General features: G+C 44.6%; 1 long non-coding RNA gene across 2 annotated transcripts; it reads right to left on the bottom strand.

Moving 5' to 3' along the window:
• Positions 1–13980: 13980 nt before the first annotated feature.
• LOC122698767 lies at positions 13981–86347 on the bottom strand. Of its 2 annotated transcripts, XR_006342412.1 has the most exons (5): positions 86104–86347; positions 19679–19763; positions 19471–19557; positions 16704–17080; positions 13981–16339 (listed from the first exon to the last, which is right to left on the bottom strand). It is a non-coding gene; the product is annotated as an uncharacterized LOC122698767 (long non-coding RNA). The 2 variants fall into 2 exon arrangements; XR_006342411.1 differs by having other exon boundaries at positions 13981–17080.
• Between the last annotated feature and the right edge of the window lie 18250 nt (positions 86348–104597).

Raw genomic sequence — 104597 nt, 5'->3', positions numbered from 1 at the left:
ATGACTTACCTTTTCTGCTATTTGTTTTCTAGACAGAAATTAGTTTAAACTGCACCCAAGATGTTCCCAGATTGGATGTTGCTGTGTGAAATAGATTAAAAGTAATACAGTAGATTTTATGGAATGGGCATGTGAGGAGTCCCAAATACCCTTTCCCCAAGTTAATACTATTTAACTACTAAAAATTATAAAAGAACAGCCATTTAAAGTCCCTGAAGATCTTCCTAAGGATGCACATCAAATGAAGACTCAGTCATTTAAGAAAATCTTCTAAAGCTTCATATAATAGTGTGTGTGTATATATATATATAGAGAGAGAGAGAGAGAGAAAGTCCTAGAACAACCACTAGCAAAATAATTTCAGAAATATGGTTAAAAATCATTAAAGGAATTAAAATGTTCACTAGAAAAGATTTATTTAATACAAAAGACAGTAGCAAAGGAGAAACAAGGGAACAAAAATTTATGAGACCTAAAGAAAGAAAAAAGCAAATGGCATAAATCCAAACACGTCAATAGAAATACTAAATATGAATAGACAGTACAATCTGATCAAAAGGCAGAGAGAGTCCGACTGGGTAAGAAACAAGAGTCAACTATATAGTGTCCACAGGAAATACACATTAGATTCAAATACATAAATATGTTGAAAGTAAAAGAATGGAAATACAGTAGACACATCATGCAAGCAGCAATGAAAGAACTGGAGTGGCTATATTAGTATCAAACAAAATAGAGATTAAAACAAATGATGTCCCTGCATTATAAGATTAAAGATAGACTGTATAATAGGTATATTTTATAACATAAAAGGGTAAAATTTATATGATGATTATCAATTCATCAGCAAGATACGGCATTTATAAACCTGTATGTACCTAACAACAGTGCCTCAAAACACAGAAGCAACAGTTAACAGAATTGGAGGGAGAACAATCATTCAACAATAATGGTTGGAATCTTCAACACCCCAATTCCAGTAATAGATACAAAAACTAGAGAGAAGATTGACAAGGATATACAAGACTTGAGCAACACTATAAACCAACTAGAACTAAAGACATCTAAACAGCACCGCAACCAATCACAGAAGAATATGTATTCTCTAGCACACAGTGAATATTCTCCAGGATAGAATATATGTTGGCCCATAAATCAAATTTCAATAAATTTAATGGGATTACAATTGCTTTCCAAACAAAATGGAATTAAATGAGAAACCAATAATATAAGGAAATTTGGGAATATTTATGAATATGTGCGAATTAAATATATACTGTTAAATAATCAATTAGTCAAAGAAGAAATCATGAGAAATAAGGAAATACTTTTAAATGAGTGAAAATGAAAACACAACATTCCAAACTTAGGGGATGCAGCTAAAGCAGTGCTTAGAGATAAATTTATAACTATAAATGCCAACGTTATAAAAGAAGAAAAAGCTCAAATCACTAGCCTGGATTTCTATCTCTAGAACCTGGAAAGAAAGAGAAAACTACACCTAAAGTAAGAAGTAAGGGTATGATAAAGCATAGAAAAATTGGTAGAATTTTGGCTAAAATTCATATGAACTCAGAATAGCCAAAGCGACCTTTAAAACAAAGAACAGAGTTGGAGGACTCAACTCGTACCAATTTCACACTTACTATAAAGCTACAGTAATCATGGACGTGAGTTGGAGCAAACTCCAGGAGATAGTGAAGAACAGGGAAGCCTGGCATGCTGCAGTCCATGGGGTTGCAAAGAGTCGGACACGACTGAGCGACTGAACAACAATCATGACTATGATATTGGCATAAGAATAGACATACAGATCAACAGAATAGATTCCAGAATTGATAAACAAGCCTTACATTTATAGCCAATTGATTTTCAACAGGGGTACTAAGACCATGAAAAGGAGATAGAAACGTCTTTTCAACAAATGTTGCTGGGACAACTGGATATTCATAGGAAAAGGAATGAACTTGACTCCCTTCTTTACCTCATGTACTTGCTAAGTTGCTTCAGTGGTAGCTGACTCTTTGCGACCCTTTGGACTGTAGCCTGCCAGGCTCCTCTGTCCATGGGATTCTCCACGCAATGATACTGGAGTGGGTTTCCATGCCCTCCTCCAGGGAATCTTCCCAACCCAGGGATCTAAACCATGTGTCTGATGTCTCCTGCATTGGTAGGCAGTTTCTTTACCATTAGTGCCACCTGGGAAACCCTCTTTACATCATATATAATAAGAAACTCAAAATAGATCATAAACCTAAATATCAGAACTAAAACTACTGGGAAAAATAGGAATAAATCCTCATGAACTTAGATTGGGCACTGGTTTCTTAGATATCATATCAAAAGCACAGCAACAAAAGGAAAACAGAAAATAGATTTTAAAAATCAAAGCTAAAAAATTCATACTACAAATAATTCTATCATGAAAGTGAAAAGAAAAAACAACAGAATGGTTGAAATATAGTTAAAGAATATGTCTGATAAAGGACTTGTCCTTAAAAAATTTTTTTTTAAAAGGCACACTTAGAAATCAATAAAAAGCCCAATTTTTAAAATAGGCAAAAAACCTCAAGAGACAGTTCTCCAAAGAAGATGTAGCTAGATAGATACATAGATTATGTAATATATATACTAATGGTTAACACAAACATGAAAATCAAAGGTTATTCATTTTCAATATAGCAGCATGTATCGACAAGGACCTATTGTATAGCACCTGGAACTCTGCTCTATGACACGTGGCAGCCTGGATGGGAGAGGGGAGTTTGGGGGAGAATGGATACTTATATATGTATGGCTGGATCCCTTTGTTGTACACCCGGAACTATCAAAATATTGTTTGTTAATTGGCTATACCCCAAGACAAAATACAAATTTAAAAAAAAACATAAAAACACTTTCCATAATGACTACAATCAAAAAAACCAACAATAAGTGTCAGTGAGAATGTTGAGAAATGGAAACTTCAGTGTATTGTTGGTGGGAATGTAAAATGATGCAGCCACTTCGGAAAAGAAGTGTGACAACTTTTCAAAAAGTTGCTAAACAGAGAGAGTTGCCACGTAGCCCAGAAATCTCCTATCCACAATCCTAGCTCTATACTCAAGAGAATGTATACCTCCTGGCATGGCTAGATTCAAGTGCTCCCACCATGACATCGGGAATTTCAATAGATGGATATATGAAAGTGAAAGATAGAGATATAAAATTGGACTTATCCCAGTTCTGCTTTTCTGTGTTGATCTTGCTCTCTGCCTCGTCTAGATGACTATCAGCCACTTATAGTCTTAACAGTCTACCACTTCACCCACTCCAGTGGAAAGCACATCTTTCTCAATACTTGTAGACAAGGCTCCCAGACAGCTTCTCAGTGGCCTACTTGGGACACTTGCGCATCACTCAGTCAATCACAGTGGCATGGAGACCAGACTGGTTAATCTGACCTGTCATGCTCCTCTCTAAGTGGGCAACAGGTAAACAGCTGAAACATGGACTGACGTATACTGCAGTCTCCCTAAGGAATTGTAAGATGCTCATAACAAAGTGGGTATGGGTGTTGAGACCCACTACAGTGGTAGAAAGCATAATTTAGAAACAGGATGTTAAACATGCTGAGCTTAGGAAAGAAAAGATTTTATTATGATTCCTAGAAATTATTTTTAACCTATCTGAAAAGAGAAAGAACGCACTAAAGTTTGAACAATTAACTTCAATTTAAGTATCCCACTACACAGATGGTGTCTCTTGAAAAAAATTTTAAATGATAGCAAACTTTTGAAGCCCTTTATGGTTTCAGCAAATCTTCATGATTATATGGCTGGACTTGGTACAATTTTGACATACAGTATCTGTTGCAAACTTTCCATTTCATTACGCCATACACATAAGCTTGACTTCAATGGCAGAATGAGATAGTTAGAGCAGTTCAATCTCTGCCCTAAACATAATAGGGGACTGGGGTAACGGGAAAGGCTACAAATACAAGAGTGCTTAAGAATATTGTGTTACGGTTTCCTGGTGTAAACCGCAGAACAAAGCAGGCTCATGTCTTTGCCCACTTCACACTGAAAAATTGCAGTTTGGGACCCGTCTCAGAGTCATTTCCAGGGTGGCTGGATTTCAGTCTGGCTTCTATGATCTTAACATCTGTAATCTTTTTCATCTTGGTATAAGATTTCCAGGAAAGTTTTTTTTAATTAATATTTTATCAAAAACAGAACATGGGTCCTTAAATAGCCTACTACTGATAAACTGTTTGGGGCTTTTCCATAGCTTAGCATTTTACACATATAATTTTTCTTTACAAATAGAGGTCAGATTCTGTCTTGTATTTCTGTAGCTTCCCTAGCAACTCTGCAGAGAAGATTTAAAAGAAGATTTTAAAAATAATACCAGTTTGATTCTTGAAAATGTCACCTTGCATGGAAATAATATTACTATCCCTGCTACTATTAAGAATAATAATAACAGTACTTCTTTTCTAAAATTTTTAAAAATTTATCTATTTTTGGCTGCACTGGGTCTTCGTTACTGCACGTGGGGTTCCTCTAGCTGCAGCAGGCAGGAGGTTCTCTAGTTACAGTACGTGGACCTCTCATTGTGGTGGCCTCTCTTGTTGCAGAGCACGGGCTCCAGAGGTCTGGGCGTCAGCAGCTGCAGCTCATGGCTCAGTTGCCCCACAGTATATAGATTCTTCCCGGACCAGGGATCTAACCCATGTCCCCCGCATTGGCAGGTGGATGCTTTACCACTGGACCACCAGGGAAGTCCAGCACCTCTTATTTTATTAAATATGATGCATTTATTAGCACTTACATGAACTCATTTAATTTTCACTTAAAAGGACTTTAAGAGGATGGTACCATGTCAACAGTGCAGAGACTCAGAGAGGTGAAGTAACTTATTCCACATCACACAACTAGTCAGGCTTGAAGCCAAAACCTAAACTCGTACCCTGGTGAGTGGTTTTAACTACCTTGCTGACATTTCGAGGGTAGCCTCTAAGTTACTCTATTTATCAGGGCCCTGGTGACTGCGGCATGAGGTCTCGTTACTGCAATGACTAGAGAAGCACGCGTGTGAAATAGCACACACACATACACATGCACACACACCAGGTATGCCCACAACCGTCACATATACATATGTGCTGCTTTTTCCTGGCCAGCCTTACCTCTCTCACCTCTTCACTTCCTCAGAAAGGCAGCCAACGGTGTCAGACATGGAGTCAGAATTCTGTGCCATTCATTTCCCAGGTGACCACTGGTAATCACGTCAACATCTGACCTTCCATGCCTGTGAAATACCCTGCCTCCCTCCCAGTGTTCTGTGAGGATCCAATAAGCTTCTGTTAGGGCAAGCACCTTGGAGGTACAGCTGCAGAACTGTATCTGAGGAAGATGTGGCCTTCTTTGCCTTTCTCAGGGTGACTACAGAAACCAGGCCCTGCACCCTTGCTCATGCCTGCAGGAGCCCTTGCTACCCTGAGGACTGGCCACATCATTCATTCATTCATTTGCTCCCCCCCATCCCTGAGGGAAAGAATGTAAAAATGTAAAAAAAAGAAAAATAAAAAACCTCCAGAGCTAGGTCCCTAAGCTCCCCTCTGTGCCAGCCTATAGGGGCATATCCAGGCTCTCTCTCTCTCTCTGCTCCTTGGCAGGTATTCTAGATCTAAACATTCAAACTGTTACCAGGACTCTGTGCTGGTCAGCTTTCTGAAAGGAAAACAGTCCCCGGTACCAAGCTGATGTGAGGAACTGACAGAGATCTCCAGACCTCTGAGGTCACGGAAACAACACCAGACACAGAGCAATCGCTGCTGAAAGAGAAAGTTCCACAGTTCCCAGGGCTGGATTCAAAGGTTTCAGCGCTCGGGAGGAAAACCACAGACCTGGCTAGCAAGAATTCATCATGAAGAGATGAAAGAGAAGGCATGGGAACTCAGAGAGGCTGTGACTTAGAAGTGAGAAGCTTTCCCTGTCAAGGCCTCTCAACACCCCTAAAGCTCCTTCAGCACATTTCGGGGTGTCTGCAGGAAAGAGAAGCTGGCATTTTGTTTGGTCAGTTTCTTCGCCCTTCGGCTTCATAAGCTGCTCAGGTAGCAAGAACTGAGGACAAACGACCAGACAGAGAGTGCCAGTTTCCAGAAGAAATAAAGATGGATCTAGTTCTGCCTGTGGGCCCAGCAATGAGATCGTGGAGTGTCGAGACAGGGCTGCAGGCTTCCCTGACACCACAGAGGCATGGGCCAGACTGGAAAGGCATCAGAGTAACGTGGCCCCGGGCCACCAGCTGGAGGGACGTCTGAAAGACATGGTCAAGCTTGCAAAGTTCAGAAACTGTTCAGCCCCTAGCAGAAGCTTTGAGGGCTTTTAGGGTTTCCACTCCTCCATGCCAAGCCCAAGATCAACAGACTACACTAGTGTAATGACCTCCTGAAAGAAGGCAAGCAAGCATCGTGCTGGCAATCACGTAGGAAAAGCCTCCCTTCCCATCCCACTTCTCACCCTCTAGGGAAAAACATGGGGAAGGGAGGGTGTACAAGAAGGCAGACCATGAACTGGGGCCAAGAACACAACCAGTGCCTGGAGGAAGGCAAAGCGCTTTGGAGGGAATCTTAGATTGAAGTTGAAATTGCAAAATGCATGAGCGTGAATTCCAATAACCAGAAAGAGACTGTTCTAATATGCAGAATTGGTTGAAAAATTATGGAATCCAACTCAGAAGTTGCTAAGGGAACCAGCTGCTCCAGCAAGAAGGGAGGGATCATGGTCGACAGAGCACAGCTGGTAGGAGTTATTGGGAGAACAAAGTTGTTTCATGTTTATTCACCAGTAAGTGAGACCTCTCTAAGCCCTGATGCCCCAGTGGTATGTCTAAAGCAAATCCATCTTCACCCATCGGGGCCAAGGGTCAAGGCTGTGAAGGTAATGATTAGGGGAACAGAGTCTTGAGTCAAAACCAAAGGTCAAGGCTGTGAAGGTAATGATTAGGGGTACAGAGTCTTGAGTCAGCAAGAACTGATGTGAGACCTGGCTCCACCACTTGCTAAATGTGTAATCTTGGACAAGCTAACCTACTCTATGCCTCAGTTTCCTAGTTCGTAAATGGAGATGTTATATAGAGTTCTTATGAAAATTAACCAAGAAAACACATGTGAAGCATTTAGACCAGTGCCTGGTAGACGGCGAGTCCTTAAATGCTCGTTATTGTCCTTGTTACTGATCTCTGCTCAGAAACCCATAGTATGTTCCGATGTTCTCATAGTATGTTCTTTGTCCTCATTTAGCACTCCTGATCTTTGTTCGCTTGGCTTTCTTGCCACCATCTTCTCTGACCTCTCCTCTTTAATCTCGTCAGCAATTTGCCATTTACCAACATCTTTGGGCTCAGTCCTGGCCCTTTTCCTTCCCCTGCTCACAGTCTGCATTTGTTCTCACCACTTTAAATACCATCTACAGGTCCACAGCCCCCAAAACATAACTCAAATCCAGGTCGTTTCCCTGAGCCTTGGGCTTCCAGACCCACTGCTGACTTGACGGCTCCCCGGGATTTTTGCATGGGCACATCAAAAACCTGAGATGTCCAGGAACTTCCCTGGAGGTCTGGTGGTTAAAACTTTCCTTTCCAATGCAGAGACTGTGAGTTGAATTTCTGGTCAGGGAGCTAAGATTCCACATACCTTGTGGCCGAAAAACATAAAACAGAAGCAAAATCATAACAGATTCAATAAAGGCCTTTAAAATGGTCCACTTCAAAAAAAATCTTTAAAAAAAAAAAGGCTAAGATGTGCAAGTGGGAGCTCTGGGTCTGCCCTCCTAACAGCTCACTATACCTTGTCTTCTCCATCAGCCCAGCTACTTGCTCAAACCAGAAACTTGAGGGTAAACCTCTAAACCTCTCTTTCCATCACCCTCCACCACCAATCCACCACCAGGTACTCTCAGTTCTACATCCAGTTCTATCCTTAGTCCATTCGTGTCTCTCCATGTCCACTCCCACCAAGGGCTTTGCTCTCATGAAGGCAACAGCAATAGATTTCTAACTGGTCTCCTTGCTTTCACTCTCTTTTTACTTTATTTTATGGTAAAAATACTGATGACAGAAAAGGTACCGTGTTAACCACTGTAAGGTGTGCAATTTAGTGACATTTACTTCATTCACAATGCAACCATCATCACTATCTGTTCCAGAACGTTTTCATCACTCCAAAAGGAAGCCTCATATCCATTAAGCAGTCCCTCCCATCCTCCCCACTCCCAGTCCCAGGCAACCACCAATCTGCTTTCTGTCTCCAGCCACTCTGGACATCTCACATAAACGGGGCCCCACAGTAGGTGACCTTTGTGTCTAGCGCCTTTATTTAGCATCATGTTTTCAAGGTTCCTCCATGTTGCAAGGTGTATCAATATTTCACTCCTTTTTATTTCTTGTTTTCTTTCCCTCTTGCCCTCTATTTATTTTTGCAAAGATGCCAGAGTAATCTCATAAAAGTATATTATTCTTTTGTTTAAAACTTTGCATTGGCCATCCATTGTACTTAAGTTAAATCACAAATTTCCTGATTGTCGAGGGCCATATCCCTCTGTTACCATCTTCCCTAGCTCCCTTTTTCCTGGGCACTGATCTTTCTCAACTCTTTTGAAGCTTTTCCCTAGGCATATATTTCTGCTACCTGAAATACTCTTTCCTCCCCTTTTTATCTTCCTCAGAGAAAGCTTCCCTGATCCTTTAATCTAAATGATTTTGCCCCACTTTTCTCAGAGTACCCTATCTTGTTTTATAGCACACATCACAATTTGTCATTAAGCAGCACAGTTTCATAGCCACCCACTTAATGTTCTATTTAGTATTCAGCTCCCCTACCAGACTGTAAGCTCCATGAAGTCAGGAATCAAATCTCTCTTCTTTACCAGTGTTACCTCACAGCTTCTTCTTCAGCAGCGTTACCTTACAGTCTACAACTACCACACAGAAACTGCTCAAAAACCACTGGCGACTGAGTGAACGAGTGAATGGGCTTTCCAGAGCAGAAAGAATGAGAAACAGTAACTCAACCACTTCTGCTATTGGAAAGCCAAATCAAACATTGTTCAGAGGGGCCTCAGCGCTCATTTACCCGTATCATCACCACTATCATCAACAGTGACCTCCTGCCGACCTGAAGATGGCTGCACTGTGGCAATCTCCAGAAAAAAACACACTTTCTGGGTAATCCCACATGTCCTCCTACAATTTTCACTCCAGGCAGCTAGAAATTAGAGGCCAGCAGCCAGCCCATGAAGAATGACTGCCGGGGAACGGAGAGAGACTGTGGGATGATTTCCTGGCTTCTCTCCTTTCTTGGCCAAGTCACTCCTGGAGAAGTGGTCCTCAAAGTTCCCTGCTGGCAGTGCTCTTCTGTGAGACAAGACACTTCCCTCGCAGCTCCTGATTACCCTCCCAAAAGAAACAAAGAATTCAGGAGAATAGTCTTGCTTTAACTGAACCACCAAATGAGGCTCGTCATGAAGTAATCACTAATTCACACCAGCAACAAAAGCTTAACTTTAACAATCACCCTGCACAGACCAACCCAGCAGACCACCAGGGAACCTGGACCACACTTCAAGAACATCTCTCTCAAAGAATGCGGGAATTTCCTGCTAACCTCACTGACTCTATTAATGTGGTCCCGGATGAAACCCAACCCAGTTAAGCTAGAATCATTTTTAACGAAGAGCAGATCAGCCCTGGTCTGGGCAGCTCACCACTCTCTACCGTCACCCAAGCAACCCTGCCTTTGGTGCCTCTGTCAGCTGGCATCATCTCCCTCTTCTTTTGATGTGGTGCCCCATCTGCACATGTCCTGGCTGAGCACATCTGGAGCTAATGAACTAGGTCCATTAGTTCTAGTTCTCCAGGGCTTAAAAACAATCAGCGGCCACAGTGGGCTTTAAAAACAATAAAAGACCACAAATGAAGCTTTTAGCATTCTTCACTCGCTCACCCCTGTAAAGGAGCCCCAAGTCCCATAGAACACTGGTAATACGTTAAGCTAGTCCATCGGCAACTATTTGCTGAGGCTTAGCAAGTGCCAAGCCCGGAATTGGGGACCAAGGATACTATGGTGAATAAGACAGATACAGTCTTTGTCCTGATGGAGTTTACAGCCTAGCTGGGAATAAATAAGTATATCACTATTCAACTTATTAATTGCTAAGATAAGAGAGATAAAAGATCCTTGGGAGCTCATAGAAGGAAACACTCATCAAGACTTGGGTAATGAAGTCAGAGAAGGCTATCTGGGATAAGTAACATCTAAGCAAAAGAAAGAAGGATAAGTAGGAATAACAAATGAAGTGGATAAGGTAGCGTAAAAAATGTACAAGATAGAGGAAACACACGTACAAGTGGTGAACAGTAAAAGAATTTAAGAAACTAAAATGAAGCTTAAGTTGGATGGTGGGAAGAAGAGTTAGGAGAAAGGATGCTGGAAATATAAGATGCAAACAGCTCTTGCAGGGTCTTGTAAATTATTACAAAGAGCTTGACTTTTATTCTAAGGGTGTTGAGGAGCCAGAACAGGATTTGAAACAGGGGAGGGGAAGTTTTGCATTTTCCAAAGGTCTCTTTGACTTCAATGTGACCATTGTGCAGAGGAGAATAATGGCGGTGAGACTATTTCCAAAGCCAGTTGGATGATAAACAATCATTGCCTCTGCTAGGATAATGAATGATAGTGGGTATGGGGGAAAGCGGACAGTTATTTTGGATTGAGGGGACTTGGTGATAGGATGGATGGAAGGCGTTGGAAGAAAGATGACACTCTGGCTCAAGCAAATAAGTGAATGATCTTGTAATTCATGGCATAGAGAACTCCAGAAGAGGAGCGGGTTTGGAAGGAAGATAAGTTCAGTTTTGCCCATATAGGTCTGTAGGTGTTAGAACATTCATGTATGGTTGTCATCCAGGTAGCTGGGAACAGGGTTCAAGAGAGAAATCATCTGGCTCTCTAATCACATGTGGGCGTCAGGGGAATGAATGTGCTCTTTGAAGCCATAGGTGTGCGTGCTGTCACTTCAGTCCTGTCCAACTCTGTGACCCCATGGACTGTAGCCCACCAGGCTCCACCACTCATGGGATTCTCCAGGCATGAATACTGGAGTGGGCTGCTGTGCCATAGTAGTTAACAAATCCACTCAGGAAAACTAATTCCTAATTAAGAACCAAATGGAAGTTACAGTGAAACAGAACCTAAGGGGCAAGTGGGATGAACATGTGAAGTAAAGGAGTGGGAAGCAAAAGTGTTCCAGACAAAGGGACCAGTCCATGCAAGGGACCAGAACTGAGAGAATCTGGGGACTAAAATTGGTTTAGTATGGGAAGCAGATAAGAGGGCCCCTAGAACAGAACTCCTGGGAACACCAGTGTTTAAAGAGTGGGCAGAAGAAAAGTCTGAAAAGGAGACTAAAGACTAAGAAATAGGAGAAAAACATAAAAGTCAGGGAAATCAATAACTCAAGAGATCAGTCAACAGGGTCGACTGGTGCCAGGAGGCTGCATCTCCAGTGTCTGGAACAGTATTCCATAAATAGTTGTTACATGAAAAAAAGTCCATTGAATTTAGCAACAGAACTCATTGGTGACCTAGAAAAAAAACTTTCACCGGTGGGAACCAGGTGTGATGGGATGAGGCATGAATACGGTAAGGAAGTGAGTGTTGACAACCTCTCCAAGTGTCTGAGCTAAAATCCCTAGACCTCACCGTACCTACGAGGCCCTGCCCACCCTCTGACTTCAAACACAACCTGACCTGGAGCCAGCACCATCTTGCTCAATAGGGCTTGACCAGATAGATGGTCCCTCTTCAGGTCCCCTTTCAAACTCAGGGTTCTCGCCCACACTGTTCCCTCTGCTGGGGTTCACTCTTCCCTCCTCCCCATCACGACCAACTTCTGCTCATCCTTCAAGGCTCAGCTGTCCTCAGTGAAGGCTTCCTGACTCCCCACCTGCTCCCCCAATTCCCCATGAGGCTAAGTTCCATCATACACCATCCTACGGCATACTGAGCTTCTCCTTTGCATCACTGAACCTGAGTGCAGTGAATTCTTTGTGCAGATATTTAAGGCATATCCCCCCAGCCAGACCATAAGCTACCCAACTAAGCTAGAAACACCCTGAGGGCAGGGACTGAAACCTCAAGCCTGAAACAGTGACTGATACATAGTAGGCACTCAATAAATATAAATTGAATGAATAAATTAGTAAATGCATAAGTAAAGGAGTAAAATAGTAATTTGACAGAGCTGAGAGATCAAGGCCCGAAGGCTTTTTAATCAGAGAGAATAAGGTTTGATAAAATGCTCATGTGAAGGGGCCAGTGGAGAAAAAGAGGAGATAATCAAGAAAGTGAACTACCTGGGAAGGCAGGAGAGGACACAACAGATGGAGCAGGTGGAGGATGGTCCTTAGATGGGAGGAGAACCACCTTTTTTACTGAAACAGGAAAGGAAGGAGTTTGGGTGAGGAAACAGTCTTAATGGCAGGAAGTTGAGGAGGTACCTATCTATGGGCTTGTTCTTTCTAAGAAATTAAAGTTTAAACTTTGTTTTCCCTTGATCCTAAACAATCACATGCTTATTTGAACAGTCCTTCCAAACTTTCCTTTGAGTTAGACAAAAGTTAAGAAAGCCACTTAAACAAAGGAGGTGGAAGAAGAGGATGGATTTGAGGTATTTCTGGAGATCAAAACTATATACTCATTGGAAGGACTGATGCTGAAGCTGAAGCTACTATCCTTTGGCCACCTGATGTGAACAGCTGACTCATCAGGAAAAGATCCTGATGCTGGGAAAGATCTAAGGCAGAAGAAGAAGAGGGAGACAGAGGATGAAATGGTTGGATGGCATCACCAGTTCAATGGACATGAACTTGAGGAAACTCCAGGAGATGGTGAGGGACAGGGAAGACTGATGTGCTGCAGTCCATGGGGTCACAAAAAGTCAGACATGACTGAGTGACTAAGAACACAGCCCAGAAAAACAAACATGTTATTTACTGATAAGGGTGTAACTATCAAAAGAACTCGCAGAAAGAACTGAAATTAGTTGCCTTTGGGGAAAAGATAAAAGGGGCAGAGGCAGCTCCTTGCAGCACCAACCAGTCTTATGGTACCATTTGACTCTTTAAATTATGTATCTATATAACCTTGGCAAAAACCAAACTAAAAAGATTGATTAATATATACTTTTTTCCTATTATCTTCACAGCTAATCATATAGCTCCAGTTGTTCAGTCACCAAGTTGTGTCCGACTCTTTTCAACCTTATGGACTGTAGCCCTCCAGGCTCCTCTGCCCATGGGATTTTCCAGGCAAGATTACTGGAGTGGGCTGCCATGCCCTCCTCCAGGGGATCTTCCCAACCCAGGGATGGAACCCAGGTCTCCCGCATTGCAGGTGGATTCTTCACCCTCTGAGCCACCAGGGAAGCCCAAGAATACTGGAGTGGGTAGCCTCTCCCTTCTCCAGGGGATCATTCCAACCCAGTTTGTTTTTCTAATTCCTGATTATCCTTCCCACTATGGAAGATGAGAACTTAGTTCTTTTTTTGCCAGATGCCTTCATCCCTACCACACACAACACTTCTCCAGCTGCCCAATTCTCTAAGATTCACATCGGTTTTTAGATGGATTAATATTCAGTGTTTATATCTGTGACTAAGTAAATGCAATTTACAGATGAGCCATGGACTATCTTGTGATTACTTTTCCTTCCCTGCACACGCTTTTTATTCTGTCTGAAGTTAATAGTTGTCTTATTTTCTTCCTTGTTATTAACGTTGCTGTCATTAATTCCGTTCCAAGCGCTCCTTCATGTATAGACACCTTATTGTGTCACCTTATTGAATGAATCTCCCCGGGGTCCTTCTAATTTGGTCCAGGTTGCCCTCAACAAGTCAACCCTGGTAGCTTACCATCACCATGGTCCCAGTGGGTCCCTTATCCTCTCTCCTTTGTTGAATCTTCTGTTTCCTGTCTCCCGTGTCTTCCTGTCTCCTGGTTTACACCCTCAGTTTCCTGGAGCATATGCTCCAGTAGCATCCCGAGAAAAGGTGCATAGGAAGTAAAATATTTGAGGCTCCACCCAGTTTAAAATGTCATCCACCAGTGTAGAAAAGAATATATACACATAATCATTTCAGTAGATGCAAACAGGCACTTATAAAATTCAATATAAGTTCATGGTTTAAAAGAAACCTTTGCTTTTAATAGGGTTAAAGATTCACAATAGGCAAAAGGTGAAAACCACACAGGGGTCCACCAACAGATGCATGAATTAACAACAGGCGTGTTCACATTCAACGAATATTACTCATCTGTAAACGGAATGAAATTCTGCTATATACTGCAACATGGATAAATCTTGAAGACATTATATAAGTGAAAAGATCTACATACAAAAGAACAAATATTATGTGATTCCACCTGTATGAAACATCTAGAATAACAAATGTATAGAGACAAAGTAGATTAGAAGTATCCAGGGCCTGGGGGCAAAGGGGACGGGGTGTTATTGCTTCATGATTACAGTTTCTTTTGTGGGTGATGAAAAAATTTTGGAAAAGCATAGTTGTAATGATTGCACAACAGTGTGAACAGAATTAAGGTAACTGAATCGTACCCTTAAAATAGTTAAAATGGCCAATTTTATGTTATATATACTTTACTGTTAAAAATTTTGTAAAAACTGCTTAGCAAATTAGGAATAAAGAAAAATTCCTTAGTCTGCTGAGAGTAACTACAAAATAATAACTTTGAAAGATCATCCTAAGTGGAAAAAGATTAGAATAATTCACTGTAAAATAAGAAATGAGACAATCTAGTCCAGAGCCTTACTATTTCTGTTCACCATGTTCAGCCAGCACAATAAGAGAAGAAAATGAGAGAGGGAATGGAAAGGAAAGGAATAGAACTGTCATTATTTTCAGATGATATAACTGTTTGTACAAGAGAGCAAATAGATCTATGAGCAAATTATTAGATATAATAAGCAAGTTTCCAAAAGTCAATTACATTTCTACACTCTTTGAATAAACAGAAAATGTAATTAAAGAAAAGGCAAAATTCACAATAGTTTCAAAGGGCACCAAGAACCTAGAAATAAACCTAAAAATATGTGTAATTCTACAAAGAGAAATATAAAACTTTATTATGAGTAGCCTGTAATAAGACCCAAATAAAATATAGGAGATATCACATTGTGAATATGAAGGCAATAGTATAATGCTGTCCATCTCCCCAGTTTGATAAAGTTCCAAAGAAAATTTTAACATGTATTCCTATAGAACTTGATAAGTTGATTATAAAATTTAAATAAAAGAGTAAAGGGGGGGGAAACCAAGACTTTTATAAAAAAAGATTAGCACAGAGGCAAGAATTGCCCCACTAGATATCACACTTTTTTGATGAAAATACAGTAATTAAGACAAGTTGCTACTGGCACTGGAACAGACAGAGTGTGGAATCAAACACAAAGCTCAGATAGAGATCCACCCATATGTGAAGCTTCGGCATACGACAGAAGTGGCCTGCCAGAATAATGAGAAAATAAGAGTGGGATAAAAAAAAAGGTCATCATACGCAAAATTAAATCCCTATTACACATCATATAGTAAAATTGATTCCAGATGGATTGAGGCTTAGCTATAAAAAAATTAAAACTCTTAACAAAAATCATAGGTAAATATCTTTTAGACTTTGAGATAGAGCAGGATTTCCTTAACAATACTCAAAAAATACTAACAATTTAAAATTTTTTTACAAATTCAGCCATACTAAAATTAAGAACTTCCATTTGTCAAAAGAGGATGAAAGCAAGCTATAAATGGGGAAAGATGGGGCAATATTTAATAATCATTCCTGGGCAGCAGGCATAACTGATATTGTCCTGGGAAAATTAGGATTCAGGTTGCTCTACCTCAGGTCCAAAAATTCTACTCCTAGTGTAAAGTTATGAGAGTTTTACCCCTACGTACCTGGAGACATCTGTGAGAATGTTCATACAAACACTGTTTCCAATAGCAAACTGTAGTGTTATTGACCAAATGCTTATGTCCATGCAAAATTCTTATGTTGAAGACCTAACCCCCAATGTATTTGGAAGGAACTTTTTAGATGAGGTCGTGAGGGTGGGGCCCCCATGATGGGATTACTGTTCTTACAAGAAGAGGGATCAGAGCTCTCTTCTCTGCTGTGTGAAGATAAGGCGAGAAGGCAGCTGTCTGCACCCAGGAGGCAGGATCTACCAGGAGCTGAACTGGCCACAGCTTGATCTTGGACTTCTCAGTTTCTAGAACTGTGAATAATACATGTCTATTGTTTAAACCCCTCAGTCAAAGATTATAGCAGCAATTTTGTTATAGTAGCCCAAGCTAGTTAAAACATCTGGAAATAAGCCAGATGCCCATCAACAACAGAGTGGATGAGTAAACCATGGTATCGTCACACAGTGGAATATAATAGAGCAGTCAACAGGAATGAGTCATAGCTACACACATCAGTATGAATAAATCCTAAAAAACAATGCTGAGTTTAAAAAGCAAGCCCTAAATGGCTACATGCAGAATGGTGCTGGGTTTTTTTTAAATCAACTTTAAATTTAAAATTTAAAACAACTTTAAAAAATTTTAAAATTTAAAACAACTTTAAAAAATACTTACTTGGCAGGAATACAATTGGTTGAGTATGGACGAATTTATGCTATGTCAACTTAGCTCAGCTGTAACTACATTTCCCAGAATTTCCTTTACTGCATGGCTCTGAGTAAACCTGAAATGATAGTTAAACGGCATTTGGAAAATAGACTTTCCTTATGTTCAGAAGATAGGCATGGGGTACCAGGCACTATTGCAGTTTATGCACATCAACCTGCTGCCCCATCATACTGGCATGGAGAAGCAGGTGGTCCCATGATCAGTCCACCTTCTCCTTCAGCTTCACATTCTTCCAGGGAATCCTGACCCAGTAAGTATAGCCCCATGCCTCCTCAGCTCCTGCTGGATCTCCTCCTTCAGCTTCTCCAACTCCTGGACTAGACCTAGCACCAGATGCAGAAAAAAAAAAATACAACAATGGTTTAACAAGTTGGGGCAACTACATGGAGTCAAATCTCTTTCATAAATTCCATATTCTATACCATTTTTATGGTTCTGCCTCTATGAGCTAAACCTTGACAGATACAATGAGATAAAACAATCTAAAAGGGAAAATAAAAGAGATGGTAAACATAGGAGTCAGGATGCTGGTTACTTGGGTTAGGAAGAAATAGGAGGTTAGACCAGGGAAGGACTATAAATTCAACTTATTGTCATAATTCTAGTTTTTGTGCTGACTGGCGAGTTCATAATTGCCTATTACATTAAAAATAAATATAGCTGCATGAATGAATGGATGGAGGACCAACAAATAATTTTGAATACTCTAATTACATGAAACTATGGTAAGAGGAAGGGAGAGAAGACAAGTAATTTCTTTTGAAAGAACATGCCCTTGAAAGTGCATCACCATTTTAACTTATCTCCCACTGCTTCAAACTTGGTTCCCTGGCCACATCTAATTCCAAAGCTGAAGCCTGTACACCCTAAAATCCATGCTCCACAACAAGAGAAGCCACCTCAATTAGAAGCCTGCACACGTCATCTAGAGAGCAGCCCCTGATTGCTGCAACTGGAGAAAGCCCAAGAACAACAATGAAGAGCCAGAGCCGCCATAAGTTTAAAAAGTTTTTAAAGTATAAAAAGAAGAAAAAGACAAGGGCTAGTGGGAGAAAATGGAGAGTCTTTGCTCCTGGTAAGTATTATAGAAACAAAAGATCCATGATAAACTTAAAAAAAATAGAATTAGTCAGCTCTTTAATGAACATAGACATCAAAAAGCACTCCATGAACCAATGTTTGAAACCAAGGGTTGCTGGACTAGTGTTGCAGACATTTGTTTTGAAGTTGCCCCCTAAGATACCTTCTTGAAGGCATCAAAGCATTTTTAGGAGAATCATTTCCTCCCCATTGGATATGCTCTCATGGGACTATTATTAGGTAACAAGTTTCCTCTAGCCAAGGTTCTAGCAAGACACCTGTCTTAAGCTGCGGTGTTTCAGTTGCTAAGTTGTGTCCAACTCTTTGTGACCCCATGAACTGCAGCATGACAGGCTTCCCTGTCCTTCATCATCTCCCAGAGTTTGCTCAAACTCATGTTCATCGAGTTGGTGACGCCATCCAACCATCTCATCCTCTGTCACCCACTTCTCCTCCTGCCCTCAATCATTCCCAGCATCAGGGTCTTTTCCAGCAAGTTGGCTCTTTACATCAGGTGGCCAAAGTATTGGAGCTTCAGCTTCAGCATCAGTCCTTCCAATGAATATTCAGGATTGATTTCCTTTAGGATGGATTGGTTTGATTCTCCTTGCTGTCCAAGGGACTCTCAAGAGTTTTCTCCAACACCACAACTCAAAAGCATCAATTCTTCAGCACTCAGCCTTCTTTATGGTCTAACTCTCACATCTGTACATGACTACTGGAATAACTATAGCTTTGACTATATGGACCTTTGTCAGCAAAGCAATGCTTTTGCTTTTGAGGTTTGTCATAGCTTTCCTTCCAAGGAGCAAGCATCTTTGAATTTTATGGCTGTAGTCACTGTCCACAGTGAATTTGGAGCCCAAATCTGTCACTGTTTCCACTTTTTCCCCATCTTAATTTAGATGGCCCAAAAATAGATCATAAAAGATTGACCAGCAAGCATTTTATTTGGGAGGTGAGCCCAGGAAGCAATATGAAGAAGAGGAAGTGAGAGAGGAAAGGAGGGAAGTGTAGGCTAACGAGCACGTGACTGCTGAGGGCCGCTGAGGCTCATTCCATCAGCACCTCTGAGAGACTGTGGGAACCTCCTCAGGTTGTGTCCCCCCGGGCAGCAGAGGACGGGGTGTGTCAGTATCTCTAGTGAGGCTCGCTCCTGGGGAGGCGAGTTCCCAGCACTTCCGGTGTCACCTGCTCCAGGCAGACTGTGCCTCCCTGGACAGAGCACCCTCCAATTGTCAGCATGTTAAGGAAGCTGTCCACAGGTGACCTCCAAGGGAACATGGTCAGTGTACCAACGGCGCTTGTTCCACAGCCAAGTTAAGACCAGTGGATGCTCACTCTCAGGCAACTGAAAAAGTCGTGAGTTGCATAGAGACTGAAGAGCGGAGGTCTGTCGTGCCCGAGCCAGAATGCTCCTAGTAGCAGCCGCTCCTTGGGTGGCCCCCTTCCTAACCTTCCAGAGATGCCTTGTTTTTGATCCATTTCCAAATCTGGTTCTCTGCCATTTTTGGAAGCTTCGGATATCCTTCCATTACTTCCAGTAAACTCCCAGAGCTGGTTTCTGTCATTTGTAACCAGAAGACGTAACTCGTACACCTGGCGACCCAGAACACCTGCAGACTCCACACACCTGGGGAGCTGATCCACCTGGAGATCATTGCCGCCGACCCAGGACTTTAAGAGTATAAGCCCTCTCGTGGCACTTTGGTTACATCATCTATAAAGTAAAAAGATTGAGATCAATGATTTCAGAGATTCCACTCACTGGTAAGAGTCTATGATTCAACTAACCTGAATCGATGGTCAAACAAGGGAAACCCATAAAATTCAGTCACCACCTGACTTTCAAGCTCTGCTCTCTGCCAGTGTTGCTGCCTCCTTCCCAGAAACAGTCACGGGCTCCTGGATCATTGCAGGTGGACTCTGTATGAAAATGATAAAAAACAGCAAGTCCACCTCTTAACCGCATCCCAAACCTACCAGCAAACTGACCAAAAAGAATGATTCAGGGGGAGAGAAGTGTTTTGCTTTTATCCAGAGGAATTCTGGGCAAAAATATTAGGCTCCCCACAAAATTTCTATCACATCGAATTCCTAGTCTGCACATAATTGGATTTCTCACTCCCATCACCACCACTTCTGGAAGGCGGTGTGTTTGAGGCATGGAGCGAAGTGACACACACAGCCTATTCTTCTCCTATGTGGATTCAATAAACAAATGCCCAAGCTGGAAAAAGGATGGAGCTATGGTCTGTTATCATCTGCCAGCTAATGATACAGTCGAACAAACGTAGCAATGTTGCGGAAAAGGAACACACTTAGGACTCTGACTCTCTGTTAAGCTATGATGATTTCCCAAGACGTCCAAGGTGGAGCAGAGATGTGGCTGATAAAATACATGGCGTGGGCTGAACGGCATGAAGAGAGCAACTGACTGCAGCTGTCTGAGCGATTTGGCAGCCGCGATGATGCAGACAAATCTAAACAAATCACCATCCCCGGCTTCCTGATGCCTCCAGAAAAGTCCTGTGATGACTGCTCTGTGCCGGCCTCCTAGGTAGGGGTGAGGGAAATATGCAGAATCCACAACTTTAGGGCTTTCCTAGGGTTTCTGCTCAATGTAGCAGCTGCCACACTTCCACAGATTTGGCCGTTTTCTGCAAAATGCAAGTTTTCATTAACTAATCATATGTTTGCAGCCCTTCCCACTGTGTCCACAGCTAGCACGGTGGGCACCAAAGCCCCATTCCCCTCACAACCCAGCCTTATGGAAACCCAACAGGAAGCCCCAGCTGGGAGAAGCTGAGATTTGCCCACTGCCCACCTAGCCAATGGCCTTCCCTGGTGGCTCAGATGGTAAAGACTCTGCCTGAAATGCAGGGGACCTGGGTTCGCTCCCTGGGTCAGGAAGATCCCCTGGAGAAGGAAATGGCAACCCACTCCAGTATTCTTGCCTGGGAAAACCCATAGACAGAGGAGCCTGGTGGGCTACAGTCTATGGGGTTACAAAGAGCTGGACACGACTGAGTGACTAACACACACACACACACACACACATACACACACACACACATACCCCTAGCCATGTCTTTCTAACTTTCCAAAGCTTAAGTGGAAGCATGAGTAGCTGGGTCCATGCACACAGCCATCACCTGGAGTCATACCTCCAACCCTGAGTCTGACAGGTGGCCCCCTCCCATCTCTCCTAACTGCAACTGCCAGGAGAGCTGCAGCTCTGCTGGCAGCCAAGGTCATCTAGTTAGACACCTCTCGCTGCGGGAAGGGGATGGACCTGCCCTGACCAGTCTGGATCACAATGTGGAGTGTGCGGGTGGGAAAGAGAGACTGCCCCTCAAAGTCCCCTCCCCTGGAAAAAAGAAAGCCCTAGCAGCACTTCAGTGAAACAGCCCTGAAGAAAGCAATGACAAAAACATCCGATCGGCCACTGACCGAGATGGTGGGGTCTCTGCAGAGAGAGTTGTGGCCTTGTCAGAACGCCGTGGCTGAGGAAGACTGGGGAGGGGAGGAGGAGGGCGAACCCTGTCCCCCGACTCAGCACGCTTGGGGAAGGGCAATGAGAGCGCTTCTGACTGCAGCCCAAACAGCCCCAGGAGGCCTTGACAGCAGGACGAAAATATTCCTCCAGGAAGTCAGCATCCCAGGATGAAAAATGGGGAGGGAGGGAGACAGTGGAAGAGGAAGAGGGAGGGGGAGAAGGAGGGACCACAGGGCTTCTCTTTATGGTGATTATAAGTCAATATAATCACAAAAGAAACACCTGAACGCCTAGTTTGTTGTAATGTACACAGCAGGTCCTCAATAAAAACTTGCTGGTGATGAAGTTAAATGTGACTTCCTAGACAAAGCCTGCTTTACTGTGAGTGAAATAAGTATCTGTCGGGTTGAATTGAATTGAAGCAGGCAGCAGGTTAGTGATGTAATTTGAGGAGCAATGGAAAAATGGTCCCCTGCCCCAGATCTCTCACTCCTACTGGAGCTGCCAGAGTGCGGGAAATTTCCAGATCCCTCTTTTGGGTTAATGGAGTAATGAAAACTGTGTTGAAAGGCAAGTATTGTCTGAGAGCTATAATCCATGAAGCCACTATGATCTATCAGTCATCCAGGATGGCAAGTCCAATTCAGTTCCAGAGCCAGCACCAGTAGACTCACAGGAGCTGCCTGGAGGTCTGTTCTGAGAAGGCTCTGTAAATCCTCCTGAAGAATCACTGATGTATGTGCCCATGTGGAAAAGGGGTTCAGTATGAAGCACTATGTGTGCGCGCACTAAGTCACTTCAGTCCCGTCCAGCTCTGGGACCCCACAGACTGTAGCCCGCCAGGTTCCTCTGTCCATGGGATTTCTCAGGCAAGAATACTGGAGTGCTTTGCAGTGCTCTTCTCTGGGGTATCTTCCCAACCAAGGGGTCAAACCTACATCTCTTATGTCTCCTGCATTGGCAGGCAGGTTCTTTACCACTAGCGCCACCCGGGAAGCCCCTAGTGTGAAGGCTGCCACAGGTATGCCATCCTGGCCTCTTAGTCTGAATTCTTTGGCCATCAGTGAGCAGGTCCCTAAGGGAATATAAGCTGGGGTGGAGATTCAGAAGCTAGGAAGGGTACAAAGCATGAAGATTTTGCCTGAAAAACAGGTCAGGGCACAAACTTCTGATGGACAGTATGAGCCATACAGGTGTGAGGGTGAGGGACTGAAGAAAGACCATCTGGAATCTAACTTTGCCTTCTTCAGTCTTGCCTTAAGTGAGCATTTACTACAGATTCTATGGTCTGAAGGATGACCACAGCTTTCCCTCTCCCATTCCGTGAATTTGCCAGGTCCTTGTCAAACTTTCCCTTCAAGTTCCTCCAACATCAGAGAAGAATGAATGGCTCACTCTCTGGGCACCCAGGTAAAGTGCCAACAGCCTACCATCAGCAAAATGTGTCTCTGAAATCTCAGTTTGGGGATCTGCCTGGTGGTCCAGTGGCTAAGAATTCACAATCTCAATGCCTGGGTTCTATCCCTGGTCAGGGAACTAGATCCCACATGCTGCAACTAAAACCTGGTACAGTCCAGTATATAAATACATATTTTTTTTAAAAATAAAATCTCAAAAGTTTAAAAAAAGATGTCTTGGTATTAACTTAAAAATTCATGTAAAGTTTACAGGCTATCATAGGACTGCTTTCACATAGAAACATTCATATATCCATTCTATTAGAGTAATGTTCTTTGCTATAAGAGATCAGGCCCAAACCCTCAGTGACTTTTTAGAAATGTATGTTTCACTCGCTGGAAGTCTACATAGATTATGGCTTGTGGGTAGATAGTCCACCCCTTGGTCTTGTGTCTCTACCTTCCTTCAGGGCCTCCAGGTTATCTCTATTCAGATGGGGAAAGAGACTACTTCTTAATTACTTGAGCCCAGAATTGACAGCCATTCTTTCCCACATTCCAGGAGCAAGAATTCATCGTGTAACCCCATTTAAATGCAAGAGGATCTAGGAAATCTAGTCCCTGGTTACCCAGAAACAACTCTTGGGTAGACTAGTAAGTCTTCACCTCATTAGTTAATGTCTTAACTTCTCTACCTCCCAAATCAGAGAGAAAAGTTAATGCTCTTGAAAGATGTGCTGAATTTTATCCCATATTTTATTCATCCCAAACACATTGCCACATACTCCCAGAAAGGTATCTACCTCCATTTAAGACACACATTAGTAATCCATCTTCAGTAAGATCCCATTTGTAGCTCCAATGAAAACCAAATTGAATGGACTACCCCATTTCACCTCCTCTTCTCTCTGCTCGCTCCTTCCCTTCCCCTCAATCCAGTTAGATACCAACAGGACTCTGAAAGTGGGCCCAAAGCCATGTTGAATATTACCAGGAAATGGCTGGCTGGCCATCTACCAAGAACCTTTCCAAAGTGGCATTATCTTAATGAATTTTTCACGGTCCGAAGTCTGGCCAGAAAACTTACAGGTCCAAAAATTCAATCTTGTTAGTGTTCCAGGATATGCCTGACTTGGGAGGGCTGGCTTATGTGAATTAAATTCTCAAAACACCAAAATTTCTCACCAAACCATCAATACTTCTGTTGACAAAGGGACGTGCAGCCATCAGAAAGATCAAATGTTCACACTTTTCTCTCCAGCACTTTTTCTTCCTGAAGAAAATCTACCCAGGAAGTCTATGACAATCCAAAATCTCCTTATCGAGCTTGGAATCAGAGCAAAGGCAGTTTAGTTGGATGGCTCAAGCGCTTAACGGCAGCAGGCAGCTGGGGTCTGATGAAGCCATCCTCACATGTGTTCTCAGTCGTGTCTGACTCTGCAAACCCGTGGACTGTAGCCCACTAGACTCCTCTGTCCATGGGATTGTCCCGGCAAGAACACTGGAGTATATTGCCATTTCCTCCTCCAGGGGGTCTTCCCAACCCCGGAACTGAACCCCAGCTCCTGCACTGGCAGGCAGATTCTTTACCACTGAGCCATCTAGGAAGCCATACTCCTGGAATTCCTACCGGCTTCTCAGAGATCCCCCTGCTCTGTCCTCTAAGTTCTATGCTCACCAAGTCCCTTCCTGGAGAAGGCAATGGCACCCCACTCCAGTACTCTTGCCTGGAAAATCCCATGGACGGAAGAGCCTGGTGGGCTGCAGTCCATGGGGCTGCAAACAGTCGGACACGACTGAAGCGACTTAGCAGCAGCAGCAGCAGCAAGTCCCTTTCTGATGGACACTTCCTTTCTCTAGACATATTCATACCATCCATAGGGTAACTGCCACCACATTCACCCTCTGCCTTCTTCTTATGGACATTTTGTCTCTAAGGTACATGTGTGTATGACTGGCCTCATCCATTGCATTCATTTTATAATCTAGTGCTCAGAGCTTGGAAGAGGAGAAAACAGGAAAAGACAGAACGTTTACGCATCTCTGCCTACACCAGCTGATGTTTTTCTAAAATGGAATTTTAAAACTTATTTGGAACACAGAGAGATTGAATATTCGTAGATCTTTGAAGAAAAAAAATGCTTCTCTCCTCTTTTGCAGCAGGCTTCCCAGTCAAGGCTGTAACCCAGAGCTGCTGGCAGAATATACACACAGAAAGATGAATCCCAATCAAAGCCAAGAAAGGTTGCCAAGTTCAATGCCAGGGAAGGGTGTTGAGTTTTAGTTGCCCTGGGTGAGGATGAGACAGTGAATAGAAGATCAGGTAAAGATCACTAGCCATGGTGCTAGAAACAGGTCTGCAAACAAATGGAAGGGAGGGGCCAGGTGAAAGGGAGCAAGATGGAAGCTTTTTAAAAAAAGTATGTTTATTTAATTTGGGGTGCATTGGGCCCTAGTTGAGGCACGTGGAGTCTTCATTGCAGGCTTAGTCACTCTGAGGTATGTGGGATCTTAGTTCACCCACAAGGGCCTGAACCTGCATCTCCTGAGTTGCGAGGCAGATTCTAAACCACTGGACTACCACGGAAGTCAAAGATGGAAACTTCACAACAGCAAGGCACCAGAAGGCTCCTCCTTGTTGGGCATAGGCCTGTTTAAGGCACCTGACTGAGCTGGTTACCAGGCAGTCTGGGAAAGTCATTTTCTTTAACCGAGTTTGCATCATTAATTGCACAGGGTAGTGAAGAGAGAGACTCGGGCATGAGGAACCATGAAGGACGCTCCACAGCCAGATTACCCTCCCATCGAACCAGAATCTACAGAACAGACCTGCTCGGCAGTTGCCGCTCTGACAATAATGGAAAGCTTGACTTCTGCAGCTCACTTTACTCTCAGCCTCTCCACAGCTCAGTTTCCCTCCTCCGTTCTGAGTCATTTGAAATCAGTGCTCTCTTTTCTCGAGGTACGATGATACTGGGCTTACAAACAGAAAGCACCCCTCTATCCACACATCTATTTATATCCTAAGCTGAAAAGGTTACCTGCTGGAACAGAGGTGTTTTTTTCTTTTAACTTTTGAAGTTACAGCTTAAATACAGAAATGTGCACAAAACAGCCTTGTAACTACCTACCGGATTAATAAACAGAACATTTACCAGCATCTCAAAAGCTTCCCTATGTCCCTTCCCGGTCACAACCTGTCCCCAAAATAACCACCATCCTAAGCTTCAAACAGGATGATAAATTAGTTTTGCCCATTTTACAGCTTTATGTAATTGAATCGTACAGTATGTATTCTTTTCTGTCTGGCTTTTTCACTCAATTACTTGTGAGACTCATCTATGGGGTTGCATGTAACTAGGGTTGGTTCTTCTATTATAACTTACAGTGGTCCACTCTCTGAACATACCACAATGTATTTATCCATCTTATTGCCCATGGAGCTTTGATTTATTTCTCATTTTGGTATTATGAAGAATGCTACCATGAAAACTCTTAGGCATGTTCTTGGATGCACATTTGTAAGCATTTCTGTATTTGTTATCTATTCATTGCTCAGTCATGTCTGACTCTTTGTGACCCCATGGACTGTAGCTCCCCCGGCTCCTCTGTCCATGGAATTCTCCAGGCTAGAATACTGCCTTGGGTAGCCATTCCCTTTTCCAACGGATCTTCCTGGCCCAGGGATCAAATCCAGGTCTCCTTTGTCATCTGAGCCACCAGGGAAGCCCCATTTGTTATCTATTACCGTGTAACTAAGTACCACAAAACTCAAACCATACATACTATCTCACAGTTTCTGGGGTTAGAAGTCTGAACACAGCTTGGCTAGGTCCTCTGTTTCAGGTCCTCTCATAAGGCTGCAATCAAGGTTTCATCCAGGGCTAGGGTCTCACTTGAAGTGTCAACTGGGGAAGGATTTGCTTTGATGCTCCCACTGTGGTTGGCAGAATTCAGTTTTTGGAAGATCACTGGACTCAGTTCCTAGCTGGCTATTGGCCAAAGGCTACATTTAGTTCCTCACCATGTAGTCCCCTTCAGCATTGAAGCATGCAAGCCAAATAAGCAATAGAGGGTCTGCTAGCAAGATGTAAATTACAATTTTATGTGTGATAATCATGTAAGTCATATTCCATCACAGTGGTTGTATTCTACTGCTTAGGAGAAGATCACAGGTCCCATCCACCCTCCAGGGGAGAGAACTACACAAAGGCATAAAACCCAGGAGGTGGGAGTCACTAGGGGCCATATTGGTGTCTGCCTACCACAGTTTCTGTTGGGATTACAACTGAGAATGAGATTGTCTGGCCATAGGTCTAGTTTCAGTTACAGAAATCCACTGGTTTTCCAATGTGATTGTTATCAGCTGGCACCCTCACCAACATTTGCTCCTACTGGTGTGAGTTTTCAAATTGTTTCTGACAAAAGAAAAAAATACTGTCCGTTAGCACGGACTGTGGTACATTTAGGAGTGTGCCTTACTCCTTAACTGAGCTGAGAAGCAGAATTCTAAAGTCCCCACCTCAGACCCGCTCACCCCTTTTCTTCTCTATCCTCAGAGGTGACCAATTCCAGTAAATGCAAAGTCAAAGAAGGCACCAACTCCAGCAGCATCACTGGTGCTAAATGGTCACCAGCCTGTGGGATGAGGGATCTGGAGAAAGAGTGCCATAACCTCATTTACCGGAGTGCCCTGGTAATCAGTCATCCTTCATCAAGCCTGAGATGACTGTCACAGTGTCTGAGTCAGACACTGATTGGGTCCTGGGCTGCCAACCGATCGGAAAAGGGCATCGAGTCACTGGAGCGCGAACACTTCCCTCTTTCACGCCTCTCTTCCACAGAAATGCACACCGTGGACATTCAATAACTGATTGAAATACAGTAGGAATAACAACTTCTCCCAGGTGGTTCAGTGGTAAAGAATCCACCTGCTAATGGAGGAGATACGGGAGATGAAGTTTCGATTCCTCCTGGAGGAGGAAGCGGCAACCCACTGCAAAATTCTTCCTGGGCTAATCCCATGGGCAGAAGAGCCTGGGGGGCTACAGTCCTTGGGGTCTCGTGAGCAACTGAGCACACATGCACACAGTAAGCCTTCCAGGCGTCTTACCCCAGGAAGTGCTCTCCAGATTTCTCTATTTCAAATACCGCAAAGGCACCAGATGTAAAAAAGAAAAAAAAAAAAAAAATGGGGGGTGGGGTGGGGATGGGGATGCAATGGGCCAAACACATTTTTAGGATTTACATGAATGTAATTAATATTTCTGCCCATGCATGTCTAGCAGGGTAGACTCCTGAAAGCCATGAAATAGAGGTAATAACAGTGCTGGGATGGTAATATGAGTGAGCTGCCTGAATTTGAAAAACTTCAAAATGTCTTCAAAGAACTTCTTAAGGGACAATTGACTTGAGTAGGCTCTGCAAAAAAAAAAAAAAAAAAACCCTCCTGTGGACACCTGTGAAATGTTGAGGCTAATTGGGGCTTCTGATGCTGATTACGGGTGCCTTGGTGGGCTGCTGTTTTTCCTCCACTGAATTCCATCGCGTTTCCTACCACTCCGTTTCAGTGGGGCTGCGCGTGTGTCGGATGTAAAGAGTACTAAATGGAAGTGTGCTTTTGTGTGGAAGTCATTACAGTGAACACCTGTTCACTGTTGAGTTTAATTGGACTACAGCTGGTGCTGATTGTGTGTGAAGGGGGGCTGCGCCTCTCACCCGCGGAGGAGCTCCCAGTCAGAGGTGCCAGTGGGGAAGTCGATGCTCTGAAGCTCGGCTTGCTCCTGCAGTCGAGAGTTCTCCATCTTGTGCGGCTAGTTGCCTCTGAGGTGCACTGTGGTCAATTCAGCCAGACAAGAAGAAAAAAGGTGACCCAGTCTTTGGTCTCTTTATTAAATCAACTCAGTTTCACACATGGAAATTTGGGGAAATACAGGGGAGATTGTTGGTACAAATTTAGTGTATTTGCAAAGCAAGCAAAGAAATGGCAAGGTTCACTCACTGATATTCTTAGCAAAACTAGCTTTTTCATCATGTCCAGATACAATAGGCATTGAACACTCGTACAAATAGGAAACCAGTAATATAGCTCAGGGATTGGCAGATAGTGGCAAATTAAGATTACATTCCTGATTGAAGCATGGGAAAAGAATACATCTGTAGCCTTTAATAATAATAATATTATTATTAATAAGCTCAAGTTGTTAACTTAAAAAGAACAGATGCTAACTTGCATATTTCAATAGCTTAGATGTAAGTCACATTACTTATTCATTTAATGCCAAAATGCATGGAAACAATGAAACATTAGGTCTACAAAGGCCCTTACTTCATATTAATATTAATATTATTAACTTTTGTGATTCTGAGGATGACCCTTGTGTCCCAGAGATGGCAATAACCACACAGAAACCAAGAAAGATCCTCACTGAGGCAAATCTGCTGATCCTTGGTTTTGGCTGCTCAGCAGAGGTCGTTCCTGCTTGTGGGGGGCTAATAAGTCTTGCGGCTATGACCCACCTTTGCTCTTGTTCTTCAGTCGCTAGGTCGTGTTCAACTCTTTGTGACCCCGTGGACTGCAGCATGACGGGCTTCCCTGTCCCTCACTATTTCCCAGAGTTTTCTCAAACTCATGTCCATTGAGTCAGTGATGCCACCCAACCATCTCATCCTTTGTTGCCCCCTTCTTCCTCCTGCCCTCAATCTTTCCCAACATCAGGGTCTTTTCCAATGAGTCGGCTCTTCGCTTCAGGTGGCCAAAGTGTTAGAGCCTCAGATTCAGCATCAGTTCTTACAATGATTATTCAGGGTTGATGTCCTTTAGGATTGACTGGTTTGATCTCCTTGCTGTCCAAGGGACCCACCTTTGGGGGAGGCAAAACAGACTCACCCTGACTGTAGTGAGTCAGATGAGTGGTTGCATCTAAAAACTATTCCAGGACTCCCTTTTCTGTTGCTTTGATACTTGCACGGTTCCTTTGTCTATAGAATAAGAAAGCTCGGGGCTTCCCTGGTGGTCCAGGTAGTTAAGAATCTGCCTTGCAAGGCAGGGGACACCGGTTCACCCCTGTTCTGGGAAGACCCCACCTGCCTCGAGGCAACTAAGCCCATCTGCTCCACAAGGAAATGGCAACCCACTCCAGTGTCCTTGCCTGGAGAATCCCAGGGACGGGGAAGCCTGGCAATCCCAGCCTGACGGGGGGCTGCCATCTACGGGGTCACACAGAGTCGGACACGACTGGAGCGACTTAGCAGCAGCAGTAGCAGCACAACCACTGAACCTGCGCCCTAGAGCCCAGGAGTTGCAATTACTTAGCCCATGTGCCCTGCAGCCCATGCTCCACAATAAGAGAAACCACCGAAATGAGAAGCCTGTGCACCACAACGAGAGCAGCCCCTGCTCGCCACAACTGGAGAAAGCCCACACACAGCAACAAAGACCCAGCAAGCCAAAAACAAATAAATAAATCTTTACGTTTAAAATTACTTATTTAAATTTAGTTATCTAAATTGTTTCTCAATTTGAAAAAAAAAAAAGGAGAAGAAGAAAGTTCATTTGACCATTTTTGCTGGCTGAGATAGGTCCTGGTCACCACCCGCAGCCCAGCAGAGAAAATGAGGCTGAAGATTTCCCTAGAGCCAAGCGCAAGGCAAGACGTGAACTATGGATGTCTCCTTTGTCAAGTTCAGCAGCCTCTCTGCAGCCACCGCCATCTGAGAAAGCCAGTCGCCCTCCCGCGAGCTGAACCCGGACTCCTCGCCAGAGGCCGGCTCCACCGTGCCATTCTGTAGCTGTGCGGTCTTGGGTGAGCCGCCCCACCCCCGTGGGCAAGATCAAATGAGAAAACTCAGCAAAAATGCTTTGTCAACTGTGAAAAGCCTCACACATAGACAGACATGTATGACTCAAGGGGCCGTTTCTCAGTCCAACTGAAAACAGATTTTTCTGCGTGAGAAACTGTGTTCCTGTGAAAGACAACAGTGAGCGATTCCAGGGTGGGAAGTGTCTGCTCTCCCCTCTGTTCTCTTTTTGATGACTTACAATTAATGATTCTTTTCAAGCAGACACCAAATACTGCATCACTACTGATCATGAGATGTTCTGCCCCAATGGATTTTGTGAACTCTACTTTTCAACCGAACACTGCAGTTGTGCTCTTTGAGGAAACATACACTTGTGCGCGTGCATGCGTACACACACACACACACACAACCCCTCTATTTCCCAGCACAGATGGTGAGCAGTCTGAGTTCATATGAATGAGGTCACAGATACTTCCCTATGTGCTGGCATGCTCTTTCTATAGCTGGGCTCATCCCCACCACCACCCCAAGTAGCTGGAAAATGTGAGATGCCCCTGATGAGATGATGTGAGCAGATTTCAGTGTTCAGTGGAAAGGCTCCAGGGAATTATATGCCTGGAGGCCTTCCTCTCTGTGCCCCCAGAAGTCACTTTGACGTCTAAAGACCACAGCCTGGGCTGGGTTGACTACTTTGCCCTTACATGATTGGACCATGGGGTCGGGCCAGAAAAAAATAATTGATGTTCATTGTCCTGAATGAAGCAATACAGGCAGACATGGAGCATCTCCAAACTGGAACTCAAACTGTACCATGTGTGGTGACGCAGGCTTTAATGAAAATGGATGCTGGACTAACTGCTAATCTGGGCAAAATCAGAAACACAGCTTGCTGCATGCTAGCCATGCAGAAGGAATGATGGAATCTATTGAGAGCAATGCAACAAGGCCCCACCTGCTTTTGGTTGGGGGACAGAAACCTGTATCACCTCAAGGAGACATTTTCAAATAAACAAAAGCTGGGTCTACCAGGAGACCAGGCTCACCCCACAATGGCAGCATCAAAAAAAAAAAAAAAATTCCCAAAGAATCGTGGACGTGTGTGTCTGGTCAGTTCAGAAGCTGTGCACCATGGGAAACACCAAGGCTCCAAGTTGGCAAGTCATTTAGGGGGTCAGCCTTATCTGGAGAAAGCTAAGCACCTATCAGTTTGGGCCACTGGCTGTCACTTGCTGTTCACTAGCTCAGTCATGTCCGACTCTTTGAGACCCCATGGACTGCAGCACAACAGGCTTCCCTGTCCTTCATCATCTCCCAGAGTTTGCTCAAATTCATGTCCATTGAATCAGTGATGCCATCCAACCATCTCATCCTCTGTCATCCTCTTCTCCTCCTGCCTTTACCTTTCCCAGCGTCAGGGTCTTTTCCAATGAGTCGACTCTTCACATCAGGTGGCCAAAGTATTGGAGCTTCAGCTTCAGCATCAGTCCTTCCAATGAATATTCAGGGTTGATTTCCTTTAGGATTGACTGGTTTGATCTCCTTGCTGTCCAAGGGACTCTCAGGAGTCTTATCCAGCACCACGGTTTGAAAGCATCAGCCTTCTTTATGGCCCAGCTCTCACTGGCTGTCAGAGCCTGGGACAATTCGTGGGCCCCACGCTGGACACTTGCAGGTTTATATCGCCTTTGTCCCAGAGCCACAGCTCACATTAGCCCTGCCCATCCTGCTCGGCGGTATGTCCAAGCCACTCCCGCACAGCCGATCAGAGCCCTCTGCCCCAGTTTACATGGTGAAGTTTGGACATTTCCCCTGACTTGGCAGAGCAGCCCGATAACTCCTCAGCTGCTGCCTCTCTCACCATCTCTCGATCTTGACCCACACGGCTGTCCTTCTGGACCGACTGGCCAGTCTGCTATGCGTGACGGTGGAGAGGTGCACAGAGAATGGGTGGCCGCTCACACCCCACACAACTCTCTCTGCGCAGAGCCACATGTTCCCCCTCCCCAGCGCCGCTTGGCTTCACTCCACTAATTTGAAACAGTGATCTCGACACCAGAAAATGTCTAATCCTGCTCTGTGGCCCAGGCGGCTCCACCCGTGGGAGGGACCTACCCAGCTGCAGCATAAAATGATCGACCCAGTTGGCTCATTCGTCACAGCCTGCCCTCGGCTCTCAGTGGCTTTGTGTGGGTCCTGCAGGAGGTGACATTCTGGCAAGAAGGCCTGCACAGTTCTGTCATCTCCCTGCTCCAGCCGATCCATCAACCCTGTCTCCCATGTTTCATCCTGGGCCCTTTGTGTCTGTTTCTCAGCAGAAGGGAATTTTTGCTCATCTCCATCAGCTCAGCGGTGCTCACACGAAATGCGCATCAGGGAATTTTATCGACAGTGCCAATCTCTGAATCTAGGGATTCTGATTCAGTAGTGGGGGTGAGTGCCAGGAAACTGCGTTTTTGATAAGTACCCACCCCAGGGGATTCCAATGTGGTGATCCGGGACCAGAGTTCGAGAAACCATTGCAGAGAGTGGGAGAACCGCAGGGCCAAGGACCAGGGCACACCTCTAGTCTGCCACCGTTCCCCCAGCTTCGATGTGATGCTCAGCAAACACCTGTACTGGATGAATGATGAACAATGACAGTCAGAGAGGTATCCTGGTTCCCAGAGGGCAGGGAATAATGGGCCCATCCTTCTGGAATAATTTTGGGGCATGTAAATAGAGCAGCACAGGTCATACCCTTTAACTTGGCAATTCTTTGGGAGGAATAGACCTAAAAAGTATGATAGGAAAGATTAGAAAATTGTTGTTTACATAAAAGGAAATTTGGGACCTCCAAGACATCAGGCAATAGAGGGATGACCAGGGGGCCTGTGATGTTTTCTCATGAAAGAGTCCTACCTGGGCAGAGTGTGAGCCAGGTACACATGAAAAGATGCAAGTGCATGAAGCAGCACCCTACATGGTCTGTTCCCACCGAGGAAGTGCGCAGACTCACAAAGCTTGGATGTGCACATTGTGGGTTACAAGTAGTTCGCAGTTCATGTTCGTTTGGTTCTTTTTATGTACAAAACAGCTCAAATTCATATGAAATAAATAAAAACAAATAAGGCTGCTGCCACGTGGCTGGCCTAGAGCTCCTGGTAAACATCTGAAGAAAATGATGGCAAGAGGCGCAGAGCTGGGCGCAGGGTAAAACCATGAGAGACGTGCATTGGTTTTGACAGACAGAGGAAATCACTCCCAGATGTTGGCTGTGGTCTTTCCAGGTTCCTCCCTCTCACTCTCCGAGTGGCAGGCTTGGGACTGAGTTGTAGTCCTCTCTCCCCACCCTCCCTCCTGCCTGAATCCTCTCCACAACCCGGGGGGCCCCCTGGTCCAGCCCCAGGGAAATAAGACAAGACTAGTGTCCTTAAGAGGCACTCCTGTGCCCAACCCCTCCAAGCCTAACCCTTCCCAGGGCCCCTCAGATGTGCAGTTAGAGATGCAGTGCGGGTCTTTCATCTTTTCCTGGGATATAGTTGCTTTACAAAGTTGTGTTAAGTTTCTGCTGTACAACAGAGTTAATCAGCCACATGTATACATGTATCCCTTCCCTCTTGAGCCTCCTTTCCATTCCCTCCTTCCCATCCCCCCGCCAGGTCATCACAGAGCACCAGGCTGAGCTCCCTGTGTTAGGCAGCAGCTTCCCACGAGCTGTCTGTCTTACACCTGGTAGCGTATATGTGCCAGGGCTACTCTCCCAATTCATCCCACTCTCCCCTTTCCCCACTGTGTGTCCACATGTCCATTCTCTCATCTGCATCTTTATTTCTTTCCTGCAAACTGCTCCTTGGAAGGAAAGCTATGACAAACCTAGACAGCGTATTCAAAAGCAGAGACATCACTTTGAAGCTATGACAAACCTAAACAGTGTATTCAAAAGCAGAGACATCACTTTGCCAACAAAGGTTCATATAGTCAAAGCTATGGTTTTTTCAGTAGTCAAAGATGGCTATAAGAATTGGACCATAAAGAAGACTGAGCACTGAAGAATTGATGCTTTGGAATTGTGGCGCTGGAGAAGACTCTTGAGAGTTCCGTGGACAGCAAGGAGATCAAACTAGTCAATCCTAAAAGAAATCAACTGTGAATATTCATTGGAAGGACTGATGTTGAAGCTCCAATACTTTGGCCACCTGATGCAAAGAGCCGACTCATTGGAAAAGACCCTGAAGCTGGAAAAGAGTAAGGGCAGGAGAAGAGGGCAACAGAGGATGGTAAGATAGCATCACTAACTCAATAGATATGAATGTGAGCAAACTCTGAGAGATAGTGAAGGACAAAGGAGTCTGGTGTGCTGCAGTTGATAGAGTCGAGAAGAGTTGAGTACAACTTAGCTACCAAACCGGAGAAGGCAATGGCACCCCACTCCAGTACTCTTGCCTGGGAAATCTCATGGACGGAGGAGCCTGTTAGGCTGCAGTCCATGGGGTCTCGAAGAGTCAGACATGACTGAGCGACTTCACTTTCACTTTTCACTTTTATGCATTGGAGAAGGCAATGGCAACCCACTCCAGTGTTCTTGCCTGGAGAATCCCAGGGATGGGGTAGCACAGAGTCAGACACGACTGGAGTGACTTGGCAGTAGCTACCGAACAACAACAAAATAGGTTCATCTGTGCCATTTTTCTAGATTCCATATGTATGTATTGATAAGATATTTTTCTCTTCCTGGGCTACTTCACCCTGTATGAGAGACTCTAGGTCCATCCGTGTCTCTACACATAACCCAATACCATTCTTTCTCTGGTTGAGTAATATTCCATCGTATATGTGTGCCACATCTTTCTTATCTGTTTCTCTGTTGATGGACAGCTAAGTTGTTTCTGTGTCCTGGCTACTGTAAATATAGCTGCAATGAGCACTGGGGTGAGGGTACCTTTTTTGATTGAAAGGAACCAAACAAGAGCGTATTCCTGAAGGTATGCCTGAGCTAACCAGTCACACCCTCCAGACTCCCGGCCATTCTCTCTCCAACCACCTCTATTTTGGCGATTCTTCTCCAAGGGTCTGTGGGTTAAACAGGGAGGTATTCCCAGAGCCAGGCTGTCAGTAGCTGCCTTGCAGCTGACACCAGAGAAAGGCTGGCCAAAAAGTTGCCTTTGGGGAGATGAAGCAGGAAATGTAAAGAGACCATGGTTTCTATGACACTAGGCAGCCTGACCAGGCCATATAGCTTTAGTGGTAGCATCTTTCCCCACCGCTAAGGAAAGATGGAATCAAAGAAATAGCATATTTAAGTCCCCTGGCTTTGGCACTAGTACTTTGGAAAACAAAAACAAAATGCCACAAGGTCCCAAAGCCAAGGGCCTGCGAACAGCATCAGGATTGTCACTGTGGGAATGAAGTACTGGCTTTGTCTTTTTTTTTTTTTAATTGTTTAATTGAAGGATAATTGCTTTACAGAATTTTGTTGTTCTCTGTCAAACTTCCACACGAATCAGCCATAGGTATACACATAACCCAAATGAGGAGAGGATATAAGGCGTTTAACGCTGTCCCACGGCTCTCATGGGGATTCCTCAAGCAGGACCACAGGCAGCATAGAGGCACTGGGGGCCCAGACCACAGCAGCCACTGGAAGGACAAAAACGAAGGGTACTGTCGCTCGGCCCTGGGCCTCTGGCCTCGGCTGTACTTCCCCAGGGGCCTCTGCTGTGCGGCGCATGCTGGATCCCAGCGTGGAGACTCCAGACCTTCTGCAATGGATGCGGCTGTTCCGCCAAACATTTGACTGCCCCACCAGACAGTCCTGGAGGAGAAAAACCTACTTATGATTTATCTGAGCCTGGATCCTAACTTGGATTTACATACAAACACCAAGCATTATTTGCACGGTTTTAATATTCACTGAACTCTGAAAATTCACTTAATGTAAATCAAGGGAAGAGTGTACTTTGCTTGTTATTCACTGCAGTGAAATTCACATAACAGACATTAACAATGTATGCTACCTTAAAGTGTATAATTCAGTGCACTAAAGGCAGGAATATATGTTCACATTGTTTTGCATCACCACCCCTATCTAGTTTCAAAACATTTCGTTTGCCCAGAAGAGAACCCTGTCCCTATTAAGCAGCCCCTTCCTAACCCTCACTCAGCTACCTCCAATCCCTGGCAACCAGCATTCTGCTTCGTGTCTTGAAGAATTTACCTGTTCTGAATGTTCTGTCCCATGTAAATGGAATCATACAATATGTACACTTTTGTTTCATGTTTTGGTTTCTGTTTTCAAGGTTCATTCATGTTGTAGCAAGCATCACTACTTCGTTCCTTTTTATGGCTGAATAATATTCCATTGTACATGTGCTCCATATTTTGCTTATCTGTTCATCCACTGATAGATAAATGTGTTGCGTCCATTTGCTGTTGTAAATAGTGCTGTTACGAACATTCCTGCACAGGTATTTTGTTGAGTTCCTGTTTTCCATTCTCTTGGATAGGTGTCTAGGAGTGGGATTGCTGGGTCAAACAGTAATTCTATGTTTAGCTTTTTGAGGGATCTGCAGTTTGTTTTGTATGAAACTCTAGCAAAAGTTGGTCATTATTTCTGAAAATTACCCTGCTTATGACCATGATCAAGTCTACACTTGTGGCTGTTGCACTCATGATAATTGACAAGCAGGGGCTATCACCTGACTATTCTAATTATTACATCCAAGCATTTACACACTGGAAAGTATTATTTCCTTTTGTACTATAGCTGGATCATTATATTAACTTTCAATGATTCATGTAGGTAGGCTGGACTTCCCTGGTAGCTCAGCTGGTAAAGAATCTGCCTGCAATGCAGGAGACCCCGGTTCGATTCCTGGGTCAGGAAGATCCCCTGGAGAAGGGATAGGCTACCCACTCCAGTATTATGGGCTTCCCTGGTGGCTCAGACAATAAAGAATCTGCCTGCAATGAAGGAGAACTGGGTGCAATCCCTGGGTTGGGAAGATCCCTTGGAGGAAGGCATGAAAACCCACTCCAATACTCTTGCCTGGAGACTCCCCATGGACAGAGGAGCCTGGCGGGCTACAGTCCATGGGGTCACAAAGAGTCAGACATGACTGAGCAGCTAAGCACAGCACAATAGGTGGGTTATCTATAAAGGATATAGGATGAGGGGCATTATAAGCATTTTTAAAAGGAGGAGTTATCTACCAGATATCTACCAGTTATCTACCAGTTATGCGCCTGGTAGAGTTGAGAATTACTACGACAGTGTATTCATCGATTTGAGTTGCTATAACAGAATCCCATAGATTGGGTGGCTTGCAAACAACAGAAATTGATTTCTCACAGTTCTGGAGTCTGGCGAGTCCAAAATCAAGGCACCAGCACATTCAGTGTCCAGTAAAGCCTCGCTTCCTGGTTGGTTTATAGACAGCTGTCTTCTCACTGCATCCTCACATGAGGGAGTTTCCAGGGGTCTCTCTTATAAAAAGCACTAATCCCACTCAGGAGGACTCTACCCTCATGACCTAATCACATCTCAAAGTCCCTTCTTCCAAATACCATCACGTTGAGGGTTAGATTTCAACACAGGACTTAGGGGGTAGAGGGACACGACATTCAGTCTGTAGCACAAAGGGTGTTGAACTGCATGCCAGCACTTTGCATCTATAGAAACAAAGTGACATTGATACCCAGAGTGCTGGCTGGGCCAGTGTTGACACATTTTGTCTGGCAAAATGCTGTGGTGTCAACATACCTATAGCCCCAAAGTTACAGGTGTGACATCCTCGAAATACACAACTACCGAGTCTTAGATGATAACATTCATGGTGAAGGTGTTGGACAATATAGAATGAATATAACATTGTTTTTGCTCAGACCAGGGGTCTGGGGAGGGGACGGTATTTATAGAGTGCCTCTTCCTAGAAGTAGTTCTTTCCCACCAAAGCCTGGATAATAATCCCCTCACTTGCATGCTATAGAAACAGAAAGTAAAAGTGAAGTCGCTCAGTCCTGTCCAACTTTTTGCGACCCCATGGACTGTAGCCTACCAGGCTCCTTCGTCCGTGGGATTCTCCAGGCAAGAATAGCAAGAGAAGCCAGTCACAAATAATGAAGTGGTAAAGAATTCTGAGAGGGTCAGCTTCCTTAAATTTCATCTGCAGATCTGCACAGCAGTAAATTAGAAACAGGGGGAAATGCAGCTGTAAAAGAGTTGATGAAAACACTATACTTAAAATATCAGCCTACTCACTAAATTCATGACAGTGGTTGCTTCTGGGATGTGGGGGAGGGAAATTTGATCAACAGATACTTCAACTTTCTCTATTAATGTTTTATTTCTTTTTTAAAAAACCCTTGCAGAAAATAGATTAGCATGTTGATATTTGTAAAGTCTTGAATGTAAGAATATGGGTGTTGGTTATATGTTCTCTGTAACCTTTTGTATTCTTTCCCTCAATATCAGATAGATAGATGGATAGATGATAGATAGATAATCTTAGAGCAATTCTAGGAAAAAATTGAGCATTCTCAGTAGTTTATATAAAACCTCTAAATGCAGGTTATCACAGAATATTGAGTAAAGTTCCCTGTGCTATACAGTAGATCCTTGTTGGTTATCTATCTTTCACCCAGTTGTGTGTATATGTTCATCCCAAGCTCCTGATGAGAAAAGAATCTGAAAAAGGATGAATATACACATACGTATAACTGAATCACTTTGTTGTACACCTGAAACTAATACAACATCGTAAATCAGCTACACTCCAATAAAATTAAAAAAATTTTAAAACCCTGAATGTGATAAATCTCTAACAAACTAATGAGGATCACAGGAAAGTAGGGGGCATGGGAACAGGATGGTTGGTGCAAGGAGAGCAGAACCAGAGAGGACCATTTCCCACGATCCCCTTTGAGTCTGGAGAGAGGTTTCAACAGTTCATCCTTCATACACGATAAAGGGCATTAACACCAGAGCTACAGGCAACGGTAATTTTGTTTGTTGTGTTTATAGGCATTTCAATTACCGTTTTGTACTCTGTGTCTAGACGGGTTGGTCATCTCAATTAATTTTTTATGTCCTCCAAATGGTATCCTGTGCTAAAAGGACTTTTCCATGCATTGCTTAAGACAAACCTGAGGCCAGATGGGATCCAACGGACATTTCAGCAAAGAGTCTGATTCTTAAGAGAGCCAACCAGTAAGATGCCTGTGGTGGATTAAAGATGACCACAAATTCTTTGCTTCTCCTCCCATCAAAAAGGTGGACTGCATTTCCCATCCCCCAGAACTTGAGCTGGCCATGACTTGTAAGTCCAATAACATCAGAGTCATGTTCTAGCACTTTTAAGGCGAGGTTGTAGAAATCTTGTCTTCTTCGCCATGATTCTTAAAACACTCAGTTTGTGAGAAGCCAATGACAGGCAAGTCTGACCACTCTGAGACTGCCATCATGTGAGGTAGCCCAAGAGAGGTGAGCAAGGATGCTTTATGGAGAGAGAACCATGGCCAGCCAGTCCAAGGTTCTCTGGCCATTCCAATCCAGGCCCCAGACGTGGAGGTGAAGAGGCCCTCTTGGATATTTCAGCCCCACCAGACATGACACAGAGAAAAACTGAGAAACCCAACTAATAGCTGAGATCGCAGCCTCAGATATCTGGCCCCAAGGGCTTCCTAGGTGGTGCTGGTGGTAAAGAACCCACCTGCCAATGCAGGAGACATAAGAGACAGGTTCGATCCCTGAGTCAGGAAGACCCCCTGGAGGAGGGCTTGGCAACCCACTCTAGTATTCTTCCCTGGAGAATCCCATGGACTGATGAGCCTGATGGACTACAGTCCACAGTGTCAAAAAGAGTCGGATAGGACTGAAGCGACTTCACATGTATGCATGCAAACTATTCCAGCCAACTCTGGCCATTTGAGCTACCTGATCATCAATAGAACAGTGATAAGCTATTCTCACTAAGCCCCATCCCAATTCCTGACACACAAAATCCTGAGTATAATAAATGCTGTTTAATGCCACTTAGTTTTAGAGTTGTTTGTTCCTCTGAAATTGATCACTGGAACACTGCCCCTACTTAAACAGTGCCTAAAGATATGATTGCTGCCTGGGTGGGCAGGAATTCATATATATCTTAATTACCCAACCCACCTCCAATGTGAAAATAGATGTTTTCTTGACTTGCAGATGATTATGCACTTTTGCTATTTATTTGTATCTTGTTTTTCTTGTTTTTATTTTGATATATATTTATATATCCGAGGGCAAAAGGCAAGCTTTGTTCCAGGGACAGGTATTCCTTGAGGATGAGAGGAGGACAGGAAATGCTTTTAAATCAAAAGGAAATAGGTTTTACTCATGCCAGATTTCTCAAAGCTGTGAGTATATAAATGTCCACTGTGAATCACCAAAAGGAAGCATTTCCCCAAGTCCATTAGATCATGAGAAAGGTATTTTGGCCTCATGTACCATCTTGCAGGAATAGAACTTCACAGAGCATCCGAGCCACTTGCCCACATTGGTATCTGTGTCTTGGATTACAGCTGTTGGGTGGGCAACTGTGTGTACATTATTCTAGAAGCACAGCACACAGCAGTGCATTCTGGGAGTTGAGCACATGAAATGAGCCTTTTGAAAGAAGCCAAAGGACAATGCAGAAATGACACTAGCAGAGTACTACCTGCTGGCTGCCTTACCCTGGGTATCTCATCTGTGTATCCAGAGAACAGAGGAAAAAATGAAGAAAAATATGTAAGTGCCAGCTAAATCCACTTCCTTTTATCAAGATATACATATGTGGGGGTGTGTGTGTGTTATAAAAATCAACACAGTAGGCTGTTTTAACAGCTCATGGTCCAAGACTGAGTCATTTAGCCATCCCCTGAGTAAAAGAATCTGTGCCAGGAAGGGGGCGATTTTTAACAAGGCATTTGATTGCCCTAAACAAAACAGGGCTGAAGAATTGATGCTTTCAAACTGTGGTGCTAGAGAAGATTCTTGAAAGTCCCTTGAACTGCAAGGAGATCAAACCCAGTCAGTCCTAAGGGAAATAAATTCTGAATATTCATTAGAAAGACTGATGCTGAAGCTGCAGCTCCAATACTTTGGCCGCCTAATTTGAGGAGCCGATCCATTGGAAAAGACCCTGAATCTGGGAAGGATTGAGGGCAGGAAGAGAAGGGGGCAACAGAGGATGAGATGGTTGGATGCTATCACCAACTCAATGGACATGAGTTTGAGCAAACTCCGAGAGATAGTGAAGGACAGAGAAGCCTGTTATGCTGCAGTCCATGGGGTCACAAAGAGTTGGACACGACTTAGTGACTGAACAACAACAAAACAAAATAGGCTTCTTTAGTAAGAAAGAAGGGCAGAAGAGATGCTGGATCAGCAACTAGTGTCTGACATTGACCAGGATGAAAAGACCAGGCCTGCTTTCATTCATAAAAATAAATCATAAAGTTTTAAAAACGCATGCTTGGGCATTTCCATCTATTGGTAAAGGTGACTTAATTTTACTTACCTAAAAGTCCGCTGAGAAATTCTTATACTCCTCAGGCCAGTGGAAGTATCCAATTGTTGGTGGGGGGAGGCTGTCTTTTTTTAATGAATCACTGGGCTGTCAAAAATTGAGCACAGCCCCTCCTCATCTGGGTTGCTTCACGAATAACCAGACCACATCCCCTTCCATTTAGTTGCCTGTGTTGCGTGGCAAACGAACATTTAAAAGACACTTTTTTCCCAAAGAAAATGCAAAGAATAGAGGTCCCCGCCTCACCAGCCACCACCCAGGATAATGAACTGTAGCTGCTGTCATGCCAGGAGGGCTTAATGACAGTGTGGGATGTGTGTGTGGACAGCCAAGTCTCCCTTCAAAGTTGTCTCTCTAAATGGGCTTCAAGATGTTTTGACAATTATCTGTTACAAAGAAACTCACCATTAATTACATATTGTCGTAGCTCTTAATCCAACAGAACTGTTAGGCCAACAAAGCCTTCTCTCCTCAGAGGAAGGACATGCAGACATGGCCGAATATTTTCCCACTGAGTACCTGGTTTCTCTAGGTCCCTTTCATCTCCCTGTCTTCAGTTTTCATTGTTGTTGTGGCGTGCAATGCTCAGTCATGTCCAACTTTTTGAGACTCCATGGACTGTAGCCCGCCAGGCTCCTCTGTCCATGGGATTCTCCAAGGCAAGAATATTGGAGTGGGTTGCCATTTCCTTCTCCAGGGCATCTTCCCAACTCAGGGATTGAACCTGTGTCTCTTGCATCTCCTGCATTAGCAGGCAGGTTCTTTACCAGTTGAGCCACTAGGGAAGCCAGTTTTCGTGGATAAAATCAACGGAAAGCTCCACTTTCTGTTCATGACTTCAGCTCTTTTCCAGCCAGGAGTTAGGATGACTCATCCCAGGATCTGTCAGGAAAATGCAACCACGGGAGCAGCATTTCTCAGCACGGTTCATGGAGGGCACCAGGGACCCAGAAGCGCTGAGGCTGCAAAAGCTCAGAGTAGCTCAGATGGCATTGGTGATGCTCCCTGGCCTCCCCCCGTGTCCCTTCCACCACTTGTGTGATCTGATGCTGGAGAAAATGCAGTCTGGGGGAGGCTACTGGGTAAGGAGGTCAGGAAGAGGAGAAGCAAAATTAGTATGGAAGTGTTGAAATGCCTTAATTGAAGGAACATCAACTATTCCTTAACTCCGAGGGAAAAAAGCAGCAATATGATTATTGTATGAGGTTCAGAAGTTTTACTCCTTTGGGGACAAATTCAGGGAGCTGAGTCAACTAGGGGATGCACCCCTCATCCATTCCCTATTACCCTGTGGACTGATCTTGTGAAAACACAGATTCAGTCACATTCCTCCCCTCCTTGTGCTGTGTTGTCACTTCACTCATGTCCAACCCTCTGTACCCTCTGGACCTATGCCCACCATGCTCCTCTGTCCATGGATTCTCCAGGCAAGAATACTGAATGGGGGACTTGCCTGGCAGCCCAGTGGTTAAGATGCCTGGCTTTCACTGCAGGGCGCATGGGTTCGATCCATGGTTGGGGAACCAAGCTCCCACACGCCACGCCCTATGGCCAAAAAGAAAGAATACTGGAGTGGGTTGCCATGCCCTTCTCCAGGGGATCTTCCCAACCCAGGGTCTGAACCAGCATCTTTTATGTCTCCTGCACGGGCAGGCAGTTCTTTACACTAGCGCCTCTCGGGAAGCCCGTATGAGACAACACGATGTCAAACTGCAGTGTATTGCTATTTAATACCATCAAAGGCATTACTATGCGAGCTCAAACTGCGTGGACTCTTCTTGTCCAGGTAATAAAGACGCCTATGCTGGGTGAAATAAATGATGTTCTATCCTCTCCCATTTCTCAGCTAAACATAAATCTTCTACTGACCTTGGCCTAAGCTATTGCACCTACCTGGCCTAAATTCATTCAGAATGATAAGGATCAGCCAAAAATGCCCAACCAAGAGATCCAAATCTACTGATGAATCTCAATGTTTGATACATCTCCAATCCACTTGGAGTTGTCACCCCACTGAGGGCAAGAATAATATCTTGTTTATCACCACGTCTCTCAGAACATCTAGAATCATGCCTCATGCTTAGCAAATGCTCATTGATATTAGGTGAGTTAATTTACCAGGATCACCAATAGGGAAGGGTACTCTAGTTATAGACTTGAACTCTCATGACAAACAACTTCACTCCCAAAAGTCTACCTGCTCACCCAAGGTGGTCGATCATAAAACCTCATTCATGGTGCAACAACAGATAGGTCTCAAATACCTGCTGTGTGTCTAATCCTGGACCTTCAGCCATTTACTCTGGGCCTCGGATACAGAATATATAACATAAGACAAGTCCCTTCCCTCCAAGAATTCACAGTTTAGTAGGAAGCAGCGAAACACAATCAATTCTAGCTCTAGGAGCCACTTAACTCCAACAGAAGTACACATAGGAAGGCGGGGCCTCTGGCAGGCCAGTGGCTAAGACTCTTCATTCCCAATACAGGTTCGATCCCTGGTCAGGGAACTAAATCCCACATGCTGCAACTAAAGATCCCGTACACCACAATGAAGATCAGGGACAGCCAAGTAAATAAATAAATAAATAATTTTAAAGAACTGCGTGTAAGAAGGCATATAATAGTTCTTCATTTTTAAAAGCTTAATAATCTCTGTTCTCATCCCAAGGAAAAAAAATGTTTTAACTATGGTGGTGGCAGATGTCAACTAAATTTATTATGGTCATCATGCATACAAATACCAAGTCATGATGTTGTATACCTAAAATTAATATTATGTTATATGTCAATTATACTTCAATTTATAAAAAGAATCTCTGGGTTAGACATCTGGACACTCGGTTGCATCACACAGGCGGTCTTTCCGCGAAGGAGCTGCTGACCCAGCACTTCTAAGTGCTGTTGGCAGACAGATTCCAAACACAGGTTTCTTCTGATAGTTTTCATCCCATGTCTGGACCATGCAGGTGTATAAAGGCCCAGTCATCTTGCACCAGTTCTAGATAAATCTGAAGAGCCTTTTAACTCCAGAGGTCACCAGAAGTCAGCTGAGGCTGCTCTTGGACCTGCATTCAACCTTGGTTTCTTCCTCTGTCTTTCCGCTTCCTTTCCTTCCCTTCCCAACAGTTTTCCTTAAGAAACCTCCTACGTGCTAAACTCCATCTCAGAGTCTGCATCCCGGGGAACCCAGCCTGCAACAATCAGTAGCACAAGTGTCAAAAGAAAGCAGGGCAATAGATAGGGGTTTCACTTCATCACTTTCCATCTGGCTGGCAGAGACCCCATCACTCACTGATGGAATCTGGAGCACTTCTAGCCCCAGGCACAACATAGCAGTCAGGTCCAGTCAAAAAACAACCACTGGCTGTTTCATTGGGATGAATACCAGAGAGAGGGGATTCATTAACTATTGCAGTGTATCAAGTGTTTGAGAAATATGGTGGCCACAGTAATTACAAGGGGCTTCCCAGGTGGCACTAGTGATAAAGAATCTGCCTGCCAGGGCAAGAGATGCAAGAGATGCAAGAGACTGGGGTTCGATCCCTGGGCCAGGGAGATCCCCTGGAGGAGGAGACAGCACGCTACTCCAGTCTTCTTGCCTGGAAAATTTCATGGGTAGAGGAGACTGGCGGGCTACAGTCCATGAGGTCAAAAAGAGTCAGACACAACTGAGCTACTGAACACGGTAATTACAAAACCAATGTTGGCTGTTATTAAGCTTCACTGATTGGGGAAGGGAATGGCAACCACTCCAGCATTCTTGCTGGAAAATCCCATGGATAGAGGATCCCAGAGGGCAGGCTACAGTCCATGGGGTCACAAGGACTCAGACACTGAGTGACTAACTCTTTCACTTTCACACTTCACTGATACTCTAAAAAAATACAAGAAAAAGCTGAGAGGATTAATCCCAGCTGCAAGTTAGGTACAAAAGCCAGAAGACCTTCTTGGTAGCACATAATGAAGCTCTCACTTCCTGCAGTGTGGGGGCAGAGAAAGCTGAAGACCAGGACCGAGATATAATTGCCAGGGACCTCCAATCTGGCCCAGTGGTTGGGACTTCCAACCAAAGAAGGGGGTGCGGGCTCAAACCCTGGGCAGGCAGTGGTGATCCACCTGCCTCATGGCCAAGAAACCAAAACATGAAAAAACAGAAAAAATGCTGTAAAAAAATTCAATAAAGACTTAAAAAATGGTCCACAGTGAAAAAATCTTTAAAAACATATATAGATAGATAGATATAATTATCAGAATAGCTGATCCCAAAGTTTGGTTAAAATAAAATGAGACCCTGATATAAGAAATAGGAATAGCTGGGTTAATCCCCGTCCCCAAATTTTGTATCTACACATTCCCCTGAGCTTTCTGAGCCTGCAGAAATGGCCTAGCCTCCCTATTAAGCATTCCCTGGTGGCTCAGATGGTAAAGAATCTGCCTTCAATGGAGAAGACCCAGGTTTGATCCCTGGATCAGAAAGATCCCCTGGAGTAGGAAATGGCAACCTGCTCCAGTATTTTTGCCCGGAGCATTCCATGGACAGAGGAGCCTCGCAGGTTACAGTCTACAGGGTCACAAACAATTGGACACGACTAAGCAACTAACTTTCACTTTCAGAGAGAAAGCTGCATTCCAACATTGACTGGAGATTATAAGAGTCTTCTCTACTGCAAGGCCACAAGTGTCCTACTCCAGATCCACCCTCACCTCCCTTCCTGGTCACTTATAAATAGGCTTAGTTAAGTCATAACATAACCCAGCTGGAGACAAGCTGACAAGGGGTAAAAAAGGAACTATACCTTCACGGAGTTTCAAGACACGTACCAGCAAGAGCTGGGAGAATACGCTCGGAATCGTCTTCTGGAGGTGCTTAAACAAGGAGGTTGGAATAGAAGTTTGGATAAATCAGAGTTTGTTGATTTGAAAACCCTCTCCTGGGATAAAAGATTTAACACCTTGGCAAGACCCCTAAAAGATAATATAAGCCCACAACTAGACAGCTGCCACAAGAGTGGAAAAAACAATGCTCATGTTGAGTGAGGTTGAAATGCCAAAACTGCCCATGGTTGATGGTGGAAAAATGAGTTAAAACTCTCAGAAAAGTGGAGATGCTAGAGTGGATAAACCAAAAAAGTCAGAAAATCTACAAGGTGATTATGTTCCAAGGGAAGACTCTAAAGAATGTGCTGGAGAGAGCGGCACCAGCATCTCTGGGGTGGCTCTCCTCCTAGGCCAAGGCTGACAGTGGGAAAGACCATTACAGAACTAGGCTCGCTGATATAGTGGGATGAAAAGACTCCAAAACACAGAGGCGAGTTGGCAAATCTTAACTATTAGGAGCTAGGTGGATTCAGTTACTATAATGAGAGGCAAGGCTGGAGGGAGGCAGAGGGACGGGGCCGACAGGCATAGAGTTTACACAGTTGGCTCATAAAACATGAAGCACCTAAAGGTAAAATAGGTGGGCGGCCAACAAGGGCACTGCTCAGTTTGTGCCGACTAAGGAAATTATATGTGGATGCCCAGGAGACTGGAGGCGGTTATTCCAATATCATAACCCCTGGCCCATTTTTACGACTCAGAACCGATTAACTAAAGAAGAGACCAGATCCCCAGGAAACAGGACTCTACAAAACCAAAGGAAGTATTCACTCTTCTGATTCCCATAGTTCTTCTCCAAAAGGATCTTTGAACATCTGTTCACATAACCAAACTAGGGAGAAAGGCTACCCAAACATTTTGAGGACTGTTAGACACAGGATCCAGGGCTTCCCAGGTGGCGATAGTGGTAAAGAACCCACCTGCCAATGAAGGAGACACAGAGATGTGGGTTCGATCCCTGGGTCAGGAAGATTCCCTGGAAGAGGTAACGGCAACCCACTCCAGTATTCTTGCCTGGGAAATCCCATGGACAGAAGAGCCTGGCAGGCTACAGTCCACAGGGTCACAAAGAGTCGGACACGACTGAAGCATGCATGGGAGCTGTTAATAGACGATGAATGGAGTCTTTTGTTGTTCAGCCGCCCAGTTATGTCCAACTCTTTGTGACCCCATGAACTACAGCACCCAGGCCTCCCTGTCCCTCACCGCCTTCCAAAGTTTGCCCAAGTTCATGTCCATTGCATCTATGATGCCATCCAGCCATCTCATCCTCTGACTCTCTCTTCTCCTTCTGCTGTCAATCTTTCCCAGCATCAGGGACTTTTCCAATGAGTCAGCTGTTCACATTAGATGACCAAAATACTGAATGGAGTCTTAGCCAAAGTCTAATTCACAATGGGTTCACTGAGTCTGCAGACCCCTCTGGTGGTCATCTCCTCAACCCCTGAAAGTATATCAGAATAGACATACTCGTGATTAGCACAACCCCTACATTGCATCTTTGGACTGTAGAGTAAGAGCTATAAAAGTGTGAAAACACTACCTGCTACCTCCCAGACAACATAATAAAAAATAAAACCAAAGCTTCGCTTGTGGCTCAGTGGTAAAGAATCTACCTGCCAATGCAGGAGATGCGGGCTCCATCCCTGGTCCAGGAAGATCCCACATGCCGTGGAGCAACAAAGTCCATGCACCATAACTGTTGAGTCTGTGCGCTAGAGCCCAGGAACCACAGCTACTGAAATGCCTTTGCTCTACTAGAGAATTCACCACAATGAGACGGGGTCTACGAGAAACTACCACACCTCAGTTAGAGAGCGGCTCCGTAGTCCCTGCTACCACAACTAAAGAAAAGCCCTTGCAGCAACAAAGACCCAGCACAGCCAAAATAAATACATAAATAAAATTATAACACAAATCAATAAAAACAGGGCCTCTTTCAAAGACCTCAGATTACACTGTCCAGTTGGTAGCATTAACCACATGTGGTTACTGAGGATTTGAAATGTATCAGTGAAACTGAGCAGTTGAATTTTTTATTTTAATTAATAAAAATTTTAAACATACCCGAGTTAGTTATTGGAAATCTTTTCAGTATGTTTGGGACAACTCGAGTACACGAGTCTACTTTTTCAGTTGTAAATTTTATGAAACTTAAATATAGATTAAATATTTCTGATGAAATGTTAACATCCAAGTTGGAATGTAATATAAATATAAAATACACTTGGTACTCCAAAAAAAAGATTGTAAAATATCTCATTAATAGTGTTTTATGTTTATTACATATGAAAATATTGCTAATAGACTGAGTTAAATAAAATATATTGCTAAAATCAATTCACTGCTTTTTTGCTTTTTTTAATGTGGCTATTAAACATTTTTAAATTGCATATGTGGCTCACATTATATACACAGTGGAAAGTACTCGTCTAAAGGATGCAGAAGCTGTGGTTCCAACCCTATCTCCATTTAATTCATCAGTCTGGCCCCTGCAAAAGCCAGACAGATCCTAAAGCAGTGGTCCCCAACTGTTTCGGCACCAGGGACCGGTCTTGTGGAAGACAATTTTTCCATGGACCAGGGTGGGGGGGCGATGGTTTCAGGATGATTCAAGTGATTATATTTATTATGCCATTGCTGGTGTGACAGAAGGCAGAGCTCAGGTGGTAATGCCAGCAACGGAGAGTGGCTATAAATACAGATGAAGCTTTGCTCACTCGTCCACCACTCACCTCCTGTTCTGCGGCCCAATTCCTAACAGGCCACCGACCAGAACTGCTTCATGGCCTGGGGGCTGCGGACCACTGTCCTAGAGAATAACCAGCAACTACCATAAACTCAGCAGGCAGAAGCCCCGAGTGAAGCCATCCCATCAGGTGTGATTTCTTTCCTAGAGTTGTCATCCTTGGTTGGTGTTAGGCTGTCCTGGTTCATGATATGTGGCACTTGATTTGACGAATGTTTTCTTTCCCATCACCATTAGACAAGAGGCTCAGAGACAGACTGCTTTCACGTGGAATGGGCAACAGGACACATTTACAGTTTTGCTTCAATGGACTCCAACCTGGCTTCAAAGTCACATCTCTCCCCCACCCCATTCCATGACTTTAGCAAGTTACAAAGCCTTGACTTTTTTTTCCAAGAATAAAGTTAGACTAATTATATCTTCTTAATAGGATTGCTATGAAAACCAACATGAGCTAATATGTACATAGTGTTTGGCAAAGAGTATGCAATCAGAAAGTATTGGTCTCTCTTCTCCTTAGTGGGCAGAAATAAAAACCTTAAATGATAAGGACCTAGGGCATGTAAGTCGGGGTAAATATGATATTACCTTTATTTTGCTGTGATGCTTACTAGTCAGTGCTGGGAAGGCTGGGGCTTAGTCCACCTGCAGGATGTAAATATTAGTGGCTCTCAACCCTGGTTGCAACCAAGCTTACAAAAACCTTGAAGAGTTTTTGAAATATATGAATGATCAAGCCTCCATCCAGGGATTCTCGATTAACTTAAATTTTTAAAGTTATATTTAATTCAGTTATCAGAAAATTTAAATATGTTTAAGAATAAGCCGTCTGGGGTAATACCCAAGTATTTTTTTTAAGTTCTCCCAGGAGATTCTAATATGCAACCAAGGTTTAGAGCCCCTTTCCTACCTGGCCATCTTGTCCTTGGTCTTAGATATGTGACCTCTGCTCCTGGCAGCTTTTCTCAGTGAAAATCCAATGCTCATTCGCCATAGATAAAGATGAATAAGAAAACAGCATCTGGTATGTTTGAGATCCCTCCTAGGGGAGAGAGGTCATTGTCATTATGTTCAAGTTGAAAGGAAGGAAGGAGAAGGCGGATCCCTTCTCCCCCTGCTCTGCCTCCGCCATTTCTGGACTAATTATTCTGAGTGTGTCGTGGGGTCAGGGACCTGAGGAAGGTCTTAAAGCACCTTAACGAGGAGGCCAGCCCTGCATAGCCCAGCTGTGGACTGGCAGTTAATGCTGTTTGCTATGAAACACAAGCACCCAAGTGTCAGCGTATTTGCAACACATTTCAAGGTCGAGTCAGGAGGCCAGGAGCTGTTGATGGATTATTTATTTATATATTTATTTTGCTTACTGGGAAAGCTGAGGTGTGTAGGGTCTTCAAGCAGCTGTTGGAAAATCATCAGGTCATAGAGAATAGACCCCAGTGGAGAGGGAAGAAGATTCTGGTGTGTCATTCTGTGTGGTCAGCTTGTCCCTTCCAGATTCCCTGTCCTGGGATGGACTAAGGGACCAAGGGATGAGGCACAGGAAGCAGAAAACCTTAACGCTGGAAGGACCTGAGAGGTAACCAGTCTAATGTCCCATTCAATGCCCTTCAAGCCACCCGTTCCCCAGTGAGGGATCCACCTGTGTCCTTGATGGTCTTCTGTGATGGAGAACTCACCAGGGGCCAGGTATCACTTGATTGCCCAATGTCCATCCCCAAACTACCTCAAGTGAATCTTTCTTGCGGCTTCAATGCACCAGAGACCGTTCACTATCCTGAAGGAGTGAAGGCATATATTGAGTTACCTGGTTCCATGCAAACACACGGAATACAAAGGCAAACACATCCAGTCATATCAGCCTCAGGGCACCAGACACCTGGAGTCACTTATTACTCTCACATTTACTTATTAGCAGCCTAGGAAGATGCCCTGAGCACAGTGCAGACGACCTTTTGTTTTCTTCTTTCGCTTGACATTTCTTTCTCTATTTTCTTTTTAACATTTTCAAATCATTTTTTCTCTTCCTTAGTCACGAAGAGAAAGAGCCACTGTCAGTCTAATAGTAATGAAGCCTTTGAGGCCCCCCTGAACCTACACCCATCCTGCAGAAACATCTTCTCAAAGCCCTAAGATGACACTACTTGCCCTCTGCTAAAGGACATGTATTTCAAAGAGTTATAAAGAGCATGAAGTTTGGGGTGACTCAGGGCTGGACCCAAGATCTAACCCTACTATTTACAGCTCTGTACCCTGGGGAAAATGAGTTAACCTCTGCATCTCAATTCCTTATCTGCAAAATGAGCTTAATACCAACCTTCAAAAGGGTGGGAAAATGAAAGAAAATGTATGTATAGAAAACAATGCAATACAGTAACATTAACAAATCCAAGGAGACAAGACACAAAACCAGCTAAGTGAGGTCAGAAAATTTTCTATAAAATTAACACCCACTCATAATTTTAAAAAAATAGAGGCAAACTAGGAATACAGATGGACTTTTTAACTGACAAATTGTATCCACAAAACATCTACAATTAAGCTCCATGCTCAAGGGTGAAATGTGAAAAATTGCCATAGTTATTCAACATTGTATTGGAAGTCCTAGCCAGAGTACTAAGGCAAGAAAAAGAATAAATCATATGACAGCAGGAAAGGAAGAAATTCAATTGTCACTATTCAGAGTTGACATCATGGCCTAAACAGAAACTCTAAAAGAGTTAATCACTACATTATTAAAACATATTTATTAAAATAATTTATTAAATAATTAGTAGTGGTGAGAGTGGGCACCCTTGTCTTGTTCCTGATTTCAGGGGAAATGCCTTCAATTTTTCACCATTGAGGGTGATGCTTGCTGTGGGTTTGTCATATATAGCTTTTATTATGTTGAGGTATGTTCCTTCTATTCCTGCTTTTTGGAGAGTTTTAATCATAAATGAGTGTTGAATTTTGTCAAAGGCTTTCTCTGCATCTATTGAGATAATCATATGGTTTTTATCTTTCAATTTGTTAATGTGGTGTATTACACTGATTGATTTGCGGATATTAAAGAATCCTTGCATTCCTGGGATAAAGCCCACTTGGTCATGGTGTATGATTTTTTTAATATGTTGTTGGATTCTGTTTGCTAGAATTTTGTTAAGGATTTTTGCATCTATGTTAATCAGTGATATTGGCCTGTAGTTTTCTTTTTTTGTGGCATCTTTGTCTGGTTTTGGAATTAGGGTGATGGTGGCCTCATAGAATGAGTTTGGAAGCTTACCTTCATCTGCAATTTTCTGGAAGAGTTTGAGTAAGATAGGTGTTAGCTCTTCTCTAAATTTTTGGTAGAATTCAGCTGTGAAGCCATCTGGTCCTGGGCTTTTGTTTGCTGGAAGATTTTTGATTACAGTTTCAATTTCCTTGCTTGTGATGGGTCTGTTAAGATCTTCTATTTCTTCCTGGGTCAGTTTTGGAAAGTTATACTTTTCTAAGAATTTGTCCATTTCATCCAAGTTGTCCATTTTATTGGCATAGAGCTGCTGGTAGTAGTCTCTTATGATCCTTTGTATTTCAGTGTTGTCTGTTGTGATCTCTCCATTTTCATTTCTAATTTTGTTAATTTGGTTTTTCTCTCTTTGTTTCTTAATGAGTCTTGCTAATGGTTTGTCAATTTTGTTTATTTTTTCAAAAAACCAGCTTTTAGCTTTGTTGATTTTTGCTATGGTCTCTTTAGTTTCTTTTGCATTTATTTCTGCCCTGATTTTTAAGATTTCTTTCCTTCTGCTAACTCTGGGGTTCTTCATTACATAGTGTTGGAAGTTCTGGCCACAGCAATCAGAGCAGAAAAAGAAGTAAAAGGAATCCAGATAGGAAAAGAAGAAGTAAAACTCTCACTGTTTGCAGATGACATGATCCTCTATATAGAAAACCCTAAAGACTCTACCAGAAAATTACTAGAGCTAATCAATGAATATAGTAAAGTTGCAGGATATAAAATTAACACACAGAAATCCCTTGCATTCCTATATACTAACAATGAAAAAACAGAAAGAGAAATTAAGGAAACAATACCATTCACCATTGCAACAAAAAGAATAAAATACTTAGGAGTATATCTACCTAAAGAAACAAAAGACCTATACATAGAAAACTATAAAACACTGATGAAAGAAATCAAAGAGGACACAAACAGATGGAGAAACATACCGTGTTCATGGATTGGAAGAATCAATATTGTCAAAATGGCTATTCTACCCAAAGCAGTCTATAGATTCAATGCAATCCCTATCAAGCTACCAACGGTATTTTTCACAGAACTAGACCAAAGAATTTCACAATTTGTATGGAAATACAAAAAACCTCGAATAGCCAAAATAATCTTGAGAAAGAAGAATGGAACTGGAGGAATCAACCTGCCTGACTTCAGACTCTACTACAAAGCCACAGTCATCAAGACAGTATGGTACTGGCACAAAGACAGAAATATAGATCAATGGAACAGAATAGAAAGCCCAGAGATAAACCCACGAACCTATGGACACCTTATCTTTGACAAAGGAGGCAAGGATATACAATGGAAAAAAGACAACCTCTTTAACAAGTGGTGCTGGGAAAACTGGTCAACCACTTGTAAAAGAATGAAACTAGAACACTTTCTAACACCATACACAAAAATAAACTCAAAATGGATTAAAGATCTAAATGTAAGACCAGAAACTATAAAACTCCTAGAGGAGAACATAGGCAAAACACTCTCCGACATAAATCACAGCAAGATCCTCTATGACCCACCTCCCAGAATATTGGAAATAAAAGCAAAACTAAACAAATGGGACCTAATGAAACTTAAAAGCTTTTGCACTACAAAGGAAACTATAAGCAAGGTGAAAAGACAGCCCTCAGATTGGGAGAAAATAATAGCAAATGAAGAAACAGACAAAGGATTAATCTCAAAAATATACAAGCAACTCCTGCAGCTCAATTCCAGAAAAATAAATGACCCAATCAAAAAATGGGCCAAAGATCTAAACAGACATTTCTCCAAAGAAGACATACAGATGGCTAACAAACACATGAAAAGATGCTCAACATCACTCATTATTAGAGAAATGCAAATCAAAACCACAATGAGGTACCATTACACGCCAGTCAGGATGGCTGCTATCCAAAAGTCTACAAGCAATAAATGCTGGAGAGGGTGTGGAGAAAAGGGAACCCTCTTACACTGTTGGTGGGAATGCAAACTAGTACAGCCGCTATGGAAAACAGTGTGGAGATTTCTTAAAAAACTGGAAATAGAACTGCCATATGACCCAGCAATCCCACTTCTGGGCATACACACTGAGGAAACCAGATCTGAAAGAGACACGTGCACCCCAATGTTCATCACAGCACTGTCTATAATAGCCAGGACATGGAAGCAACCTAGATGCCCATCAGCAGATGAATGGATAAGGAAGCTGTGGTACATATACACCATGGAATATTACTCAGCCATTAAAAAGAATTCATTTGAACCAGTCCTAATGAGATGGATGAAGCTGGAGCCCATTATACAGAGTGAAGTAAGCCAGAAAGATAAAGAACATTACAGCATACTAACACATATATATGGAATTTAGAAAGGTGATAACGATAACCCTATATGCAAAACAGAAAAAGAGACACAGAAATACAGAACAGACTTTTGAACTTTGTGGGAGAATGTGAGGGTGGGATATTTCAAAAGAACAGCATGTATACTATCTATGGTGAAACAGATCACCAGCCCAGGTGGGATGCATGAGACAAGTGCTCCGGCCTGGTGCACTGGGAAGACCCAGAGGAATCGGGTGGAGAGGGAGGTGGGAGGGGGGATCGGGATTGGGAATACATGTAAATCCATGGCTGATTCATATCAATGAAAAATAAAAAAATTAAAAAAAAATAATAATTTATTAAATAATTAGAACAGAAAATATAGCAAGTTGCTGAAAACAAAAATGTAAAAATCACTGAACTTCTAAATACTGACAAAAACGTTTTTAACTTTAAATATCATTTAAAATAGAATCAAATATATAAAGTATTAAGAAATACATGAAGTGTTTTGACTCCTCATCCTAGGCTTACTCATCACCCCATCCATCTTATTCTGCAGCAGCAAGTCACAAAAAAAATCAGCCTGACCCTAACTACACACACACACACACACACACACACACGCTCCACTTTGCTAATCAGGCCAAGGTCTGTGCTTGAGAAGGAACCAAGAGGAAAACATACTCACCACGTCTCATTTTTGCTACCTGTCTGCACTGGCCTGTCATTCAGCTCTCTCCCTTTCAGGCTGCATTGTTATTTGAACCCAACACAAGACACAAGACTCAGACACAAGGTCAGGTTTGGTAAGCTCTAGGTAGCAGGCAGGTGGACAAGGTGGTTAATAATAAGAATCAAACCACCAAGGAAATTGGGTGCAGGTTGAAAAAATAAAAAAGAATATGGGTCAGGACTTTAGCAGCAAACAAGTGTGGGTTCAATTTTCAGACTTGTCTTTTGCTCCCTCTATGACATAGGACAATTTGTGTAAGGACTCCTACAAGAAATAACTGAAGCAATATATGCAAGTACTTGGCACAAAGTAAAGCTCAATAGACTAAAGTAAAGTTCAATAAAGTTCAAAAGACAGAGGATGAGATGGTTGGATGGCCTCACTGACTTGGTGGACATGAGTTTGAGCAAGCTCAGGGAGCTGGTGATGGACAGGGAAGCCTGGCATGCTGCAGTCCATGGGGTCACAAAGAGTCGGACGTGACTGAGTGACTGAACCGAACCAAACTGAAAGTTCAATAAATGTTGACAATGGGGATGGTATGGGGGAGGAATTGAAAACGGCTCAGAAATTACTTAGAAACAGATGCAATTTTATAATAAGAAATCAAAACTGAACCAATGAGATACTCTTTTTGCCTACCAGTGACTGACAAATACTAATAAATGTGTAATTCCTAGTACTGGCAAGGATGTGGGGAAAGGGGCTGTTTCATGCAATGAGGCGTGCATGCATGCTAAGTCGTTTCAGTCGTGTCTGAATCTTTGGGATCCCGTGGACTGTAGCCCGCCAGGCTCCTCTGTCCGTGGGATTTTCCAGGCAAGAATGCTACAGTGGGTTGCCATGTCCTGGGATCTTCCCGACCCAAGGATCGAATCCTCATCTCTTACATCGCCTGCATTGGCAGGTGGGTTCTTTACCACTGGTGCCACCTGGGAAGCAACGAGAGGAGTTGATGCAAATTTTCTGGAGCGAATTATAGCAACATCTACCAACTAAAAAACATACCCTTTTACTTACAAGAATTTACCTAGGGAAATAATTACAGGTGTGTGCCAAGCCATACACCCAAGTATGTTAACTTCCCAGGTGGCACTAGTGGCAGGTTGGATCCAAGGGTCAGGAAGATCCCCTGGAGGAGGGAATGGCAACCCCCTCTGGTATTCTTACCTGGAGAATCCCATGGACTGAGGAGCCTGGCAGGCTACAGTCCACGGGGTCGTAACTGAAGTGACTTAGCACACAGGCACGCATGTTAACGGCAACATTCTAAATAATTAACAAAAACCGAGAAAAAGGCACATCTAAATATCCAACAATGGGAATTAAAGAAATGATGATGTAAAGACATATTTAACCCCATGAGAAAATGCTTATAACATATTCTAAAGAGGCTGATTTCAGAACAGAGGAGAAGTTTTTATTATTCTATATGAAAAAGATGCTATAGAGTCACTAAAATATTATTAGCAGTCATCTCTGGGCAGTGGGAATTACAGCTCCTATAAGCCCTTGGTTAATCAATTTGATTTACATATTTTGAAAGTTACCTTGCAAGAACTTGTGCCATTTTCCACAACTGCTGAGGAACTTTCAGGACCAATGAAGAGAATAGGATGCCCTCACTTAGCACCGTGTGGCCAGCCTGCTCCCCTGAGGCCACCCCATCCAGGTGGCTCCCCAATCCAGCACCCAGTCCAGCATCACACCCACCCTTCCTTCTCTGCCTGCATCTCAGGCCGTCCCAGAGAAAGGTCATCTCTTTGTGAAGACAGATTAGGGGAACGTTTATGCAACAACTCATGAAACTGCCTATAAAAAGAGATGTTTCCCCCCTCCCTTTGGATGTGATTGTACTTTACCAAGTACAGCAAAGCAAGAAAACTTTATTTTTGGAAACGAATAGAATGTAACGAAACTAAAACACCGAGGGCTGTGGTAGATACTGTGATATTTCTATCTTTGTGCCCCTGGGCTTCTCTCTCCTCATCCACAAAGTTTGCCAGTAAAGGAATCATTTTTCAAATCTCAGAAAATGTCATTGATGGGGAAAATCGACCCCGCAAGCCTGAGTGAGAGACTCCAAGCCGGTCTGTGCTGCCTCGGGAGCTAGAGCGAGAGGCTGGGGGCGTTTTTGTTATGTTAATAGCCTTTAGTTAATTGCCCTCTTGCTGTTCTCTGTTTTGGAGAAATAAATTGAAGGTGTTCAGCTGAAAAGAGTTGTAATTTATTTCCTTCCTGCTTTTCTGTGTTTTCCAAATTTTCTAGGATGGATGGGAATTACTGGTAGAAACAGGTTTGTCATCATTATCAGCATCATCATCATCATTACTGAAGGCTTGTGATATAACAGTCACAGCTACCTCCATGGCATCCTGTCAGATGCCCTGTAAAGACCTCCTTGCCTGCCGCAATTGCCCAAAATACTTTGAACTGAGATTAAGGACTTTCATTACAATGAGCTAACACTTAAAGTTCAAAGTGCTGAGCCGGAGGTGGAGGGGGGGACCTGTCTACATTACACCATGGCATAAACATCTCACTGGGCTGCACCCTGGGAAGGGGCTTTTTCATCCAGGTGTTAGGGGAAGCACACTGACTGAAACCGCCCACCCTGGCCAGGCACCATAGAAACCATCTGCAGGAGTTGTTTTACGACAGGAGGTCCTGGTAAGGAACACGGAACTAATAAGCCACCACCAACCGGAAGAGTTCGGGAACGGTCAAAAGGAGACACCACATGTCCAACCTCCTCCCAGAATCCTTCTCTCTGGCATCCATCTTGGCTGAACAAGGCGTGCACCACCAGGAAGGACTCTGAGTCAGAATGACTGGCTAAAGTCTGGGCATACACACTGAGGAAACCAGATCTGAAAGAGACACGTGCACCCCAATGTTCATCGCAGCACTGTCTATAATAGCCAGGACATGGAAGCAACCTAGATGCCCATCAGCAGATGAATGGATAAGGAAGCTGTGGTACATATACACCATGGAATATTACTCAGCCATTAAAAAGAATTCATTTGAACCAGTCCTAATGAGATGGATGAAGCTGGAGCCCATTATACAGAGTGAAGTAAGCCAGAAAGATAAAGAACATTACAGCATACTAACACATATATATGGAATTTAGAAAGGTGATAACGATAACCCTATATGCAAAACAGAAAAAGAGACACAGAAATACAGAACAGACTTTTGAACTTTGTGGGAGAATGTGAGGATGGGATATTTCAAAAAAACAGCATGTATACTATCTATGGTGAAACAGATCACCAGCCCAGGTGGGATGCATGAGACAAGTGCTCCGGCCTGGTGCACTGGGAAGACCCAGAGGAATCGGGTGGAGAGGGAGGTGGGAGGGGGGATCGGGATTGGGAATACATGTAAATCCATGGCTGATTCATATCAATGTATGACAAAACCCACTGGAAAAAAAAATAATAAAAAAAAGAAAAAAAGAAAAAATAAAGACAACCCGGAAACTAATCCCATCACCATAAAACCCAAGACTGCAAGCCACGTGGCAGAGCAGTTCTCCTGGCTTCCCTTACCCTCCTGCTCTCCCCCCGGGTGCCCTTTCCCAATAAAATCTCTTGCTTTGTCAGCACTTGTGTCTCCTCTGACAATTCATTTCCGAGTGTTAGACAAGAGCCCGGTTTCCGGCCCTGGAAGGGTTCCCCCTTCTTGCAAGACAGGGGTCCACTACTTAGTAGCTTAGGTCTCCTCTCCTAACTCCTGCTCTGTGGACAACCCTCTGGGCCATAGGAGTTGATTCCCCTCTTCCATTTTCCTGACAGAAACCTAGCACCCAGTGACTGCTCATGGAATGGGAGGCGATGCTATAGTTTTGTTTTCATAGAAAACTGCTCTGTCTTCAGTCCAACAAAGGCCCGAATCTGGATTCTCTCCACAGCCTCAGAAAGGAACTGTGGCCTGGAATTCTCCTGGGTGAGGAACATTAATGGGCCAGAGGAGCAAGCCCACATTTTCTTTGGAGAGGTGGGTGTTCCAGCTTCCTCGCCCTCTCTGATCCACACAGGAGATCCACTCACATTCCTGCTCCTGAGAAGGAAGGAGGAGGCATGGATGGGCGGGCAGCAGAACTTAAGGCTATGTCAGGAAATCAGGATTCCCTAGGTTGTAAACTCCTTCAGAACCTACATTTTTTCTTACATTGCTCCAGTCTGAGGTGGAGGTCGGAGGGTGAGGCATTCCCAGACCTCCCAGTATAGCCTCCTGGGTTGTTACTGGAGCAGCCGAAGGCCAGAGCTGGGAGGCTCCGAGCCCTGGCATCAAACCCCAGCACCTCCCTCCTCATCCAGGCTGCCTCGGCCAAGTCCTTACACTCAGGGTGCGCCCCTCAGGTTCCTCCCTCAGTTCCTCCCTGAAATGTGAGGACCGCATACTTGGCTGGATGTCTCATAGCCATGGTCGAATTATTCTGCTGCCTGACTTCTACCCCTCATGCAGATTTGTTTGTATCCCTGGTGGCTCAGCCAGTAAAAAATCCGTCTGCAATGAGGAGACCCAGGTTCGATCCCTAGGTTGGGAAGAACCCGTGGAGTAGGAAATGGGAACCCACTCCAGTACTCTTGCCTAGAAAATCCCCATGGACAGAGGAGCCTGGCTGGCTACAGTCCGTGGAGTTGCAAAGAGTCGGACACTTCTGAGTGACTCACACACACACACATAAAGGACTCAAAGATCAAGAACCTAAATGGCTATTAGGTGTCTGTCTCATCAATTTTCTTCTCAGGTCCACTGAGCTTCAAAAAAATTGATATAAAAATAGCAAGCAACCGGAGTCCTCAATCCAGAGGGGGGAAAACTTGGTTTTGTGGGTTTCTGTTTATAGAGGAAAATAAAGGAACACAAAAAGATCAGTGTTTCTACTGTTCAATTCCAGAAGTATATCTAAAACCTTATTAAACACACAAATAAGAATATAGGCACATCACTCTTTTTATTACAGCTGGTTAAATTATGAGAGGAAAAAATCCACCAGGAAGAGAAAGCAAGACACCTGAAAAGATGTCGGGCATCCCAAAGATACCCAAGGAGAAGCTGTGAGGCGGGGTGAAGAAGTCAGAGAGAGAGTGAGGCTGTCAGGGCGACAGAACACACAGACCACGGCCGCCTCTGGCCGTCTCCCCGTCCCGTGTCTGGGCTCCCATCTCTGGCCAGTAACTCAGGAGCCCCGCCGCCCGCCCTTTCCGATGGAGCAACAGCGCCATCTGGTGGGTGGTGTAGTTATCGGCTCTGACGATCTTTTGAATCCCGTTGCCTTTTCACTACACTTTCCGACAATTCAGAAAGAGAGGAATGTGAATGAAGCATCTTCGTTTCAGAAAACTTAGGGTCAAAACGCAATGAAAGGAAAGCCTGGCGGTTTCCCTCACCATCAGTCACCTCCTGCTTCAGGGCCGTGCTCTCCCCACCGCCCGCCCCTCAGAGGACAGTGTGGCGTGGCCGGGGGCTGTCCGCGCGAAAGGGCGGGGAGAGGGGGACGCCACACAGATAAGCAGCGACAGGACTAGGCTTTGCATTAAGTGTCCAAACTCGGGCAGGAAGCTGTCGAGGCAGCAGCTTGAATCCCCCTGCCCCCCCAACCCCCCAAGAAGATGTGTTCTTTTTAAGGATAGTGTGGAATTCAGACCTATGGATTCCTCCGTGGTCTCTGGCGTTGCTGAAAATAGTCCTGGACACGTTTCTTCGTTGCTATTTTATTGATAATACTGAACATTTGGAAAAAGACTAAGTGGAGCCATTAAAAATGACACTGCATGGAGTCATTGGCTTTTAATCTGTGCACTTTTCTGCCTGCCTATGTTTTCCTTCCATAAAAAGGACTCCATTCAAAATTGATGCTGTGGGATATTTAATGGGCAAATACTCTCAATGCCATGTTAAATTTTAAAAATTCCAGAATGCACTATTATGTGTTTGAATGTTGCTAAGAAAGCAAATCTTAAATTTCCTCACCACAAAAAATAAATGGTGATGATGTGCTGGTGATGGAGGTGTTAGCTCACACTATGCTGGTAATCATTTTGCAGTGTTTAAAAGGATCAAATCAACATGTTGTATACAATGTTATATGTCAATTATATCTCAGAAAGCTGGGAAAAAATCCAAATGTTCTTATGGTTTGGATTTTCTTTCTTACCCCCACTTTTCATTTGTGCTGTCATATTCCCTGGTGGTTCAGATGATAAAGAATCTGCCTGCAATGTGGGAGACCTGGGTTTGATCCCTGGGTTGAGAAGATCCCCTGGAGGAGGGCATGGCAACCCACTCCAGTATTCTTGCCTGGAGAATCCCTATGGACAGGGGAGCCTGGAGGGCTACACTCCATGCGGTCACAGAGAGTTGGACACGACTGAGCGACTAAGCGCACACACAAAAACCATGTTAAATTAACTCTGGAATAAAATAGAGAATTAATGAATAAGGAGAATAATGTTTACAACAAATCCCCCACACCGAAATTTCAGTATTTATCTAGAGAAAGAGAGAAAACAAGAACAAGACATACAGCAGCCATCAGTATTTGGTAGTCTCTAGTTAGTAACCTCTGAAGCTGTTACGATCGCTTATGGACCAAAGTAAGTGGGTCTTGGGGTGCAGTGTGACACTTCTGAGCTGAGCCTGCAGCCAGGACCCCCCAACATACACCGTCACTCTGTCTCTCACTCTTGACTTAAAGCAAATGACCTCACCTCAGTTCCCTCATCTGAAAGGTAGAGCTGTAATCATCAGATGGCTGAGAAAGGAAACGTGGTAGACTGAAGTCTGAAACTGCTGTTTTTGCAGGTCAGAAATGAGCAAATGGGGCAGTTTCTTGTGGCTCATCCTTGACGTGGCAAAGGCTTAGCACAGTGCGGGCCTGTGGCCGGAGCGCCTCATCCGTGGGGTGGTCTTGCCCCCATCTCACAGACTGGGTTGTAAAGGTAGACAGTGGGAACTGCAGGGAGGAGGTGGGGAGGAATGAGGTGAATGGGGGTGAAGGCCCAGCATTGCCTCCTGCTTGTCATTTTAAAGCCGCCTCCCAACTACACCCCACACACTCCTCACCCCCTGACGTCATTAAAGTTACCTCCTCATGGCAGAACTCCCCCCACCCCTGATATCTGAGCCCCATGAGGCCCACTTCTTGACCCCAGAAGGCTGATGTCAGGACAGGAACTCTGAACCCCCCAGCTCCATCTCCCTCTTGACACAGGGGGCCGGGGTGGCAGTATACACTTCCTCCCACTGGAGAGAAGGCACAGTGGCTATAATTTAAGCAGCTAGGGTGTGGCGCTCCCCTCGGTCCTAATTAACTCAGTGGCTATAAGTTCCATTGCACTGGGTACTGAGAGACCAAGTCTGAGGAGTGGGAACCACTGGAAGTGTTGTTGGCGGACAGGGAAGGAAAGCGCCACCACTAATCGACCAGTTAGGGCCTTAAGTTGTCAAGAGATCATACAAGGTTGGGTATTTCCTTTAGATTTCAGATTTCAGAATCAGTGCTCATCTCCAGCAAAAGGCCTGCCAGCTCCAGCCAGAGCTGCCGTGGCCACTGCCCATTTGAGGAGGACTTCGGATTTTCTCAGTACCATCTTTCAAACTCCCATTGAAATAAGAGCACACAGCTGATGGGCTGGGGGCTACAGCAGAAGAATGATCGGGGGGTGGGGAGGCAGGAGGAGCAGTGAGGGTGTCAGAGTCTCTTTCCTCCTTGGGTTAGTTACTCCAAGAATAGCACCTTCAACTTGCATTAAAAAGAAGATCTACATGGCTTATTCCATTCAATGTGCCAAACTTACTTCATTCAAATGTGCCCTGTATGTAAGAGTGGTAAGTGAACATATGCGGTCGAAAAAGCTGAAAGCCATTCCCAAGTTCACAAGGAAATAGGTGAGGCAGCCAAGACTTTAACCCACATCCACTGTTTCAAAATTCTGTTCTCTTTCCAAAATTGCCACAAATCCGAAGGACAATAATTGTTCTAGATTGGAGATTCCGAGACTAGGGCATCAGAAACCAAATGCGGTCAAGGACTGCTGCCAGGTTACAGCAAGAAATCTGCTTGTTCAGAGAGGCCATCAAATGTGGGCCACGGACTTGAAAAGACAAAGTGTGACTGACTTGCCCGGTTATCCATCCATTCATCAATCCAACTGCTAAGTCCCACTAGTTTGCAAACCCCTATGGATGTTATGATGGTTAAGATATAATTTGTGTATTGTTGCTTAAATGTCAGTGGCTTATAACAGCCAATATTTATTTCTTGCCCAGATGACCTGGAGACTGCAGGTTGGCTGAGACTGGGTTCTGCTCTGCTTTGCACGCCTCCTCGTTCTGGGACGTGGCCTGAACAGGTGGTGGACGCGCTTAGGAGACCTGGCCACACCATGCATTTGCATCTGAAGCCCCACCATGGAGTAGGCCACATCTCCTGCAGGAGAAACAGGACGGGCAGGGATTTACAAGCCTCTTAGGAGAAGGAAAAAACAATCATGAACAACAATGCAACCTACCACTTTGTAGGTTTTCTCAGTCTGCAAATTTACGATGGGGAAGGCTTCCTAGTAAAAAAAATTAACAGTCCTGAATCTCTTGCATGGGTTCAGACCCTGGGTCAAGAAGATGTCCTGGAGGAAGAAATGGCAACCCGCGCCAGTATGCTTACCTAGAGAATCCCACGGACAGAAGAACCTGGAGGGCTACAGTCCATGAGGTCGAAAAAAGTTGGATATGGCTGAGTACACAAACACACCACTTTGTAGTTTTTCTCAATCAACAAATTCAGGATGAGGATGGCTTCCTAGTCAGAAAACTGGGACTCCCGCTGGAGGGGATAATTTGAAATCTACTTCTAAACATACCAACTGTCCCCCTGCCCACGTTCTGTCAGTAATTTGTTTACATGATCCAGGAATGAAGGCAGGATATTCCAAAATGGAATTCAATAATCAGATATTGGTTTTAAGGTTCTAAGGTCAAACTTAAGCTGTCCCCATGCGCTTCTGCCCTGAAGAGCCTCTGAAGCAGCTTCAAGTGATGCAGGTCCATGGGAAATTCCATTCACTGGCCTCCCCGGCCCTAATTAGATGGCAAGGGAGCCAGGGACATAGCCAAGGAGTCTCCTTAGGTACCAACCAGGGGAGAGAAGAGTGGAGAATGGGTCTGGAGGGGCAAACAGACTCTCCAGCACTGGCTACTCGCTCCCAAACCCCTTTCCAGCCCGAAAGGATGCTACAAAGTGACTTCTGTCCATCACCTCCAGGCCAAGAGTCTTACAGAATGGGACAGAATCTTAGGAATTCAGGCATTCCAGAAATGCTTATATCATGGTGTGAAACATGGAGATGAGCTTAAAAAAAAAAAAAAAAAACAGTGTTCATCCCCAGAAAGCTTGCAGGTGAGAAGTCCGCTCAGACTCACTGAGGGGCAGGACAAGGGTCCAAGGTCCAGGAGTTAAGCAAAGCCACACACACACGGTCAATGGCCGCAGAGGACCAGCAGTCTTGACTCCCAGCCTCTTTCTCTTGCCATATGCCTCCTTGATTAATAGACCTTCTGTTCTAATTCCTTCGTTTCATTCTGCCTGATCTTTTCCTTCTTGTGGGGGACCACAAGACAAGGTGGGGCCCCTCCTTGGAAACAAAAGAGAAGTTGTAGGAAGAAACAACATGCACCCAGAAAGCAGGTGTCAGCTGTCCATAACCCAGGGGCATCAAACAAGGAAAGAGGATCCAGGAATTTTTTTAATTATGTAAATGATAAAAGCCGCCTTTTGCTACGTCCTTTCCGTCAGAACTCTTAGAGCATTTGCGGCTTTGATTAATGAGGCTATATCCAAGAATGATATTCATGTTACCCAATAAAGACACCATGGGGTTGTTCCAGGCTCAATTTTGGCAACTTGCTCAATATTCAAGCTGGGCTTTTTTTTTTTTCCTTCTATCTTATCGACCAGGTACAAAAGGATGTTTTTTAAATGAGAAAAAAATCTCTTCGTTCATGTACTGTTCTAAACTCAGTGGGTTCTCTTTGCAGCCAGGTGAGAAAAAGTTGCAATTTCAATGCAGAGAGCCCTTCTGAATGCCGGCGGCCTGGGAGGTATAATGAACAAGCTTCAGTCTTGGACCGGTTCCCAGACCCACAAGGCGAGAACGCTGTGGTGTCTAAACAGAAGTCCCTGGCTTTCTTTCAGTCCCTGGTCTTATTAAGATTGACGCTCCTTTATTATGTTTTGTTCTGCATCTTAAATCCCCCTTCTGAAGCGTAATGCTGCAAACATGGGGTCTGCACGCCCAAGAGCATTGTCCCTCGGTCACCATGGTAACCCAAGTGCATCCACCAAGCACTTTCCTCCAAATGAAATAGCCAGTTCAGGCTCTGAGCTCGCACCTTGCGTGCACCCACCCCAGTCAGTGACTATCCCCACGGGGGTTTCTGTTTATGAGTGAGCGTTGGCAACAGCCAAAGAGGCCAGCGCAACTGTGTTTTATCGACTTTATTAAAATACCTGTGATACACATTCAATTTCTATTTACTGTTGATTCACCTGTGCCGAGAGGGGACCTGCCGGCTCTTGACAAATGGGCTGAGAGGCTGTCGAGTTTCACTCGGGTGTTGGTGGGTAACCGATGCCGAAATGCGGTTTCATAACAGCGTAATAAGACTTTGTACTTTTACAGCACCTTTCATCAGTCAATCTCCTAGTCCCTCATTAGTCCCCTCGGCCCCCTGGGAAGGAGGTAGGTGGTGAGTGCAGCCCCTCCCACTCCCCGAGCCACATGGCAAGCCCAAGGCGAGGGGAGGCCTCCAGCGAGCTGCCTAGACATAAACAGGACACGGATCCACAAACAGGCCATGGGAGCCCCTGTCTGATGTAGCTGCGTCTAATCATGTAATTACCCCACCATCCTGCACATCATTTGCATTTTTAATTCCACTCATTAAACTTAAGGTTTCTGTTTACGGAGACTTGTCTCCACACATCTCAACCATCTGAAAGCCTGTGGCTGGCCCTTTTATGCAGTAACCAAGCATCCTGATAGAGAGATTGAGGAAAACATTCGCCTAGTCCTACTATAAAACAGCACATGACCTACACAAGCAGAATGGCACAGGAAATGGCAATCTGTAGGATAACACAAAGCAAGATGCTCTGAGCAGCCTCCCGTCCACGAGAGAGAAACCTGCAGTACTTCTCCGTCAGCTAAAAACTTCCTGCCAGGCAACCTTCCTACACTCTTGGTGGGAATGTAAACTGGTGCAGCCACGATGGAGAAGAGTATGGAGGTTCCTCAAAACACTAAAATTAGAGTTACCGTATGATCCAGCAATGCTACTCCTGGGCATACATCCGGAGAAAACCATAATTCAAAAAAGATACATGTTGCAGCACTACTTTAAAATAGCCGAGACTTGGAAGCAACCAAAGTGTCTACCATGAAGAAATGGATAGAGAAGATGTGGTACATATATACACTGGGATAGTAGCCGTAAAGAAGAATGAAATAATGCCATCTGCAGCAACATGAATGGACCTAAAGATGGTCATGCTGAGTGAAGTAAGTCAGACAGAGAAAGACCAACACCATGATATATCACCTATACGTGGAATCTAAAAACAATGGTACAAAAGAACCTACTTACAAACTAGGAATAGTCACAGATGTAGAAAACAAACATGATTACCGAGGGGGAAAAAGTTGGGGGAGGGATAAATTGGAAGATTGAGATTGATATGTGCACATTACTATATATAAAATATATACAAACCTACTGTATGGCACAGGGAACTCTATTCAATATTCTGGAATGACCTACATGGGAACAGAATCTTTAAAAAAAATGGATATAAGTGTATGCAAAACAATCACTTTACCATACAGCAGAAACTAACAGAACATTGCCAATCAACTATACTCCAACAAAAATTAGTTTTAAAAAAAGGAGGAAGAAAAACGCCCTCCCCACCTCAAGTCACAGGCCAATCCATGTTAAAAAGTGGGTCTAAATCCAGCACCCCCAACTTCAGATGTGGAAATCGAGCCCCAGAGAGACTTCCCAACTAACTGCATACCACACAGCCAGTCAGGGACAGAGGGAGGCCCAGGGCCCAGATGTTCCACCCAAATCGTTCACATCCCCCATCAACTTTCACTGGACAAACCTAAAAGAAACTCATGTGCAGAGTATGTTGCCCTTGAATATGAGTAACACAGCTCCAAACTAACAGGGACTGTGTCTGTTTTGTTCTCAGCTGTATTCCAGAGAAGAGAGCCTAGTATATAATGAACTCTGCATGCATTTTTGTTGATGATCAAATACCTTTACCCCTTCGCACTTGACAGGGCTCAGGAGAAGGACAATGAGCAAGGAATCATTGAAAACCCGCGTGGGTCTCCGTCTCTCCTTCCGTGAGATGAGCTCACCATCTGCTTCCCGATTGGTTCTCAGGACTCTGAATCTTGCCATGCCCTTTGCCTGGACAGATTTTTCCCATTTAGGATTCAGCGTGAACATCACCTCCTCAGAGAGGCCTTCCTTGATCTGCGTGTTTATTGCTTACTACCTTCATCCCAGCCATTCTTTTTCACTTCATTTTGCGCTTGGTGCTCAGTCAACTCAGTGTCCAGCTCTTTGCAACTCCACGTACCAGGCTCCTGTGTCCATGTGATTCTTCAGGCAAGAATACTGGAGTGGATTGCCATTTCCTCCTCTATGGGATCTTCCTGACCCAGGCATTGAACCTGAGTCTCGTGCATTGCTTGACTGCCGTGCGTTGGCAGATTCTTTACCACTGTGCCACCTTTATTCCAGTTTTATTTTCATGGTGGTGATTATGAATATTGGAAGTGACCTTGCTTGTTTTATAATCCCCTCCTCCACTATGATGTAAGCTCCATGGGATCAAGGGTGTCTGTCTGGTTCACCACACTATTCCCAGGACCTAGACCAGGGCCTGACATGTGGAAGGTACTCAATACATACTTGTTGAAGTAATAAGTATAGAATGAAAAATTACTGAAAAAGAAAGTGCAAAAGATTATAAAAACAGAAGTATTTGTTTCAAAACTAAAGACGTCTAGTATTATTGTGTTTCTCATTCTTAGCAACATTAGCAGCAAATTGGAGCTTCATACACCCTCTTTGGACTTGAACAAATTTCCAGAGAAGATATGTGTATACAAAACACATCCCTACAACATGTCATTATCTCCCTGGTTCCAGGTGATCTCACAGTTGGTGTTCTCGGTGTTTATCTTGGCCTCTGGGGCTTTATTAATGTAATTACAGACACAAGTCACCAGTTGGGTGTGTAATTGGGTATATGAGATTCTCTGTATAAAACTAATCGCTGAAAGGTAGGACAGACCCAGAGATGCCCAAGAAATTAGCTGCCCCAACTGGTCCATTTTACAGACCTGGAAACTGAGGCCCTGGCAAGTGAAGGGACCTGCCCTAAGCCATCACATGGCTAATTTGGGGAGACAACAGAGGACTTCAAAGGAACAAGTCTGCCCCTTTGATGTAAGTTCAAAGGATGTCGATTAAACTGACTTCAGTTAAACGCGTTGTCAAGGAGAGTTCCCCTCCCTTCAAACTGGAAGAGTCAGTACCCACAGCAAAACCACTCTCAAGGGGGACCTGTCAGTGTCATCCAAAAGGAACACAGGTACAGAAGCACGCGCTCAGAATCCTTCTCATTCTTTCACACAGGAAGTACCAGCCTGCTGATGTCCTTCACCAATATCCTCCTCTAATTGTAAACAAACAAAAATAGACTCATCATTAGGCCAATCAAAAGAGCACTATGAGAATCCCTTGGATTTGGAGGAGGAAAAAAAAAGCACAACTCAGGCAATATGACACATCGGTCTTCTGTTAAAAGCATCACCTGTAATTTCAAAAATGTCCGCTTTCTCAGCCACCTCACCCCCGGGCAAAGCACTCCTCCTCCAGGGCCTCTGTCCACATCCGGTTTTCTCTTCTTGCACCCCACGTGTAAACTCCCAGGAGACCTGCTCACACCATCCCCCACATGACCCCCGTGCACTCATCTCCCCACCCTCTCTGATGGAGAGTGACTCCGCGCCCACTGCAGTGCTCCCGGTTGCTACCTGTTGCTAAGATGCAGCTAGCAGGCTCTAAGACCCAGGGGGATGACAGCCTTTCGTTGGCCTCACGTCAAGAGTCAGTGTGATTACTCCACTGCTGCTGATATCCTCTCTCTCTCAATCTGAGGATTTTCTCAAACATAGCTGCCCCATTTCTAAATATCCCCGACAAGTGCAATTCACCTATGCCTGCCAGGGTAGTGTTCAATTGCTTTGAGATGTGTGTTACTACCAAGAGGCATTACCGCGTGGGAATATGCTGGCTTGGGCTCTTCGGTTTACCATTGAAAGGATAACTTGGAATTCCACTCTGATAAAGTAATGGTTTACCTTGTTTCCATTACTTGGCATCTCTGAAAATACAAAGTTACCCCTAAAAGGCTGATTCATTCCACTGTGGTGCTCTGAGCCCTCATGATGCCTCCAACTCATGGGGCATCACTTGTGACCAAAGTGGCATGATCTGAATGTCAGGGTGGAGAGGCTCTCCCCCAACATCAGTAACAACTCTTGACCTTCCCTTCAGCTCACAAGTCTTTTCCTGCTAGACACCCCAGGTCCCTCGAGGACAGAGACCACATCTTATTTGTCAGTGTCTTCCCGTAACCGCAGGAGTACCTGGGGCCTGGTACAGAGTGGGTGTCTAGTTTCACTTTTTTCCCTTTTACATAACACTGACCATCTCACCTGTTTTAAAACATGCAATTTGGTGGCATGAAGTCTGTGCACAGTGTTGGACGGAGTCATTCTTTCAAATTATTTTTTTCTAAGTCTCCTTAATAAAATCACTGTAAACACATTAACAGCCTTTCCTAAGAAATAAACAAAAATATGAAACAAGCAGCCCGATTTAAAGGAAATCCAGATAGCAAGGTATAAATATGATCTCCCACTAAGTACAACTGTTACCACCACTTTGCCATCTCTGCAATCATCTCCCAGTGCTAAGAACATAGTCACTAAGCAGATGTATTGAGCCCTCTGCCAGACACGGGGAATAAAGACAGGAAAAGACACGCCCATTGCCTGTGAGGGGCTTGAAGTCTGGAGGAGACAGGTGTTTATTTCTAACTCCCCACATTGCAAGGTAAACCTCATAAGGGCAGGGATTTGTCAGTTCTTCCCCTACTGTTATCCTCAGTACTTCAATCAGTGCCTGGCACTTGGCAGGCGTTTTTAAAATACTTGTTGGATGAATAAATAATGAAAATCGTGTGGGGGAAGTTGGGGACAGCTTTACAGAAGACATTAGGCTGAGCTGTGTCTTAAAGAAGAGTCTGAACATCCCAGGAGGAGAAGAGAGTCATCCTGAAATGTTAGGGAACCAAACAGGTGGTGTAATTGGATGTTGAAAGAGAAGGGCATGTAGGTCAAGGTTGGGTGATAAGGGAACTTGTATGCCATCTTGAGGAATCTAGAGTTTGAATTTTTACCTTATTGGTGAAGAATTCTGAGCAAAATGTTTGCATTTTGGAAAGGCCTAGATAATCCACACTTACCAAAACTGACCAGCCCCCGGCATCTGAGGCCTTTAATTATGTGGTATCAGTAACAAGTCCTTCAAGCCCCCATCCAGTCTGCATCATCCTGACTGAGCACCTCTCCTGACCTTTCCACCCCAGCCTCCCCACTCAAGTCCCTCCTTCCCGAGTCACATTCCCCTCGAAGCAAAGACAGACCTGCGTGAACCCACCTAGAAGTCTCTTCTGCTGTGGGATTCTACTCTTCCAGCTGGCTTTTAAGCTTTGCCCATCGATTCCTCGTTTAGATTATTCTCATGGAAGCAGGAGTAGGGACAAAGGACTTTGAGAGTAAATGCGTTACTGGGAATGAGCCTGGGAAGAATAAGCAAGCCAGTGGAGAGAGTGAGACCTAGAAGAGAGAAACAAACGATGGAAGATGATCAGTGCATGAGCTACCACGGTCAGCACTGAGGCTCGGCCCCACGAGAACGTTACAGCCTGCGTCTCTTCCAGAAACTGTCCCTGGGAAGGCCAAGAAAGCTGGGCTGTGTACCCATCAATTTCTAATTGGGGATCATCAAATTCCAGGTGCCTGGGGTCTGCCCTGAGCTCTGACAGTCCTCGGACAGAGAAGAGAGAGGTGGGTGTCTGCAGGAGGGAGCTGTCAGTGTGCATAGGAACTGCCTATGTGCTTCGGGGGAAGCTCAGAGGTGGACCAAGGGTGAAGGCATTGGCAGCATCCCCTACACCACCTGCACCATCGGAGGTCAGTTTCCCTTTACAAAGACTGGCAGGGACAAGACAGTACTGTGCGTCCACAAAACCAATACTTCTTGGGCACTCAAAAGGCCTACAAGTCACAGGCTCCCTTGTAGTTAAACCACCTCATCAGACCAAGTTCTTCCCAGTGTAAGACGGACAGAAGTGATACAGAGTCACTTCCAGGTCTGGCCATTAAGAACATTCCGTCTGAACCTCCAATTCGCTTTCCCTTCGTGACTAACTTGAAGACCATCTGCTTAAAATGGTATGTTATAACTTTATTAATTAGCATGTGTTAAGTGGAACACGGGGCGCTGGATGGTGAGTCAAGTTTCAACAACAGACCACAAGAGAAACTGAAACAGAAGTTTACTACTTGCAGGTTCCAAGGGCTCACACAGGGAGGTCAAGGCAGAGTGCAAAGAGAGCAGGGAGGCAGGACTTAGAGCACACGTCTTTATTAGGGTGCGTGGGCAGAGGGGTTGGGATTTTCAGGTTAGGGCCGGATTGGTCAATTCAAACTAAAAGAGCATGGGTGTGGTAAGAATAAGGCACACAGATGTCAGGAGTGGAGGGAGACGGCTGATCACAAAGACATCCCAGGAAACTGATATTCGCCTGTGACACTGAAGGATGCAGACTAAGGCGTGGGCTTGTGTGAAGGGGCCGGAGTCAGTTCAAGGTCCCTGCGGGCTGACTGGCCAAACAAAACAGATGCAGAGGCAGCGATAACATGGAATGAGCTTAACTAAACTCTCAATATGGTGAGAACACAAATTAGAAGGAGTGTTTATCCCTGAGTCCCCGTGTGGAGGAGCCCACCAAGGAAAGCCGTTCAGATCGCAGACTGCGGTGTGAATGAGAAATGAATCGTTGAAGGAAGCTCCTTACACGTGCAGGTTTATTTGTTACCACAGTACAGCCCAGCCTATCCTGACTAGTACAGGATATATTTTGCTCTGCTGAGATTCTCTACATGTCCCAACAGTATGCTTCTTTTCCCCTTCTGTGTTTGTAACTTGAAAAGAATAGTTTAATGCTACATTAGGACTTAAAACGGTGTGCTGACATTTCAAAGAACAAATAGGCTTTGCTGAGAGATGGTCTTGCAGTTTGCAATGAATACAGGAAGCCCAGCTGGTATAATAGCCTAGATAGCACCTCCCAAGGCCCCCTGCTCACTTTAAGACATCAGTTTGGACAGCAGGGTTCAGCGGCCCACCCCTCCACTTAACGGATCTAGAGAAACCACCAATTACTACTCAACTGCCTTCCATGCAGCGGCCCTGGGGGTCAGAGGATAACATCCTGAAGGGCCATTTGCAATGATTATGTAATTAATATTATCATGATGTATAACTGCATGTAATGGTTCTCACAGATGGAGACCTTTTCATCCCGGACCATTCTTCAAAGCAAGGTGGTCTCTCACTCTTAGCCTGCGATATTCAGGGGCACACTTTGGCTGCACTGTTTCTAGTTTTTATTGCACATCTTTAAGTCATTTCTTTGAAACCCGTGGGTCTCAGCAGTTTTTGAACTAGGTTTTGTGGTTCTATATCCCCTTCATGGATTTTAAAACCATCAGTTTACACAAATGCTTGCTCATGGGCATTGACTCCTCCCCAAGTCTAACTCTTAGATTTATCGACTAAGAAGGACATAACTGACCGAAACTTCACCCAGCTCAATATTTGCCTAGAGACGATAAATCTCAACACCGACCCAAACTGAAAGTCGATAGATATGCATTGTTACACAGTTTCTTTTGACAAGAGTCATCAATTGGGTATGGATTTTGAAATAATTTTATTTTGATTGGAGTGTGGGATGAGCTTGACAGTGCCGGCTGAAAATAAAGGCTGGGAAGTACGATCAGAACACTTGCTCCTTGTAATCCCATAGTTAAATGTGGTGCTGTGAGCAGCACTTAAAAAAGAAAAAAGACCTTGTCATCTATCAGGCATCCAGAAGGGCTGCTTTATGTGAGATGATGTCATCATAATGGCAGAGTGTGTTAAGCCCTCTGTGAATCCCCACCGGGTATTTGTCCTGCATGAGAATCAATTACAGCAAAGATAAATGGTGCATTAGAAGTGTCTTTTGGCATATATTTCACTTCTGATATATGTTGTTCTGCTGAGCAACAAACGATTTAGATAAACCTCAAGGTCATGTTTGGGCCAGAGAGATGTTTTTCATTAGCCAGAGAGTGACCATCCTGATAAGAGAAACAGCAGCTTGTGGAAAACTGTAAAACACCCGTGTCCTCGGGGGTGGCCCAAGGAGCCTACCTGGGCTGCGCAGTTCAGGCTGAAAGCCCTGGATATTTACAGGAAGCCACATGAGCCTCCAGACTGCGGGAGAGTCACATCATCTCCCAGCTATGGCTCCTGAGTCCATCGGACAGTCATTGCTGTAAACTGTAGTTACACCTCCAGGAGGGACCCTGGAGAGTGCAGAGCCCCAGCACAAATCTTAACACCGGCTGAGCTGTGACTTTTCCCCCCTGGGTCTGTGTTATGAGTTCATGTCCTGTTTTGGCCACGCCTCCTGTTTTCCCTGAGTTGTCCTCACAATCCCACGTTTGAGAAGGGAAAGTCTGTTCATTCGTGGCTCCTTTGGGTCACCGAGGCATTTACATCCACTGGGACCTCAGACCCATGGCCACTGGGACTGTCACCACGCCAGCGAGTGCAGCGCAGCCCGGCCTGAGTCTGCTGCGGTCATTTCCTCTTTCTGTCATTGACTCCAGTGCCTGTAACGGGCTCTCGTTTAGGGTCCTGTCCTCCTAAGGACCTCACCACAGCCTCAGGGGCCGCTGAACTTCTCGTCTTTAGTCCAGAATCTTCAGTGTCTTTAGGGGACTCCATTGCCTTCCCTGGAAAAGGCCGTCCTCCATATGTTCCTAAAAAGAAATTCCAGCCTCTCCTCCTTCCACTAGGAAGCTTCCCCTTCACTTCAATCTGGGGGGGTCTTCTCCATTTTCGAAGAGCTTGCTGTACATACACAGAGCCCACAGCGTAATCACCTGGTGATTTGTCATCTCTGCGGCCTGAAACAGCAAGTGCTATGAGAGATGATTTTCATCTTATTACCAATTATAAGCATGCTGCTTATTACCAGTTAAAAGTATACGCTCAACAAGTACTTTAGGAATAAGTGAAAAAAAATTCAGAATATTAAATGTCTATGCCCATATTTTTCTACCAAGGTCTATTACAGTTTGATTAAGAACTTCAGAGATTGGCTTTCATTTTCCCCTATTTCTTAACAGTAAGAGCCACAGAGACTCGGGGACTACTTTAGGGACTACTTGGCAGTCTCAGGCCTGGTTGCCGCCTCTGGAATACGTGGGGTGTGAATGTGCACCAACCAAATATAAGGGAACGGGCCGAAGGGTCACTGGCTCCGGGCCAATGAACACTGCTTTCTTGCTTGTGAGTTTTTTCCTTCTTTGCAGAAGCTGGACCTGACCAGGAACAATGGAAGTCGGCAGCAAGAGGGAGACCGTTCTAAACCACAGGCACCTGGGAGGCACACCCTGGCGCTACGTCCCCACCAGGCTGCGTTCAAGTCCCCTCTCCCACACAGTGGCTCTGTCCCAGCACTGCGCGCACCATGTTATGACGCCTGCCTTTTTCCCTGCACACATCTTTACGCAAGTTTAACCAGCTCATGTTTGAAAGCTAAGGTTGGTTTTCTCAACAGCTTTACTGAGTTACAATTGACATGTAAAATTGTACATATTTAAAGTGTACAGATTGGTAAGTTTTATATATATATATGTGTGTGTGTGCGTATATACAGTAATTCCTCTACTTGCAAATGAGTTCACGTTCATGAATCCAATGGGTTCCTAAGTCCAATAGAGTTAGCCTAGATACCCAATTTACACAATTGGCTATATAGTACAATACCGTACATCACCACTGCTTTTACACTTGCTTCTGGACATCATGGGCTTGAAATAAAGATAATCTCCCCTACTGTACTCTATGCATACTGCACTCCATGCAGCATTGTACTCTATACATTCTGTACTCCATATAATACCGTACTCTATACATACTGTACTACACATAGCACCTTTGTTTTTATCACCTGCCTTTAGCCGAGCAAGAGAAAAAGTGATATATACATATATCTCCATAATACCACCACCACAATCAACATAGTGAACATCCTCATCATCTCCCAAGGTTTCCCCACGTCCCTTTGTTACCCCACCCTCCTCCCAGCTTCTCTGTTCTCAGGCATCCACTGATCTGCTCTGTTATTATTGATTACTCTGCATTTTCTTGAGTTCTGTATAAATGGAGTGATACAGTACGTGATCTTATTGACTGGCTTCTTTCACTCAGCATGGTTATTTTGAGTTTCATCCATGTTGTTCCATGTATTAATTGTATATTTTAAAATAAGATTTTTTACAAAACTAACCTGAAAGTTTAGGGGCCTCCTAAAAACTGAAAAAGGTTGGGTTCTTCAGATAATATTATATCATAAACTGCGCAGATTTGTTCCAGAAGTAGCAATCCTGATATCAGCAGGAAACCCACAAAAATGAAAGACTCGGAACAGGAAAGGGGCAAATAACAAATGGAGATGAACAGCTAAGAGAACAGAGAGAAGGAGCTGGAAACATCTGAATTTCCTTCTGTCTGTAACTCTCTCCCCCGCAGTGCTTCCCCGCCATCCTCTGTCACTGATTCATCCTAATCTTTCACTGAAAGTATTTCTACTTCCCTCCTCTTCCAAATATCCCACCTCTGTTATAAATAAAGCCTTTTGTTTTTATCACCTGCCTTTAGCCGAGCAAGAGAAAAAGTGAAATTACCTCCTACTCAAACATCTCACTGGACACCCCACTGATGCTGTGCTTAGAATTTTGAAACCATGACGCTTGAGATAAATCTTTCCTTTTCAAATCCCCGTGTAAGAATGCCGGAGGCTGGCTTCATCTGCCTTCCCTACCACGTCTCGGAGACCTCAGCCCAACTTGGGAGCCTTACCCATTGGTTAGAAAGCATGCTAATCCCAACATGTGATCAGGCAGGCAAGGATGGATGCCTTGTCAAGTGGAAGCTTCTTTGGGGTTTTACCCTCTCTAATGAAATACTGATAGAAGTACACTTCCCTTCATCATAACAGCCCAACCCTGGGCAAAAGCACATGTCCACTCATAGACTGCTACTTGTCCAGCCTCAGTCCTATCAGCTTAGAAGAGCTGTTTCTTATGCCCTGGTTGCCTTTCAAAATGCATTAAACCCTCCCTCCTTGACTTCTGCATGTACAGGCACCTAAATCCCAGAAGATTGACTGCAGTGAGAATTCCAACTCTCAGCAAGCTATGTGAGAGACACTGGGTTTGCTATTTGTTTTGCGAAAAGCCCATTTATCCTCCGTGTTTGTTCCAGGCCAGTTAGCATAACTTACTTATTTAATGGGCATACTTTAATGCACTAAATAGCACAGATTCCAAAGCTATGGTTGAAGGCAGAGCAAAATGATTCCCTTGTAGATAAAGAAGGCGCCACTCCAATTACTGTAAAACCTGGCCATGAATTGCCAGGCCCAGAGCAATCCTTCATCCAGACGAGTGGTGAGTGTCTGGCCATCCCTTCACCTGACACTTCACAAGTAGAGGACTGTTTTCTTCCTCCCACTCTCCTAAGCATCCTGTGCCAAGAATTTCCTTAGGCTCCTGGCAGGAGGTCTAATTACCTGTGACTTAATTGACCATGCTGTAGCTGGGTAGAGCAGCAAATATTCTGAGGAGTCTTCCAGAACCCTTCTCTACCAGGTTCTGACCTGTCTCACCTGCCTGATCTCCAGTGTCCCTCAAACCCTCCTACCAGATCTTGGAAACCCCACCACGGGTTTTTCTTCCCACAGCTTTTTTTTTTTCACAGTCTCCTTTACCTAGATTGTCTCCTTGGTCTTCACCTCCCATATTTGTCTACCAAAAACCTGTTCATCCTCGAAGTCCTAGACCTGACTGCCCCCCTGTTTTTAATGCTCCTGTAAATCCCTCAGCCCAAAGTGATTTCTTTCCCTTTCCTTCTTAAAGCACTTAGTTCATTCCATAAATATGGAAGTTGTCAGGTTCTGCCCTGATTGAAGCCGGAGCAGCCTAGATGGCCATCGCCTTGGGGCTGACATGTCAGAGTACCTTCAGGCAGGCACTGTGCTTTCACATGGATTAGTGCACTTAATCCTCAAAGAACTGTCTACGTTCCAAAGATGTTATTTAACTTGTCTAAGATCACAGAGCTAATAAGTCATAGATTTGAACCTAAGGCAGTTTGACTCTTGCGCTTAACTGAGGGACCAGACTTTAAGCTCTTAAGAAGAACAGCTCTCTGGAGAAGGAAATGGCAACCTACTCCAGTATTCTTGCCTGGAAAAGTCCATGGACAGAGGAGGCTGGTGGGCTGCAGTCCATGGGGTTACATGACTGAGCATGTGTGCACAAGGGCAGAGGGAGATGGGTTGGTAGCAATAAAGTGGTAGAACTAAAAAAAAAAAAGAACAGCTCTATAGACCTTACGATGTGCCTTCCCTATAAGTAACAGTCACATACACAACACACACACACACACAATCTATCTTTTATAAATATTTATTTGATACTGATATGTAACTAGATATAGATATATCTCACATAAATACAATTAATGAAAAGAATGTGTATTAGCTTCCTGGGGCTGCTGTAACAAATTACTGAAAGCTTCGTGGCTTAAAACAATAGAAATTTATTTTCTCGCAGTTCTGGAGGACAGTATCCTGAAACCATCATCACTGAGCCAAAATCAAGGGGTTGGCAGGGCCAGGCTCACTCCGGAGACTCTGGATGAGAATCCATGCTTCACCTCTTCCAGCTGCTGGCATCGCCCGGTCTGTGACCACATCACTCCAGTCGCTCCGGTCACATGGCCATCTCCTTTTCTGTTTGCCTCGCTCATACAAGGACACCTGTGACAGCATTTAGGGCTCACCCAGATAACCCAGGATAATGTGATCATCTCAAGATTTTTTAATTAATCACATCTACAAAGATCCTCTTTTTCCCCCCCACTCAAACCAAACAGTGTTTACAGTTTCCAGAGATTAGAACATGCTACTTTGCGAACCATTGTTCACCCAAGGGTAATACCCAACCTTGGTTCTCATTCCTAAGTCATAGGTGTCCATTAGCAGCTGATCTTACAAGCTAGTACACTCCAAACTGAAATTAGACTTTGCAAGAACCACTTCCTCAGTCCCTGAAATGCAGAGAAACCAAAGGACTCTCTTTAGGAGAAGCTGGGTTTCAACCATGAAAAGTATAGTCGTCAATAGAAAACAAACAGAGTTCATTCCCCTTGACAAACATATTGTGGGTCACAGTTTTATAGCTGAATCAACAAACTGCTCTCCATAAACTACACTTTTGTGCAACACAAACTATTTCAGAAACACTCTTGCTGCCAAGATGAGAAGTAGACGTAGCCCATTCCTTACCCTGGTGTCTTGGAAAATTCTTTCCCATGTAGCTCGAGGTTGCCTGTGCTAACGCCAGGAGTAGTATATCACCCCCCGGTGACCAGCCACTCCCCTTCTGCTAGGGACCCAGGGAATCTCAAAGCACAAAGCATGAAACACGCCAGGGCTCTGGGTAGAAACCCCAGACAGCTGTTGTTAGACACGGTTACAGAAGCATTGAACGAGGACGAATCTGAAATCGCATGCTCATGTGGAGCCCGCCAGCCTCTGACAACCCTGGTGCATGAGTCTCAGCAAACGAATCTATCGTTTGGGAAACAACTTCACGTGGAGATGTTCACACATGGACAATGCCCAGTAGGCCCTTGGTCAGTATGATTTTATGGTTTATTTTAAAACAATTAAATAGCCATTAAGCTTCCCTCTTTCCATCCGGCTTCCCTGCTTTCCAACCTCTATATGTCATGTGTGTATTCGTTCCCTCCTTCTAGAACTCTTGCACACGTAAACACACACACTCTCTGTGGTGTCATTGCTCTATTATGAAGAGGAAACATCATGATTTTTCCACCTCTGCTGAGCGTTAAAAATTCAGTTGCAACCGTGAGTGTGAGCTGACTGGCCCCCAGTGACAGGCACTGGCCTTTATGAGCCAAATGCTCTCTCTCTGCATGGAGATGCAGCCAGGGGTGCAGGGTCAGGGGAGGGGGGCTCCTGTCTGATCCATTCTCTGCTTCAAACAGCTCGATCAAATTGATAGAATTAGAAAGCTTTCTTCTCTTGGTGACAGTTCAACCTACTCTGTTTTATTTCTGCTGGGTTGGCACTAACTGGCCAGCCAGGCAGTTAACCATGTTCATGACTCACAGTCCAGGAAGCCTAAGTAAACACAGCCAGAGCCGAGGCACACGCTCCCTGCAGACCCTCTGGGTCAGGCAGGAAGGCCCCCTCCAGGAGCAGATTTCAGCGGTTGCTGGCTGGATGGCCATTTTGATCAGGAGCCAGCCCTGGCTTCTCTTCCAATGTCACTCTTGGGGGAAGCTCAGCAACCATGACACCTCTCCAGGGACACTGTCATCCAACTGTTACACAGAACACAGATCTGCCTGACAAGCCTGAAACAGCACAGGGTATTTCTCCCAAATCCTCTATCTATGCATCCCTAGAATGTTTCGGTTAGGATAGAGATATATTTTATAACACTTGGCATGTTGGCAATTCTCTTGTCCAACCTGTGATCTAGAATAACAGTATGTAAGGACCCGGAGTTAACAAAATAACCAAATTCAATCTTAGCACAAATAAGAGAGAAAGCAGAGATTTTCACAGTCCCCTCCATTAAAACTCACAAATTCAAGGATGCTAAATATTTACCTTTAGAGTCATCTAACTGTATAGCCTGTTCGCTAAAAGAACTATAGCCTGTATAGTCTGTTAGCTAAAAGAACAAAGGTGATGTTCTCAGCAGTTTAGAAGTATGGTCTGCACTCAGGCAGCTATAATCTGTACTCTACACCATTAAGCTGTACTGATGATAACACTAACACTTTAAATATCCTAATAATGATTTTATATTCCTTAGAATAATAGTTGTAAAATATTAACAATAACTAAATAATAAAAGTCTAGCACAGAGAGAACTCATTAAATTTCAGGGGCTGTGCTTTTTATGGTGTATTTTGTTTCATCCTATTGGCAACCCTCTAAACTAGATACTATTACGATCCTCAGCTACAGATGGGGAAACTAAATGAACTGGCTTGGAATAGAATGTAGAGCCCTAAGAAGGAAGTGTGGGAGTTGAACCTTGATAGTGTAAATCTAGAGTTTACTCTTAAAAATGCCTCTTTTAACCATAGGTTTTTGAGACACTAGGCTTTGTTAACCTCAGGAATAATCTACAAGATGTTCTGTCTCCCCATTGTACGTTTGGCATCACTTCTGTGGAAGACAAGAAGGACTGAAAGTGAAAGTGAAAGTCACTCAGTCGTGTCCAACTTTTGAGCACCACCCCACAGGCTATACAGTCCATGGAATTCTCCAGGCCAGAATACTAGAGTGGGTAACCGTTCCCTTCTTCAGGGGATCTTCCCAACCCAGGGATCGAACCCAGGTCTCCTACATTGCAGGCAGATTCTTTACCAGCTGAGCCATAAGGGAAGCCCAAGAATACTGGAGTGGGTAGCCTATCCCTTCGCCAGGGGATCTTCCCGACCAAGGAATTGAACCGGGGTCTCCTGCATTGCAGGCGGATTCTTTAGCAGCTATGCTACTAGGGAAGCAGACAATACAATACATTTTTAATACATATATATTAAAAAAAATAAAAGTATGGTCTGAAATTCAGAATTCCATTCATTAGCATTAATTTCTTCACTCACGGGAACTGGAGAAAATAGGGTTTCATCATTCTCCTGGAGAACATGAAACTCTAGTTCTTTCTTGGTCACGTCTATCTGGGCTTCCCTGGTGACTTAACTGGTTAAAAAAAAAAAAAAATCTGCCTGCAATGCGGGAGACCTGGGTTCAACCCCTGGGTTGGGAAGATCCCCTGGAGAAGGGAATGGCAACCCACTGCAATACTCTTGCCTGGAGAGTCCCATGGACAGAGGAACCTGGAGGGCTACAATCCATGGGGTCACAAAGAGTCAGTCAGACACGAGTGAAGCAACTTAGTATGCATACACATCTATCTATCATGTGAATAAAGGGACCTTCCATTTCACCAAGAATGGAAGACAGTGCTCACCCTGCATGCAATATTCCCGCAGGGACTCACAGGAAAGAAGAGAGGGGAGAGAGACGGAGACCAGCAGGAGTGGGGGAAAGAAAAGACCAAAAGTCTCAAGGAAGCTACTGACTATGTTGGCCTTTGCTAGATAATTTTTCTCATCCTAAATATGTGCACATTTATACAGAAAACACACCCTTTCAAGTCTAGGAGCCAGACCTGGCCTTCTATAAACAATCGAGTGGTTTTTACAAATGCAGAAAAGACAAATCTGATCCTTTCTCCCCCCTAAAAAACCCTCCCCAGGATGACTGATGACCCTCCATCCCTGTTTATTTCTGTCTGTTGAGAATAGCCTTCTCCTGGACAATTCTCTTAAAATACACTCTCTTGCCAGCAGAGGTCATATGTCAAATCCCTTGCATGTATGATACTTTCCATAGTAGGCATGATACTTTCAAACTCTCCAGCAAAGGAGAAATCAAGAAGATTTAAGGCCACCAAGAGGAGTAAGGGCAACAGAAATGGAGGGCAGCGCCAGACCCTGCCGTCCCCGCTCCCCCACCCCCACCCCCGCCGCTGGCCTGTATGGAGGCGCCACCCAAAATTGGACAGGTGCTCAGGATCTGGTCCAGCGAGCGAGGCTGGGACAGCAGAAGATGCTTCTGTGAGTGGGGGGATATTCCCCCTTCCTCCCAGCAGACTCAGTCTTGCAGCAAGGCACACAGCTCAGGGATCAGCTCCCCCTTGGTGGGGGACACAGCCAGTGGCAGTGACTCTGGCAAGAAGACAGAATGTCAGGCTCACTCAGGGACTGGCCCTGGGGAAATAACTCCCATCATAAAACACACAAACAAAAAGATCTTTGGGCCTATTGACATTGCTCGTGTTTACTGGGAGGTGCACCCATGCTCCTGAGAAGTTTCCTTTGGGCTTGCTCTAAGGACCCCGGGGTCTTCCTTTCTCTAACAGCTGAGGTGCTGGGGTGTGCATTCATTGTCACCCTCTTAGAATATTCTGCACACTTCCCTGGTGGCTCAGAGGGTAAAGCGTCTGCCTGCAGTGCAGGAGACCTGGGTTCTATCCCTGAGTCGGGAAGATCCCCTGGAGAAGGAAATGGCAACCGACTCCGGTATTCTTGCCTGGTGAATCCCATGGAGGGAGGAGCCTGGTAGGCTACAGTCTATGGAGTCGCAAAGAGTCGGACATGACTGAGCGACTTCACTTCACTTCACTTCCTCTCTGAAGCCAGAACCGGAACCTCGCATCTCCCCCATCCTGACCTCCCCCTTGTTTCTCCATTCCCCCAACAAAAATAAAGAAGAGTGTGGTGGATGGGTTTGTGGTACTGGCATTGCTGGGTTACTGTTTAAGAAATAAGGGATGAGCTGAGACTATTCTAGACCTAAAGAAGACTCTGACTACATCTTCAAAACTCTGGCAATCCTGGTGAGTCCAGCCTCATCTAGAAATCTTTGCACTGACTTCCACACAGCAAGGGCAGAATCAAATATGTCTAACTCACTTGCCCGGGGATGCACAGGTAGAAACTGGAGGAGCTAAGATTCAAACCCAGGAAGTCTGACTCCAGGATTCCAGGATTCATGACCACCCAGCCCACACAGCCTCCCAGAGAGGGTGCAGTGAAGTTGGGGGAGAGGGCGTTTTCTGGGACTCTTCCCCCAGGTCTGATTCAGTCTTTCACGTTTAGCGTCTGATTCCTTCCTCTGCACCCCAGGAACCTGTCTGCCAGGTGGAGACCATGCCAGTGAGCAACCAGGCAGGGTCTAGGGAATAACACCCTGGGTCCGATAAGAGGAGGCACTGCCATTTATCCAGAACCAAATGTTACTGAACAAATAGGCTTAACTATGGGCAACTAGCATGGCCAGCGGCTCCCTCAGGCTTGGCTTCATGGCCAAAAAGATAAGGCTTCAGGCTAAGGAGGACAGATATAAGCAGCCTACTGGGTTGCTTTGCTAAACTTAACAACTGCAGACTAGGAGAATGAACAAGCAATGTCTCAAACTTTCCCCGTTGCCAGTGGGGGCTACCTAGTAAGCATTTTCTGTTGATTAAAGCATGGAAATTAAACCTCAAACCATCATTACCATGCTTGGAAGTGCTCTTCCTGTGTAAGAAATTCTTACAGGTTTGAAGAAATCTCCCTCAATTTTCAGCTAAGTTATTAAATAAAAAGGTAGGTCATTAGGATGACCAAGAGATTTCCCCTCTAAGTCACGGTCTCATGTTTGAGTCTCCTCTTGCACATCATCAAATTAATACTCCAAATTTATACTATATTCTTTAAATAGTTGTAAAAGAGATATTTTTCAATATATTAATTCCTGCTTTAAATATATTTTTATTGTAAACATGGAGCTAAAGACTTAGCTCCAATTTGTGCAAAAATGTCTTCCAAATAACCAATATGGAAAATAAAGTTTTAAAAAAAAACCTTATCCAAACAACTACCAAAGCAAACTTGCTCACACTCAGAAAAGTTCTAATTTTACCTCAAACAAATGTATTAATAAAGGTATTCATGAAAATTCCCTTTGTTCTGGATTCTAATTCTAAAATCGATGGGTAGAAAAATGGATAGACAGGTAGATGGAGAGGTGGATGGATGAGAGTCTCATCACGAGTTTGTCACCTAGTTGAAATACGGGGTCATCTCCTTCAATATCTTTAAATTGTGGCTAGAAGCAATGAACTGTACACATAAAATTTACCATTTAACCATTTTTAAGTATAGAGTTCAGAAGTATTAACTGCTTTCAATATTACCCAGTCCCTAAGAACATATTACATATATACCTACACTTTCATTACACATGCCCCCACCCAAAAAAGGTAAGTAAAGAAATTAGAATACAATCAGGTAACAGGTGCAATGAAAAATTAAAATATACCAAGCTGGCCCTGGTGGTCCAGTGGTTAAGACTCCATGCTTGTGTGCAGGGGGCACAGGTTCAGTCCCTGATTGGGGAACTAAGATCCCACATGCTGCACAGTGAGGCCAAAAAAAAATTAATTAAAATAAAATATACCAAGCTGAAGGAATATATTTTTAACTCCCCAGCTGAGAAGGGCCTCATGCCCTGCCCCTTTGCATGCCTTATTAATGTTGAAGACCATTTAATCACGTCCCCAGTAGAGGGTGAAACATCTTGTTTCCATTCATTAGGTCACAATAACTTTTTTGTTCAACCAAAGTGCTTGGGATAAGGTTCAATGCATAGTGTCACTGACAACTCAGCTAATTGAAATCCCATCTGAAGCCCTGTGCCTTTTTAACTAAGACCAGTCCAACAATCCCATGCCTTTCCTAAAGCCTCCTTCCTGCTCGCGGCCTGAGCTCTTGTACCTAATCCAGCAGCAAACCCAGGTTCTGAAGTGCTTCAACAACTCAGCAATTGAGGGCCACAGTGACCCAAGATTTGCAGGAGAAAATTAAATATTTGTTGAATGAACGCATAGAAGCATGTGGGAATGAATGCAGGAGGGAACGAATGTATAAAGAATGGAAAGCCACAAAGAGTTTGCGTACCTGGTGTCAAAGAAGAACAGAATGACGCTCTTCAAGTGTTTTCATCTTTCTTGTTGAGTCCTCAACAATAGCTAATGAACAGGTCAATAAAACTAACCAGCCTTACATCCTGACTCAGAAAAGGTCAAACCATTCAATGACCCAACTCCACAGCCAGGTAGAAAGCCTGGAGAGCGTCTCCTTAGATGTCCTTCAACAGGATGGGACGCAACGCTCTATACTTCCGGCTCGGAAGCGTTTGCGTTTGCGTTTCCTGCCCTGTGAACGGACATGCGCGTCCATCCTCCAATCAGATGCCTCATACGGTGCCCAGTGAGTCTGTCTGCTCAGCCTTCACGGAGCGGGCTTCCGCTCACTTAGCGCCCTTGCTCAAAGAAACACCCAACGAAGCCACACTCTGACCTCCCAGCAACACTGTGACTCACTAATTTTGACAATTAGTCACATCCTTAAAAATGAGGAAGCAGAGGAGAAAAAAACGTGACAAACCTTTCTCGAAAATGTGGGGAATTCTCTTAGAAGGTTGTTCCTGCACCATCTCTGTTCCTGGGTGTGAATGGACATCCTTTCATATCTCTGTCTCTGGATACAACCTAAGTCAGTCAGTCATTCTGCTGTCAACCAAATTTCAGCAGACTTTGAAATGTCTTTTGCATCTGGAGTTTGCATGAGTTTGGTTATTTTTTTAGCGCTTTGGCCTGTCATAAAAACAGCCTCTCGAATCCCAGTATTTCTCTTCTCCTCGCATAATAACCTCAAAATGTATTACTGTTGAGAAACTCCATTCTCTCTGCCAGCAAGTCCCCTGAGGGAAGCTCGAACAGAAGTTTTTACAGTCACTTCGTGAGAGAGTCACTTATCCACTGGACCTAATCAAGTTTTCCAAGGCATGGCCCACAGCTGACACCCAGCACTACACTCTTCGTATACGCACTTTTTCTCTTCCTTTCCCTTAAGAAGATATGGCAAAAAAAAAAACCTAGGCTGTTTCTTTCACAGCAAAACATCATGGGCAAAAGCAAGTCACTATTTTTGTGACAGTGCTAATAGCGATTCTGGCCTGTAAGTAAAAAGACTTTACCGGGACCAGAGGACTAATTAACAGGTCAGCCAGATAATGCACTAACACAGGAGGAAGTGTGTGTTTATAATAAAAACCCAGGCTGCGCGTGTACTACAGGCGGCTGCTGATTTTACAGCTGCTCTTTTGGCCCCATGGAAGCACATGAGCATAGGGTGGTGAGTAGGGGGTGACCCAACAACCAGCCCCAATTAATGCCTCCCCTTCTCTGTGAATCAAGAAATAGAGGTTGAAGAGAAGCCCTTTCAGAGGCCTGCATTTGGAAGCTGTGACCTTCTGGATAGTTTGATGAACCAATTCACGAAGCTATATCTGCCACTTAGTGGCATAGCCTGAAAGACTCAGAAGATTAGTGTCTCGACTGCTCAGACTTTACATTCCATGAAAAGAGACCCAATGCCCACTTTCTCTGTGTGTTAGCAACTCTTGCGTGGAAGGTTGAATCTGTGAATTGCATGCGCAGATGGCATCTCTTCAAATAGAAACTTCTGTGAGCTGGCAGGCTTGCCCACTGGCTGTCAACATTCCTGATGGGGATCCAGGGACATCTAGGATCCTCTAGTGCCTTCTAAATGAGCAGAGAAATATTACCTGTGGGATTGTTTTAGTTATGTTTCATTAAAGCTTAAAGCATCTAAACTCCTGCCCCATTTTTCAATGAAAGCAGTTAAGACTTTACAGGGAGATGCATGTAAATAACTGATGTCAAAATTTTCAGGGATGGCCTTGAGCAAAACGGCGAACTCACGAAAGTGTGCATAACATGTTACCACGAAGGTAGTGCTTTAAATTAAAACAGATTTATTATCTCACACTTCTGGAGATCAGAAGTCTGAAATGCATCTCACTGGGCTAGAATGAAGGTCATCAGAGGGGCTGCATCTATTTCTGGAGGCTCTAGGAGAGAACCCATTTCCTTGACTTTGAGAGGCTTCCTTCATCTCTTGGGTCATGGCCCCATCCTCCATCTTCAATATTTGCTTGCCTTGTCATTCTACCATCCATTCCCATCAATTTTATCAGCTGAACTGTTTCTTAGTTCCTTTCTATTCCTAACCCCATGACTTCCTTCATGGAATCCTTGGAGCACTAAATTGAACTATACTTTGACAAAGAACCCTCTAGGTAATATCCAAAATACATGAAGAATTCATACAACTCAACTTCATGAGAACAACTAGAATACTGGGGTGGGTAAGCCATTCCATTCTTCAGGGGACCTTCCCAACCTGAGGAGTGGACCCAGGTCTCCCACACTGCAGACAGATTCTTTACTGTCTGAGCCACCAGGAAGCCCTAAAAATGGGCAGAGGATCTTAATAGACATTTTTTTAAAAGAGACATACAGATGGTCAGAAAGCGCATGAAAAGATGGTCAACACCACTAATTATTAGGGAAAAGCAAATCCAAACCTAGGTGAGGTATTACCTCACACCAATTGGAAGGGTTGTTATCAAAAAGATAATAGATTACAAGTGTTGGTGAGCGTGAGGAGAAAAGGGAACCCTCACACGCTACTGGTGGGAATCTAAACTGGGCAACTACTGTAACTGTGGAGCTTCCCTGGTGGTGCAGATGGTAAAGAATCCACCTGCAAAGCAGGAGACCTGGGTTCAATCCCTGGGTCGGGAAGATCCCCTGGAGAAGGGGATGGCAACCCACTCCAGTATTCTTGTCTGGAGAACCTCCATAGATAGAGGAGCCTGGTGGGCTACAGTCCATGAGGTCACAAAGAGTCAGACACAACTTAGCAACTAACACACACACTATAACTGCAGTACTGCCTGCAGATGGTGATATGGCAGATATCAAAAGATCAAGGTGGTAGATGGGACAAGACAAATTCTGTGCAGAGTTGTAAGGGGGGAGACTTTTTTCTTTGCCAATCTTCATTATGTTATACTACATATTTTCCTTAGAATTAACGTTTTCTGTAACAGTTTACTAAATATTCACAGATGTATCTAATATCTATTTGCCTTGCATTTACAAATATTGAAATCTTTTGAATACTTTTATATCACTATTGCTCATTATTGTATTTGAAAATTTCCTCCAAAAGAGTTGGTGCAACTACTGTGGAAAGCAGTGTGGAGGCTCCTCAAAAAGTTAAGCCTAGGACTACCATATGACCCAGCAATTCCCCTTCTGACTAGTGATCTGAAGAATATGAAAATGCTAATTCAAAAAGATATACATCCTTTTGTGTTCATTTCAGCACTATTAACAACAGCCAAAATATGGAAACAATCTAAGTGTCCATAGAAGATATAGGTTATACATACACCAGGGTATTAGTCATAAAAAAAGATGAAATCTTGCTCCTTGTGACAACATGGTGGATCTGGTGTGCGTTACAGTAAGTGAAATAAGTCAGACAGAGAGAGACAATTACCATATATGATTTTTCTCATATGCATAATATTGGTAAATAAATAAATCAAATTAATGAATGATCAAAACAAAACACAATTCATAGATGCAGAGATCAGAGTCGTGGTTACCAGAGGGGAAGGGGTGTGGGGGGGAGGGGGAGGGAAAAATGAGGAAAGGGATCAACTGAATGGTGACCAATGGAAACTAAACTTTTGGTGGTGAGCGTGAGGTTGGGTGTACAGAAGCTGAAATGTAATGCTGCACATGTGCAGCTTATATGATATTATAAACCAGTGCTACTGCCATGAAAGAGAAAGGATCCTCAAAAGAGCGGTAGGGGTAAAAGAGGGAAAACGTCAAGAGGTCCAAGTTTCCAGTTATAAAACAGTCAGTTAGGAGAACGTCACATACAGCACACAACATTCAGTCCATACTGTATTACATAGTTCAAGGTTGCCAAGTTTATACTTCAATTAAAAAAATAATAAATAGAAAAAAGTTGCCAAGAGAGTTGATCTCAGATGACCTCATCACAAGAAAAAAAAATATTTTTTGCAACTGTGTATTAGTGACAGATGTTAACTAGATTGATGGTGACGATCATTTCACAATATATACAAGTATCGAATTATTATGTTGTACACTGAAACTAATACAATGGTATGGGTCAATTTTGCCTCAATTTTAAGAACAAATAAATAAAGTGGGAGGAAGTGGGGAAAGGAGAGCACAGTCTCCCCGCACCTTGACCTGTGCTCCTTAGCTCTGTGGGAAAGGGCTCACCTGTCTGAAGTCATGGATTGGGAGTTTTCACTGATTCTCCCTGCAGAGTGAGTCCATGCATTTCCAGCCCAAATTCATGTCTTTTTCTAATTTATCTCTTTTTACTTTCTTTTTACTTTTTTACTTTCTCCAAAATGTCTGTCCTGAATTCATGAAATACTGATACTTATCCTTACCAAGCATTTAGTTGAAGCTGGAATAGTGAAATGCATTGTATGTCTACAAGAACGACATTTAGAATTGCTGGTGTGATGTTAGGATCATTTAGCTGGCTGAAATAATACCTCCTTTTCTGTCTACAGTTCACTCATTAGGAAGTCATTCCTCTAACTTGAGGTTGCTTTCAGATGTTCAAATGGAAACTCCTGTGGAAAGGCTGATGCATTCAACATGGTCAGTTGTTTGTTTCTTTGCTGGGAAGAAGTCTGGTCTTTCCTCAACCAAGCTGGAGAGGCGGTGGCGGTCCAGAGCATGAACACAGAGGAGAGAATCTTTTGCCTGACTTCCACCCAAGAGAGCCTATTTCTCTAGGGAGTTCAAGTCAAGCAGGCCACATTTCACCAGGACCCTGGTGTGCAACCAGTTTACGTAAGCCAAGCATCTTCTACAGTAAAAGGTGGGCCCTTCTAAAGCATCTTCTTCAGACCTTCTCTTCCCCCACCTACTCTCAAAGTGTTTTACAGCTCTCAAGACTCATCTGCCAAAATCCAGCAGTTGGGGTGTCTCGGGATCACGGGATGCGGTGGAGATGACCCCAGGAAGTTATTGCATATGCGCCAAGGGCGCTTTCCTCACCACCTTCACCTCCCAGGACGGCAGTAAGGCCTACATGCTGCTTTCAGTCATCCTCATTCCAGAAGAAAAAGAGGACATGAAGAGAGTAAAGAGAAGGAATGAGCACTTGGGGTCACAGTTCTCCTTTAGCGGTTGAAATGAAGACCTTGGAAGCTCCAGGCACAGAATCACCTGCTCCTGTGGGCGCTACCTCATCGAATCCCTATGAACCACCGTTTTCTAGGTGAGGAAATAGTCTGAGGATGTGATGTAACTTTCCAGACCAGGAGGAAAGTAAGGGGCAGAGCTGGGGCTCCCAACTCCTCCTTTAGAATCTCTCTCCCCTTAAATAATGTCCACCCAGTGCCAGAATGGTCGGTAGACGCCTCTATGGGCCTGTCCACCGTGACTGTTTTTATTCATTTATCAAGTAGATATTAAGGAGACGTGTCTTCGCAATGTGCTAAGCTCTCTGCTAAGCATATGATGTGCAATGGCACATCCAAACTCACAACCACCCAGTGAAATAATCTCAACTCCACATTGCCCCCTTCATTTACAGTGTGAAGAACTTGACTCTCAGGGAAGTTAATGAGTGTCTCAAGATCACACAGCCAGTAAAAAGAAGAGTTCTCTGATTCTAACCTAGGTCAGTCTAATTTCAAGTTAGATCGACTGGGGTAAAGTTAAAAGGAACACTCCCAAAGGTTTTTTTTTTTTTTTTTTGCTAGATTTTTGCTAGGTCATAATGAGGCATGAAAAAGAGGAAAGCACTTTTAGAAAGAGACCTGAAACTGCAGAAGACCCAGAGTTTAGAGGAACATCAAGGCAAGAGACTGGAAAGGCCAATTTAGGAATGAGTCAGCAATTTCTCGGGGCTATTCAATGTATTTAATTTTTAAAAAGAGAGTAAAAAAGTGTTCTTTTTTTTTTTTGAAAAGCAAAATACCCAACCAGGGAATGCTCTCTGCCCTACATAGCATCTATCATACGATGCTGCAGACTTTCTGAAACCATCAACCGTGTATGTGTGTGGAATTATTCCCTCAAGGAAAGCAGATGAAACTCTGGTGCATGAGATTCATATAACTGCTGGAGCGAGATGGGAACGGACAGTCTGGGGGATTCGCTGACTGGTGGGAGGGGATACCAGATGACCCAGGAGCACCGAGCCCTTCCGGCACACAGCACTGGGAGGAGAAGCATCTCACAGCCAGCAGGAGCACAGAGAAGGTCGAGCTACTGTGGGCCCTGGGGACCGGACATCATTATTGCAACCACCCTTAGCTTCCCCCTAGCCTAATGGGCCATGCTGACCAAGGCCGGGGGAGGCTACACAGGCCACTGGCAAGTCCAGCCATGCCCACCTTGGCCCCCACGACGCTTAGAGCCCTCCCCTCGGCAGGCTGCCCACGCTGATGGATTGCATCCCGTCAGGATATTGATCCTGGTGAACTAGGGACCCCTTGACTGTGATTAAAAGAACCTAAGCATAAAGAAAAGTCTTGAACTATAGATGATACTGTGTCACTTGGGAGACATTGCCAGAAAATCAACTCCAAACAGTTCTAATGGAATGTGATGGAGATGTTAAGCACCCAGGGAGTGGGGCTAGAGGAGGTTCCCCACAATCAGCAGGTGGTGGGCAGGAGGTCCCAGGAAGTTGTCTACAAATGCCGAGTCCCTGGGCTTCGGGTGGAGGTCATTCAACCACCAACCCTTTTGCAAGATGACCTTGCATCACATCCCTTTAGTGAGAACAAGGCAGCCCCCATATAGCTGAGATCCCAGAGGGCAGTGGGCCTGTAGCCACCTTGTAGCGCCCCCACCCCCAACCGAGACTCCCAGCGCCTCTTTCCTCCTGAGTCCACAGTGAATAGAAAAGGCCCCTGCAGGCAGGTCTTCTCCACATCTCCTCCATCCCCAGGTTCAGAGTCTCCTGGGAGTTAAGAACCCTCTTCCCCCTTCTGTTCTCTCTTCTCCCGATGAAGGCCCTGCCCGCTGTGCTGGCAATCGGGCTGTTTCAGGTCAGCGAGGCCCTCACGTCCTTGGAGACCCAGGCTGATCCCTGAGAAACAGATGGCCCCTCAGCGGCTTCCCAGCATGAAAACTACTTGAGCAGAGGTAAATGAGGATGCGAGCAACATGACATGGCTCTTCAAAAGGATCTGAGAACCTGCATAAGAGCCGCGCCAACGGTTCACTGCACTCTGACAGTTTTCAAAATGCGTGTTCGCGAAGGCCAGTTCTGTGTCTAATTCATCTTTCTCTCCCCCACATCAGGTGCTCCACGTAACAACAACATGCTTCCGCCTGGCTGCGTTTCACGTTGGCAGGGTCCCTCCCCATCAGCCATTTGTCCTGATGCCCTCTGAGCACCTAGTGGTGCCGGGCAGTGCGCTGGGTCACAGGAATGAAACACACGGGTGCCCCTGCCCCATGGAACTCCATGCTGAGCGGGGACATTTAGAATACGCTGTGATGAACACTTGACAGGCCCCCCTCCGAGCCCAGACTGGGAGGGGGTCGGCTGAGGAAGCTTCATGGTAGTGACCCTGAGCCCCAGTCCTGGCCATGATTCTGGACAGTGAGGGAAGTGAGCACAGAGCATTGAGGGGATGGCTGTGAGCATCCGTGTCTCCACCCTGGGAAGCAGGGAGTGGGGGTGAGGACCAGGGGTGGAGACACAAGACCCACAGGGGTTTGGGGTCACAGGGCTTGTGCCCCAAGCAAAGAGCCTGGCTTTTGTTGGGAAAATCACGGCAGGATTTGAAGCCGAGGGATGACACACCCGCACGCACATTTGGGGAAGGTCTTTCTGCCGCAGAGGAGAGGGAGGAGATGTGACCGGGCAGGAAGAGGCTGGAGGCGGGAAGCAGGTGGGAGGGACGAGAAGCCACACGCTGGGTGGCCGTCGGGTGATGGAGAAGGGACGCAGGTGGAGGGATGGTTAGGAAAAGCAATGCTCTCAGTGACCCCTTGACCATGGTGAGTGCCGGCAGTCAGGCAGATTCCCAAGTCTGCCTTAGAAGCTTGGCAGAAATTAGGGTCATTTGTCATGCTGGAAATTCAGGAGCAGGGAGAGGAGTCAGAGAAGGAAGTGGCCATCGAGTCAGGTGAAAAAGGGAAATGTTAGTCGCTCAGTCATGTCCAACTCAGTGTGACCCCATGGGCTGTAACCCGCCAGGCTCCTCTGTCCATGGGATTCTCCAGGCAAGAATACTGGAGTGGGTTGCCATTCCATTCTCCAGGGGATCTCCCAACCCAGGGATTGAACCTGGGTCTCAACTCTGCCTGCACTGTAGGCAGATTCTTTATGGACTGAGCCACCAGGGAAGCCCCATGAAGTCAGTTAGGGGCCTGCATAACACCCTGGGCTGGTCTGTGTGGAAACTGTGGGCGCTGAGCTCCACTCTGGAGCCCTGGACAAGGACTGGCTGTTGATCTGGGGGTCAGGAAACCTCGGGGGGAGGGGGGGATGAAACCTGTTGGGCCATGTTGCCCCAAGAAAGCACACAGGATTATTTAAACAAGCACAGCAAAAGATTCAAGGGTGTGGAACTGAACCTAGGAGACACCAATATAGAAACTATAGAAAAGGCAAGATCCACAAACAAGGCTTTTTAAAAGCCTGGGGGTGGGGCTGGGGGAAAATCAGCCATGAAAACAGTGAAGGAAGGGAAGGGGCCTCAAGTTCTTTGAGTCCTGACTTGTTCTCACCGCAGCATCATTGTTCCCATTTCACAGAGAAGAAAACTGAGGATCAGAGAGTCAAGGAGGTAAGCAATCTACCCAAGGCTTTTCATGTAGAGACAAGCCTCCAACCCAAGTCTTCAGTGTCAGTCCAGCTCAGGTTTCATTCCTCAGGGCTGCCTCCCACAGAGCAGACCTTAGGTTCATTAGTTCACTTATTTAGTCATGAAAACTGTAACTACATCTTATGGTCAGAATAAGTCACGGCAGAAGGAGGAAGCAGTCCACACGAATGGGCCAGTGAACGAGCTGAGCTCGAGGCATTCTGCAAGTGTGGCGGCCGGACCCACGTTTATCAAAACGCTTCCCGCCTGCTCCGGCCCGTGTCCTCCACGATCCCGGAGGGTCCCTGCCAGGTCCATGCGGGTTAAGAGTCTGAGCCCCAGGAGTGGCGGCCCCTGAGTCTCGCAGACACTGAGAGCGGGGCTGGCTGCGCAGTTGGCGGGTTGGGACTAGGGGCCTGACATGGACCCGGGTGCAGCGGCCGCCTCCCGGAGCCGCGGGGCGCCCTCCCTTCCGTGCGCGAGCCGGCAGCGCCCCCTGGTGCTCGGAGCCGGCACCAACACATCCCGGCGAACGAGCTGGCGCCGGGAGGCCATGGGTTCCTGCCAGCCAGACACTGGAGCAATCTCAGACTCTTGTCTCTCTCAAATCTTCAGCCCCTCGTGGCCAGTTCAGACGATCTGAAAGGTTTTCCAAAGGGGTCTTCGTTGGCCTGAACACGTTCACCGGGAGTGAGGACGACAAGAAGCAAAATGACTGCAAGAGTTATCAAAACCCTTAAGAGGCAGAGACAGATGGACAGCCCTCGGAGAGAAACCCGACGTTTCAGGAAGAGCCAAGCAAAGGAGATACAGAGAGAAAAACATGGAACTCAGCTGCCCTGAACACATCATTGAGACCAGCCACTGCTGAATGATAGATCCAATGAACAAAATTATTTCCCCGTGGGAAAAAAAAAAAGCAGGAAGAGACGAGGAAAGAAAAAAAAAAAAAAAGATATGTATGTGCCCAGGGAGAGATTTGTTTAAATCGTGATAACAATACCACGGGGCTTCCTCCGCGGCTCAGCAGTAAAAAATCCTCCTGCAATGCGGGAGCCACAGGAGACAGAGGTTCGATCCCTGGGTCAGGAAGATCCCCTGGAGGCAACCCACTTCCGTATTCTTGTTTGGAGAATCCCATGGACAGAGGAGCCTGGTGGGCTATAGTCCATAGGGTCTCAAAGAGTCAGACACGACTGAAATGACTTAGTATGCATGCAACAATACTGGAAAGAGGAAAATGCAGGGTCCTCTGAAGAAACAGGGAGGAGGCCACTGATTTGGGATTCACTTGAGGCGGGGATGACGGACTTTCCCTCTGCACCCAGCTTAAGAGTAAATCAGTCTTGAAATGTACTAGAGAAACCAACAAACAAAATATTCCCTTCTCCCGCATCTCTCATGCAAAGTGTCCCAAAGAGGCTCCGGCAGAATGGAATTGAGCGAACTCTGCAATGAGAAGGCATACACGCTATAAAGGAACATTCTATACAGAAGCAATCAATCCAAGGTGATTCGCGCAGTCAGTCAGTCAGATGTGTAAATCCCTCAGGACGCATGAGGTGTGTGGCTGGTCTGAATGCCTATTTTCTAGGGGCGATGAATGAATGGATCTCTCCCTCCTTCCCAGGCTCCAACGCTTTTAGCAGTTGGCACTGCGGCGGGATTTACACCACAGTTCTTGTAAATTGTACCTTCCCTCTCTCCTTTCCAAAGGTTTCTTTCAATAAAATGTAGATGGAATTGTTCAAGAGCTGCTTTTCATGTGTTTATAGATTACTTCTGCTGGGCTGCTTATGCAGGTGCAGGTCTCTAGGCCTCTTTGTTTTTTATTTTCTCTGCCTATTAGGAAAATGGAAACATATGGATTCTTGGTCTGGGCCCAGTGGACCTGATAGAATCATATCCCTCTTGCCTTCCTCACACATCTTCCTGTAATCACATGACTCTGAATTAGCCTCTTAATCCCTGGTGGAAAAAGCCATAATATGGGAAAATTCAATAAAACATATATGCCGTCTGAATGCCAAAGCACTTACAGAAATAGATGGGAACATGGTCATTTATACAACTGTGAACGGAGAGTCTTAGCTGACATTGGTGATAAGTCACAGTTGCATAAAGAAACAGACATTCAACATGGCAGACATGAGCCTGGTGTTCAGGCAAACTAAGATTGTAAAGTCTAATTGGTAAGAAAGTAGCACTCACGTGTAAAGAAACTGCAGGCTTGAATCTGGATCTGCACCACCAATACCAACATTTCCAGGTTACATGAGCAGTTTGATGTAGCGATTTCTTGACTATTCTTTGCCTGGAAGATGAAAAGTCTAGAGACATATGCAGAGTGTTTCCAGAAATGAACAGTAAAGCCCTGCTATAGGTTATATTCCCATGTCATAATTTTCATTGAAAATAAATAACTCACCTACTGAAGGCTGCATATGTTTTATGAAAATAGCCCACTACATTCCTTTAGGAAGAGGAAATCAGTTAATGTTCACCCAGGAGGCTGTCCACCATTCCCAGCAGAGTGCTCAATAAGACTAATAGGAACACGTAGTGTCTACGTTGCTCTAATTTGCAGAAAAAGAACATCCCTCAGGTGAAGATTATCATTTTGCTGTCCTTCTTCCATGCCAGTCTACAGACAGCCTAGGAAGGAGGTGAAACACACAGACATCCGTCCCCAGCTGCATCTGGATGAAAAGACAAATACATCCTGCGAGGCTGCATTTGGGGGCCTCAAAGTGATTTGCACAAATTCAGACTAAAATATGGCAGGATTCCATGTGCTTCCCTGAGTCTTTCGGGAACACTGCCAAAGTTGCAGTCTAGAGGGAGTCACACTGTTGAACCTGCCAACCAGAGTCTCTGACCATCTTCCTGACACAATGGTTGGGAAACCTGCTCTTCTGTCTGGATAGATTTCACTTGGGTGAGGCACAGCCTTTCCAACCTTCACAAGCTCTTCCCTGGACCCACTCTGGGATATGGAGCTAAGGTACCCCAGAAAGGCAATGGCACCAGGTGCCCCCTGGTGGAGGATCAGTGTATGCAATAAATGTATTGGAGATTTGCTTGGTGAACACAGTGAAAGCAAAAAAAAAAAAAAAAAATCACTGATGAGGATCTAGCGATAAAAATCCTTAGTGTTATTCACTCCATTTCCAGTTCAGTCACTCAGTCGTGTCCGACTCTTTGCAACCCCATGATCGCAGCACGCCAGGCCTCCTTGTCCATCACCAACTCCCAGAGTTCACCCAAACCCATATCCATTGAGTTGGTGATGCCATCCAACCATCTCATCCTCTGTCATCCCCTTCTCTTCCTGCCCACAATCTTTCCCAGCATCAGGGTCTTTTCCAATGAGTCAGCTCTTCGCATCAGGTGGCCAAAGTATTGGAGTTTCAGCTTCAACATCAGTCCTTCCAATGAACACCCAGGACTGATCTCCTTTAGGATGGACTGGTTGGATCTCCTTGCAGTCCAAGGGACTCTCAAGAGTCTTCTCCAACACCACAGATCAAAAGCATCAATTCTTTGGCACTTAGCTTTCTTCACAGTCCAACTCTCATATCCATACATGATTCACTCAGTCTTGTCCAGTTCTTTGCAACCCCATAGGCTGTAGTCCACCAGGCTTCTCTGTCCACGGGACTCTCCAGGCAAGAATACTGGAATGGGTTGTCATTCCTTTCTCCAGGGGATTTTCCTGACCCAGGGATCGAGCCCGGGTTCCTGCATTGCAGGCGGATTCTTTACCATCTGAGCCACCAGGGAAGCCCCAATGAAGTTCTGCTTGGGAAACTCTTACAACGAGCCTCATGACTTGAACTTGGCTTTTCTCTTCCCAGATTCATGAGTCCGATTCTATACTAGGTGCTTCTCCAAAGAAAGCAAAACAAGGGACGGGCAAGCAGTGGGATCCCCGACTTGGGACTGACCAGCCTCCATTGTGGTTCCAGTTTTGCCTTAAACGTATAACCTCAGGCACATTGCATGACATCTAGCATCCCAATTTTCAAATCTGCAAAATAAGAAGTTTTGACAAGATAATTTCTTAAATGGCTTCCAGCCTTAAATCTAAGACTCTACGTACTAAATGTTGACAATAAACTATTAAGATGAGCTGCCCGTACCATGCAAATATAATGCTTGTGGCTCAGGTGAGCCCAGGTTTCCCAAGGTGGCAAAATTGGTCCCTTCACCTTTGCGTGGACTCGCCTTCTGACCATCAGCCCTCATCCAAGAGAAGGCTGGTCAGAAAAAAAAAATAATTGCCTGTGTTTTGTTACAGGAGCGTTTTCTCACTTGGTTTCTTATCGCAGGTAGGAAGATGTAATAAATACTAATTAAAATAACCTGATGCAGCATCTTTCATCTTGACAAATAGCTGCGTCCCCCATCTTTACCTAAACAAATTAGAAAAACCAAATGAGAATATATGAATCTAGGGAGAGCAAAAGAACAGGAGTTACACCCTGATCGGAGGCGATGCCACCAGTTCTACTGTGAGCCAGAGATCGCAGCTATTTCAAATGTAATTACCTCAGTCACCCCCCACTGGGCAGGGACTCTTAAGGTCTGCTAAGCTTCTAGTGCATGGCTTGTGCTCAATAAATGACAAATGCAATTATAATAATTAATAATTCATATATTAATAATGCAATCCCTTTCCCCACGCTCAGTAATTGCCCGCGACATGCTGCGCATACACAGCAACGGGTGCTGCCAGGCACCCTGGAATTTCTCTACGTTTCCATAAAGCTGCTTCTGAAGGTCACCTTGAAGAGATCACAGCTGCCCGCTAGTCTAACAAAGATGGCTGGCTGGCATGCTGCATTTTCTAGCTATCTCCTTCCCATGTCAAATATTTAAAACTATCTTTGAGAACCAGCCCTGAGAAATAAATGCCATGAAGACACAGTTGACATCTGTCTAGAAGCCTCACGGTGCCTCCCAGAGGCCCAGCCGTCATATAAGGTCTCACTTCCCTGGCACCTCCTTTCTTATCCAAAACTTGCAAAGAGCTCAAGCAACCACAGTGTCTATCCGGACCATCCCCCGGCAAAGCCCACCCTAGCAGCAGAAAGCCTTGGAGGCTCGTGGAGCCGCTTATCTGGGGTGAATTGGGGAACTCGAGTTGGCAAATCCTCATCCCACAGTGAACAGATTGTTCATTTCGGAGGCAGTCACGAAAATCAAAAGCTCAAGCAGGTTATTAATATCCTAGCAAGCCTTCCCAGAAGAGGGTTAATGTTGATCTCTTTATCTCATCTGTGTTTTCTTTTTTTTTCCCTGGCATTCTTTGATTTTTCACAATGCAGGTAATTCTACTCTGTTTGATCAGAACGCACTCAAGTTGTCTAATGAATTTCAATTGTTGGTTTATTTAGTTTTCCAACTGGCCTCTCCTCCCCGGATATTCCGAGCAATTTCCAAACTGGGATTAAAGCTCACTGTTTCAACCTCCCACTTCACCCCCACTCCCCACCCCCTCCCCACTGTGTCTGCCCTTCCTCCCCCCAACCAGCCCATGTGCTGTAATATTAAGGCCATGGTCAGCAGGAAGCACAGAGGCTGATGTCATCAAACAGCTCTCTAATCCTTCTGGAGCCCAGAAATGACTGACCTTTTGTTACGCATAAAATCCACTCCTACATCCTAACTCTGAGGGACGGAAGGCAAGAATTCTTTAAACTGATCATCTTGCTTCTTATAAGTTGCTTTCTCACGTTGGTTTTTTTTTTTTTTTTAGCATTACTTTTTTCTAGGCTCCAAGGAAAAACCAACTGAAAACCAAAACAAAGCTGGTTTCACCTTCAGAGGATGAAGTGCATACAGGACTAACTTCAGAATTAATTTTCTATGTGTTGATTAGATCACACTCATCAAGACAATGCTTAATTCGAGAGCTCTGTCAAGCATACTGTGGTTACCACACTACCCTAAATAGCGACTGGAGATAAGACCACGATCCCAGTTTCCACACTTGCAGGAATCTGCTCCCTCCCATCTTCCATCCTCCTGGTGGAAGTTCTCTGTGTATATATTTGGTGCACTTTATGCCTCACATGTGTTACTCACTCAGTTGCGTCTGACTCTCTGTGGCCCCATGGGCTGTAGCCTGCCAGCCTCCTCTGTCCATGCGATTCTCCAGGCAAGAACACTAGAGTGAGTTGCCAGTTCCTTCTTCCTGACCCAGGGATTGAACCTGGGTCTCCTGCATTGCAGGCAGATTCTTTACCATCTATCTGAGCCACCAGGGAAGCCCCTTGGGCCTCACAGGGGACTGAGTGGGAAAGCCTTGAAAGATCAGGTTTTCTTTCCCCCCATGCTTCTGGTTCAGAATCAGTGTCAAAAGCCATCTGTGATCCATGTTAACACTCTCCTTCGAGGCCATTAAAAAATTATCTGTACCTTCAGTTCTTTATTTTACTGAATTCCAGATTTCTCTTTAAATAAAAACATTGCTCATCTGTAGAGATACCCATAAAAGAAGCCCAGTATCACAAACCCATAGTCTTTCCCTATAAATCTGGTCTTCCTCTCCCAGTCTTTACACTAATTCAAAGACACTGCCATCCCCTGGTCTAGGGGTTAGCAAACTCTATAAAGGGCCAGTTAATAAATAGTTTAGGCTTTGGAACCATATGGTCTCTGTCACAATTACTCAATTCTGTGGCTGCAGTGTAAAAGCAGCCATAGATGATATATCAGTGAATGGTGTGGCTGTGTTCTAATTAAACTTTATTTACAAAAACAGGGGATTGTCCAGTTGGGGCCCTAGGGTCATAATTTCTCAGTCCTTTAGACCAGAAATCTGGGAATCACCATCTTTTCTTCTCTAACTCCATACATCCAATCAACAGATGAGCCTGACAATTATTACCTCTTAAATATTTCTGATATCTGCTCTTCTTCACCATTTTTAAGTTCTTAGTCTACTTTAAAGGGGCTTCCCTTGTGGCTCAGCTGGTAAAGAATCTGCCTGCAACTTGAGAGACCTGGGTTGGGAAGATCCCCTGGAGAAGGAAAAAGCTACCCACTCCAGTATTCTGGCCTGGAGAATTCCATGAACTGTATAGTCCATGGGGTCGCAAAGAGTCGGACACGACTTGAGCGACTTTCACTACTCTAAAGATATTGCAACTGCAAAATTATAGAAGGTGCAAGAAAATAAATATTCAAAGAAAATTTCTCAGGCATCAAGATTGGAGGATTAATTTATTTTACTGTGTTTCATCAAATCTAAGATCCTATTGACTGTATTAATAAGATATATGTTATTTTATGTGTGCCACTAAGAAAGACAAAATACTGCCAAAGCCATAGTCAAAACTTTCTTATCAGTTAGAACTTTTACACTTCTTGAAAACATTATTTTAGACATAGAAGACATAGTTTTTCATCAGTTTTGTGCATACATGAAATATAGATATATGTAAAATAAATCAGTTAATGCATTCCTAAAACTTGACATGAAGAGTCTGATTTATACATCATTTTCCTTCTAGAGTCATGGAAGTCTGTATCTTTCAGCTTAATAGACCATCAGGGTGATGGTAAGGCAGCACTTCTTAGAAGAGTGCTCCACGGTTGTTTCCAAGATTTCTCCCCAGCCCCTGACACATATTCAAGTTTTCATGCTGTCCCTTTTTTGAGCTTGCTGCTGCTGCTGCTGCTAATTTGCTTCAGTCGTGTCCGACTCTGTGCGACCCCACAGACGGCAGCCCACCAGGCTCCGCTGTCCCTGGGATTCTCCAGGGAAGAACACTGGAGTGGGCTGCCATTTCCTTCTCCAATGCATGCATGCATGCTAAGTCGCTTCAGTCATGTCTGACTCTGTGCGACGCTATGGACAGCAGCCCACCAGGCTCCTCTGACCACAGGATCCTCCAGGCAAGAATCCTGGAGTGGGTTGCCACTTCCTTCTTGATCTTACTAGAATGTGACAAAGCAGTGCTTGCCAACAACAGCTAGGACTCATATTCACTCCTCAAGGAGTCCCTTAGACTGTGATTCAAAACATTGAGGATCTTCCGTGTCTAGTTGTGCCATCAGGAAGAGCAAACTAATATTCTCATGCCAGCAATGACAGCTAAATCTTGAATTTTGCCTCGAAGACAGTAATTGCAAAACAATCCCAATTTCAGACAAGTTAATGTAACAATAACGTGCATCCATCAAGTATGGCATACATTTTAAGTTAGAACAAATGTTTATGGCATGTATGTTACATTTTTTATCATTCCCCCACTTCAACCAGTTTTTTTATTAACGAGTTAACTGCCCATCATTGTTATCTATAAAATAGTAAGAGCATTCCTACTGTACACACCACACAGGAATTTGACAAGCTCAGTTTTTGCTGGAGGTGAGATTTGGGCCTTAAATGACTCTCTTTCCGGGAGTATATGTCAGAAGCAGCTACACTGTCTCACTGCCATTACCTTTGACAATTAGAAAAAAAGGAGAAACTCGTTTTCCCTCAAAGTTTCTCCCAAAGGACTCGAATGGTTCTTATTCCCTTCCTGACTTGGCTCGAAAAGACTCAATCATAGTGGCAGAATGAGCACTGAGGTTTTTTGCACGGGGTGGTTTGAATTCTTTTTTTTAATTGGAGTATAACTGCTTTACAATGTCATGTTAATTTCTGCTGTATAGCAACGTGAATCCGCTATATGTATACACATGTCCCCTCCCTCATGAGCCTCCCTCCACTCCCACCTCCATCCCATCCCTCTACGTCATCACAGAGCATCGAGCTGAGCTCCCCGTGCTACCCAGCAGGTCCCCACTAGCTATCTATTTTACACATGGTAGCATGTATGTGTCAGTGCTACTCACAATTCAAAAAGACACATGTACCCCAGTGTTCGTCGCAGCACTATTTACAACAGCCAGAACATGGGAGCAGTATGACATGTCCATCAGCAGATGAATGGATAAAGAAGATGTGGTCCATATTTACAATGGAATATTGAGGGCTTGCTGAGTCCCTCAGTCATGTCCAGCTCTTTGCAGCCCCATGGACTGTAGCCTTCCAGTCTCCTCTGTCCATGGAACTTTCCAGGCAAGAATACTGGCACGGGTTTCCATTTCCTACTCCAGGGGATCTTCCTGACCCAGGGGTCGAAACTGCATCTCCTGCACCAGGCAGGTGGATTCTTTACCACTGCGCCACCAGGTAAGCCCTTGCAATGGAATATCACTCAGCCATAAAAGCAACAAAATTGGGTCATCTGTAGTGATGTGGATGAACCTAGAGTCTGTCATACAGAATGAAGTAAGTCAGTAAGAGAAAAACAAATATCATATATTAACACATATATAAGATTTTTAGAGCCAGTGCTTCTGGTTCAAGGATTATACCATGACCTCAAATTAGAGGTCTTATGGGGTCCACAAGATACAAAAGAGCTAATTCCACAAGGAAAGTCTTCTGAACCTGAGAGGTGAGAACATTCTTCCAGATTCATCCTAGGAGGGACATGCACCCACAGAGGAAAAGTTTCTGAGAACTTTAGGCTTCTGTAGGCTAGCTCCCCATCAGACACTGGGGCTAGCCCCACCTTCCTCCTAGAATGAGTTGCTAGCTCAGGTATCAATTATGGAAAGCGCATCACTTACATAACTTTAGAGCCAGGAGAGACTTCAGAAAGCCAACCCCATCACG

The sequence above is a fragment of the Cervus elaphus genome, chromosome 8 (assembly GCF_910594005.1).
Source record: "Cervus elaphus chromosome 8, mCerEla1.1, whole genome shotgun sequence".
Lineage (NCBI taxonomy): Eukaryota > Metazoa > Chordata > Mammalia > Artiodactyla > Cervidae > Cervus > Cervus elaphus.
Note: the sequence above shows the minus strand (reverse complement) of the source record. Positions and strands in the feature narration are given on the sequence as shown.